The 144,179-nt window shown below is 39.9% G+C and overlaps 1 protein-coding gene across 1 annotated transcript; it reads left to right on the top strand.

Moving 5' to 3' along the window:
* The first annotated feature begins 38,933 nt into the window (after positions 1-38,933).
* SPRED2 (sprouty related EVH1 domain containing 2) lies at positions 38,934-128,784 on the top strand. Its single transcript, XM_034432436.3, has 6 exons — positions 38,934-40,299; positions 104,020-104,197; positions 107,302-107,470; positions 108,243-108,307; positions 122,397-122,546; positions 123,360-128,784. The coding sequence occupies exons 1-6, from the start codon at positions 40,274-40,276 to the stop codon at positions 124,011-124,013; spliced, it is 1,242 nt and encodes a 413-aa protein (XP_034288327.1). The 5' UTR covers positions 38,934-40,273; the 3' UTR covers positions 124,014-128,784.
* The last annotated feature ends 15,395 nt before the right edge of the window (positions 128,785-144,179 follow it).

The following is a 144,179-nucleotide window of genomic DNA, read 5'->3' as shown; positions in this document are numbered from 1 at the left end:
CTAAGGGATGGAATGGAATTTTCTGTTTAATAAGTGGTGGCAGTGGCAACAATAAGAGAGCAATAGTAAGGTCTGGGTACAGGAATGACTTCATTTACCCAGATTAAGGGAGTCAGAAGGGCCAATCTAAACATCCTTTCATAGAAGCACTCAACAAATTGTACATCTGTAGACATTTGGGCTGTGGCTGGACATTCAACAAAGAACTGTCATATCTACCCGACCCACTAGAGCAGTGAGGAAACAAATGTTGTGGGCCCCATCCCCTAAGGAGACACATCTGGTGGGGGACCCAGAAGAAGGGCCTCTCTATGGTGGCTCCTTCTGTCTGGAACATCATGCCTCCAGAAATTAGACAGGCCCCCACTCTAGCACTCTTTCAGAAAGCTCTGAAGCAGTGGTGAAATCCAAATTTTTTTACTACTGGTTCTGTGGGCGTGGCTTGGTGGGAGTGGCAGGGGAAGCATACTGCAAAATCTCCATTCCCACCCCACTCCAGGGAAAGGATACTACAAAATCCCCATTCCCTCCCCACTCTGTGGCCAGGTGGGGGTGGCATTTGCCAATTCTCTGACCTACTCAAAATTTTTGCTACCGGTTCTCCAGAATCTGTCAGAACCTGCTGGCTTTCACCCCTGTTCTGAAGACGTGGTTCTACCAGCAGACCTGGGAAACCCAGAGCAGAATGGAGCCCATCAATGGCTGGTATGAATGTGTGTTGTCATCGGGGGGGGGGTGTTATTATTTTATTATTTTTATTTCTTTTCTATTGTGTTTTTATGTCCTTGAGTCGCCATGTGTGGATAAACGACAATATAAATTTTCTAAACAAATAAATAAACTGTCCCCTCTCTTTACCTCCAAAACATCTGAAGAACTTGCTGTCCCTTCCCAACCAGCAAGGTGATCCATTTTTGGTTTAGTGTGCTTTTTCCCTGACACTTTTTCAAAGGGAAAAAGGGAGCCTGGATAGCTCAACAGACTAAAAAAGCCTGTTATTAACATTCAGCTGTCTGCAATTATTGCAAGTTCGAATCTCACAAGGCTCAAGGTTGACTCAGCCTTCCATCCTTTCTAAGGTAGGTAAATTGAGGACCCAGTTTGTGGGGGCAATAAGCTGACTTTGTATAAATATACAAAAGTATGAAGGCTATTGCTTAACGCATTATAAGCCGCCCTGAGTCTCTGGAGAAGGGCGGCATATAAATCTAATTTTTTTTTTAAAAAGGCTTTTATTATAGTTTATGTATAACGGCCAGTATAGAAAATTGTATAAATAAATTGTTCTGCCTTAATCCAGGAGGATATATTGAACACAACTTCTGAAGACCTTTTTTGCTACTGAGACCCATTGTGATAATGAGAACTGACAACACTGAAGATTCTTTTGATTTCCCCAAAACTTGTTTTTAAATCAAATTAAATGTATCCCCTAATCAGCCTGTATCTTTCCCACATAACTGAGAATAAATAAAACTAGATTATAGATACTTGGATGAACCCTGCACTGCACATCTCATTGAATAAGAGTTCTATTAAAACTACAAGCTCTTAAGTTAACAAACATGTTGCTATGGTGATAGAGTAAGCTTGTAAAAAACTATAGGCATTCATATTCATAGAAACTTCTGAAGCAAGACCAAATGTTGGATGCAACACCTGCACTCTTGCCAAGTTTGAACTAACACATAAATTATGGTAGAAATAAATGGGTGTGACTAATATAAGCACAGCACACTAAAGGAGAAAGGAGGGGCAGGGGAAAATGTAGCATATGCCTTGAAGGCAATATTCAGAGTTTGCAGGAGATGGGCATTTTGAAGAGCATATTTTTTTCCCCTGTTCACCTTTCTACTCCATAACTGCATCGCACATTTCTCCCCCATAAATTGCACAACTGCTAGTTAATTATATTGCTGCAACCTGGGGAACAAGTGTTGTAACACTTTGTTTCTTTGTAATATTGGGAACATTAACTTTCACTGGAGCAGGAAATTTGGTTCCCTTTCACTCGTAGGGAACTCAATTGCAAATCGCCCCTTTCAGAAATGTTGCCAGCATGGGTCAGAAGCACTATCCCACCTGCCATCAAGCCCAGCACTGGAGAATTATTATCTCGATTTTTATTTTTAAATTTCTCTCCATTTTCAACACTCCTGCCCTATGATCTTAGTTCCTGAATCTCCGAGATCAAATGCCATCAAGAATCTGCAGAGCATTAAATGTGCTGTATCCAGTTCCAGCAAGTTCCTGCTAATTACTGTGGTCACACTTCCTGGTCCAACCATCCGAGGAGGACTTTGCAGCCTTCTCAAATAGAAGAGGTCACCTAGCCGTGTGATGTAGGTCATCGTGTCCACAGGTGCTGTTGGTCAGAAGAAGCTAGTTGTTAGAACAGGAAGAGCAACCTCAGGGAAATTAACTGATACATGCAGTATGATTCATGTCAGCACACTGAGGGCAGAGGGAGAAGAGAAACAGGCATTAATGTTGGCTTACACTTCATCATCATCTTCAGTGTTTTCCCCTGAAGACTGTGCATGTTCTCTGTTTGGGATGCTACAATTCAGTGGTGAAATGTAAAATTTGTTACTACCGGTTCTGTGGGCGTGGCTTGGTGGTGGGGGGTAATGTGACTCGGTGGGCGTGGCCAACTTTTTTTTGTTTTTTTACTTTTAAAAGCATTTCGGCTGAAGAGGTTGCAGAAAAAATGCTTTTAAAAGCCTCTGACGATCAGGCAACTCAGCTGTGATCATCAGAGGCTTTTTAAAGCATTTTTTCTACAACCTCTTTGGCCAAAGAGGTTGTAGAAAAAAAATGCTTTTAAAAGCCTCTGACGATCCCAGCTGAGCCGCATGATCATCAGAGGCTTTTTTTTTTTTCACTTTTAAAAGCATTTTTTTTGGCCAAAGAGATAAAAATGCTTTTAAAAGTACAAAAAAACAGCCTCTGATGATCGTGTGGCTCAGCTGGGCGGGGGGGGGTGCAAGGTTTTTTGCTACCGGTTCTCCGAACCACCCGCCACCATTGCTACAGGATCAGGTGATCCGGTCCGAACTGGAAGCATTTCACCCCTGCTACAAGTTAAAGCCATGAGCAGGTCCTACAGAAGATAAAAGAGAAGATGCTCTCCTTTCAACGCAGGTAGTCCTCGATGGATAACCCCAACTGAGCCTAAAATTTATGTTGCTAACGGAGACATTTGTTAGGTGAGCTTTGCTCCATTTTACAAGCTTTCTTGCCACAGTTCTTAAGTGAATCACTGCAGTTATTAAGTTAGTAACACAGTTGTTAAGTGAATTTGGCTTCCCCGTTGACTTTGCTTGTCAGAAGGTCACAAAAGGTGATCATATGAACCCAAGACATTGTAACCGTCATAAATATGAGTCAGTTGCCAAGCGTCTAAAGTTTGATCACGTTGTTCTGACCGAGGCTTCCTGATACAATTAAAGCACACAATGAGTCCCCAAAACCCTCTTTTTATTTCAACGGCTGTGAATTCTGCTCATTCAGAGCCTGTTCATTCCCGATCTGTTCATCACAGAGGAGTCCCAAATAGTTGGAAAGATTCCTATAGAAGTCTGCCACAATTCTTCGGGATAATGGTGATAAACACCCACCTTTATCTCCCTTGACACGCTGCCAAGATCCAATTGGCAATTAACTTTGCAAGGCCACATGGAAACACAGAGTCAACATGGAGCTGCAGTCTTGAAACCGGCCAGCACGAACAACAGTTGCTTCCTGCAAAGGGTTCACGTGCCTCTGCTCCTCCTTTATGTCTTATGGGAGGGGCCAATCATCTCCAAGCCCTACTCCTGAGTCATCCCTTTTGTTTTAACTGTTCTTGCCTTCTGGCAGCTCTGCGCATGAGCGCACTGGGAACAGGCTCCCCCTGTTCCTCTGTCTCGCTGATGTCCAACTCTGGAGACTCCGGGGTCTGCACATAACTCCCAGATGGCCCTGGCCCCATCTCTGCCTCTGACGCAGAGCCCTCGTCCGAGCCTTCCCCAGACTTTAGGACTGGCCCATGTTTCTCCCCAGCCTCCTCACTGTCCGACTTTGCTGTCAGCTACGCAGACCGCCGGTGGACCACAACACACATGGTCATGGAGATGCTGCAACAATGGTAAGTGTGAAAAATGGTCATAAGTCACTTTTTCAGTGCCATTGTAACTTGGAACAGTCAAACAGACTTACAAACAGTTGTAAGTCATGGATTACCTGTATCTACTTGTGGAAGACAAAAGTACTTGCAGCTGAATTTTATTTCACTAATGGCAATGGAAGAGCATAGCTTTCACTAATGGCAATAGCTTCCACACTGCCCCAAGAGATAGTTCGCAGAACCAATTATGATTAATATAAGGCCCTGAGAGATTGTTTCTTCTGCCAGGTTGGGAGCAGGAGGAGGTTCACTTTTGTGCTAAGTACAGTTCTTCAGTAATTGGGGCCGAAATCCAAATATGTGGGGTTTCAGTTCCCATCATTATCAGCCAACATGGCAATGATAAGAATTATGAATAGTGGTGTCAGCAGAGCAACAAGTTTGTCAATCCTTGAATTTGAGAATGTTCACTGGCATAACCAATGTTCTGAAAAAGCTAATTTTCTATCAGGTTTCCTGGAGTGATTATGCATGACTTCACACAATTTAAAAAATCCATCAGGAGATAATAGTATAGGACACAAGTTTCAGTTTGACTGTTTTCTTTCCACAAATGACATGCATTCTGTTCTTAGAAATAAAAAATACAGCATACTTTTTCTTTTTTTTCTTTTTTTTTTAGAAAAGAGACTTCCACATTTCTGTTAATTAGGAGGAAAAGTTTTTCCACAACCAAATCACACATATCACTGTCATCCAAATCAATTCTTCTTTCTGTGCTGTTTCCCCTAATCTATGTCGACATCCATTTGAACCTGTTCTCAGTTTCATGAAAATTCTTCCACTGTAAAAACAGGGGAAAGGAACTAACCATAGAAGGTATGCCATATCCAAAGCCCTGCCAGGCTCAATCCAACAGAGGGGAAGGGAGGGAGCCTTTCCAATTGGTTGAATACACACAAACAAACACACACACACACACACACACACACACACACAGAGAGAGAGAGAGAGAGAGAGAGAGAGAGAGAGAGAGAGAGAGAGAGACCATACACACACACACACTCCTTTCTTCTGAATTCCTTCAGCCTGATTACAATGGTGGAATTAATTTAAAGCAGTACTTTAAGGATTTTTGAAAAATTGCTGCCTGTTATAAGTCTCTGCAATCAAAGTCTTTTATCAATTCCAGCCTTTCCCCCGAGGGAGGGAGGGAGAGAGAGAGAGAGAGATTTTTTCTCTACTGTCCTTAGGCAAATGATGTTTGTGAAATGAGGCCTGGGGTATTTACAGTAGGGCAGGTGAGGTTGGATATTTATTTCCGAAACTAAACATAGAACATAGAATAATAGAGTTGGAAGGGACGTAGTCCAACCCCTTACTCGAGCAAGAGACCCTATACCAGTGATGACTAGCCTTTTGGCCGTCGCGTGCCAAAAGCGGGGGGAGCGCGTGTGTGTGCCCACACTCATAATTCAATGCGCCCCACCACCACCGTGCCTGTACGTGCGACCCCCCCACACTCCCACCGCTTTTGGCAGGCGATGGCATGGTGGGCCCGGTAGGCCTGTTTTTCACTCTCCCCAGGCTTCAGAGGCTTTCTAGGACCCTGGGGAGGGTGAAAACGGCCTTCCCGCCTTCCCCTGGAAGCCCTCTGGAGGCCGGAAACAGCCCATTTCCCAACTTCTGGTGGGCCTGGAAGGCCCAAAAATCAGCTGGCTGGCACGTGCATGCGTGCTGGAGCTGAGCTAGGGCAATGCTTGCGTGCCCACAGATATGGCTCTGTGTGCCACCTCTGGCATACGTGCCATAGGTTCGCCATCATGGCCCTATACCATTTCAAACAAATGGTTGTCCAGTCTGTTTTTGAAAGCCTCCAGTAATGGAACACCCACAACTTCTGAAAGCAAGCTGTTCCATTGGTTGATTGTTCTCACTGAACAATGGGCTACTCTCAGTGAGGGAAATCCCAAATATTTTGTGGGCCCAGAGACATCCTTCCAGATGCCATCTGATGGCAGCCTTCATATTTGCTACAATTCTATACTCTTATTTTTGTTTACAGACAAATTTATCCCCAAAACAATCTATCTACCCAAGTTACGTTCTGTAAACTTGTCTGCTCGTTTAAGATGTTGATGGACCTTCTTCTGCTCTTGTGGGTATTTTTCTGGGTAATATTTGCAGCATGCTCTGCTTGTTACAATTCTTATATTAAGTTACTCAACTACCATATGATGATATGGCCAAATTCCAAACCAGCTTTGTGTGTATAAACATTTTAAAGACACAATTGCCTTTGCCAATCCAGGCAGCTTCACAGATATTTCACTGATTCACTGTGAATCTTATCAGAAATAGCCACAGTTCCAGTACTTTAGCAATAACTTTTAAACATATACTGCTGCTTTTATGTCTTGAACTCAGTATCTAATCCAAAATAAAATAAAGTCTTTGATCTACTTCTAATGATTATTCATGTTCTATTTAAAACAATAAAATAAACATTTAGAAAAAAAATATGAGATTGCAGCTTACCCAATTACCTTTACTACAACTATGGATTCAAACCAGTTATATGAATTTAAAAGAAACGTTTATCCTAGCTAAACGTTTTGTAGATTTTGTGCCACTGATCAACTTTTGACTCTGTGTCAACTTTGTTGCTAAGTCGTCAATTTCTTAGGAGGTTTGTGCAAATTTTGTTTTCTTCTAATTTTGATGAGAGATATGGGTATTCTGAACATCTGACAGACAGTTCCTTACCTGAAAAAGTTTTTTTTCATAAGACCAGAACAAATCCATATTATCCCTTCAATTTATTTAGAATTTTCATGACTAGAATGCTGTGTTCAGCTAAAGTACTTTATGCCTGAAATCTCAATCGTATAATTAATTTAATTCAACTGGGATATGAGTATAATGTGGTAGGTAAATTGGCTTGAGAACCCTAAACAAAGGATTATAAATAGAATTAGATGGTGCTTCAGGGTTTCAACTAAGTTCTGTCTTGTTCATTAAAAAAGAAAGAAAAGAAACTATATAAAGCTGGATAATTAAACAAGCTTGATAAACTGGCACAACAGGGATTCTTACACTTAGACAATCATTAGAATTACAATTGGATGGGCGTGGGGAGGAGTGCTTCTATTTTTACAATGCTTTAAAAGAAAGATTCCCTTATGCCCTACAAAGAAAACATTATTCAGAGCCATTTCACACATGTCACAACAGCCAACATATTTTTTTAAAACTATCATTTATCTTCAACAGCAGGAAATGGCATCAATCCTTGACCATGGACTTGCCATAAACAGAGGATTCCCGACCCATATGTGGCACTGCTACACTTACAATACACATTTCCCTTTCAGACCACGTGAATAGAATAGAATAGAATAGAATAGAATAGAATAGAATAGAATAGAATAGAATAGAATAGAATAGAGCAGAGCAGAGCAGAGCAGAGCAGAGCAGAACAGAACAGAACAGAACAGAACAGAACAGAACAGAACAGAATAGAATAGAATAGAATAGAATAGAATAGAATAGAATAGAATAGAATAGAATTCTTTATTGGCCAAGTGTGATTGGACACACAAGGAATTTGTCTTTGGTGCATATGCTCTCAGCGTACATAAAAAGAAAAGATACATTCTTCAAGAATCATAAGGTACAACATTTAATGATAGTCATAGGGTACAAATAAGCAATCAAATCATACTAGGAAACAATATAAATCGTAAGGATACAAGCAACAAAGTTACAGTCATACAGTCATAAGTGGGAGGAGATGGGTGATAAGAATGATGAGAAGACTAATAGTAATAGTAATGCAGAATTAGCGAATAGTTTGATAGTGTTGAGGGAATTATTTGTTTAACAGAGTGATGGCGTTCAGGGGAAAAAACTGTTCTTGTGTCTAGTTGTTTTGGTGTGCAGCACTCTATAGCATCATTTTGAGGGTAGGAGCTGAAACAGTTTATGTCCAGGATGCGAGGGGTCTGTAAATATTTTCACAGCCCTCTTTTTGACTCGTGCAGTATACAGGTCCTCAATGGAAGGCGGGTTGGTAGTAATTGTTTTTTCTGCAGTTCTAATTATCCTCTGAAGTCTGTGTCTGTCTTGTTGGGTTGCAGAACCAAACCAGACAGTTATAGAGGTGCAGATGACAGACTCAATAATTCCTCTGTAGAACTGTATCAGCAGCTCCTTGGGCAGTTTGAGCTTCCTGAGTTGGCAAATTTCACACATTAGGGATATCTCTGATATAAAAGAGAAATACAGGAACAAGTGGGTGGGCCTTGAGGCAAAAATCTGTCAGCTGAGAGGCATAGTCCAACAATAAGAAACAACTGTGCAGAAACAGAAAACTGGAACCTAAAGCACACTCAAGTTGTTGGCCTTTGAGTGACAAACTCAAGTAGACCATCCTGATTACACAACAAATCAAATGTATGCAATCTCTATCTCTCTCTATCTCTATCTCGTCTATCTCTATCTCTCTATCTCTATCTCGTCTATCTCTATCTCTCTATCTCTATCTAGTCTATCTCTATCTCTCTATCTCTATCTCTCTCTAGTCTATCTCTATCTCTGTCTCTATCTCTGTCTATCTCTCTATCTCTCTCTATCTCTCTCTCTATCTCTCTCTATCTATCTCTCTCTAGTTTATCTTTATCTCTGTCTCTATCTCTCTATATACCTCTATCTCTATCTTTATCTAGTCTATCTCTGTCTCTGTCTCTGTCTCTCTCTATCTCTCTCTCTCTCTCTTTGCCTGCCTGCCTGCCTGCCTGCCTGCCTATAACCATCCCTAGAGTCCAACACGACTAGATAGGGGAAACCTTTACCTTTATTTATTTATTTATTTTTCTATCCATCTATCCTCCACTTTCATTTTTTAAAGGAAACTGTTCCCATTTTATAGATGAGAAACACAGAGTTCTGGTTGCTAGTGCAAGATTAGAAAAAGAATCTCTGGCACAGTCTTCTAAAACTCGGGGCTTTCCCGTCACCTTCTCACAAACAGATATACAAAGACATAAAATTCTAATTAAGCCTGAACAGCTGCAGTCTCTTCCCTGTCAACATAATTTTGGCAATGCTGACCTCTAAAAACATGACTCAGCAGAGTTTTTAGTACTGACATGCATTGATCATTGAAAATGGATCTGGGAGATCATCTTGCACTTAAGTCTGGTTTTAATGAAAGTTTTAGGCTAGACATAACTCACATGTTTTCATGTGACCAGCATCAAAACTTTGTCAAACTGAGATTTCTCTTTCAAAAAAAGTACAATTGAAGAGCAAGGCCCCCGTGGTACACTCAAATACAATAGCACTTAGACTTATATACCACTTTACAGTGTTTTACAGACCTCTCTAAGCAGTTTACAGAGTCAGCATATTGCCCCCAACAATCTGGGTCTTCACTTTACCGACCTCGGGAGGATGGAAGGCTGAGTCAACCTTGAGCCGTTCAGAATCGAACTGCTGGCAATCAGCATAATTAGCCGGAATACTGCATTTTAGCACTGCATCACCATGGCTCATTACAATGAACAAAGGAAGCTGTGCTCACTCTTTCCTCCATGAAATTTTGGGCCACCCATGTTGACAATCATAGCCTTTGCAGAAGTTTAATCCTACTATGGCCAAAATTTCCATGCAAAATGGTTCTCAAAACAATTGAACCTGCCATGTATATGGAAATCACCTTAGTATTCGGAATCAAACTTCTGGATTGCCCCAGCATAGCCCTCTGCAAAGACTGTGATTGTCAACATGGGTTGCCCAACATTTCATGGAAGAAAGAATGAGCACTGCTTCCTTTGTCTACTTTGAGTTATATACTTCTCTAGGATGACAAAATAGCATTATGGGCAGCATATAAATTTAATAAATGAATTAATAAATTTGGAGCTGGTGTGTGTGGTTTTTTCAATTGTACTTGGGAGATGCTGATAATTGAACAAACACATTTCCACTATAGAGCATATGCTCTGACTCTGCCACTAAATTAAAAGCCATCCCAGTGTGAAGATCTTGCTGATGTGATTGTGGTATTAGTATGTCTGTCTTTATATAATCCTCCCTAATAATCAAGATAGTTAGATACTAGTCTATGCAGAACAGAGTCACTTGACTAGAATAATTTATCCACATTAATTCAGCATTTCTTTTGAAACTGCTTTGGTCATGAAGATACACAAATTTCTGAATGTTTGTTTGTCAGCTAATCCATACCTCATTCTGACTCTCCTTTTAAATAAAATATTCTCCTGCCACTAATGCAGTCTTATAGTTTATTACCATATGGTAAAGATTAACATTCTTCTCAACCCACAGTCAATATAATATTGGATAAAGCAAGATAAATCTATTAGAATTCAGGGCAAAATGAATGATTTTTACACCAGAATTTAATACATTTATCTTATTTTTGCATGTATCATGTCAAACCATGATGCTTCCTATCAAGCAGCACGGTTATCAATCATTTTTAATAGCAGTCATCAATATTACAAAAATTCTGAATAAGCTTTTAATCTAAATCTTTTGGATATATCGAAATCAATTCTTATTTTAAAAAGTATCCTTTATACTGGAAAATTTAAATGCTTTTAGAAACATCTGAGATGTACATAATTCATAATAAACGCATTCATATTTTATATCTTCATAGCAGTTGGCAATAATAAGGAAAATTGTAATTCAAGAAAAAACAGGATGTCTTCAGCAATAGACTGCATGCAGATGTTTTCCACTGTTATTTTCAGTTGGTCCTGGATTAGAACCAAGGTGATCATCTGAGTTCCTTGCTTCAGGCTAAGTGCCATCCCATCATTACTGAAACATTACAGATAAGCATCATTGACACCAGCTTTATATGTTACAGCCACCATCTGTCACATCAAAACAAGACGAAGCTCAAAATACAAGAAGAATGTTGGTCACTAAAGTGTAAAACACTTCCCCTGTTGCAAATAACTATGTTCCTCCCACATGTACAGGGGATTCATGATGTCATCCCTGATAATTATGTTCAACAGTTGGCAGTTATGGAGACACTCCTGAACAATGATCTTTGAGATAACTGCCACTCACAAAGTATTTGCCTTCCAAAATTTGTAAAGTTGAAGATTATTGTTCGTCGCAGAGTCAGCCAGGTGTTCAGATTGGATTTGGCATTTTTGTCTATCTATCAGGTACTTTTCAAGGACCTGGAATAGACAAATGTGTATGTTTGATAGTGTTACAGATATCATGGCAGGATGTAAGCTGTTTCAACTAAAGCTGCAATTGACTGACGGTGAATTTGTCAATTCCGATGGTATTCAAATGATGCTCCAGTTGTTTTGGGATTGCAACCAAGGCACCTATTATTATTGTAGTTACGTTTGCTTGCTTCTGACACAGTCATTCTATTTCTATTTGCACATCTTTGTATTTTGTGATCTTCTCCAGTTCTTTCTCTTCTCTTCTGCTCTCTCCAGATATTGACATGTACATTATTCACTCTTTTCTGTCTTTCTTATCAACTGTTGTTCAGTCTAGGGTGTTATGTAGCGGGTGCCCCGACACACACTGATAGGGCTCAAACCGCTAGCACAAAGACCATCTCCAGTGTCATTAAGCCACTGAGCTACCGCATCTCCTAAAGTTGAAGATGATTCATGCAAATCAATCATTTGGTCTTTTTGAAATGCTTTTGAGGGGTTTTCTTTTTTTTTTTTTTTAATTTGATTTATATGCTGCCCTTCTCCGGAGACTCAGGGTGGCTTACAATGCGTTAAACAATAGCCTTCATACTTTTGTATATTTTATACAAAGTCAGCTTATTGCCCCCATAAACTGGGTCCTCAATTTACCTACCTTAGAAAGGATGGAAGGCTGAGTCAACCTTGAGCCTGGCAAAATTCGAACTTACTTTAATTGCAGACAGCTGGTGTTAAATTACAGTGCCTTGTCCGCAGAGCTATCCAGGCTCTGGATAGCTCTTATTTGAAAATAAGAGATGCAAATCAGTATGGATCAATAGGAAAAGAGGTGTTAAACCATAAGGACAGTAAGCAAACAAGACAAATAAGCTGAGCATGTATAGATGAAAGAGAAGGCACCAAACATGGAAACAATATGAGGAACGCAAACAATGGTTTAAAAAAAGCAAGTCAGGATGTGGACAGGGTTCTGGGTAAGATTCGTGCCGCCACGTGTTTATTGGACCCGTGTCCCTCCTGGTTGGTACTGGCCTCCCGGGAGGTTACACAAGGCTAGCTCCAGGGAATTATAAGTGCTTCTCTGAGTGAGGGCGCCTTTCCTGCCGCCTTGAAAGAGGCAGTGGTGAGGCCCCTCCTCAAGAAGCCTTCCCTGGACCCGGCTGAATTAGCTAACTACCGTCCAGTCTCCAACCTTCGTTTTGTGGCAAAGGTTGTTGAGAGCGTGGTGGCACGACAGCTTCCCCTATCTATCTGGACCCGTACCAGTCGGGCTTCAGGCAGGGGTACAGCACTGAAACAGCATTGGTCGCGTTGGTGGATGATCTCTGGAGGGCTCGGGACAGGGGCTGCTCCTCTGTCCTAGTCCTATTAGATCTCTCAGTGGCTTTTGATACCATCAACCATGGTATCATGCTGCAGTGGTTGAGAGGGTTAGGAATAGGGGGCACCGTTCTGCGGTGGTTCTCCTCCTTCCTCTCCGACCGCTCGCAGTTCGTGTTGACAGGGGGGCAGAAGTCGACCTCGAGGCACCTCGCATGGGAATGCCGCAAGGGTTGGTCCTCTCGCCCCTTCTGTTCAACATTTATGTGAAACCGCTGGGCGAGATCATCCATGGTTTTGGGGTGAAGTGTCATCTGTACGCTGATGATACTCAGCTGTACATTTCCACCCCTGACCACCCCAACGATGCCCTTGAAGTGATGTCTCGCTGCCTGGAGGCCATGCGGGTCTGGATGGGGAGGAACAGGCTCAGACTCAACCCTTCCAAGACTGAGTGGCTGTGGCTTCTGTCCCAATATAGTCAGCAGGTGCTATCGCTGACTATTGGGGGTGAATCCCTGCCCCCCACAGAGAGAGTTCGCAATCTGGGTGTCCTCCTGGACACACGGCTGTCTTTAGAAGAGCATATGACGGCCGTGGCCAGGGGGGCCTTTTATCAGGTTCGCCTGATTCGCCAGTTGCAGCCCTTTCTGGACCGGGACGCCTTACGCACGGTCACTCACGCCATTGTCACCTCCCGCCTGAACTATTTTAATGCTCTCTACATGGGGCTCCCCTTGAAGAGCACTCGGAGGCTCCAGCTGGTCCAGAATGCGGCCGCGTGGGTGGTTATGGGCGCAACTCGTTGCACCCACGTGACACCCCTCCTGCGCGAGCTGCACTAGCTCCCAGTGGTCTTCCGGGTGCGATTCAAGGTGCTGGTCACCACCTTTAAAGCGCTCCATGGCATAGGACCCAGGTACCTTCAAGACCGACTTCTGCCACCAATAGCCTCCCACCGGCCAGTTCGCTCCCACAGAGAGGGCCTCCTCAGGGTGCCATCGGCCAAGTTATGTCGGCTGGTGACACCCAGGGGGAGGGCCTTCTCTGTGGGAGCCCCAGCCCTGTGGAATGAACTGCCCCCGGAAATACGTAAGATCTCCGACCTCCGGGTATTTTGTTGCGCACTCAGGACCCTGTTGTTCCGCCAGGCTGGGCTATCAACATAACAATTTTAAATTGGGTTTTAAATTTCTGGGGTTTTAAAATTTAGCCGAATGTATTTAATAATTTTAAACTATTTTAACTGATGTCATTTTGTGTTTTTAATAGGCTATACACCGCCCTGAGTCCTTCGGGAGAAGGGCAGTATAGAAATAAAATTATTTATTTATTTTATTTATTTATTATATTACACAGGAGTTAATGTAAATGTACCTTCCAAGTTCCATTTTCAAAGTCCTGAGTAGCTTCTCTTACCATGATTGCTAAAAACTGATACCAATTTCCTGCCACATGGTGAATATGAAAAATGTGCTAATTTTAGTTTTCATTTTAAAATAAACACATTACAGTTAAAAACAATGAAAACTCCCCCCAATGAAAGCTCACCCTTAAATCCATATCAACCACATGTGATGTGACCTCCAACCACCTTGGCGCCCTCAGACACTTGCCCCAAAAGCAGGAATATACGAATCAGTGGATTTCCACATCCCTTTAGGTCAGGGGTGAAATCCAGCAGGTTATGACAGGTTCTGGAGAACTGGTAGTGGAAATTTTGAGTAGTTCGGAGAGCCAGCAAATACCACTTCTGGCTGGCCCCCGAGTGGGGTGGAAATGGAGATTTTGTAATATCCTTCCCCCAGGAGTGAGGAGGGAATGGGGATTGTGCAGTATCCTTCCTCTGCCACGCCCACCAAGCCACACCCACAGAACCGGTAGGAAAAAATATTAGATTTCACCCCTGCTTTAGTGGCCCTTCACAGGTGCCTTCTCCATTGCCTGTATTGATGTTATAACTGAACCAACTTTATTAATGTTGATAATCGTTTGCATTAATGTATTTTACTACATTTGTATTTAAATTTTTGATATCATTTCATTATAGTACTTTAACCCTTTCACTGTAGGAAGAGCGAGTCCTGCTTGATTGGAGCAGCATACAATCCCTAGTACATAAATAAATACTTGTTGCCCAGCAACCAACATCTACCTTTCAGAAGATGTCCTCTGCATAGAACAGAACTTTTTAAGAAATTAGCTTCTTTCTGTAAGGTCCTACAAGAAACATCAGCCATAGGTAGTCCTTGACTTACAAAAATCAATGACCTTGGAAAGGGTGTTTTATGACCTGTCACAAAATATTGCACCACCCCGTGGTTATGTGATAGTGATCCGGGTGCTTGGCAATCTGTCTGCATTAATGACTGGCTCCTAAACACCCCAGATTATGTGATTGCCATCTGCAATCTTTTCTGCCAGCTTCCCAGAAAGTTAATAGGGAAGTCAGAAGGGAAGGCTGCAAGCTGCTGCTGCCTGCTGAGAGGCTCCCTCTTGTTTCTGGGATCTGGCTGCCTGAAAGAACTGCCTGCTGAGGGGAGCTGAACTTCTCTGGTAGGATGCAGAAGCTGAGAACCGATCCAGAAGTTTCCACATATTGAGATAAACTGAATTTAGGAGGCAGCTCTTTCACTACTTCTGTTTAACAAGCTGGGAGATTGCTTAATGACTGCAACCAGGAGTGCCTTCATTGCAACCACTGAGTGAATTAATCATGTGGGCATCTCATTTAATGACTGCTTCACTCAACAACCAAGATTCCAGTCCCAATTCACCATAAATCAAAGACTATGTGTATAACCTTAGATTGCCAATCTCAAACACACCAAGGTATAAGGAAGATATTGTCTGTGTGTGGTGATTTTTTTAAAAAAATAGAGAATTATATATTAGCCAATCACTTTTTAGCCTAAAAGACTCCAACCTGTGTGATTGGTTTAAGTTTCAGCATGTCATACTAGCTCAGAAAACTGAATATGTCATGGTATGTGCCTCTTCTGATACTTTTCTATGCACAATCTGTAACCCAACAGTTGTATTTGTCCTTGAAGTTTCCATCCCACTGATTTAGGCTGATGCGCAAATCCTTTTTACGTAGGTTTGGTGTCAGGTATAGAAAATAAGATGTGACTTTTCTGGGAAGAAAATCAAAAGGAGGATGAGGAGAAAAGTTCACTTTAAAGGATGATAGTCTCCCCAGAGTTTCAAGTTGTGAAGTACAGATGGGAAGTTATATTCCATCTTTTAAAATTATGATTGGGGTTTTTTTTGTGGAAAATATAATTAGCCTAAAAGTTTTTGGCATAAATTGCATCGCAGCATAAATCCTTTAAGCTTCTCTTTTGGCTTGCTCTTTTGAAAATTCTGTACTTGGACATATATGGAACCACAGGAAGTCTGTCATGGATTTTTCTTCCTGTCATGAATCAGTCTTATAGTTGCTTCTGTTTCTACGGCCTGGACTGTTTCTTTAGAATCCAAGTATTTTCATTTCATGTTCAAATATCCTCATGTTATGTCTTTAAAAAATAAATTTACAGCATTTCTTTTCTTTCTCAGAGACTCTTCCCATCCTGCTTACAATCTTTTTGGACTGTTGCCTTCCGGCAGAAGATACAGAACAATTAAAACTCGCACCACACGTTTTCTGAATAGTTTTTATGCCAGAGCTATAATTGCACTCAACAATGAACTAAAGGGCCACCATCAGTGAGCTGTTGGACAGCATTACTTGGTCTGTTGTGTGGATGTTTGGGCGGTTTAGGGATGGGGAATTTGTGGTGGGTGGGGCAGGGGTGGGTTCTACTTACCTACTTACTACCGGTTCGCAACGGGGCCACATGCTCTTCGGCGCATGCGCAGAAGCATTTCCATGATGTCAGGATCAGTGGGCGGAGCCTCCCACCGGTTGTACTATCGGTTCTATAGACCCGGTGCGAACCGGGGGCAACCCAAGACTGGGGTGGGGGTATGTTTGGGAATTGTTATGTGTGTTGGACCTGGTCTTTGGGTGTTAAGTGAATTTCGTTGTATGGGTATACTGTGTATACATGTACAATGACAATAAAGTTATTATTATTATTAACTTGTATTGTAAGTATTGTATTTCAAATTTCCATTCTGTGAAATTGTACTCTTAAATGCTTTGCTTATGATATGCTGCCTAGTAAGTGTGAAAGATATAAGAATATGAATAGGTTCTATGGTATATTTCTTATTACCATATTTTGAAACAAATTCACTCAATAAAACAGGGAGCCTTCAATTATGTGCATCCCAAAATATTAATTATCACATACAACTTTTCCTTTAAAGGAAATTCTTTGTCCCTCTGTATCGAAGATAGATAACTATCCAGATCCAGGAGATTTTAATAAGGGGAGCAACAGTTTGAAGCAAATCCCGGGGTTCCTTAAAGTGCTTTCCTGTTATCTGAAGCCAATGTCAGCTCTGGAATTATTGGGACACTTAAGTTGAGCCTTTTTGCATATTATTCCTTAACTCCCTTTCCAAACTGAGAAAATGATCCTTTATTTTCATTTGAGACAATACTAGGATGTGTGCATCTTATAAGAACTTCAGTTCACCGATCTGATGTGGTCACAAACATTTTAATAAGTGTGAGTAGAGAAAGCATTATGTTTCAAACTCAGGGAAGGACTTGAATTAGGAATGTGTATCTATGTATACATGTACTGCATCAGTGGTGGGATTCAGCCGGTTCTCTCCAAATTGTGCGAACTGGTAGGGGTGACGGCAGGAGGCTCCGCCCAACTGACCTGATTGCGCCTACTGCACATGAGCAGAAGGCCATGCACATGTGCAGATGAGGTGTGTGCGATTGGAGCGAGCGCACATGCAAGTGTGCTCACATTTGCGAACCGGTAGGGAAGGTAAGTGAATCCCACTGCTGTATTGTATGTATGAAATTTTTAAGCTGCCCATCTCACCTACAAGGTGACTCTGGGCAGATGTACAGTATGTATGTATGCATGCATGTATGTATGTGTGTATGTATGTATATAATTTATGCAATTAGAACTCATGATAGTTTTTAGTCTGATGCCTTAACCTCTGCACCAAACTGGCTTCATGAACATAAATATACACAGATAAAACAAATATTATTTGGAAGAAGGCTAGTGTAAGACTGCCTTTTCACTTAAACCTACAGAAATAGAATTCACTTGTCACAGCAATGTTTGGTTTTGGCTTTCGGCATATTGTAGCTTATAAACCAGGGTTTATGGCTTACTACTTGGCATAATCACAGGCCCTTGTGGCTTATTAAATAAATCATCACTAAAACCATACTTTGTATGATGTTGAACCCTGGCAAAACCCATATTGTGTGATGGAGCACTGAGCCTTGCTTCTCAACTCGGGCCACCGGTTTGCTATCTCAGTAAGAGAATCAGGCCTGTCTTCTTCAAAGGGAGAAAATAAACAGTGCAGTCTTCCAGGCTTTCCACTGAGCTGTCTCTTACAGTGTTATCACGCCTCCTAGGGGAACAGGCCGTGCAGTGCAACCAGATGGGAAGACAACGGGCAGGAAACCGCTGTGCTCTGAAGATGGAAAGTCAGGATTCTGTGCAAAGAACAAAGGACAGGATGGTCTGCAACTTCCCATTAAGAGCCTTTGATTCTACAAAGAGGCCATTGACAGACAGACGACATAGCCATGATTTCTAAGACTATTATGGTTTCCCAATTTTCTGACTAGGACTAAACTATGTGCATGGACAGCATGGGTTGTAATCTACCACACTGATCCAATGAAGGTTGGTTGGTTGGTAGATAGAGGGATGTTTTTCAGCTTCCAGTCTATAATTGAGAAGGAGTGATTGATCCCAAATCACCCAACTGGCTTTTGTGCCTAAGGAAGGGGCTAAAAACTCAGTCTTCCTACTCCTAATCTAGCAACCTGATCAATACGCCATATTGTCTCTCATATTGTCTCATATAGGTATTCCTGACCAATGCTCTTTTTTTTTTAACCCTTGCTTCTTCATCAAGAAACAAAACCTAAAGGGGAATGTCTCAGGAATACTTTTTAATTCAAAGCTCTCTCTTTTTCTTCCATTTCCTGTAAGATTTGTTTCCTGGAACTTAAAATAGACTCAAAATTTTTTAACAAATATAAATCATACTTTACAATTCATTACAGATCAAAGAGTGTGGAGACATAGGATTGTCTCATCATCCTTGCCTGTCCTGTTATTAAAAAAAAAAAAAAACCCTCTTCCTTTCTCTTTAATACGTAAGATTTCCGACCTCCGGATGTTCCGCTGCGCACTGAAGACCCTGTTGTTCCGCCAGGCAGGGCTGTCAATATAATAATTTTAAATTGGGGTATTTTAATTTTTGGGGTTTTAAATCGGCCAAATCTATTTAATTATTTTAATTTTTAATTATTGTTGTGTCTTGTGTTTTTAAATTGGCTGTACACCGCCCTGAGTCCTTCGGGAGAAGGGCGGTATAGAAATAAAATTATTATTATTATTATTATTATTATTATTATTATTATTATTATTATTATTATTATTATTAATGCAAACAATGGCATCTTACACAAGGAAACTAAATTAAAAGCAAAATATTATATTATTTATATGTGTGTGTATATATTTATACAGTATATATATATATTTTACAGAAGCAAGTTTTGCAACTATGCCAGGCCCTCCATGGGGCAGGAATGTTCAACACTGTCAGAATGAAAATCATATGCATGATATAATATGAGTGAAATGGTACTCATAGAGTGTAGATATTTATTTACAATTTATTGCACAGGAAAAATGTAAAAATAAGCACAGAGTCAACTTACCCCTAAGCTAAACTGTAAAATTAGTTTCATACTATGAACTCTTTCATCTTGGCTTTAATACATCAATATCAAATTCCACCCCTAAGAACTTTGTAGAAGTTTTAGAGAAACTGCCTATCCATCAAACATTATACCCAGGAGTCCTCCCACCCTGAACATCTCCAGGGATGTGGCCAGAGGTGGTATTCAGCCGTTTTGGACCGGTTCACCCAAACCGGTAGCGGAAATCATGGTTGGGCCCGCCCGCCCTGGCTCTATGCCATCCTATTTAGGCATGTTTTTGAGGCCGGGTGCATGTGTGAAAAGCAGGCACATGTGTGAACCGGGTGCGTATGAACCAGGCACGTGCCTGCACGAAGCGAGCGTGCACGGCAAACCGGTAGTAACATATTGTGAAACCCACCACTGGATGTGGCCTTCAATTCCAAAATTCTCCGCAATGGCCATTCTGGCTATAGGATCCTGGCAGATGGTCTACACCTCTGGAAGCTACCCATGATAGGGAAGGCTGCCATGGAATATTACAGCATAGAATAAGAGGAGCTGTACCTCTTATTTTTAAAATAACTTCTATGTCAAAAATGAGCCTTGGTACTACAGTGGTTTAAAGCACCCTGTTATTAACACAGCTGCCTGCAATTTACTGCTGGTTCGAATCTCTCCAAGGCTCAAGGTTGACTCAGCCTTCCATCCTTTCTAAGGTAGGTAAATTGAGGACCCAGTTTGTGGGGGCAATAAGCTGACTTTGTATAAATATACAAAAGTATAAAGGCTATTGCTTAACGCACTGTAAGCCGCCCTGAGTCTCCGGAGAAGGGCGGCATATAAATCAAATTAAAAAAAAAAAAAAAACCACAAAAAGTAAGTTAGGGACTTTAATCTTAAAGTCAAGATTGTTGAACTCTTCTTCCAACTGTGCTTTCTCCCAGGCCTTTTTCCTTCCTTTCCTTTTTCCTTCATTTGGGTTTATGCATTGGAAAAAAATCACAACAAGAAGAAAATATCTCGGTCAGCAGCACTTTTCCCCAAATGAGTTGGGATTCCATCTTAGAGTATTTCCAAACAGCCTAGCCAAGCGTAGAGGAAAACACAGACAACCCATTTTTGTTGTCCCTGAATGATATATTTATTTATATTATATATATATATATATATATATATATATATATATATATAAATTTATTTATTTATTTATTTGATTTGATTTGATTTGATTTGATTTCTATACCGCCCTACTCCTGAAGGACTCAGGGCGGTGCACAGCCAAACAATAAAACACATACATACAAAATTTAAAAGTAGAATTAAAATCAAATTAAATAGTTTTGGCCCAAACAAATTAAAACCCCAATCAATTTAAAACCAATTTTAAAATTTGAATATATAAAATACTAAAAAATATTAAAAATTAAAAATATTTTATAAAAGAGGGAGAAAATTAGGCCAGGCCCGCCTGGTGAAATAAAAAGGTTTTTAAAGCACAGCGGAAGGTGCGCAGATCCGGGATCCTCCGTATCTCTGGGGGGAGCTCATTCCAGATAGTAGGTGCCCCCACAGAGAAGGCTCTCCCCCTGGGGGCCGCCAGTCGGCATTGTTTGGCCGATGGCACCCGGAGGAGCCCCTCTCTATGGGAGCATACCGGCCGGTGGGAGGCTATTGGTGGTAGTAGGCAGTCCCGCAAGTACCCAGGTCCTGAGCCATGGAGTGCTTTAAAGGTGGTAACCAAAACCTTGAAGCACACCCGGAAGACCACCGGGAGCCAGTGCAGCTCGCGCAGGAGGGGTGTTACATGGGAACGCCATGTCGCTCCCATTACCACCCGCACGGCCGCACTCTGCGCCAGTTGGAGCCTCCGGGTGCTCTTCAAGGGGAGCCCCATGTAGAGAGTGTTACAATAGTCCAGGCGGGAGGTGACGAGGGCATGAGTGACTGTGCGTAAGGAGTCCCGATCCAGAAAGGGACGCAACTGGCGGATCAGGCAAACCTGATGAAAAATCCTCCCGGTCACGGCTGTCAAGTGCTCTTCTAAAGACAGCCGTGAATCCAGGAGGATGCTCAAGTTGCACGCCCTCTCCGTGGGGGCCAATGATTCGCCCCCAATAGTCAGTGATGGCACCAACTGACTATATCGGGACGTCGGAAACCACAGCCACTCGGTCTTGGATACGTTGAGCCTGAGCCTATTCCTCCCCATCGATCCGCACGGGCTCCAAGCACCGGGACATCACTTCAAGGGCTTCGTTGGGTGGTCTGGGGTGGAGATGTACAGCTGGGTGTCGTCAGCATACTGGTGGTACTTCACCCCGAAACCACAGATGATCTCACCCAGCGGCTTCACATAAATGTTGAACAGGAGAGGCGAGAGGACCAACCCTTGCGGCACGCCGCATATGAGGGGCCTCGGGGTCGACCTCTGCCCCCCTGTCAACACAGACTGCGACCGGTCAGAGAGAAAGGAGGAGAACCACTGCAACACAGTGCCTCCCACCCCTAACTCTTCCAACCGGTGCAGCATGATACCATGGTCGATGGTATCAAAAGCTGCTGAGAGATCTAACAGGACCAGGACAGAGGAGCACCCCCTGTCCCGAGCCCTCCAGAGATCATCAACCAATGCAACCAATGCCATTTCCATACTGTACCCAGGCCTGAAGCCCGACTGGAATCCAGATACGACGCTTCATCCAGGTGCTGGGGGAGCTGTTGTGCAACCACACTCTCAACAACCTTCGCCACAAAGCGAAGGTTGGAGACCGGACAATAGTTTACCAACATTGCTGGGTCCAGGGAAGGCTTCTTGAGGAGAGGCCTCACCACCGCCTCTTTCAAGGCAGTGGGAAAGTCACCCTCACCCAAGGAAGCATTTATAATCCCCTGGAGCCAACCTCGTGTCACTTCCCGGGAAGCCAGCACTAACCAGGAAGGACACGGGTCCAATAAACAAGTGGTCACGTTCAGTCTGCCCAGAATCCTGTCCACGTCCTCAGGAGTCAAACTCATCCCAGATAACATTCTCAAGACCTGCCCCAGTCTCTCCCCCTGAGACTACCCAGTCGGAGTCCAAATCTTCCCGAATCTGATTGATTTTGTCATACAGATACTGAACAAAATCCTTGGCTCTACCCTCCAAGAGGTCCTCCCGCGCTTCTGGTGGAGCAGGGAGCGGGTCACCCTAAAGAGGGCGGCCGGGCGGTTATCTGATGATGCAATAAGAGCAGCAAAATAGCTACATTTTGCTGCTTTTATCGCCACTAGGTAATTCCTAATATGGGATCTTACTAGTGTCCGGTCAGATTCAGAAAGACTGCCCCTCCAACTACTCTCTAGGCATCTTTTCTGGCGCTTCAACTCCCTTAGCTCCTCGGTAAACCAAGGAGCCAATTGAGATCAGCGCCGGGTCAGAGGCCGCAAAGGCACGACCCGATCCAGAGCTCCAGCGGCCACCCTATCCCAGGCGGCCACTAGGTCTCCAGTCGAGGCGTGTGCCAGAGCCTCAGGAAATGGCCCAAGCTCCATCTGGAATCTGTCAGGTTCCATCAGGTGCCTGGGGCGGAACCATCTTACCGGCTCCGCCTCCCTGCGGCGGGGTGCAGCGGTTCGAAGGTTGAGATGAAGGAGAGAGTGATCTGACCATGACAAGGGTTCGGTAACTATATCCCCTATCTCAAGATCCCTCAACCACTGTCCAGGAACAAAAACCAGATCCAGCGTGTTTCCCCCCGTGTGGGTAAGGCCATGAATTAACTAGGTCAGGTCCATAGCTGTCATGGAAGCCATGAACTCCCGAGCCACCTCAGACGTCTCACCCATGGACGGCAGATTGAAATCCCCCATGACCATAAGCCTAGGGGTATCAACCGCCACCGCGGCGATGACGTTGAGTAGCTCGGGTAGGGCTGTTGCCACGTGGCAGGGAGCCAGGTACGTGATCAGCAAACCCATCTGAACCCCATGACCCCATTTCACAAAAAGGGATTCACAGCCGGCCATCTGAGGAACGGTGGCCTCCCTCGGTCTCAGACCTTCTTTAATAATAACCGCTACCCCTCCGCCCCTCCCCTGTGACCTCGGCTGATGAAATGCTTGGAAACCTGGTGGGCACATTTCAATGAGGGGAACCCCCCCTCCTGGCCCAACCAGGTCTCCGTAACACCTGCCAGGTCCGCACCCCTCTCCTGAATAAGATCACAAATGAGGGGGGGCTTTATTTACTACGGACCTGGCATTGCACAGCATCAGCCGGAGGCCTGGGTCCTGAGGGTCTATGCAACCTGAGGAGCGAGTAGAGCCTTGGGGGCCGGAGCACACCACCGCTCGTAAACAGCGAGTGCGCATTCCCCTAGCACGATATGGCCTCCTGCTCCCACCATATCTACCCCTCCCACCTACAGTACTGATGTTCAGAAAACTATCCGGACAAGCTCTAACCCCCCCCCCTTGACCCCGAGTCCCCCACCCCACACGCTGCATTTCACTGCCAGACCTGACCCTCCCCCTTGTGGGTTATCCCCCATACCCACAGCCCAAATTCCAATCTGACCCTCCCCCTCCCTGGGACCCCTTAAAATTTGACTAAAAATTTCAATCCCCTAGTTTTCACATGCCACCTCTCTGGGTCCCAAAACCCGTCCTTGAGGTGGGCCCTCAATATATACATTTATTAAATGTATATGCCACCCATCTTATTATCATGCTATCCATAGGGTTTGCGTTTCCTGCAGATTGATCTGTATTCGCTATCTTGTGAAATAAAACATTTCTATTAAAGGGGGAGATCTCGTTTTCTCAAAACATTTTCACTGAGCTGATCCCAATCCTAGCACAACAGAAAGAAACGGTGTGGGCTCCACTTAGTACATTTTGCTGTCCAGCAGATCTCGGTTGTAGATCATGGCTTTGCTTTCCAGAAATCTGTACTTTTCTCTTTGGAACTGGTCGGTTCCAAGAATCTGAATCAGGACCATACATTAAGTTGCAGCATAGGAGATTTAATCAAGTCTGTAGACAAGAATCTAGTCATCACTAAATGGGCAGTAAATAAGTGTCAAAGGAATTAAAGGGGGACTGGATTTTGGATAATTTGTGGCAACATAAGGACTCTAAGCTAATGACATGTTTAATTCTGCTCTCACCCCAGCTCTGCTTACTCTTCTACAGGAATGTTTTGCTGAGAAAACGCTACTCCTACAAACCTGGAACAGCTGCTGAACCATTTTTGGATTCCTGGACTTTTCATTCATAACCATCAACTCTGCTTCTGCCTTCTGCTTCAGATTTGACTGTTTGGCGCTCATTGCAACCATATACGCCAAGGATTTTTGACTTACTGTATTGCTTAAAGTCTAATTAAAGGTTCTTGCCAGCTACGCTGGATGGTTGTGTGTACTTGGCCTGATTCTGTGAATAATAATTTCGTTACTATTATTTCTATTATTGTTTCTAAACTTGTTTATATTATTATTTCTAAACTTGCTTACCACCCAAAGCCCCCTTGGTGAGATGTGTGGCCTTAGAAATAGTTATAAATAAATAAAATAATAACTAGAAAATTTAATTTAATTTTTTTTTCTGAAAATAAGGTACTGATAAAACATTCCTGTATTGCTGCTAAAAAGCCTTGCATGGCCTTTCCATAATTATTTTTTTTTCAATTGATGCCTGCATATATCCTAAATAAACTAGCCCAATCTAGTCCAGATCATAAAAGTGTTGTATCATTATATTCAATCTTTGTCACAAAGCATGGAAACTACAGCACGCTTCGTTTTTAATCCATATGTATTCATACCCCCCTTGATATTCAAATATATAGTATTTACATGCAGTTGAGACGATGCCCACAAGATGTCGCTCTCACCCAATTCTTGAAAGATTTCTCCTCCCTTCAGAAAAATAAGTTAAAGCATAAAAAAAAGATGAATACTTAAGACTCAGAAAAACAACTTTCAATTCATGCAGCATGGTTATTTGAATTGCTAAGACTCTCTTTCTAGAATAACTGCTGTTTGCATTACCTTGCAAACTTCACTTCTCAATATATTTTTAAAAGAATACTGCAGCAACCTAGATGAAGACATTAAGTTATACTTCTTAAGGGCTCATTTTTAGAAATATATGCAAATTACTTCAATGATTTTGCTTTTTGTAATAATCCATTCCACAATGAACTTCTCAAAAAAAAAAAAAACCTCTTGCCCACCTTAAATAGGACAAACCAGTGGTGAAATTCAAATTTTTTTACTACCGGTTCTGTGGGCCTGGCTTGGTGGGTGTGGCGGGGAAGGATACTGCAAACACTCCATTTCCACCCCACACCTGGGGGAAGGATATTGCAAAATCTCCATTCCCACTCCACTCTGGGGCCAGCCAGAGGTGGTATTTGCCAGTTCTCTGAATACTACTACTGGTTCTCCAGAACCAGTCAGAATCTGCTGGATTTCACCCCTGGAACAAACCTAAACATTAGTTTCCTTATAATCAGGATGGTAAAGGAGAAATGTTCTCTTGACATCAATAAAATCACCTCAAATAATGAGATTTTGAACAAAACCATTGCCAGGAATATAAAAAGCAAAATAAAACAGCAAATGTTCCTTGGAAAGTTCTAGAACATCCTCTGATCCTATAAAACAGGGCTGGGTGGCCATTTTGAACTGAACACTGCACTTAAGTCTTTGAACTGAAGCAGTGATGGGTTTCAAAAATGTTTACTACTGGTTCTGTGGGTGTGGCTTGGTGGGCGTGGCTTGGTGGGCATGGCAGGGAAAGGATACTGTAAAATCCCCATTCCCACTCCACTCCAGGGAAAGATTAATGCAAAATCCCCATTTCCTCCCTATCAGCTGGAACTTGGGAGGCAGAGAATAGATGGTGGCAGGGCAGTCAGAATTTTTACTACCGGTTCTCCGAACTACTCAAAATTTCCGCTACAGGTTCTCCAGAACCGGTCAGAACTTGCTGAGCTAAACTGAAGGCTAGAGATCACATTCTTAAACACAAAACACATTCTTAAACACACACAAAAGAACCAGGACGAAGGCACAGCTTGGATCATGTCAAAAATTAAATTTGATCAAATTCAAATGTAATTTACATTTATGTCATTGAGTAGTGATGATGTGATTGCTCTCCACATACTGAAAAATTTCCCCATTGTTTTCTAATATAAAATTAGGATTGAAGAACAACACTGGGGAGATCATGGAGAACAACATGGAGAAGAGTGTGCAGCTTCAGGGATGCTGGAAATGTTCCTTTGAGCCTGTCACTCCCAGAGAGAGTCCAAATACTTCTCAAAACTATATAACACTGATCACAAACTGCACATATGCACATTTTCTACCAGCACTGAATAGATGTTCATTTAACAGCACCAACTTATTTGATTGGTGACTTAGATAAGAACTGCATGTCTAAACCTTTACATAAATCTCTAAAGCAGAAACACTGAAAACTGGCCTAGCAAAAACTCAGTAAAATGCTTGCTTTTGATAGTGAAGAAGTTATTTAATCTTGCAGATCTTGGCAGTATAGCCCAATCAATTCTTAAAGTCTTTGGTAAGGATGGGTAGACTTTTCCAAACGTTGATGGATACCAAGTCCTATCAACCCCAAACATCATGGACAATGTTTAAGGAAGGTGGAAGTTGCACTTTGAGTACTGGCAGAAATTACACCAAAAAGGAAATTTGGTGTAACAGAGCATGAATTACTAATTTTATGTTTTAGGAGAATGTTTTGGGAAAGATATATCTGTTAACAATTTTTTAAAAATCTATACAACTGTTCCATCTTTGTCTTCTTAGTCTATTTTTTTCTGGTAAGAAAAAGAATGGAAAACCTGATGAGAAACTATAGAAAGGGTTTAGCAGAAGGCAGTCCTTCGCTTCTGTTAAACCACAATCCATGTTGTTCCCACATGATCTCTACTCATCCTAGCAGGGTCACAGCTGGTAAGCATGCATGAATGTGCTCCCATCCATGTCTGACTCACACAAACATTTTCCAAGGTTTTCAGGAAGCCCACTGCCTACAGTACACTGAAAACCATATGGGACATCTCTTCCATTTGATATGCAGTTTCCTCTGTGCCTGATAGGTGCATTGTCTGAATCATCCGTAACATTTGGAGAATAAGATAAAGCTACTTAATAATGACAGCATTGTCTGGAACAGCAAAACAGAATCTGCAACTCCAAAGACCCTTAAAATGCGCTGCTGAACTAATACTTTTCAATGTGACAAAAGGAGGAATTATTAAACACATCAGGAATATTCATGAATTTAAGCAATTGTTTTTTTTATTAATTCTGATTAAATACTTATATCAACGTTAGTTTTATTCCTACTCTCCCCTATTTCTTTGTCCCAGAATTGCCCACTTTTTGGAGTGCAGCCGTAAAATACTGAAAGGCTGAACACAAAACTTCCATCAAAAATCTGCACTTCTATAATCTAGAGCAGTGATGGCTAACCTTTTTGCCATCATGTGCCAGGAGGGGGGGGAGGTTCGCGCTTGTGGGTGCCCACACCCATAATTCTATGCGCCCCATCCTGCACATGCGTGTCCCCCCCCTCAGCCTCCGCCCCCTCCTGGCACGTGATGGCCCCGTAGGCTTGTTTTTCTTTCACACCTGGTTCCAGATCCTCTCTATGCATCTGTGGAGGGCAAAAACAGCCTTCCCTACCCCCTTGGAGGTCCTCTGGAGGCCAGAAACGGCCCACTTCCCAACTTCCGGTTGGACAGGAAGTGACTTTTTTGCTGTCCCCAGCCTCCAGAGTCTCTCTAGGAGTGGTGTGCCCACTGATATGGCTACGCGTGCCATAGGTTCGCCATCATGGATCAAGAGGATGTTTATATTTTACCTGAAAAAGGCAACTTGTTTAAGAATCTACCAATCCTGTAGCAAGGACTACTTAAATCTCTGCTATATAAGATTATAATAGTCTCATTTGTAGTTCATTTTGTTTCCATCTACTCATGCATACTTTCTAACAAGGTTAACTGGTGTGTGTGTTATCAAAACCATTTAAACAAACAAACAAATAAAAAACAGATGCCAGGAACACATTTCTTACGTGAAAATGTTCTCACAAGAGCAGAGAGAAAGGACTTCTCTCCATATAATTACATCCAGTCAGATTTAAACTCTCGCAGAAAGACAGATCTCTAAAGATTAACCTGTTCAACTAAAGCACTTTTCTGCTAATGCAACTCTGTTCTGTTAATGCACAATCAACGGTCTTGAATTAATTGTTTTGAAGAGACTTTTTGAAGTTGGAGCTTTAAAAAGAGTTCTTTTAAAACAGGAGTTTGTTCCTTGGCCTGGTAAGGAGGCCGAGCCAGATTTAGAACTGGCAGCCCTCCTCTGAGAAGCAACACATTGGAAACTATCATGTCTGGTTCTTCATATATTCCTCCTTAGCATCCAAATGAAAGGACAGCAACCCATTCATTCTGGCCTCAGAAAGCACAGTGCCTTTTTTCCCCCTACAAAGTTAGAACAAACAGAAACCTCTTCCAGCCAGGTCTCCTTAGAATAGGGTAGCAAGCAAAGTTTAGGACACAGGCAGGCAGGCAGGCAGGCATACATACATACATACATACATACATACATACATACATACATACATACATCTAGGTGATTTGCTACTGGCAGTGAGAAGCTGGTTGCAGCCTGCAGGAACCTGAAAGGGGTGAATACCAGAACTTGGAAAGACGTTGCTATGACAACAAGGCAAGCATCTACTAGGGAGAATTGAAAGTATGTGTGTTAGAAGGTATCTATCTTTGTATTTGTGTGTGTGTGTGCTTGTGCGCCTCCATGTGGGTGGGCGGATGGAAGATAGATAGATGATAGATAGATAGATAGATAGATAGATAGATAGATAGATAGATAGATGATAGATGGGATACATCAACAAAGAATCCATTCCTTAGAAGCACAGCAATGTCTTTAGTAGAATTTATGATTTGTTCAGTGTAGGCAAAATTTTAGAACAGATTCCAGAGACTTCTATTCATAAAAGTTTATCAGGAGGACTTTGAAATTCAACAATGCTGATTTGGTACATTTTGATACAGAATACATAACCCTGGGAAGAGGGTTCCCCTCCCTTTATTTCAGCAAGTCCAAAGACCATCACAGGCTTCTTAGCCCAATCTACCTCACAGGGCTGTTGTGGGAGAAAGATAAGGGGAGGTAGGCTTTTGTACATTGTCTTCAACCCCTGGAAGGCAGATAAGAAATGAATAAGCAAACTCTTGGTGGCAAACATAGGGGTATATAAACGTTATGCTATGCTATGCTATGCTATGCTATGCTATGCTATGCTATGCTATGCTATGCTATGCTATGCTATGCTATGCTATGCTATGTTGTTATGTTATGTCATGTCATGTCATGTTATGCTGTGTCATGTCGTGTTGTATTTATTACATTACATTACAGTGTCTAAATGTATAGCTGTGTATGTATGTGTTATATATTAAAGAGTTATAATTACCGTTTATATAATTGGTGGAATATATACAGATATAATGTACATATATATATATATCTGTGTGTGTGTATATATCTACCTCAATATAAATTAAATCAGACTTATCCTTCCCATTCTTACACTAACAGTAAAGGCAAGCACATGAATAGAAGCAAGTTAATTCTATATAAACCAATAATGGAGATAGTGGAAAGCGAGGGTAGAAACTGACTGTTGCTTAACAAAAAATGTTGCTGAAATACAATAAAGGAAGGAAGGAAATGAATAAATCAGGAAAACATCAATGGAACTAAGCACTGAAATACGGTCCAAAGTTAGTAAGCCAGATAAATAAATGAAGTGTATTGGTAGTAGTCAAAAATATAAAAAGCTTTGGCTAAAATCACTGTTTCCAAATAACAAATGAATATGGACTGAAATGCAGGCAAATAGCCACATACAATGGCCTCTAGCTAATGTTGCCTACTCGTGACTATAATATATAGGTCAATTTTCCCCAGCCTGATGTCCTCCATATGCCTTGGATTACCACAATCAATTCCCCTTCAGCATCCAAAGGATTTCAGGCTGGTCAAAGTTCATTTAAGTGCTTCCCAAGAGACAGATTTAAAAAACAAAACAAATACAAGACAGAGAAGCATTGTGTTAACTGCAATGCATAGTCCATTACGTTATTTCTTATTTAAGGTTTTTAAGAAGAGATTTGGATGAACTCTGCAGAAGACAATATCATAGGCATAGTTCTCTTAGAAAGCAACCTCTAAAAATGCATCTTGAGCAAAATAAATTACTTCAAATCAGAAACGTGCAATTATTGCTGAACTGTCTGGTCCAATAAAGTTCCATTTTACAGAATTAATTATAAGCCTATTTGCTCATATCTACAAGAGAGATTTGCCAAGAAGTTTGACTTAGTATAAGCCCATGATGGCGAACCTATGGCACGGGTGCCAGAAATGGCACACAGAGCCATCTCTTCAGGCACGCGAGCCATCGCCTGTTGCTCTTCCAGTTTCCGGTGCGCCTATTCGGGAGAACCGGTTCAGTGGTGGGTTACTCCTGGTTCCCACCGATTCCCACGAGTCGGTAGCAGTGACGATATGACATCACCGAACCGGTTCTCCCCCCCGCCCCTCCATTCCCCCCCCCCGCATTATTCTTACCCTTTATTTGGCCCCACTCCCAATCTATTGCTGCCTCCTGAGTCCCAGCTGATGGCTACAGGGGAAAAAAACTGTTTAAACTCTTGCTGTGGGGCTCCAAAGGAGCGCCCTACAGCTGATCAGTGTTAAAAGAAAACAAATGAGTAGCTGTGCTAGGAAAAAAACAAAACTGAAAGTAAAGCAGGCTCTGCTGCAATGTGACAAAATGAAGCAGGGAGAGATTTCTTTTTCTTTTTGCTCACCAAAAAAGGTAGGTGCAAACAATGGGAAATTTAGGGCAAAAGAGGAGAGTTCAAGATTTGAAAACACAAAAGAAAAAAGCTCTATTTAACTAGGGAATTGTAATAATTGAGATACTATTAATTGTATATTATGTTGAAAGCAGAAATGGTTAAGTTGTGGTTTGGAGGAATATATGGGGGAAATTATTTGGTTTATTATTATTGGTAAATATAATTAATTGATTTGTAAGAAATTGGATTGCATGGAAATAATTGGAATATTCATGTTCATATTGATTAATATACAAAAAAGATAGTTATATAACTAATTGATTTATATTAAAATGTTGAATTTGTATTAAACAACTGTAATATTACATAATTAACCAATGTGAGGATGGATATAAAAATAGATGACAATGGGAAGGGGTATAATATAGAATAGAAGGGAAAAATTGAATTTGATTAAGATTAGAGATGAGGATGAAGAGTAATGTTGGTTTTTTTAAAAAAATAAATGAGGAATAAATATGGCGAAAAGGAAATATAGAAATTGTAAATTTAATTGAAATGACTAAACACTGTTTAAATTTGTGAACCGGCCAAATACTCTGTTCAAAGAAAATACATTGTATGTTTGTATGTGTGTTTCTAATTATTGCTATTTATTCATATTTGTTCTCTTTTATTCTTTAAAGTTTAACAATTCATTCTTTATCTTAATATCTTTATATTTGTTGGGGTTGCCTTTCTTCCCTTTCATCTTTTTTATTGTACAGCAATCTTTCTTCTCAAACCTACCATCTCTCACTTTTCTTTCCTTCTTACTTTCTCTTCCCCCCACCCTCTTCTTCTCCTCCCTATTTCCTCTTCCTTTCTCCTTCTCCTCCTCTCTTCCTCCCTCTCTTACCCTCCCTCCTACTCTAATTTCCCTTCCCTTCCTTCATCCCTCTCTATTGCTGTATCCTTTTGTACATATGGATTACTCAGAGGGCTGAAAAGGTTATTTTTTACTGGTCCTCGCACTTTTGACCAGTCCTCGAACTAACGACTGTCCTCACATTTTACGTTTTTTGCCCTATCTTGTCACCATGGTGAAGAGAAGCAGTTGTGAAATGAGTGACATGGTTGTTAAGAATGCTGCACGGGCATAAATGTGAGGATGGTCATAAGTGCGAGGACCTGTCAGAAATGACTTTTCTCAGCCCTCTGAGTAGTCCCTATACACATAGCCATGCCCACCCAGTCACATGACCAGCTAGCCATGCCTACCCAGTCACATGACCTCCAAGCCACACCCACAAAATAAGCCACGCCCACAGAACCGGTAGTAAAAAAATTTAGAACCCACCCCTGAACCAGTTGTTAACTTTCTAAGCATTCGGAGAATTGGTTGTTGGAAGAAATCTTATTTTGTGTTTTTCCACTTTACAGGGCTAATCCTGTAAGGAAGGCAGGAAGGAAACATTCTGATGTTGTTTCTAGCCTAATCTTTATTGCCCTGCTTACAGAAACTGCCTCTCTGGTTAACCCTTATTACATTGTAACAGCTAAGGCAAAGCGCTCATCGACCTGAGTGATGTTGAGTTGGCCATGCCAACATGGTCGCATGACCACTGCGCCACACCTACCCAGCTGCTCATTAAGGCAGAGAACTGGTTGTTAAATCATTTTAATCCCACCACTGCACGTGCCCAAACCCCCAAAATGCAATGCTCACACATCCCCTGCATGCACCCCGCCCCCCACGCATGCACGGCAGAGACCCAAAGACCAGCTGGCTGGCGGGAGGCACACGCACATGCGCAGTGGAGCTGGGCTGGGGCGATGGCTGGCATGCCCGCAGAGAGGTCACTGCATGCCATCTGTGGCACATGTGCCATAGGTTCACCATCATGGGCATATAGATTCCTGTTGGTCGCTCCCACTGATTTCTTGTAAGCAGTGACAACACAAACTTGTAAGTGTGATGAACACTCAGAGCACTATCAGTATCCTGCACAAAAAGACCTGATAGCTTCTGTTTGATTGAATCAGGCAAGCATTCCTCCAGTCACGCAGGGCAATTCCCCTTATCCTGCATTCAGTCGTGCATTCAGGGAGAACCTTCATAGGGCTGTCACGAAACAATCAGTTAACTGCATCTGACGATCACAGCCAAGGAAATCCACTTGAAATAATCAAATATTTCTTCTGCTCTTAACCAGAGTATGTGGATGTTTTCAAAATACTTGAACTGCACAGGTTTTCCTTTAGAGAAAGAGGAAGTCCTATAGCATGCTGGAGATGACTAAGCAGAACCTGCTGCCTTGAAATAATATCATGCCTGATTCTCCACAAATGAATAATTAAAAAATAAAGTGTACGTTTCCCTGCCTTTTCTTGCATCCTGTTAGCAATATTTCTTGGGATGCGATCTTGTGACACTGAAAATATCATCAAGGGCACAACTGTGTGCTCAATCTTTGCTGTGGAAATCAGTGGTGTTTCTTTCCAACTAAACACGCATGGAATTGCACTGTCAGATAAATGAGCCATTTCTCCTTTCCTGGCATAACTTCCCATGGTGATCCATCTCGGCTGAAGACTCTTCCTTCTAGACCCGTGATGTAACTCTTCCACAATGCTCAAATATAGTCCAAGGGGAATTCTGATCAGAGTCAGCCTAGTAAAGCTTGAGGATTCCAGGTTTACTATCTTTGTCCAAGGAGTATATCATGCATGTACACATATTCCCTTTTGGAGAAAGCAGTGTTGTACAAACCATGAAAACAAAACAAACAAACAAAAGAAGGAAAAAAACAGTCAATCAAAAGTAGGCAGACAAACAGATTGGCAGGGAAGCAGACAGGGAGATGGCAAAATTTTGTTCTTTATTTAGCAGGGCATATATGCTGCTCCAATTTTTACTGACTGAGCATTTATATATATATTTATTTTATAAAATAAGGTTTAAAATTATACAGTAAAATTATACAAAAGTCAAAGCAATGACTATTTTCGCTGACTAAGCGTTTATGTACCTATTTTTTAAAATAAGGTTTAAAATTATACATAAAAGTCAAACCAATGACTACTAACTCACAGTTCCATGCTCTGACTGGACAATAAACAGATTTAATATGCTACTCCGCCACCACCACACTACAAAAAGGGACACTTTATGTCACATCTGTCCCCCAAATTTACTCAAAAGCCAAGTTCTAATGGTCTTTCAGAAGTCCAGTAAGGTTGAAGCCATATGGATGGTTGGAGAAATGAGGTTTGGAAAAAGAAGAACAGTGGCTGAAATCTGTAGGATGGCATTTTCTGAGTGAAGAGGGAAACAAAGGGAATCTCTTTCGCCTTATTCTATTGGATGAGTAGATAAAATTGGAACGAGGCAGTATGAATTTTTAAAAAAGACTCCCAGACTATAAACCTGATCTTTTGGAAAGATCTGGTGTCTTTTGGAAAAACACCTTTGGGACCAAAGACCTTGATCGCTTTGAGTTGAAAGGCAAAATTCAATATCATCAGAATAATGACGATACCTGACCTCATACCAATGAATCATCTCTGCCAACAACTCTACATTGATGTGATATTGGAGTTGAGTAGTATGCTAAGCTTTGTGGCATCCTACAACCAAGATACCTAGAGCTTGACCTCTTCCTCTAACTACTACCACTTGAGATAGAAAAAGAGGAGGATATCTACCTAAATGTATTTCACACCACACTTTTCCATTTTACTACCCTTGCAAAGCTTCTGTGTTTCCACCATCTTTTATTCATACATTGTTTTTGTTCTCACTTCTCTCTTTTTGAGATAGTTATAATTTCCACTCAGCTACAGCTTTTTTTGGTCTCCCCCTCACTCTCCACCCACTCACACATTTTTTTCTAAATTTTATTTGCAATTCAATCTTAATTTGTTTTCTTATAATGACCAAGCCATCTCTAGGTACTTCTTTTGTACTGTTCATGTTTTATTCAAATCATTTGGAACTTGCTCGTTACATTATTTTTCCAAAATGATAATTCTGGGTTGCATGTCTTTCTAATATAGTAGTGTTTTACCGTTTCTCTCCCATGTTTGATAAATTCATAATTCTTCAGATTACACCCATCATCAGGAGCCGCGGTGGTGCAGTGGTTAGAATGCAGCATTGCAAACTAATTCTGCTGACTGTCAGGGGTTTGATCCTCACCAGCTCAAGGTTGACTCAGCCTTCCATCCTTCTGAGGTCGGTAAAATGAGGAGCCAGGTTGTTGGGGGGCAATATGCTGACTCTTTAAATCGCTTAGAGAGGGCTGTAAAGCTCTGTGAAGCGGTATATAAGTCTAAGCGCTATTGCTATTGCTGTCATTGCTTTGCTCAATCAAGCTCTTCCATCACTATTTAGTAAAGCAGAAAACATGTAGATCATAAGTACCAAACACGTGGCCTGAGGCTGAGTATAACACACGATACTCCCAAGTGCGGCCTGAACCAATTTAAATACAGTTTGGGAAATATTTCACAAAATAAAAATTAAAAATAGGCAACATTACATTTTTAAACTAAATAATAATGTCCACCAAACATCAAAAAAATCTGAGCTTGCAACTCACAAGCTCCTGGACAAGTTTGCTGTCTTGGCCTAGCCTCAGCAGTGCAGGTCCGGTCATTCAGCATTGCTAGCCACAGACTGAACAGCATCATGTAACAAGATCTCCTTCTTGGTCTGTGCTGCAGCAGCATCGTCTATCCCAAGCATCCTTGGGTGCTGCAATTAAGCTGAGGCAGCAAGCTTGTGCCTTTTCCCACTCAGCAGGCAGGCACCTGCTTGAGACCCCAGAATCTCCAGTGCAACAAAGGAGCCTTCCCTCCAAAGCAGGTTGAATTTATTTCCTTCCTTCCTTCAGAAAAGGTTTAATTAATATCTCTTGACCTTGAGCTGCACAAGGTCCGTGATCATTACTAATGTAATGGATGTCTAAATTTCACAGTGAATATAATAATGGAACAAATAATTTCTATGTCATTTTCATTTGTGGGGGTTTATGATTTATACAATATACTAAATACATACAAACGCAACATGTATAAAGTGCAACAAATGTCAGAGAATATGATATCATTATTATTATTATTAGAAAATAGAGCAATGTGTGATGAAAACCTATGAGTAAAACTTAAAGGAAATGGAATCTAAAAAAGCCCTAAACGCAAAATAAAAGTATATACTATATACTTTTATACATATATCTGAGTATAATAAATGCAAAAAACAAGTTTTTTACACTGAGCACAAGATGAATCTTTTTTGGTTTTTTGTCAGAAGCATTGTTTTATTTATTAATGACTGAATTTGTGCACAGCATCAACACTATTTATTGGGGGCTAGTCATCTTTCAAAACACTAACCAGAGAATCCCAACGGTGCTTTTTCAAGAGACAACTGGACTTTATGTTTTTTCTTTGAAGACCTTTCGCTTCTCATCCTAGAAACTTCTCCAGGTCTAACCAGAGAAATTCTCAGAAGAGCCAGCTTAAAAGAAAAAGGAGTAGGTAGCAATCTGGGAAATCCTGTTCTGCTTTGTAGTATATTTCCATCCTTCTTTTTCTCTCCTGCAGGATGTCAGGCTTCAGCTTTATCTGGAAATCATAGCCTTTTGTCGGGAGCCTTTCCTCTATGAATAGCCATTTCTTGTGATGGGAAACAAAGTAAGCAAGAGGAAGCGGTTATCAGGCTTCAAACAGAGCACTCAGGAGTCATAGCAGTGATATCGGTGACACTCCTTGTGATTGCAGTATGCAGGGAGTTTTTTCTTCTTCTAAATTTACTGTACACTATTAGAGTGACTGGAGCCCCTTTAATTTCATTAACTGCCATCAGATCTGATTCAGAGGACAAATCTGAAACAACGTCTTATAAATTAAGCAACTCTGCTCTTATAAAGGAATTACGTCCTTATTAAAGCACATCAGACGTTTTTATCATTTTTGACAAGCACATGGGCAAGGTATGCTGTTTACTCCTTAAAGTCATTGCCCATAACTAATCCTAAGGTGCTAGTCACAGGAGGCACCACTGTACAGTTAGACATCGACTTACAACAGTTCATTTAGTGACCATTCGAAGTTACAGCAGCACTGAAAAAAGTGACCTATGCCCGCTTTTCAGACTTACCACCATTACAGCATCCCCATGGTCACGTGATTAAAATTCAGGCGCTTGGACCGCGATTCACATTTATGACTGTTGCAATGTCATGTGATCCCCTTTTGCGACCTTCTGACAAGCAAACTCAATGGGAAACTTAACAACCGTGTTACTAATTTAATAACTGCAGTGATTCACTTAACAACTGCGGCAAGAAAGGTCATAGAATGGGGCAAAATTCACTTAACAAATGTCCCACTTAGCAATAGAAATTCTGAGCTGAATTGTAGTCATAAATCGAGGACTACCTGTTCATTCATGTGAAGTTTAGAAAATTGCCTATTTTCTAATAATAACTATGTATGGTGTTTGCTTAAAATGCATAGCAATCATACTTTATTAGTATGAAATTCTGTATATATCACGCCTTTGGAGAAGTCTCTTTTAAACTTGACTTAAAAGAACTAGAAACAATATGTCCATTTGAGTAGCGAAGATGGCAGTTACAAGCTTTTATGACATATACAGATTATTATGAAACACTTGACCCTATCAGCATGCTACTGTCCGTTTTATATTCATTATGACATTTATTTAGCACCATTGGAACAATGGCTCCCCCCCAATCACTACGTAAGTAGCAAAAAACCCTGGTAATAGTAAAAGATGTGTTGGAGTCATTTGCAATTGCAAATTGTAAAGGAAACAATCTTGCTAGAGAATTTTGCTATAATTGCTAAATTTTGCTAACCTTTAGTATTAACTTTTCAATTGAAGTCATTTATTTGTTTTTATCAATTGAGGAGACTAAAATTGCTGCTGTAAAACCTGGATATTGAACTAACGTTTTGGGGGGTTTTAGCTCAATGCTAGACATTGCTTTAATTCTTGTCATTAACTCCTTTCAAGTTTTTTTTTTTTATCACAAGTTCATTGATGTTAAATACTCTTGATTTGCTTCTCATTATCCTCATAAATCCTCCTCCTTTTCAAAAGAAACACACCAGAAGAAATGTGAAACTGAACACATGTGGGGGAAGTTACACTGATCTTTGCTTTATTTAGTTTTCTACTTTGTATAAAGCAATTTGAAGTTGGAAAATATTTTCTTCAGGTTTCAGACATTATATCAACCAACCATTCATGCTGATTTCCACAATGTGCATGTCTTATTGTCAATACAGGTATTAATGAGTATTAATCTTGGCTTGAAGAATAAAAGCCGTTATTGAGGACAATATATATGTGCATATGAAGAGTATTAATGGTACAGCTTTGCTTGGGTTTGAAAGGAATTATTTTATCTCTGGAATTTCCCAAGGAGCATCCATCAAACAGTTCTACTGAGTTGCCAGTGCTGCTTTCTCCAAGATATCCTTAAAATTCCCCTATTTTTTAACCTGTTGAGTTGGGAATGTGGGAGATGGTCCAGCAATTTGGGGAAACCCAGGTGAGGAAGTTGAGAGATTACTCTGTTTTTCTGGTCAGACAGTATTTTCACTAAACCTATGGCATCATAGTGAAGATTACTTTTCCATTTGCTCATTGCCCCTGAAATACAGCATCCTAGATCAGTGGGCTCTCCTTACGAGGAAAGGAAGGGGAAGGGAAGGACAGTTGAAGTATTGGCAAGCGTGAAGGAAACTATATCCTTGCATTAGATTGCTCGGGTCTTCGGACTCCGGTTTTAAACTTAAGTAATTCTGCTCCTGTTTCTCTAGCAACGTAGGTTAAAGAGTGTGTCAGAAAGCCATGTTTTCTGATTAAGGGAAGGAAGGTGTTACCGAGCGCCTAATGTTTGCTCGACTTCTGCTCGAGAGCCACGTGGAACGCGTCTTCTGCCATTCAAAACACGTAAACACACACCCCTTCTGCACGCGCTCAAAAGCGCTTTCTCGGACGCCGGGCCGCCCGTCGCGCGGGTCCCACGGACCTGCAGCAAAGGCGGGCCTTCAAAAACCTTCGCTCCCGCGCCGCCCCGCCAAGACGACGGAGGCCGCCGGCTGCACGGATGAAGGGCTGGAGAAGGGGCCGAAGGACTCCCCGACGCATCTCCCTGCCTGGCGCAAGAGATCCCAGCGGCGATTCGTGAGGCCTCGGGGCAGGAGCGGCGGATCGCGAGGGGTTGTTGTTGTTTTTTGCGCAAAGCCCCCGGGCGGAGTGGCCTCCGCTTTCTTCTGCGCCTGGACGGTGGCTCCTCGCTCCCAACCATCTTGAGGGAGGGAAACTAGCTGGCGCCTTGCCTGCCTGCCTGCCTTTCTCCCTCCCCGAAAGCAGCTGGGCTGCTCGGATAACGTCATCGCTTCCGCCCAGCTTCCTCCTCCTGTTGGCGGTGGCGGCTAAGAATCCAACATGGAGTAAAAGAGACAGAGATGGGGCTCGGACGGGGCCGCCGGCTGCAGCACCATCCGGGCGCGTTGGCCGACGCGGCGCCCCGCTGCCTTCCCGCGCGCTGAGCGCCCTTCCGTCGCAGGTCTCGTCTCTCTCGCAGCCCTGCGCTTTGGCAGCCAACGAGGCCTTAGCAAACTGCCTGGCTTCCTTCCTTTTCCCTCCCCATCCCTGCCCCCTTCTCCCCCCCCCTCCGCCCGCCCGCTTGCTTTCCAGCGAAGCCGAGGCGGTCTCTTTCCCCGCATCCTTCCAGCTCGATCGGCTCTCTCCCTCTCTTTGCCCTCGATGTGAAGCTGAGGGGGGGGGGGAGAAAAAAAGAAAAAGAAAAATGAAGAGGTGCTGCCCGGCTGCCCGCGGCGGGGGATGAATTTTTGAGAAGGAGAAAATGACCGAGGAAACCCATCCAGACGAGTAAGTGTCCGACGAGCTGAAAGGGGGGGGAGGGGGAGCAGCATGCTTGTAAACATCTGGCGAGGGGAGGTGCTCGGTGTGGTCGTGGCGAGCTTTTCTCCCGTATAGCCGCCTTGCCTCGGTGCCCGGGCGATCGCAAAAAGAAGTGCAAGCTTTGCGGTTATCCCACGTCTGGGTCGCCTCGCCCGGGAGCCTTCGCCTTCCCAGCGCCCCACTTCTCGGCGTTGCTCGAGAGGTTGGCGCAGGGCGCGCAGCGCCCCAGTTCTGCAAGCCTGCTGTGTTTGGAAGAGGGAATGTTAACCCAGCTCCCTTCTGGCAAAAGGGGGGCGAGAAGGCGGAGAGAAGTATTGATGGACTTTTTTTCGGGATCCGTCTAAGACGGGCTTCCCTCCACCCCCCGCCTTACTTCTCTCCATTCCTCCTCTTCATGCTGCTCGCTCTGTAAGATTGAGGGTCACTATTGATGCCAGTTCCCCCCCCCCTTTTCTCTGCCCCCCTTTCACTTCTCCCCTGCCTAGTTTTTTTTTTTTTTGCAGCATTCACATCCGCCATTTCTTTTCTTTTTTTTTTCTTGACTTGCTCTCATTTGCATACCACATTTCCATTCATAAAAAAACACCATTCGAGGCCAGGAGTCTGCTCGGACCGTGGGAGAGAGAGGGAGAGCCATCTCGGGAAAGTGGGGAGGGAGAGGAAGGGAGGGAAAAGGGTTGATCGCTGTTGCAAGGCGGCTTCGGGCTGCCAGATGGGGGAGTGGAGGGAGGCTTCGGGTCTCCTTTCTCCTCCACCTCCCTCCCCCCCCTCCGCTCGGTGACGGCGAGGGGGGGGAGAGCGGATCGCCACGGTGCTTGCCTGCCTGGGCCTTGGTTGACTCTGAAGCTGGCCGGGGGGGGGAGGTGAGGAGGGGGGGCAGGGATAGAATTTTAGGCACGGCCGCCTCGCTGCTTTCAGCTCATTGTTAGCCTTGCAGCCGGTCGGGGCCGTCGCTTGTTGTGTGAGAGTCTAAACTGAAGAAATGGAGGTGGGCGGCCGAGGAGACAGCGGGAGAAACCATTAACGATCGCCTTCGCCCGCAAAAGTTAGCTAACTTCCAAGCAAATCCCTCTCAGCGTGCTTCCAGACTACACTTAATCTCCCTGCTACCGCGCCTCTCCTTTGAGGCACGGCGTTCTTTTAAAATTGCCTGGCTGGCGGGGTGCGGCTCCCTGGGCTACTGGTGGTTAAAGGTGACCCGGCTCGCCCGCAAGGGCTATAAGTGCCTCTCGCTGTCTGACTGGGGCGAAGCTGTTTCTGCTCCCTACGGCTGCATATGGTTGGATTCTTTTTCTGCCTTTTTTTTTTTTTTTTTTTTTTTTGTGAATAAGACAGGTTCCCGTTGTTGTCACATGATCCTGACATTCATAAATCCGGTAACCTTCAGCCTTCGTTCATTCACTCGATCGCTGGCTCGCTCCTTCGCTCGCTGGCTGCCGGCCTGTCCTTTACCTTTCTTGAATCGTTGGCGAAACGTGGGGGAGGAGGGAGAATAAGAAAAGACTTCTGAAAGATTAGGAAATGGGTTTTCTCTAAATAGTGCTTCTCGCCCGAAAAGAAAGCATCTCTTGCATTCTGGAAATGGGAAGTGACTCACACTTTTTTTTCTTATTTTTCTAATGTAAAGGGGTTGATGATGAGGGTTTCAAATGAACATCCGTGGAGAGGATGTAGCTGTTGCTAATTCAGTTTTGTGGAAATGGGAAGGGTGGGGGGAGAGAGAGAGAGAGAGAGAGCCAGAGTGGGAAAGAGCAACTCTTACATAAATGCCTTTGCCGGTTTATGGCCCAGCATGACAAAGATGGACTATTTCAGAATAGTTTAGAGTGCTTCAATATTCCTTGCACCTGCAATCTGTATATAATCTGCAGCTGCCACACAGCTGTGAGCCCAACCTTGCAAAGCACACACACACACAAAAAAAAAACCCGTGGCTGGAAACAGCAAGATCGAGTTTGCTAAGCTAAAATGCAGTTCATTAGTTTGTGTCTTGTTGTATGGGAAATTTATGGCTCAGTATACTGTGTGAATCTGGACTAATTCAGTGAATAGTAGTTCAATGTAAGATTTGATGTAGTGATTAAGGCCAGGAGACTTGAGTTCCAGTCCCGCCTTGGGCACCAAGCCAGCTAGGTGACCTTGGGCCAGTCACTGTCTCCCAGTCCTAGAAAGGAGGCAAGGACAAACCACTTATGAAAAACTTTGCCAAGCAAACTGCAGAGACTACAGTACAGTAGTTGTGGCAGCTGCCAGGAGACAAACACTGATTTGAAGGCAACACACACACACACAATAAAATAAACAAAAAATACTATATTGTGTGTGCACATCCCAAGTGAGACAAAATGGGTTCAGGCCCTGAAATGATACTGGTATTAGGTCATGTTGTCAATAGGCTGTTCAGTGTTCACAATACTCTTAGCAGCTCCTTGGCAATTGTACTTAGGTTGCAACTTGCAGGATTTCTCAGAGAGCTTCTGGACATAGTGACTTGGGTACATGATGTCTGGATAGGCATTAGGCATAGAATAGCTGTTTTTAGACTGGCTGTCCTAGTTTTTCTTAGAATGGGAAACTGAAAAAGCCTCATAGAAGACAACTTTAAAATCCTGGCTCTGCAGTACCTTGGCAGCACCGTATCTTCCCCTTGTTACTTCCCTCTTTCTCTCCCCTCTCCCTACCACCAAAGTGAGAAATATGGAACAACTGGAACTATTGAGTTGAAAAAAAAAGCTCCATTTTTAATGAGCGGAAGATAGAAGCTAAGAAGTGAAGTCCTTGTATTTCTTGGGCGGGGATGAGCTAATGTCATATATTTTAATTTGTAGTATATTTCAGTGTTGTGCTTCCATATTTTAGATTTGAAAATAAATCATAAGGCAACAATATTTGAACCAGGGAACCTCAAAGAGGCTGATTTACACAGAATGCATCCCAAAACTGGGACCCATGACTCTTGTGGGATTGAAGTTTGACAACGTTGTGGCCACTTCAGCATCACAATCCTGCTGCAGTTATGTGACTGTTATGTCCAGTGCTTCCTGCAAGCTTCCCATAAGGAAGGTCCATATGGAAGCCAGCAGGAACTGGGAAGTTGCTCCCATTCCCATGAATCTTTTATCAATGTTCATTCTGTTCCTCTGTTTAGATAAGAAAATATATCTGAAATGTGAACCCAACAGGGTTGTCTAGTAGTTGTCAAATGTTTTTACTTACCTTGGTGGCTTAATCCTTAATTGAAACTAGTGCTCATTGGAGTGAAGAATTCCATTTACTTGGTAATGTAGCCTAAACGAAGAGCCAAATAAAATACAAATAGTCCTCAACTTACAACAGTTCATTTAGTGACTGTTCAAAGTTACAACGGCACTGAAAAGAATGACTTATGACCATTTTTCACAGTTACAACCCATGATGATGTGATCAAAATTCAGATGCTTGGCAACTGGTTCATACTTATGACTATTGCTGTATCCCAAGGTCATGTGGTCACATTTTGCAACATTCAGACAAGCAAAGTCAATGGGGAAGCCAGATTAATTTAACAACCGGGTTGCTAAATTATCAATTGCAGTGATTCACTTAACAACTGTGGCAAGAATGGTAATAAAATGGAGCAAAATTCACTTAACAGATGTTTCACTTAACAAATTTTGGGCTAAAGTGTGGTCATAAATCGAGGACTACCTATACAGAAACCTATGAATAATACCTTCAGCAAGGTGCTTATGTTGTACTTTATATTTTGGCAAAAGACACAGGTTCGGGCCAAGATGCCTGCAAATCTCCTTGACCCTTTTCTAGAAGGCAGTTTGACACAAACCTGTTTGGCAGAGATGCAAGATGAGGATATAAACAATAGCCTAGTCATTTCCACCTATGGCAAGAACTATTTTAGTCCTGGCAGCAAGGAGGTTAGGAGATTTGTCTGCTGCAAATCACAGTTTTTAGCATTTGTTTATAATGTAGATAGAACATGCTGTAATAAAAGCATACATATCCAACTCCCAGAAATGGTAAAATTAGGATGAGCAGATATGTATAGCAACAGAGTCATATTGACAATGCATAATGAACTATGTTGCAAATGGGCTACAGCTATCTTACATTGTTTGTTTTTAGTATTGTGGTTTGGGTACCATAAACATGGTGATTATATTTGAAAACTAAGCTATCCCCATTTCTTTAGCCTCCAAGCAACCATTTTTGCCAATGTTTTCCCAAGTTCCTCTCTAATGACATGAGGATTTTGAGGGTTTAAATTTAATACAGGTAGTCCTCGACTTACAACAGTTCATTTAGTGACTCTTCAAAGTTACAACGGCACTGGAAAAAAGTGACTTACGACCATTTTTCACACTTATCACCATTGCAGCACACACACATCACACACACACACACACACACACACGATCAAAATTCAGATGCTTGGCAAATGATTCATAGTTATGACTGTTGCTGTATCTTGGGGGCATGTGATCCCCTTTTGCAACCTTCTGACAAGTAAAGTCAATGGAGAAACCAGATTCACTTAACAACTGGGTTACTAACTTAACAACTACAGTGATTCACTTAACAACTGTAGGCAAGAAATGTCGTAAAATGGAGCAAATTCACTTAACAAGTGTTTCACTTAGCCATAGAAATTTTGGGCTCAATTGTGGTCGTACATTGAGGACTAATTGTATTACCATCATGCCACTTAAATAGTAGGTTAGAAAAATGCAATTATTGGTCAGTTTTATTTTATTTTCTGATATATATATATATATATATCAAATTTTTAGAAACTGATTATATCATTATTGGCCAGGAAGTTACCATCTAGAGTAGGGTATTTCAAAATTGTTCCACAGAACTTTATCAGCCAGTTTTCTATCACTAAGAGCTGTGCCTTTCAATCAGATTTTGAGAACATATCAATACATTAACTAATGGTTCCACTGCCTGAAAAAGTTTGAATATCTCTGTCCTGCAGCACTGAGTATATAAATCTTAGGAATCTCAGTTGATTGTCTCAGCACAACTCAGTACAGCTATGTACTATATCCATGATGGCGAACCTCTGGCATGCGTACCACAGGTGGCACGCGAGCTCAGCTCTGGTGGGACTGGAAGTTGTCAAATGGCCCGTTTTCAGCCTCCGGAGGTCCTCCAGGGGGCATGGGGAAGGCCGTTTTCACCCTCCCCAGACTCCTAGAGAGGCCCTGGAGCCAGGTGAGAAAGAAAAACGGGCCTACCGGGCCATCGCATGCCAGGAGCGGGGGGGGTCATGCACGCATGCGTGGGGGCGGGGCACGTAGAATTATGGGTGTGGGCATACCTGTGCGCGACCCCCCCCTTCCTGGCATGCAATGGCAAAAAAGTTAGCCATCATTGTACTATATTATGCACCATCCAGAGCTGCCTTTGGTAAGATGGACAGCTATATAAATTTGATTAACAAATAAAACTGTTTTGATATTTATATTTCAGCCACCTAAGCTGAACCACTGAAATGTGTCGAACATTAAAACATTTTGAAGTCAGTAACATAGTACTAAAATATTCCAGTTGGAAAAATATAGACGTCTAACATTAATATCACTAAGGCAACAATGAGGAAAATATATAACAGAAGAAATGTATGCATGCCTTAGTAGAAAGTCCTATTAAATACAGCTCAAGAGTTTGCAGATAAATGACTATTGGATTGCGGAGTGTAAAAGTCCCTTCTGTGCCCCTTGCAGTGGTTATGCAAGTTTCCTTTTAGATATTTCATACCTTCAAATTGTGATTGTCATCCAGCATTTAATTTGGTGGTTACCATTTCATCTATCCCCTTTCCAGTGTAAAATTAAATGTCAGATTGCAATCCCACATCTTATTTTAGAGTGACACCCTCAGAGTCAGTATATTCCTTCAAAACAAACTTGTCGTATCAATATCAGTCCTAACCTTGTTTTGTGCTTTAGGGTTTAATGTTTAAGAAGTTTTTAACAGGGAAAAAAAATAAGCTGTAGTATTATTACAATCTATAGTTGAAGATATAAATGAAAATTGAGTTGCATGCATTTAGATACTGGAGGAATTGTACCATTCAACATCATCAGTAGGGTTGTTGTATATGTGTCTCAACAGTGTTTATGTCTGTCTCTTGCCTGCTCATTCTCTTTCCCATGCAAACATACACTCAACTAACTTACCAGGGACCTCATGAATATCCCCTGCCTTGGCTCCGTTTTCTGTAGACTGCAAAGCTGCCCAGTGTAAGGTTTCTGTATGTGGCAAGTACGTTCTTGCCCATGGGAATTTCCTGTGTGATATGAAAGAAGCATTTTTTAAAAATGGGAGAGTTTATAGAATGTATCTGAATTCATACAGTTTTGGTCTTGAAGCTTGCTATATATGTATGCTACTTTGAGCTGCTTGGAATAAAACCAAGATGATATGTAGGCTTTCCTTTGTGGGACAATGTATGTATGCACATTTTTGGCTGAGGTCCAGTGTAAAAAAAAGTGTGTTTCCTTCTCCTACCTGTGGTGCATAGAAGCTCTTCTAGGCTCAGAAATCTGGTCTCTGATGGAATGTTTAATGTTCTGCACACCTCTATTGTTTTTAATGAGTAACACCTGCACCTAATAACTTTTGAGTTGTTTTCTGTTGGAGAAAATGGCAACAACGTTGCTAAATTGCTGGGAAGGTTTTTGTTAAAGGGCATTTGGGAAAATTTATTATTAGATCTGATGCTTTTAGAATCCCTTTCTCTCTTTACTGGTATTAGATTTGCACCAAGTACCCAAATCACCTTAAATTAATTGCAAATCTTGAACATGAAGAATATAAGCCATTCCCAGTCTGGAGCCCACCTGATGTATTAAATGATTGCTTCAGGCCAACATGGATATTAGGTTGATAAAAATTCTAATTGAGCATCTCAGAAGACTCCAGAGGAAGGGTATTGTGAATAAAAGGCAACTAATGTAATGCCGGGGGCACGGTGGCTCAGTGACTAAGATGCTGAGCTTGCCAATCAAAAGGTCGGCAGTTCAGCGGTTTGAATCCCTAGTGCCGCGTAACGGGGTAAGCTTCCGTTACTTGTCCCAGCTTCTGCCAACCTAGCAGTTTGAAAGCACATAAAAAATACAAGTAGAAAAATAGGGACCACCTTTGGTGGGAAGGTAACAGCGTTCCGTGCGCCTTTGGTGTTTAGTCATACTGGCCACATGACCACAGAGACATCTTCGGACAGAGCTGGCTCTTCGACTTTGAAACAGAGATGAGCACTGCCCCCTAGAGTCGGGAACGATTAGCACATATGTGTGAGGGGAACTTTTACCTTTACTAATATAATGACAGATATCTGAGAGCTTTTTGAGTCTATATCGACTCCTAGTGATTACCTGGGCAAGTTCTTGTGGTTTTCTTGGCCAGATTTTGGAAGTGGTCTGGTTTGCACAGCCTTTTGTTCACAACCTTGTTGTATTAACCACCCTGACACCGAAATGAAGGATGGACAAATAGATTTGTACCAAGGAGACTTTCTGGTCTGCAGGTTGTACGTACTTTATCTCTTGCAGTGTTCCCATATTCTCTACTTCTTTTGGCTTCTTACTGAGCAAATTGTGGAATAGCCTTGAGTATGCAAGATAAAGATATAAGCACATATAAATATTTGCACACACCCTCTCCTTACTAAAGTTTTTTTCCCCATCACGCAACTGTAAGCTGATTAATATCTCATATATGAATATTGGCCATGGTAGTTATACTGATTTCAATAAATTTAAGTTTGCACATTGGGAGGTTTCTCTCTGAGACAACAACTTTCCTAGCCTCAGCTACGGTGTTACCTTATTTGTAGGAGAACCAGGCTCCCTTGCATCATAACCTATATCATTTAAGTCATAATTAGTCAAATGTCTCTGGTTTTGGCCTTGCCGATAAACAAGGGGGAAATGAGGAAGGAAATTGCTCTAAAGAACTGAATTATGAAAAAAATGTTCTAAGCCCACTTTTGATTTGGAATCCATAGTGACAGGAACCTAGCCAGAAAAATTCTATTGTCCACTTAAGAGCCGTGGTGGCACAGTGGTTAGAATGCAGTACTGCAGGCTAATTCTGCTGACTGCCAGCAGTTCAGCAGTTCGAGTCTCACCGGCTCAAGGTTGACTCAGCCTTCTATCCTTCCAAGGTCGGTAAAATGAGGAGCCAGATTGTTGGTGGCAATATGCTGGTTCTGTAAACCGCTTAGAGAAGGCTGTAAAGCAATGTGAAGTGATATATAAGTCTAAGTACTATTGCTATTGCTATCCTAACAAAACTACTTAGTAAACCTAAGTGAAGAGAATTATAGGTTAAAGGGAGTGTTTCCACTTGATGCTCACTTGAGCAGGAGCTCAAGTGTCTAAGAGTAGAAAAAATAAGCAATAACAATTTACATAAAAAGGTAAATGTCAGAAACTTCTACCCAAACATACTTGACTTGCTTAGAGTATAATGGAATTCGGCTGTGCCTCAGAAAGTGAGGGGGGGGAAGCTTCTCATTATGAATCCTTTAATGGACTCCCAATCTCACATGTGAAAAACAGATGTTTGGGTTGAAGATATGCTGCTTATAGAGGAACTTGTTTTGGAATCCTAGTTAGTCATTGTACTGTGCAGAATGTAGCTGACAAGCAATATAATCATGAAATTTAGTCAGAATAATTGCCTGTTGCTCTTTATAAGTTTGTAAATGCTATGTTGCTGCTATAGAATGATTATATTGTTCTAATGTTTTAAAAAGTTTATTGTGTGCTCCTTTCAAAAGTAAAGTAGCTAGAAATAATTTGTGCCAAAACAATATAAAAAGACCAATATGTTTTCTTGTGAATTAAGAAAATAATTGAGAAAGCTATCCATGGTCACTGTTCTCTTGGCTAATAAAAAACATCCAAAAATCTGCTAATAGAAAATCATACAGTTCTTTTTCCTTAATTTGTTCTTTATATTCATGTTTCAGATAAAATGATCTATGAGAGGTCTAGATATTAGCTGTCGTATTGTATATATTGTATATGCATCTTGGTGGTGCAGCGGACTAAGTGCTGTTATGTAGCACTTAGCTGCCAGCTGCCTGCAATTAGTGCAAGTTCAAATCTCACCAGGCTCAAGGTGACGGTTGACTCAGCCTTCCATCCTTCCGAGGTAGGTAAACTGAGGACCCGGATTGTGGGGGCAATAAGCTGACTTTGTAGAAACACCGCTTATGGGGGGACCAAAAAGCCCTAATAAGCAGGTATATACAAAAGAATGAAGGCTATTGCTATAAGTGCATTGTAAACTGCCCTGAGTCTTCGGAGGAAGGCGGCATATAAATTGAACTAATAAATAAATAATTAATTAATATTACAATCTACGTTCACAAATTACGCTTCTGAGATTTTTTAACTACAACAAGAGACATAAAGAATATATAAAACGTTTGTTCTTAAGTGCCATACTTTGTTAGTGTTGTGTCTGAATCAGGCTTGTGGTTTGATTTCTAGTTCCCTTTCTAGCTTTCTTTTGTGATGCTAACCTCACAGCAGCTCATAAAAATTGGATTTGAATTCTCAGAATTCCAGTTCCCCTTTCACAAACATTTAAGTACTCCTATTTTTTTTTCCTCAGCTCTTTTCTCATTCTGTATACCAGCAGAAATACCTCCTTCTCACTAGACTATTTGCAAGAGGATGCAAGAACAGTAGGATGATGTCGGCTCCTCCCATAAATACTTAAGTGCAAGGAAACACAGTATCAATTCCAACCATAAATAATGAATTGACAAGTAAATCTACTAGATCCCTAGAAGGATAATGGGGAAATGGGAACTGCTTAGGAATCTGCAGTAACAAGTCAGTTTCAGACTGTTATCTAGAACAGTGGCCCCCAACCTTTTGGGCACCAGGGACTGGTTTTTCCACGGATCGGAGGGGGCGTGGTTTTGCTTGCATCCCGCAAATGGGGCTTCACTTGTTTGCACAGCCCAGTTTCTGGCATGCCGAGAACCCGTGCTGGTCCACAGACCAGGGGTTGGGGACCCCCGATCTTGAAGGCTGCAAGATATTGAAAAGAAGGCTCTTTTGTTTACTGTTAATAATTGTATTATATGCAAAGTTGATAAGAGAAATAGGATTAATCAATACATGCTTGAAACTATGTAAAAAGGACCAATGCTCTACAACAGAGTTTGACATGTTCCATGTAGCTTTTATTTTGCTTTTGTGTCCTTAAGCAGCACAGGCTGCACTTACTGCCCTACATGGATGAAAGGCAAGGCGCTTTCTTAAGACCACCTCAGTGAATTCTTGGCTAAAGTGAGATATGAATGGGGACTTCAGTATCTCTTAGCCGGCTAGCTTTTATCTCAGCTTTTTAAAAACACTTCAAAACCAAGATATCTCTTGATGCATGAAGCTTCTGTTACATGAGTGGGAGGACATGGGCTTCAGCAGCTGCCTTCTACAGCTTTTTTCCCTTTGGCAAGAAGATATTTCATGCACCACTTTCCTCATTGGTTCCAGAGTTCAGCTTTGTGCTTGTTCATATTATTTCCGATGGCTTTGCAGCATCAGTTTTATCTCCCATTCACAGGCAGCAGTTCCTTATGAAATATTATGAATGGCTTTGGAGTGGCGATTACTACCCAGCTCTATTTATCATCGTGAGATTTGGCTGTGTAGCTTGGGCCCCTGCTGTGTCCTGCTGCCATGACATCAGTCTCTGCTTTTAAGGCAGGAAACACAGTCCTGGGAAGTGTAAGTGTGACAATTGTTGAATTGCCTTATCTCCAGGACAAAAATCCAGCTCATTGCGGACTGTTTAAACTACAGGGTGCCAAGAGGGCATTTGATTACAAAATAAAAATAAACACAAAATAAATGTAAAGTCTAGCTTTACAAATCCTCTGACTTTGGATAAATTGGTGGAACCCCTGTTATTTCTTTGGACTGGTGATTGTTTCCACCAAGGTTTGTGGTAAAGAACATCACTCGCAAGTTTAGTTGTATGTGTGCAATACTAACAGTACTATGGTTCATGACACCTTTTAAGTTTTTTTCTCCGAAGACAGGCATAATTGAACAGTTCAGATTGAGAGTAAGTGCCAACATGGGCATAACTTGAGCACCCCCTTTCATTGATGGGAAGATGTTCATCACAAAGACAGAGTTCAGAGAAAGGGTGTGAGCAGAGCCAAAGTATGAGGAAATATCCCAGAATTATCCTTCCTGCTTCATTATAATTACAAGGTATATTTGTTCAAGAATTGCTTGCTATATGATCAGTTTTCCTATGGTGCATTGAAGCTACCCATATAAGCCTTGCTATTCTGTAATTGTCTAATGGTCAGTATTCAGTAGAGGTATTACATATCCATTCTGCTCCTCTCCCCTTTTTTCTCTCATATATAATGCCACAGTGCCCAAAATATTTCGTTTTTCCTCATAATTTTATTAAATATTGTATCACACAAATAGAACTAATACAACTACATAATGTAGAAATACATTTAAAAAATAAAAGTATAGAAAGTGTAGAAAAAGGGGAAAAAAGAAAAAATAACCATCTTTTTGCTGTACATGTTAAAATGTACAAGTTGTATTTCAACTTTTTTTTAAAAAAAGGGATTAAAGGAGTCTCAACTGGTGATTTCAATAAAACCGGTCGGAAGTTTCTCAATGTTTATTTTTAAGAAAAACAGTCAAAAGGGGAAACATTAAATCTAAAGTGATTAAGAGATCAGCTTCAGTTGAACATAAAATCCATATGGGCAACATTAGTGGCTGTAAGCATGATGGAATCCTGTGACTCCCAGCTAATCACAAGCAGACCACAAAAATGCAGTTCCGGCCACCTGCTTACAGAAAAAAGAAAGAAACTTTGTATGGAATACATGTGGGTAATCTTGTGATTTCTCTTTAATCCAGAGAGATTTCAGCAGCCTGAATCCTACAGTTGGGTGCCATTTTCATCCACAGCGTATTCTAGAGGAATATCAGTTCACCATAATGGTTCACCCCTCGCAAAAAAAAAAAAAAAAATCAGATAGTTGAAAATGTTTTTAAAGAATGTTCCTGAATCCGTATCATAATCATTTTAGCACTTCACTCCCTTTCTCGAATAATATGGGGAATTAGCTTTGCTTTGTTTTAGGCCAAGAGAATCGAATATATCAATCAGCAATGAGTTTTCTGGAGTCCAGGACTGAAACAGTTTCTAAAAGATTTTCATTTAAGAGCAAAAATAAAATAGAACTCACTTTTACAATTAGGGCTGTTAAAATTATTGTCAGCATCCTCACTGTCATGTTCATGTTCTTAAAGCTCATTGTACCTGGTAAATGTAGTACAGAGGTGGTATTCATTAGGTTCTGACCAGTTTTGGAGAACCGGTAGTGGGAATTTTGAGTAATTCGGAGAACCGGTAAATACTACCTCTGACTGTCCCTGCCCCCATCTATTCTCTGCTTCCCAAGTCCCATCTGATAGGGAGGGAATGGAGATTTTACAGTATCCTTCCCCTGGAATGGGGTGGGAATGGAGATTTTACAGTCTGCCCATTATGGTCGTTAAGTCATGATGTTCATAAAACAAGTCACCCCATAACCAACCTGATTTTATGATCTTTTTTTCCAGCAGTTGTTAAGTGACCACTAACATAACACCATAGTTGTAAAGTGAACAAATGGCTTGCTATGGCTGGGTTTGCTGAAAAATGAAAGTAAATGCTGGTTTTGTGAGAAAATGCTGTAATACGTAACCATGGCATGCCGCAAATAGCCGTAAATATAGACCAGCTGTCAAAGCTTCAGAACTGCATTGCAAGTATCCCTAGGGAGGTCTAGCATAACTTTCAAATCATCACTAAGCAAGCAGTCGTAAGTCAAAGGATGCCTGTAAGCTTACATATGCCTACCTTGGAAAAGCTGAGTTTTTGTTTCTGGCTAGGTAGAACCCTGTACTTTCGACCGTGATGAGATTTAAGATATGATGGCTGAGAAACACTGCCCCAAGCAGCCTTACAAAGTACATCCTGATGCAGTATTCCAAGTCAGGAGTGCCTTCAGGCCATCTAGCAAAGTTATCACCAAGAACTGAGCTTAATTCTTTAACCTTGCCCATGGCCAACATCGGTGATTTCAGGAAAAAAAAAACACTAATCAGAGTTGTTATTGATTAGTATTTGCATTGAAAAACACCAGGAAAGTCCAGAGCCTACAATCTAGGTTGGGAAGCAGTGAGAAACCACTTTGGTATCATTGCCAAGAAGATACATGGTGACCATGAGTCAAACTCATAAATTTAATTGGAATTAGAGGTTACCTGTCTTGGCAGCTTGCAGAGTTGATGCGGCTGTGCTATTTCTAAGTAGCGGAACCATAGTTCGTTCATGGGACTTGAGGCATCTGAGTTGCTCTGCTGCCCTACTCTTCACATGTGCAAATTCACTGTCCATAATTCATGTCATGTATTAAACTTTTGTTGTTGGGGCTGGATTTGCATAGCATGCTAAGACGCATATAATGATTTATGAAGCACAATGGGCAGATTCCCATGACAAGATGAAGTCAAGAAGCTTAGTGCAATAAGCAGAATTGGACATAATGAAGAATTAAGGCTGCATGGAGTAGAATATGTTACACCGTGAACTGCCTCACACATTGCACTAAGTCAGGGGTGTCATATTTGATTTCATTGAGGGCCACATCAGGGTTGTGTTTGACCTCGGGGGGGAGGGGGCATGGCCAGCTTGACATCTGTTTTCAGCTGTGATAGCCTCCTGCAGCCAGGGGTAAAATGCTCCCAGTTTGGACCAAATAGCCCAATCCGGTAGCGATGGAGGCTGGTGGTTCGGAGAACTGGTAGCAAAAATCCCTCCCCCCCCCCATGCCCAGCTGAGCTGCGTGATCATCAGAAGCTTTTTTTTTTAACTTTTAAAAGCATTTTTTCTACAACCTCTTCAGCAGAAAAAATGCTTTTAAAAGTAAAAAAAAAAGCCTCTGATGATCGCGCAGCTCAGCTGGGATCCTCCGAAGAGGTTGTAGAAAAAATGCTTTAAAAAGCCTCTGACGATCCCAGCTGAGTTGCCTGATTGGCAGAGGCTTTTAAAAGAAAAAAAGCCTTTGCTGATCAGGCAACTCAGCTGGGATTGTCAGAACCTTTTAAAAGCATTTTTTTACAACCTCTTCACTGAAGAGGTTGTAGAAAAAATGGTTTTAAAAGGAAAAAAAAAGTTGGCCACGCCCACCCAGTCACATTAACCCCCCCCCCCAAGCCATGCCCACAGAACCGGTAGTAATAAATTTTAGATTTCACCACTGCCTGCAGCCCCCTGCCAGTGAAAAAAGAGCTCGGGAGGGCAGTCCCGAACTCAGTTTTCGCTGGCAGAGGCAGCGTGGGCCGATCCTTTGCTGTTTCCAGAGCAGCCCTATGGCTCAGATCTAAACAACCCATAGGCCAAATCAAACCTGCACTAAGTCATGGTTTCTTAAGCATAGTTATTATTTGGTTTAAGATGATAATCAAAACTAATCAGTAATTTCCTTAGCAGTTTGTGTGAACATAGCCTATGGCTAGTGCTGTAAAGAAAAGAGAAGAGTGAATTTATAGATAAGATGTATATAAGGGTACATGGTATAATGCTTGTTCTAGATAATCTCCTTTTACAAGTGTTTTAAAAGAAACACAGCCACTTAATCTTTACAAAATAGAATTATTTATCCTTTAAGATAAAATTCATATGCCAAAGAAATAAAACTATTAGACACACAGAAACAAGAACCTGATTCAATTAAACTGAATTATTTTAAGCTAGGACAAATCTAAGAATATGACTTATATTGTCCTTGCACTTATTTTCTATATATGGTCTCAGAAAGAGTAATATGATGAATTGAATGAATATTCATTCACCCACCCAAACTTGATTATCTGTATACATAGCAAATTTTTAAATAGAAACGAGGCAATGAATTGAATAGTCCCATTATCATGGAATGAATACTGACCGATTTGAAATTAGAAGAGAAAGAACAATTTACGACCAAAATTGAGCCTGGCAATTACCATTGTAAATCATGACCATTGTAAAGCAGGTCATCACATGACTACCAGGATTTTACACCCTTTTCTTGTGGTGGAGGTCATTAAATGAATGTGGTGGTGTTCACTATGAGTGCTTTTTGCCAGAAATGCTGCCAAAGAAGTAACTGCCTGTTTCCAACAAAACTGTTGCAAATCACAGTTATGTGAGTCTAGGATGCTGCAAATAGCCCTAAATGCAGGCTGCTTGCTCAGCATCCAAAACGCAGTCATGCAACTGTGGGAGGTGTGTGACTGTCATAACTTCAGAACCAGGTCATAAGTAGCTTTTGTTGTGTTTGTCATAACTTTGAATGGTTATATTAGCTAAGCAACTGGTCTGAAATCATGAATTGCCTGTGTTGCTAATTGTTTAGTAAAAGCAGGGCAACTGAATTTGTCCTAAATACCTGAAACAATCAAACACAACAGAAGAGCATGCAAAGGTTTACATTAAATACTTGGAAAGAGGCTTTTATAGTGGACATGGTATAAACATAACCCATCTGTGACCTTTCCTGGATCATGACCCTCTGCGCTCAGTTTACTCAAGCCCTGGTCATCTCTTGTCTGGACTACTGCAATGCATTCCACATGGGGCTTCCCTTGAAATCCACTTGGAAGTTTCAGCAAAGTGCAGCAAAAAGAGAAGTCTTTGGACACCCCCCTCCCCTCCCCCATTACACCTCTGTTCCATAAACTTCACTGGCTACCGGTCTGCTTCCGGGTGCAGTTCAAGGTGTTGGTTTAAACCCTTAATGGAATACCGTGTTTCCCTGAAAATAAGACAGAGTCTTATTTTCTTTTGACACCCCCCCCATAAGGGTTTGGCCTTAATATTGGGGGTCTTATTATTTTGGGGGGTACAGGAGGCAGCAAGTGTGGAACTGGATGTCCCGTCGCTGCCATCGCCTCCCCTCCCTGTTCTTCATGCCGGCCGAGCAGCCCAACACGTCCCACCCCACCCCAATGGCAACAGCTGCTTCCCTTCCCCACTGTCTCTTTATTGAGAAGGGTGGCAGGTGGGGCAGGGGAGAAGTGAGACATGTGGAGCAAGATGTGGCTCCCCTTGCCGTCTCTTCTCCCCCCCCCTCGCCAGGCATGACAGGGCTCCTGCCCCTCGCTTAGCCACCTGCCCCCTTTAGGGATGCAATTTGGGGGTGACAGGGCGGGTGAGAAGCCATTGTGTCCAAGGAAACACGCTGTAAAAGAAAGCCTTCTTGTAAGTTCAATTAAACTTCTCGAACTCGCGAGAAGGTTTTCTTTTACAGCATGTTTCCCTGGACACAACGGCAAGGAAAGCAACGGAGCTTGAAAGGAAAGACACACATCTCATGGCCCAACACATCCCACCCCACTCCAATGGCAACAGCAGCCTGGCTGCTTCTCTTCCCCGCAGTCTCTTTATCGAGAGGGGTCCTGCCCCAACCCTCCTATACTTCCATAAGAGGCTGCCAGTTGGCCTTGAGGATCCAGTGGGGGAGTTCCACACTGGAGGTGACTGCTTTGTTGATGGCAGACTCCACCTCCGTGCCCTCCCCACCCATTCTCCATCTTTTGTTATATTGATGTATTCTCATTTTCATTATTTATTTCAAAGTTTTGTTTATTGTTTTACTTCTGTTTTGTTTACATTTCTTTTTGTTGCAAGCCACCTAGAGTAGCCCCACAGTGAGATAGGTGGCAAATCAATTTAACGAAATAAATAAATAAACTGCAGCATAGTCCAGTTTTGCCATCAAAGCAGCATGGCCATAGCATATTTGATAGATGCTTGAAAGATTTTGGTAACTAGAATTTTTTTTGCAACATACAATTTAGTTTCTATCTCAAACATGCTAGTAAAGATCACTGTATAGTGACCTGGGTTCAAAGAGGAAAAGTGTGTGTGTGTGTGTGTGTGTGTGTGTGTGTGTGTGTGAGAGAGAGAGAGAGAGAGAGAGAGAGAGAGAGAGAGAGAGAGAGAGAGAGAGAGACCTGCTGGAACCAGTTTAAATGTCTAATTTCCCGAGTCTGCCAGGAACTATATGATTGAGGCCAGGAAAAGATGCTACTTCTTTAAGAAGCCATCAACAGCGACTTAAATGCCCCCACACGCTCTGAATCAGCTTTTCCCCCTTTGAATCTGGATCACTGCACCGCCCTAGAAATTAATATGTGGCTGAGTGGATCTCTTGTGTCAGTTCGCTATTAACACTCCAGTTGGTTGTGAAGGGTGGCCTTTTTGCAAAGAAGGGAAATCATGTTCAGAGAAAAGGAAGGATATCATCCCTCCAGGGATGGTTAACATGGCAAACGCACAAAGCCATTATTGCATTTTAGGGAGATGCTCCTTACAATTATATGAAATTATGGCTAGGATTATAGAAAATTATGGTGAAGAGTGACTAGGAGAAAATGCTTAAATGAATCCTTTACAGTAGTTTTACTGGAAAAGAAATTAAGAGCTGGTATGAGAGCGGCTGGAATGATGGGTTGTTGAGGGAGATATCCAGGGAGATTTTTTGGCTCACTAAAGGATTGAAATACTGCAGGGAATATAATAACTGGATGGGACTTGTGCTTAGGTTACCCATGAAATAGTTGATAAATGAAGGTAGCAATGTGATTTGGCCTGAATTGCAGCCTCTAAGAGTATCATTGGGCAGATCTGAAATAAGACATAAACTACACATTACATTAATGATTGGCTATTCTAATTATGTTCTCATGGTGGATTACTTTTGCTCCAAAGATCTTGATATGGTTTAAAAGTTTGAGGGAACAGTCCAGGCCATAAGAAGTCAACTTGTGTTCTCCAGTTATTTAAATTTAGGAGATTCTTTCTCTACCATTCTTATGCTTTTTATTAAAAAAAAAAAAAAAGAATTCAGGGCAGTAATCATCAGAAATGAAGGAAGGCCTATAAACATAAGCCCCCTCCCAGCTTATGTTTTCCACAAACAAGTTTTAACAATGTAATTTTAAGAGCTTTTAGGGAGGAAGATGGGGAAGATTCATGGCCTGCATTTTAACACTTGAAAAGAATCTGACTGTTTATATAGGCGATGAATAAAACGTTCATGCCCTGGAGCTGATCTAGGGTTGCTAAGAATTCAAGCTGTAACATATAAAGGTGCGTGTGAGAGAGAGATTTGCAAGTTGAAGCAATACTCATAAAGGTGGTGAATGCATTAACCCTCAAATAGAGTAGACTGTAATAGCTGGGCCCCAGATATATTTTTTTTTCTGATTGTCTCATGTCCTATCCCAGTGTTGGCAAACTTTTTCGGCACCAAGTGCCGAAACGGGAGCGTGGGTGTGCATGTAGGGGAGCACCGGAAGAGCAGCTCGCCGGTGTGTATATGCGGGAGCTCCAGAAACCAGAAGAGCAGTTCCCCCGGCGTGCATGCGCACGCCAGGTAGCTGAGCTTCCAGCTTCCGGCATGCGCATGTGCACCAATCACCTGGTATTCCGGTTTCTGGCACGCCTTTATGCAGGCACCAGAAGCTCAGCTTCCTGGCATGCGCATGCGCTCCTGGGAGCTGCTCTTCTGGTTTCCCATGCTTCCGGTTTCCCACACCAGAATCTGGAAGAGCAACGGGTGATGGCTGGTGTGCCCAGAGAGATGGCTCTGCGTGCCACTTCTGGCATGCGTACCATAGGTTCGCCATCACGGTCCTATCCCTTGTCAGTGGAACATGAAATTGAATGTGGAAATAGCCTAAAACTTTTTGAATTACAATCAAATTTTGAAAGTTTTAATTATTTCACAAATTTCTTATTTTTTATTATGCATATAGTAAGAAAAACCTAAAAATTAGAAGATGCAAAATTCCGACTACTCATAGTAGGTTTCAAAACCTGGTTTTGCAAACCCTTTGCAAAATAGCTGCAGCCCTTTCATTAGAAATGTCATATTCAGGCTTGCCAAAAAGACTCTGGGTAGCCCTTCAGACCTCAGACTATGTTTTTGGGTATTATGTTTGTCAAAAGCGAAACATTGCATGTCAAATTGCCAGTTGTTAGACATGGAGGTGGTAAGATGGTGATTTTAGGATTCTTTTCTTCTTGAGAACCTGGACAAATTGCCATCATTGAGGGGAATATGAAGTCTGATTTTATTAGAATTCTACAAGAGCATATCCGAACATGTATCCATCAGGGAAAAACAAATGGGTTATAGACCATGTGTTAAGATGGTGAGCATTAACATCTTTATTACATGTATAAGATACATAAAGAAGAGATGTATCTTATCTCTTGCCTATTTAGTAGAGCTTGAATTGAAAGCTATGCTGAGAATAAGAAAGGTGCTAACCTGGATGTTTAAGGGAGGCTTGGTTTTAATGTTCCCATCAGTTTGTATCTATAAGTATTTGTTTTCAGTTGCAAATTGCAGTTCTGCTTCCAGCAATTCAAAGTTGTAAAAATAGATGGTAATATATCCTTTATACATTTGAATGTTGTGTTGAAGGGGGTTTGTTTGGTTGAATTTTTGTGCCCGGAAGAGTACCAGAAGAGAATGTGGATTTTTCTAATTAATGCCATATTGGTTTAAAAAAAAAAAATCTTATTGCTCCATGTTGTATAATACTGTTGAGTATGGGGAGGGGAGGGGGGAATGGTGGTGTTTTTCAAGAGAGAAATGCAACACAGAAAGATCCATATAAGCTTTTTGTGTCAGGTTTTTCAAAAACAAAGTAAAAATGTGTAGCCTAAAGTATCTATATGGATATTATCACTAGGGAATATTGCAGCATTAATTTAAAATACTACTGAGTAGTAATGGGAACTATTAAACATTGTTTTGTTTTGTTTTGGTAGTGTCTTTTTTGGAGCTATAATTTCATTCCAGATATTCTGTGTCCTCGAGATTTGAAAATGGTCCTTGAAGCATCCTCTCGCTGTTCTGTGGCCTTCCCACTCTCCAGTAACTTTCAGTAAGAAGTTTATGCCGAATAAGGGAGTTCCCAAATAGGAGTTCCCCTATTTCTTAGAATGAACTATTTTAAATATTGGAAGGTAAACTTAAGGGGCATGCCCGTATTATTATTATTTTTTTTTAAAAAATGCTAAACTGAAACAAAATAATCCTGCTTGGAATGTTTTATTAGAACATTCAAAAATTCCAGTATGCTGCCACAGAAAAATTGAAATAAGTCCTTGCTCAACTATTTTATGTGAGAGGGCCAGAAATGCAATGGAAGAGTACAAGAATGCTATCTAGCATACATCCTCATAAAAGTAGACTAAAAAAAAAATAACTAAAACTTTTAAAAACTTTTCATAGCACACAATGGCAGTTTAGCCTGCCAACATGACAGCCATGGAGCTGAGGTCAGCAAATATGTAGATTCACTGCAGAAATACAGCTTGTTAACCGCAGCAAAAAGTGCATTTTTTTTGGCTATGGGATTGAGATAGTCTGCAAATATCAACAAAGCATCTTTTTTTTTTAATTTAGCATCCTGAAAGTTCATTAGCATAAGCAACACTTTCTATCATTATACTTGGCACATCTGCATTTGGCAAACTGTCTGAAGAAAAAAAAAATAGGACAGGACAATAACATGATATTGTAACCAATATATTCTTCTACACAACAACAAAGAATACAGCCTGAATGTGTGTCTTGATCACTTTAAGAATATGAAACATTTGGCAAGGGATTTGCTAAGAGAAAACTCCCTCCCCCACCACTTCCCAAATGGAGGTTTTTGTACTTGTAACATACCAGCAGTGAGTGTATCTTTGTGAATGTATAACTTCTCTGTATGAAAGATGGGAGGCATTATAGTATTGCCACATGCTGTTTATGGTGTTACTCTTGTCAGATTTGTAGCCTGGCTAACCTCACCCCATACCAGAATGTGTGAGGCTACTATCCTCACCTCCTGACTCACTTTACAAGGTTCCTGGAAGGATTATTGAAATGAAGTAAGGGATTTTTGCAACTGGATATGAGCTATCTCAATGCTTAGTATACTATTAGGAAATAGGTGAGGTTCATGCTTAGTTTCAGGATTCACAAATGTAAACATCAACAAAACTGTTTTTGTTTTGTTTTTGTTTTTTTGCATTTAAGGATATTTGATTTTTCAGACTTTCTTCAGACCAGGGCTGTGGTTTGATCCTACAAGAGTAGACATTGGGAATTGCATAATGAATTTCATTTTCACAGTGGAATCCTCAGATATGTACCCACCAGTTTTTGTTCATAGACATATGGTTTGTTTGAATGTGGCTCCCGTTAGCCATTTAATGGGTTGTACTGCATTGTCAAACTAGCTTTTAAATCAGATTTAAAGTATCTTGATAACTGATGTGAACATTGCTAGCTACCCCAAAGGTGTTGATGGATAGCAAGTTTTATAACCATGTTACCTGATGTACACTATTGCTAAAGTAGACCATAAACAAGTGAATGAAGTACAGGATTTCTGTGCAAGCTACTCTTTTCAGTATGAGGATGGCCTCTTTATAACAGCAGTGGAGTAGATAGTTGAGTACTTACGTGGACAAGTACTGTCCTGTAGGTTGGGAACAGTGAAAGTTTCATTGTTTTAAAGGCAGTATGCCACTATTTCTGACTGAGTTTAGTTAGGATAGTCCTAGCAGAGAACAAAAGTCTTGCACAGTGGTTGTTCTATGTGTGCTGAAAAATCTGTCAATGCCAGTGGCATGGTTCTCCAATAGTTTATTTACCAGTCATATAAATGGAACTACTGCAGTTCTCTGCAGGGAGATAACTAATGTGCTGAAATTTGAGTATTTGCAACATACATTAGGAAACAAACTGTTTCCTAATATGATTTGATTGCTTATTTGTACCCTATGACTATCATTAAGTGTTGTACCTTATGGTTCTTGACGAATGTATCTTTTCTTTTATGTACACTGAGAGTGTATGCACCAAGACAAATTCCTTGTGTGTCCAATCACACTTGGCCAATAAAGAATTCTATTCTATAAAGAATTCTACATACAATTGAGGGGGGAAAATCCTGAATCCCAACAATCCTGAATTCATTGTATTTCCAAGTAGATGCATATAAACATTGCTTGACCAATTTACGTCGTGCTCTTCTCCACATTATTAGTGCATGTAAATATCATGGCATTGCCATAGTTCAGCCCTGTATCTATTAAGAAACATGATAAACTCCTAAACTAATTCTTTCTGTCCTCTCCTTCAATGCCAACCATGTGCCAGGAGCAGGTAGTCTCCATGGCAATGTAGCTTGTTTCCATGGCACACTACTGCCAACATGAGTGATATTGTAGCTTTCTTTTTTTATTCTGCCCTTCAATCCAGAAGGCTGGCAGTCTGCATACCTTGAGTGGCAAGGGGAAACCTGCTTTATATACTCTTGCATTGGTAGCCAAACCAACAGAGGCTAGTTTACCTCTTTTTATTACTCTTAAAGCATTGGATACTCTTACCAGATGAGTTCTGTGTTCACCATTGCGTAATAATATTGATTTATCGGTATCAGAGCTTGATGTAGAAGCAGTAAGAGACTTATTTTTAGCATTAATCCAAAGTTTCAGCAATAAACTCCAATCTTAGAGAAAATATATGTCTAGATGGGCTGCTGGTCTGAGCTCCGAGCTTGGCAATTTGGTTGCAAACGTTTCGTCACCATTCGAGGAGACATCATCAGTGCACTTTGAATTCAAAGCATACAGACCAACAGACCAGCTACCAACCCAAGCTACTTATATTCAAAAACATTTCATATGTCTGGATACCTGAACGTGACATTTCTATGCCTGGTGCACCAGTGTCTTTGACCAATGCTTGCTAACAGATCTATATTTCTGTGTCTTTTCATTGTATCGTATTTTTCGGAGTATAAGTCACACCTTTTTCCCCCAAAAAAGAGGGTGAAAATCTGGGTGCGTCTTACACTCTGAGTGTAGCCCTGCCTAGCTTCTCAAACAGAGGTTTCAGAGGCTGAAAAAAGCATCAGAAACTAAGCTTCAGAAAAGAAGCCCCCAAACAGAGCTTCAGAGGGTTTTTTTCTGAAGCTCTGTTTTGGAGGCTTTCAGAGGCAGGAAAAAAAGCAAAAAAAAGCAAGGCTCACAACCAAGGAACCTGTTGCTAAAATTCACCTCTGGGAACAGCTGATTGGGGGTATTCTGGGAGGCTGATCCACCCATCAATCAGCTTTTTTCTTATTTTCCTCCCCAAAAACTAATCTTATACTCCAAAAAATACGGTAGTTTGAATTGCAGATACTTTTTTTGAACAACTCAATCTGCTATCTACTATCTTTCTATTGAACTGATCAAGAATTTAGATTAGAGCTACAAAGGCACGCTGATGGACGCTCCTTCAGGAGCTCAAGCCCCGTGATTCCGTTAGCCACTAGAACAGCGAAAATCAGCTGTCTAGCAGCTCGAAAATCTCCCCCAGGGAAAAAGGGGGAGAGAAGAGCAGAAGGGTCTGGATAGAGCTCCCCTAGACCCCCATGTTTTTCTTTTTAAGCCTGGGGTTTGCAGGGTGAGAGCTCCCTGAAAGCCCTTCAGTTGCTCCGGATCCGGGATGAGTCTGCTTTATGCAGACTGAGGCATCGCAACTACACCAGCAATGCAATTTTAAGGATTATAAGAAATTTGGACTTTGGATGCTGGCAGAGCAGATCAGGAGAACAAAAAACGCAAGTACTGATCTTTAACTCCGTTTAAAAAGGAAAAAAATGGCGCCTGAGGGCGTGAAATCGAAACTTATTAGTGAAAGTGATCGTTAACGCTTGTAACATTGTTAAAACTACTGGATTACACATTAAGAAAAAGATTTAAAGTGGAAGCGGAATGGAAAAGACTATGGTATTGACTTCAACTAATTTACATCTCTAAATTGTGTGGAAAATAGCTGGACTTATTGACCTGATAGCTGAATAAATATAAAGTGAAGATTGAAATATGGCTGACATTAGGGCTGGAGGATCATTGTCTGGTGACTCAGCAAACTCACAAGTTGTGACTGTAAAGGTTTTTCAAGAACTTTTAAACTCTTTTACTTCTGCTTTCTTGGAATCAATTGATAGAATTTTTCAAAAACATAACTTGGAGAATAACAATGATTTGCTGGCTGGAAAAGATGATGAAATTAACCAGAATAATGTGACTTTGGAGGATAAAACAGTGGCTGTCAGGATTGAGATGCAGGTTGGCACAGCGGAAACGGAGGTTTTGGCAGAGGCTTCCACGCAACTAATTGAAAAGCAACAAGTAGACTCTTTACTGCAAACTGAAAAATTTTATTGTGACAATTCTTGGTTTTACAGACAGAGGAATGAAGCAGGAAGAATCAAAATGGGGGTTTCAAACAGGAAATAATTCCAAGAAGAGAACGAGTTTTCAAGATACATCAACCTCAAATCAAAATTCAAAAATTTTCGAAAATAAAAGTGGGGAGGAGCAATGCTGAAGAAGAAAGTATTACTGAAGAAGAAGGACTGGAAAAAATATAGAAAGGAAGAATGGAAGATTAATTTTTTTTGAGGAGGATTTTAGTAATAATTATTGTTTGATTGAAGTAAAAAGGCTTAATTAGAATTGGATAGCTTTTTGAAACTTATTGAAGTATTAAAATGGTTAACTTAAAAGTTAATAGATAGTTTTTTTAAAAAAAAGTTTTTAAACTTATATTTTGAAGAATGTCTTATTGATAAGAAGGTAGGGAAAGGATCCTAGCAACAATTGTGAAATGTGATAAGAGAAGATTAATTTCTTTTGAGGAGGATCTTAGTAATAAATCTGAAAAGTTTACTGTTTCATTGAAGTAAAAAGGTTTAATTAAAATCGGATAGCTTTCTAAAACTTATTAAAGTATTAAAATGGTTAACTTAAAACTTAATGGATAGTTTTTTTTAAAAAAAAGTGTTGAAACTTGTATTTTGTAGAATGTCTTATTGATAAGAAGATATGGAAAGGATCCTAGTGACAAATGTGAAATGTGATAAGAGAATTTATAAAAGGAAGGTTGATGAATAATCTTTAAAAGGGGAGTTAAAGAGTGTGAGGGAGTTTTGAATCTTGTAGTAAATTAGTTTATTTTAGCTTATGTTTGTCAATGTTATACCCTGTTTTTGCTCTGGGAAGTCGGGGGTGTGTGTGGGGATGATTGAAGGATGGTTGAGAATAAAATTGTTGTTGAAATTTTTTTTTCTAAAATAAAAAGATAGATAAATGTATTAATAGAAAAGTAAGAAATTTGGGGGGAATGTCACAATAAATGAAATGATAAAATTAAGATATGATAAATACTGGCGAAATAACAAGAAGATACAAAAGATGTACTCAGATGATACACTGTATGATTGATTAAGAATTGTATGTTTGTTTGTTTATAAAATAAACTTTTTAGTAAAAAAAAAAAGAATTTAGATTAGACAATTACATGAGTTGGAAGGGATCTAATCAGATGCAGTCTCTGGTTTGATGGAAGAATCCACTATACCAGGGGTCTCCAAAGCCCAATCCATGGACTGGCACCAGTCCGCAGTATGCCAGAAACCAGTCCATGCAAATAAACTAAGCCCCACCCATGGGATTCAGGCAGAATGTGAAACCACGCCCCCTCTGGTCCACAGAAAAACCTCTCTCCATGGAACCAGTCCCTGGTGCACAAAAGGTGGTGGTGGGCTGCACCATTCCTCACAGCTCAGATTTGAAAACATACATTGAAAGTTATCCTGCGATTGTTCTTGGCAGTCTGGCCCACTGCTTAACACCTGTTACCATTAAGAAACTCCTAATGTTCATCCTGGATTTTTTCTTGTTAGCTTTAACCCATTTGTCCTTATTCTGGTCTTAATTTCACCACCACCCTTATGTGGGACAGCCTTCCTTTTAGACATTTATAAACTACTATCATATCTCCCTTTGGGCTTCTGTTTTGAATGCCCAGGAGCTTTACCAAGTCCTCATAAGGCTTAATTCCTTATTCTGATTTCTGCCTTCTGAACCACTTGCGGAATTTTGTGGTAGTCCAGGAATCTTATTAATAGTGAGGTATATGATGAAGAAAAGGCTTACCATATTTTTTGGAGTATAAGACACACCAGAGTAAGCAGCTTAGTTTTTGGGAGGAAAATAGTGGGAAAAAATCTGCCTGCCAGATATTAGTTTGATCAGCTTCAGCACATTAGTTTGCTGGTTTTTTAACCCCTGCTTGGGGATAAAAAAAACAGCTTCTAAGGCACAGCTGAGAGGAAGCAGCAATGAGAAAAGCAGGTAAAGCACGGGAGATCCCTTCACTCAGTTAGCGCCTAGTTAGGGCTGAAAAAAGCTTCTAAAGAACAGCTGAGTCGCAGCAAAGCATGGAGATTGCTTCACTCGCTAGCGCCTCGTTAGGGCTGGAAAAAAGCTTCGAAAAAGCTACATTCGGAGTATAAGACACACCAATTTTCAGCCTCTTTTAAGGGGGGGAAGGTGCGTCTTATACTCCAAAAAATACGGTAATTTTCTGTGGGTCTGTACAAAGTCCCAGTGTTTTCTGAATTCTTTCCTTAAAATGGTTAAATTGATATGTAGCCAACTTTATAAGATTACTTTGTGATTGGGCACTCCACTTTAAGCCATTGTTTGATTAACTATGTATCTTGAACTGCAGTTGTCTGGAATTACAGACCATCAAATGTAGCATTTATAATCATTGTTATGAGATTTTTTTTAAAAAAAGTCTTCCTGTATGATAACCAAAATAAAGATTGTATTTAAGTCAGAAGACATGTTTCTTTACAATGGGAGTTCGGGCCGTAAACCTGAACTGTACATTATTCTCAACTGTGGATGTTTCGAAGTAAGTGTGTTTTAGGATTTCAGTATTTGAACTGTGGCATAGATACGGATATGTTATTTCTTGAAAGAAAATGTTGGAAAGCAAGCTGAGGTGTGTCGTTTAGGCTTGTTCTGATTCTTAATTCCCGCCTCTCTAGCCATCTGTACCTGACATTTGAGACACGTATTCAGTCCTTGGATACACATTGCACAAAGCATGTGCTTCACGGATAAAGCACAGGCTGATCTTAATATTGGCAAAGGAATTTTAATGTGTTTATTTCCCCCTCTGTGAATAAAGGAGAATCCAATACTATGCCTATCGTTCTTTAATGATGTTCTCCTTTGTAGTTACATAACAGTTTTTCAGTCCTTACCCTTTATCAGTTTGATCATCTTTGTTGAGAACAATTGGTCACAAAAGCAGTTGGTCATGTGTCAAACAAATACAGCCATATCCCATTGGTTTAACATGATAGTACTTAACACACAACGTAATTTTGAGTAGTACATCAAATCCAGCACTGAATAAGTCATTATCAGAATAAATTATTCCTTGTGGTGTATCTATCATTTATAGAGTCAGTTGAAATCATTCATTTCTGAAATAGCCAGTGAAATGGGAATTCTTCGTGCTTGTTTTTTCATAACTCATGGGGTGTTTAAAACATCTTCTATTGGTACATTTTTTCCCAAATTGGAAAAACTGGAATGTTAACTAGGCCACCAATGATCAAATGCCAGGTGCAGAGAGAAATCAAGTTCTGAATGTAGACAGGCAAGAAAAGAACCCTAGTTTATATACTAGATATATTTTTATGCATTCAACTGCTGTGTGGAAATGCATTCCATCATGCCATTCTTCAGTAGAACATACTATTAGTCCACAAGGCTTGTATCTAACTCTTTAGGACTGACCAGTTTCACCTCAATTAATATTCAAGTTTAGTCCCCCTTTGAAGAGGGCAATTTTGTATAACCCAGGGAGGTCAGAAACAAACATTTGGGGAAGGGCTGTTTATCAAGCTCTGAGGAGATGTTGCAGCTTGGGTTGACAGCTTCAAAAGAGATTGTATGAGAGTTAACCAAATACTTTATAAAGAAATACGTTTTCTGTGCGATGATTTGCAGTTCTCCAAAATTGTAAAAGAAGTTATGTTTTCTTGTTTTCCATTTTTCTGGATGGTCATGGCATTTTTAAAAAAGTCTTAACTAGTTCCCTCTGTTGCTTTTTCAGCTGAATAGAGTCAATCATTTGCTATTATTTAAAAGCACGCATTTGGGTACTTTTGATCTGCAAGTGCCATGACTTGTTATGGCCCTAGAGCCTTGGCTTTTGATGTTATAAAATCCCTGATGATTTTTGTTTATCCAAAATTGCTCTTGTTATAAGCAAAGGTATGCACACTTCTAGTTTGTAATTGTTTATGGGGTTATGTTCTATTTCATAGGTAAACTGTTTTTTGTTGTTATCTATTTTAGATTATTGAGAACATGTTATCTGGTGGCATTGGTAATGTAGTAAATAAACCATTAACTGAATATTAATGCCTTTGTTTGGTATTCCTCTTCCATATGCCCTTGTCTGTGACCAGTCAAGTCAAGACATATTTATTTTTTAGAAGAGCATTTCAAGACTTGAGGTATGCATGCATGTTTGGTTTTTTTTGGTTTTAAAAAACAAACTTTATTAAATTTAAAAAGATAAAATTATATAAAACATTCACAACCTTAAAATACAATCAACAATACTAATCACAACAAACAAAGTATATGTGGTATATATAAGTACTTATTTCCTTTTTTATCTTAATGACGGTGTATAATTATTACTTTTAATTTCTTACTAAATTTTAACTTTACCTTCTTTTCCATTGGTTTATCCACTCATACCAACTATCTCATACCTTAAAATACTGTGAGTCTTCCTTATCTTTCAATTTCAACGTTAGTCTATCCAATTCTGCACATGTATAAATTTTATGGGATTATGTTCTATTTCATAGGTAAGCTGTTTTTTGTTGTTATCTATTTTAGTTTATTGAGAACATGTTATCTGATGGCATTGGTAATGTTGTAAATAAACGATCAACTGAATATTAATGCCTTTGTTTGGTATTTCTCTTCCATATGCCCTTGTCTGTGACCAGTCAAGTCAAGACATATTTATTTTTTAGAAGAGCATTTCAAGACTTGAGGTATACATGCATGTTTTTATTCCACCACTGGAGTCTTGGTGCTTTGAACTTACTAAAACTTCTAGCCTTCTTGATGATCAAATGGGATTTGATTTAGGAAATGGAATGAAAACAACTTTCTGTTGTTTTATCTACCAGTTGCAAAATATCTTGCACATTAAAAGCAGCAATATTTCATTTTTGTTAGTTCACTTTATGGACACCCTTTGTTTAAGAGATGAGAGAGACATATGTTATCAGTTTGGCTTAACAGTCAAACATTAATGATTGGGATTATTGATCCACAGTCTTTAGGACACAGTGGGCTATCATAAGTTGGACTACATCAAACACACAATTCTCTACTTTACTTTTCTCTTTATTGCTAAGTGTGAACTCTTAAGTTGTACCTGTGTTTTCTTCTTCAAATTCCTGCCTAGAATTAATATGTGATTCATCCTAGAAATGCCTGCTTGCCAGCTTGATGGTAGAAGGAAGATGGAAATGAGTAGAGTCTTCTCCAGTTAGTGGGAAAACTGAATGATTGGAGGAGTTTTATCTAGCCATGAAAGACAGAACCAATTCTCCCTGATGGATCGATTTGCATACAGATATGATATTAATGTTTATGTGGTTGACTGTATTCACTGACAAAAATGCTTAATGTTCTGAAACATTTTTGTGATGGAGATGCCTGCTGCTTTGCCATAACTCCTCCTTGCATATAGTAAAGTTGTGGGAAAACACAAGGTATATATCCAATAATATCCCTCCTTTGAGATTATAACATGTACAGTAGAATAGATTGCTGAGTCCTCAAAACTGCATTAGAGGTCTGGGGTAATCTCTGGCACGGGGTAGGGACATGTGAGAGAAGAACAGAAGCACCCGTGGAATAATGGAAATGTGCAAAGATACTTTTGGAATTCAGCCCATGGGTTCCTACCTATGGAAACAGCCCTTTGTCCCATTGGAAGTAATAAATCACAGGTTGGCTCTGCGACTTCCATCCAAGGGCTGCAACAGCGTACAGATTTCCCTGCCAATATGAGAAATTTTTTTGGAATAGAATTAGTTTTATTTGGCCTGCAGCAATATCAAATGGACAAAACAAAAGCAGCATTTGGGGGAAATAACTACCTTTTTTTTTTTTGCAAACTACTGGTACAGAGCAAGTTGCCAGCAACACTTGTCTAGACATGATCTTTTCTAACATCCAAGATTGGCGTATGCATAACATATAGTTCCATTTAAGCAGTGCAAGGACAGGTAATGAATTTCCAAGCGTCTGCTACTTGCTCCAGGGTATAGAATTGGATGGCAAAGGGCTGTCTACGAAGGAGCATGTGTTTCAGGTTCATAGATGATAAATAAGCCTGTCGAAATACTTAGTAAAGTTTCTAAATCTGTGTTCTTATGTTTAGTTACTTGTGCAATATTCTGGCTTTGATAGTGGCATAAACTATTCTGTGTCTGGACTGTAGGTACATTATTGCTGTGCTTTGTATTTGATAAATTTCTGTCAGGGCTTCTTATGACAACCTGTCTCTCAATTCTTTAAAAGATTTCTTGAGTTAAAGAGCTTTGACTTTTCAGCCTCTCTGGCAGGGGTGGTCTGCTGGGGGTTCGCAGGGGTTCAGGAGAACATCTAGGTAAGATTCTGTGCAGTTCGGAGAACCCCCAAATCCCACTCCTGGCTGGCCCCGCCCACCCCACCCAGCCCCTACCAGGAGTCCCCATGCGACCCGATTTGGATGCAGGTAAGTGCAGGCCGCACACAGAGGCTTGGGGAGGGCGAAAAATGGGCCTACCGGAAGTTCGGGAAGGCTAGAAATAGGTCCATTTCCAGCCTCCAGAGGCTTCCGGAGCCTGGGGAGGCCATTTTCTCCCTCCCGGAGGCTCAAGGAAACCCTCCGGAGCCTGGGGAGAGCAAAAATGTCCCATCCCCCCCCCATGGTGCAGGAGGCCAACTAGGCCATGCCCACATGGCCATGCCTATCCAGCAACTGGGCAAAGAACCCCTTGCTAAAAAATTTTGAAGACCATCCCTGCCCTCTGGCCCCTTTTTTATGTACCTCACTCTGGGAGAATTGCAGCCCTATTCAGACAAATATCAGAAGAAGGATCTGAACTGCCTGGGGGATGGGAGGGGAAGCCAGCAGATAACCCGACTCTTTGGTTTGTATTCCCCAGGAAACGCCTCTATTTCCTCAATCAGTCCCTTGTGAGATGGGTGGCGACACAAATATGATAAATAAAATAAACAGGCAATGAGTCAATTCTGGATTTTGCTTGCATCAGATGATATCTCACTGTGCAAATAGTAGTGAGCGATCTATGGAATGATGGACCAATTGAAATAACTATTTGGTAGGGTAGATGTTGGGGATATTTCATATGTTCTAGTCATAAGAAATATTAGTGGTTGGTATACTCTGAATGAGACAAGCACCAAAAGTTGAGTTAAAGATTTCGGGGGTGGGGGGGAACCTTTGTTTTTTATGTCATAACAACAAGAGTAATTGAGGTTGACATCTATGCTGAATGTTTCCCACTACCCAGTGTAGACAATTTGGTGAGGTAAAGCTTTTTAAAAGTTTTTTTTTTTTAAATACAGGTAATTCTCAACTTAAACCCATAATGGGGCTAACCCATTAGGGTCATACATCATGACAGTCATAATGAGTGACCTGATTTTGCAACTTTTTTTGTAGCAATCATTAAGTTAACCTAATGGTGGTGGTAGGGCGTTTTTGCTAAAAACCAAACTATAACTACATATTTATTTACCCTGTTTCCCCAAAAATAAGACATCCCCTGTTAATAAGCCCAGTCGGGCTTTTGAGCGCATGCGCTAAAATAACCTCCCCCCAAAATAAGCCCTCCCTGAAAATCTGTAAACATATGCGCAGCTGGTCCCTGCCATTTCCTCTGGTTAGGGTTAGGGAGACAGAGCTGGAAATCAGGTAAGATTGCAAGAGGATCTTGGCTTGCTCCACACGCCCCAAAATAAGACCTCCCCAAAAATAAGGCCAGGCACTTATTTCGAACTTCAAAAAAGTATAAGGCAGGGTCTTATTTTTGGGGAAACATGGTATTTAGCATATGACATACAATGCCTGGGAAATCTACGTGCTAGACATAATGCAGTCCTGACAGCCTAGATTGCTAGTTTATTCTGTTTGGCCCTTGCACGCTTATCCTTGGTGCACCACGTGGGGCAAACCATCTTTATACCAGTTAGCTAACAGCGCTCAGATTGCTGGCTCTTCTGGGCTCCTCTGTTGGTCTTGCCTTGTGTTGCAATGCCTCGCATCTGGCCAGGTCCAGCCCCGGCTTCTGCTCTCTGCACACACGAATGCAACTAGGTTTTTCTATTCGCAATATTGAGCCACGGTGGTGCAGTGGTTAGAGTGCAGTACTGTAGGTTACTTCTGTTGACTCAGCCTTCCATCCTTCTGAGGTGGATTTAAATTAGGACCCAAATAGTTGGGGGCAATATGCTGACTCTATAAACTGCTTAGAGAGGGCTGTAAAGCTGTATATAAGTCTTAAGTGCTATTACTATTGCCTCCTTTTGAACTGCTGGGTGGGCAGAAGCATTTGCAGATAATTTCTGGGTGGCAGATCCAGCGTCCTTAAGCCACTGCACTGGGGTGAAATCCAGCAGGTTCTGACAGGTTCTGGAGAACCAGTAGCAGAAATTTTGAGTAGTTCGGAGAACCGGCAAATATCATTCCCCTAGGAGTGGAGAGGGAATGGGGATTTTGCAGTAACCTTCCCCTGGAGTGAGGTGGGAATGGAGATTTTGCAGTATCCTGCCACACCCACCAAGCCACACCACACCCACCAAGCCACACCCACAGAACTGGTAGTAAAAAAAATGGGATTTCACCACTGCACTGCATCCCCTTATTTAACTAGTTGCTCAGCCCACACATAACAAGACAGAAGAGTAATTTCTTTAGCATTCCTTTTTTCATAGCAACTCTCCTTTATGAAGTTTTTCCCAATTATTATTATTTTAAAATAACAGCCCTATCACTTTTTCTTTAGGTACTAGAACCTAGCAAGTTGAAACAACTCACAGGCTAGGTTTGGCAGCCTGCATACCTTACACAGGATTAGCAGAAGTAACTGTGGTGTTCTTCACTAGAGTACCTTCCTTGAACATGGAGAACACTGCTGGTTGAAAATAAAGGGCTACTAATGCTTCCTAGATGCATGTTGTATAACATTAACACTGCAACCACACAAAGATGTGCACATATGCTAAAACTCAACCCAAATCAATATAGAATCATGTGCATTGTTTTGTCTGTGTTTTTAAATAGGCTGTACACCGCCCTGAGTCCTTCGGGAGAAGGGCGATATAGAAATAAAATTATTATTATTATTATTATTATTATTATTATTATTATTATTATTATTATTATTATTATTATTATTTTTAAAAGCATCGTGAAGCTGACTATCCACAAGATTCAACTTTGAGCCCAAAGGGCACATGTAAACAAAAGGAACATTTTGTTAGCAGTCTGTACATTCACACTATTTCAGGATATATGCAAAGCACTGCAATGCATGCACTCATACTTTTGATTCACTTGCCTACCAAAACAAACATATATATGTAATGCATCCTTCCACCCACACGAAGTTCAGTCCAGTTTCCCATAGCAATTTTGTTTTAAAAAGCAATAAAATACCCAGTGGACTGAGAGGGTTTCTTCTGGGAACCATGGCTTTCTGCCTGGTAATATGCTTAACTCCTCCTTTCTTCTGAACATTTTTCATATGCCATCTGGCTTACACCAATGGTAGCCAGGACATGGCTACTCCCTGGTCTTATACTGGCTATACTGGAAAAAAGTACTGTGTTTCCCAGAAAATAAGACCCTGTCTTATATTTGTTTTGAACCCTGAAATAAGCACTTGGCCTTATTGCCATGCACTCAAAAGCCCAAATGGGCTTATTATCAGGAGATGTCTTATTTTGGGGGAAACAGGGTACATTTTGTTCATAATAGCAACCCAATCGCAAAATGACAATTCTATTGTAGTGCCTGGAATGATTGGAACACACGGAATAGTGCTGGTTGAAATTGCCAAGTTTTGTTACATGTTCTTGGAATCTCAAAGCAGCCATTTCAGGCCTAAAACATTTTGCACATGTTTACCTAAAAATCAAACCAGCAAAACGATGAAAATGACAGCAGAATTCATGTTTCCAAATCTTTTTTCCTTCTGCTTTAGGGATTTAAAAAAAAAAAAAAAAACTAGGGATGGGTTAGAGCAGTGATGGCGAATCTTTTCGGCACCGAGTGTCCAAACCGGAATGTGCATGCTGGAGCACTGGAAACCTGAAGAATGGCTGGCCAGTGCACATACGCATGCTGGCCAGCTGGTCTTAGGATTCCCGGAAACCAGAAGAACAGCTGGCGATGGCACGCGTGCCCACAGAGAAGGCTCTGTGTGCTACCTCTGGCACGTGTGCCATAGGTCCACCATTATGGGGTTAGAGAGTAAGAAATAGACACAGTGGATCTTTTCCATCACATTTGATCCCCCCCCCAAGAAATTGGTTTTTAGATAGATTTTGCCAGTGTTAGATGGTACCTCCAAGATTGATTGATATGTAGTAAACTAAAATGGAATAATTCAAATAAAAATGATTCTAAGGACATGTTCTTGCATGTGTCCTGGGGCATTCAGATGGTTTTAGGTAACTCCTGGTAATGGCCCAGGACACATGCAAGAACGTGTCCTTAGAATTAATTTTTTAATTAATTACCAGGAGCTACCTAAAACCATCTAAACGCCCATCTGATTCTTGACTAGGGCTGCTGACCACCCACCATTGTCCTTGACATTCCCTTCGGTGGTCGGCCAACCTCACAATTTTGGAAGAGTGGTGTTCCCTTGCTGCTTGCTGGGCCTATTCCTTGCTCCTGTTTCCTGAGGGTAGTTGCGAAGCCAAAGAATAAAAAAGGAGTGGGGTGGGATTTCCTTGGGAGCAATGCCGAGCTGGCCATTTTCCTGCTGTGTAAGCAGGCCTCTCATATCAATTAACCTGGCATGGCCTTTCCTGGCCTTCCATGGATGGAAAAGCAAAATGGAGGCTCATACTGTGTATCAGAGTACAAAGGGGAGTTGGATCTGTTCAGGCAAATGTTCTATGAAAAACTGTTGTCTTGCTTCTTGGGTTACTGAATTTGCATCCCACCTTGTACTGTGCTGTGACTCTTAAGGCAATTCATAATCATAAAACCCAATGCGGTACATTAAGTTATTAGGGAGAAACCCCAACAGATGCTCAGGTAACTAATCAAATGCTGGCAGATAAAAGGCCTTTTAAAATCCCTTGCATGCTGTCACAGGCATAGTGAACAAGAAGGATCTTGCATTGTGCCTAAAGAATAGCAATATTAATGCCAAATATAAAAGTTGAAGGGAATGACTTTCTGGTGGTCATGCCAGGGAAAGTCATTATGTAAATCAGGGACATATGGCAGAAATCTTAAAAGACTGGGAAACAAGCAACGAAGCAGCCATTGACTTGAAAAGAGGCTCCGGATTTAAATGTTGGAATTGAAAGAGAGAGCATAAGAGAATAGGATACAAGTACTCCTTGACTCCAGGTACTTCTTGACTTACAGCCACAATTAAGATCATAATTTTGGTTGTTAAGCAGAGTGGTTGTCACACCCAATTTTACAACCTTTTTGCCACGCTTGCTAAGTGAATCGCTGCAGTTGTTAAGTGGTCATTAAGCAAACCCATTGAGTTTGTTTCTCGGAAGCCAACTGGGAAGGTTGCAAATGGTGTTCACAGGATCTCAGAATGCTGCAACTGTGCTAAACACATGAGACTTGCCAAGAGCCCAAATTTTGATCATGTGACTGTGAGGATGCTGCAGTGGTTATAAGTGTGAGGATCAGATGTAAATCGCTTTTTTCAGTCATTGTAGCCTTGACTGTTCGCTGAACAAACGGTTCTGTAAATCAAGGACTACCTGTGTAAGCAAGAACTCCTTCCTTTTATTTTTATTTATTACATGATTTATATGACTGTTGATCTCACAACAGTGATCCCTAAATAGATTTCCTAATTCCCTACAGTAATTCTCTATTTTTCTAAACATTGTCTGTATGGAAATGTGGGACTAAGTGTTTAATTGCTGTGTCTGGTACAAAGCCTTAACACCAAGGGATTAAATCTAGGATGAATGCCATAATTCGCTCACCATTAAAGAGTATACCCCCTCCCTCAAATCTCTAATCTTTAGCAAGTCACATATCTGTTTAAGCCTTACAAGTTTTCAGAGTTGTCTTATCTGATATATATTATCTGATATAAAACCACCCACACCTACACAGACAAGCAAGTCACCAGAATATAAACTGACAGCAAACAGCACTCCTTACTAGCACAGATTATGTTACCTAGTTAAGGGTAATGAAATGTCTACAAGAAAACAAGCAAGCTCAGAGAGCACCAAAGATCCCTTATCTCAGGTGTGTCAAACTGGATTTCTTTGAGGGCCGGATCAGCATTGTAGTTGTCCTCTGCCGGCCGGGGGACGGGGGGGATGGGATGGATGCCTCCTGCTGGCCAAAACAGGGTGTATGGGGGGGCTGCTCATGGCCCCCACACCCTATTTTCGGCCTGGACAGCCTCCTGCAGCACTCTGCTGACCAAAACTAGGTGCAGGGTTCCCCCTGTGCCTCGTTTTTGCCGCCAGAATGCTGCAAGAGGCCATCCAGGCCCTGCCTCATTTTCACTAGCAGAGGCACCATGGGCCGGTCCTTTGCTATTTCCAGGTTGGTCCCGCGGACCAGATCTAAGCACCCCATGGGCCAGATCTGTATTGTTATAGTAAATATGATGGACTACATGCCAGGAGATGATGAATTATAGTCCTCCTTTTAGGCAGCTGGATAACTTTGGGTCAGTCAGTATCCCTCAACCTTAGGAAGACAGTAGCAGCAAACCACTTCTGAAAATGGACCTGTCCAAGTAATAGTCAGAAGTCAAGATTGACTTGGACCTTAATATATTTTCTTGGACTGGTTGTTCACTGTAGGATCCAGTTCTTAACTGATAATATTTAAAACAATAACACCAATCAGTCTGCCAGTATACTAGTGAAAAGGACAATTCTAGAAGTTAAAACCCTATTTTGAATGTTGGGGTTCTGTGCAGTAGCTTCTAACTTAAGTCTTTGATGTTTCAGTGGGTCAATATAAAATATAAAATGTTTCAGTATATGTATCAATATAAAACAAAAGCTTTCAGGTGTGCCTATGGAACTAACTATCCATTATTTTTTTTCAACTTTTTACATTTTTGCTTATATGTTACAGTTTTTGCTTTTGAGAACTGCTTTTGTATGTGGAACATTCCATTTTTACTTGATTTTGGAATTAACTTCCAACATTAATGTTAGTTATATACTTTTTTTAGATTCAGTTGTTAAGAGTGCCTTGAATATTTGTCTAAATATAAAAATGGGATATAAATGGATCAAGACTAATTTTCAAACCCCATAAATTACAGTCATCCTGTTTCCCTATAAAATGTATGCTTTCTTTATTTTTAAAACTGTTTCCTCTACTTTTTAAAAAGAAGTTTTGAGTTGATGTGGTTTAAATCCTCTAATTTTCTTGAACAGCCTCCTCAAGAAATGTTATTAGATTTAAATTGCAATTTAATGAAATGCATTCCAATATAATTCTAAAATTATAGAACTAGATAAAGGCAAGGTGGGATAGAAATGTAGTGAGTGGTAGCAGGGAAGTGTGGTTCTGGTGCTAGATTTTTGTGTTCTGGTTTTGCTGGTTCTTGATTTTTTATTTGTTGTGTTTTTGTTCTTTTATTTTTGGGTTGTAAATTGCACAATGTTTGGCTGTAAAATGGGCAGCTATGCAAATATTTTAAATAAATATTCAGTTTTTAATTTGTTACTTAATTTTTATTTATTTATTTATTTTGCTTTAATTTATATGCCGCCCTTCTCCGGAGACTCAGGGCGGCTTACAATGCATTAAGCAATAGCCTTCATACTTTTGTATATTTATACAAAGTCAGTTTATTGCCCCCACAATCTGGGTCCTCATTTCACCTACTTTGAAAGGATGGAAGGCTGAGTCAACCTTGAGCCTGGTGAGATTTGAACTTGCAGTAATTGCAAGCAGCAGATGTTAATAACAGTGCATTAGTCCACTGTACTACAAGTAAACGACCAAAAAAAAAAAACCCAGCAACAGCCATCATGCCCTGCATCTGACTTGGGCTACCAGCTTGCCTGATGATGGAGGGAGATGCAATCAAACACATCTAAAAGACCAAATATACTTCTTTAGAAGTACTAATTCCAGTTGTCAGGCTAGAAGAGAAACTGGTTTCTGTGGCAACAAAATCTGAGCAAGAGTGGAGGAGGAATAATTGCTGGCCCACTATTTCTTACTCCCATTTAACTAGATGTTTTCTTCTCTTGAATCTCTTTTTTGTAAAAAAAAATAAATTAAAAAAAATGGTACTAAATTAGTTGGGAAAACCAATGCATTAGTCAAATACTGGGAATAAATCTATTGGGTTCTACCTTCATGATAAAAGCTTTGAAGAGCAATGAATGGGGAACTGAATTGTCTTGACTATCTACTCATTCACTCAGAATCTAAACTTATCTAGGTAATCCTAACCCTGTTATACCTTGATCCAAGGTATTTCTCATCTGTTAGATTATTAGAACGTTATTTATGAATTTCTTTTGATGTACCTGAACTTTATATTCTGGATTTCTGAAATCTTGCCTCTATAACATGTAATTTCAAAACGCTATTAACGGTGAGATCATTCTGGAACCTAGATTAAACAGAGCTTTTTATTTTGGAGTGGGTTGTAATCATTTCAGTATTAATGGTCCCCCGGAAAAAAAAAATGCCACTGTTTCTATACATTTAGATATATTGTTTCAAAAGACACTAGGCAAATAGGAATTAATTCTTGAAACCAGTATGATTTATAGAGCTAAAACTTTCTCAGAATTGTACTGTGGTGCAGCACTGAGACCACCTTCAGATACATTTCAACTTGTACATTTACTGCATGGTGATTTATGGCATGCGACTTTGATTTAAGAAATAACATAGGAATGTTTTGAAATTAAAAAAAATAAGGGAATGAAGGGCTCTGAACTCAGCATAACTATGCCCTTGAAGATGTTATTATGTGTTATTCTGAACAGTCGACTGAGTTACCTCTTGCTGCAGGTCAGTGGTGGGTTGCTCCCGGTTCTGTCCGGTTCTTGTGAACCAGTAGTAAAAGCAGCAGGAGGCTCCTCCCACCCACCCGGGCGTCATAATGAACGATCTGTGCATGAGCAGAAGTGTGCACGAGTGAAGCGAGCGCATGTGCACATTCCCGTTGTGAACCAGTAGTAAAGGTAAGTAGAACCCACCCCTGCTGCAGGTTCATGCAACTTTGGAGCCCAACAGTCTTCAATTGAAGGGGTCGGAGAGTAGCATGGTTGGCAGGAAGTCCAGATAAAGTGGAAAGGGACATGGTCTTTGTTAGGAAGCTTTTTTATTCCATGATCTTACTTGCAGATGAAAGAAAAGCTAATGAATATCAGCAGATTTATAATCGATAGTGTCTGCAGGGTTGTAATGCTCCATTTATCATGTGGCTCGGTTAACTCAATAGCTCCTATATAATTTTTTCTGATATCCTGAAATATGTACAGTGAATGCAGAATTGATCAAATGAAGTGATTGGAATGCTGACTTTAAAAAGAGAGTATCATTTGGAATAGCAATGAGTTCCACTAAATAGCACTTTCTGTTGAAGAATACCTATCAATCGATTTGGTACTGTTGGGTGGGTGTGCTGTACAATCAGATTGGTCAGTCCAGTTGTGTACTTGACAAAGGAGTTCCATTGTACATAGGGACAGCAAGTACTCTTCCCAACTAAATAGCAAGAATAAGGATGCAGATACTTGACCAAAGTGCTCTATAAAATCAAGCTTCTGGCAGGAACAAACTTGAGGTTGAGATGCCCTAAAACAACTTTCAACAAATCAGATGCGTATTAAGGAAAGGTATTGTTCAGATCCTGCTGACCCTGAAATTGAGCAGCTTGATGTAAAGCTCTTCATTTATCTCTCCTTATAAGATCCTTTATAGAACCAGAGACAAATTCTTTGTGTGTCCAATCACACTTGGCCAATGAAAAATTCTATTCTATTATAATAATTGGTGTACCTTGGTTTGGTTTGTCTCTTTCTCAACATTTAGCTCTTTTTCTTATTAGCTTGGTTGGAATGAGCAGATATAAGCAGAGTTTTAGGAAAATGGTATGGGAGGAAGAGGAGTTGCAAATTTTGGATTTGATTTTTCTCAGTTTTAACTTTTGTACAGGATGTAGTAGATTTCCACATGCACACTATAATGGGGGTGGGGGCTGCTTGAATTGATCTGACTGGATAGTATAAATAAATATTATGAATAAAAATTTATCATTCTCACCATAGAAAGTATCTCCTCTCTCTGATATCCACAGACTTCTGCTGTCTGGGAGTCTAGATCAAATCAGTGAAGGCTGACAGCTTGAACCATTCTGGGAAAGGTTTGGCCAAGCCAGCAGTGGTGAATAGCGAGTGCCATGTCAACCTTCAAGTGAAGCAGTCAGATCCAGAAAGAATGGAGTACACTTGACACAAAGCCAAAGCCAGATCACATTCCAAATTAGCAAAATTGTACCCTTCAGGAGAAAAAATTGAAAACTAGGCTGATTTCAAGTCTGAATGAATTCAACTCCACGGTGACGCAGTGGTTAGAGTGCAGTACTGCAGGCTACTTCAGCTGACTGCTAGTTGCAGTTCGGCAATTCAAATCTCACCGGCTCAAGGTTGACTCAGCCTTCCATCCTTCCGAGGTGGGTAAAAGGAGGACCCAGATTGTTGGGGGTAATATGCTGACTCTGTAAACCGCTTAGGGCTATAAAAGCAATGTGAAGCAGTATATAAGACTAAGTGCTATTGCTATTGCTAATCATTGAAATCATTCAGTGGAAGAAAATTTCTTTTAGTTAAATAATTAAGAATGAACAGTTCGCTCCTTGACCTTTGGTTAGCATATTTGTAGCTTGTTTAAATCTCAGTGTGATTTTTGACAGAATCGGCTATAAAAAAAAAAGATGTCTGAAAGAATAAAATGACAATATTGTATCTTCAGTTGTACATGTACAGATGGATGCCATAAACTTGTGGGATTACTGCACATTTTGACTGCATTGTGACTTGAAAAACCACTCTCAGGCTAAGTAAGCAATTGCTAGTTCTAACAGAACTTTTTGGAGCAAGCTACAGTGGTGTGATTCCCATAAACCATAGTTTACAGAATGATTAATACCTGATCACTATGGAATAAGCTAACTGCAAATTCTGAAATACCCTGTTTCTTTCTAGGTTGGATGGGGGGAATTAGCCTAAATTCTTGCTTAATAATTTTACCCTTTTAGTTTTGATTTCAACTATACCTCCTCTCCATCTTGGGAAGATAAACATCCATGTTTACCATTTTTAAGCTTTTAGGAAAGGATGGAAGGATGTTTTTAATAAACTTTTGGACATTTTTCCATTTATGGTAACCTGAATGAAACTGAAATCCTTGAAACACCTTGCTCATTTTTGTCAATAGGTGCTCTTTGAATCTGCTTCAAAAGTAGCTCAGCATTTCTACTTTTTCATCTTTGAGAACTCCAAGTGAATTAAAAGCAATTAGAGCTTCACAGCCAGCTATATTTAAAAATAGTACCCGTTTGATGCATCCTTTTCATTAGCATCCTATACATTTGCAAACGACAGCTTGGATCTCTTCCAGACATCATCCTCTGTGTTATTTTGATAACTTACTTGTGACTAAAGCTTTTAAAATATTCGCATTATATAAATAAACACTGTTCTCTTTCTCTCCCATATCATGGTGCTCTCTCTCGTCCTTTGGTCTGACTCATTTGTTCTGTTTCTTCGACACCTTCCATCTTTCACCAGCAGCCTCTGCTACAGAGCTTTATGCTCTGGCAGCTGTGCAGTTAATGCTGGATTAATCAGAGTTAGACTGCACACAAGGCTCTATTTACATAAGCACGCAGCACTAACTATTTTGTTTCAGATGTCTGTCTATTCAGATTTTCCCTATGATTTCCCCCAGATCTACGGTAGACAGTGCAGAATCCAGGTGTTGAATTCTCATGCTCTTTCTTAGAAAATCCCGTGTGGTCAAACCTTTTGCGTATCACGCCTGTCTGCTCCACTCAGAACCATGATTCCCATTTTTTAAAAAAACTGTTTTCCATTATGAGACAACTTGAACTTAGTTCTGCTAACTCTTGTTCTTGATAGTTACAGCAGACAGTTGTTGAGCTGTCACGCATCATAGAAAGCTACTGTTTCTGATTGTTCCGACTTCTGGTGAACCAGCAAGCAAAAGATAATGATGGGTTGTTCCTACAGTGCTCTCTTCCTTTTGGAGCAGGACATTGTAGTTTGGAGAAATTACATGAGACTTCACAAGTGTCGTTTTTCTAAGGCAAGTGCAGGAAGATGCTTCTACAGAAGTTATTAAAAGGCTATATTCCATTTTTTCCCATGGTTGCCCTTACTGATCTATTGTTAAACTTTTATTTCCAGATTGACTTATAAACTAGAAGTAAGCCTGATTTAAGAGTGAAATATGTGTTTGGGGTGGATGGAATATTGGCAAGGCATGCTGGCAAATACCCAAAGAGTTGCATGCACTCCTTCACTGACCACAGACTACTTTTCAGTGCAGATGCTTTCTACTTCTTTCATTTTCATGGCACATATACCGTATTTTTCGGACTATAAGACACACTTTTTTGTCTCCCCAAAGGGGGCGAAAATGTCTGTGCATCTTATAGCCTGAATATTGCCACAGCCCCGCCCACCGGCCAGCCACTTTTTGGCCTCCACACGCCCTGTGGAGCCTTTTTCAGTCCTTTTTTGGGACCATTTTTGAGGCTTTTTTGGGTCTGTTTTTGAAGCTTTTTTGGGCCCATTCAGGGGCTTTTTCAGCCTGTTTTCAGGGTTTTTTTGGGCCTGTTTTTGAGGCTTTTTTCAGACCGTTTTTTTTCTGAAAAAATGGGCTGAAAAAAGCCTCGAAAACAGGCTGAAAGAAGCCTCAAAAACAGACCATAAAAAGCCCCCAAACTGGGTGAAAAAAGCCTTGAAAACAAGGCGAAAAAAGCCCCAAAAATGAGCTGCAAAAAGACTTGGGAAAGGCCCCAAAAAAGGGAGGCCAAAAACTTTTTTCGTTTGTGTTCCTCTTCTAAATTTAGGTGCATCTTACAGTCAACTGCGTCTAATAGTCCAAAAAATACAGTAGATTTGGGCATTTGCTAGTGTGTCTCAATTGATTGAGACACATCAGATTGAGACAGAGAGCCCATGGACCACATGAGGACCCTATCACTTTGAGATCACATCAGAATTTGACAGCAAAAGCATCACACTTCAGTAAAACAGTTTCAGGTTTGCCTTTTGGGCTTGGAGGGATGGGGTGGGTGTGATGGTAGCTTGCCTTCCAGAGGCCTCCTGCTCCCATTCCTACCCTCAAGCCCACCCGACAGAAGCTATAAAGGGGCCAAAGATTTCACACACATCCTTTAAGGGCCTCATAGCTGGAAGGTGTTTTGCAGACCCAAAATTTCAGATGGGAATGACTGTTGGGACTTCCCCTGCTGTAGTCCACACAGAACCTCTTAATTGTGTAATAAAAATACTGCAATGCATGTTGTACATATGTGATGTTCATTGGAAAATCAAATTTAATTGGCTTAGCCAAGGAGCAAAGTTGTAGCTGCCAAATGTGCCCAGGCCTGACTTCATGGGTCAGATGTTGTGCAGTTTTAGTTCTATATTGAAGAAGTATCTGAAGGCAAAGGCAAACTAACATCTTGCAAATCTGTATTGTGCTAATAAAATGCAAATGCTGCAGCTGTTCTTCATTTTCTTCCTGTTAGAGAGGCGTGTGTGTTTTGGTTTACATTTGTAGTTTCTTCCGCAACAAATCCAGGGTATGAGCAGCATTGTTTAACCAAAATCTGAGGTGCCAAAGAGTGAAGAAGTACCTTTGGTCAGTTTTTGTTATTCACTGTGAGAATCAGGACAGTGAAATATGAAGAACTATGCCACTGCTGAATAAAATGCAGAATAGTCCTCTGATGACTCATCTAGTATGGCGCAGTATATTTGTCAGGAGACTGAATCATGCCTGGGGAAGCCACTTTTCTGCTAACCAGCTGCTACTCAAGTCAGCGAGGCAATTCATTTTAGCATATGGTTTATTGTAGCAATAATGGGAAAACGGTGCACACTGGGGTATAAAATGTAGAGGAAATGGCATCTGGTGGCAGGTATGTGCCTTCCCCTTTTAGAGACTGTACGTGTGTGTGCTCATATATCTTGGGTTTGTTTCTCTGCCTCATTCTAGTTTCCATTTAAAAGAATCTATGAATGCTGCAGAGATCTGTGGTGGAAGAGAAGATGCATTTTAATTTTAGGTGAAGATGTTTCATTAAAAAGAATTAACTTGTGTTTGCATGAATCGTTCTCACTGACTTGTGGTGTGGGTGGAGAGCAATGAATATTCTCGGTTCCAGAACAGAGTAAAGGAAAAAGAGGAGAATTGGGCTTTAGCAATGCACATGTGCCATTTTAGAAGTTAAGTTTGTAATCCACTTAAGTTTGCAGGTGATTAACCATCTTTAAATCATGAATTTTTCTTCAGTTATTTAACTGTGAGCCAGATTGAAATACCTAGAATTAAGTGTATGGTGTAATAACAGATTCCCTTTACCTAGGGAAAGTTTCATTAAAAAAAAAAGGTTGCACATGGTCAAATGCAAATGGCTTCAATTTCACATTTCATTTCTTTGTGTTATATTCATTTACATAGAGAATATGTAAATGTAGCATTAAAATAAAAAAATGGAGCAGACAGACTGAAGTACAGGTGAAAGTACATTTATAGAATTGTGTTAACCGATTTGTATTTAGCTAATAGCTCAGCATTTGAGTTGTTGAGTCGGTGAGCAAACTGTATTAATAATGGTGCCGTATAAAAAGGTTAACACATAGTTCCATGCCAGAAATATTGGCTTCAAACAGATCAAAATAGAAGAAGCTCACTTGAAATGACTTTTCCACTGTTGCACTGTTTTCATCCTCTTTTATTTCATTTTAATAGATTTTTCTTCACCTGATTGGAATATTGCTAACAGGTGAAAAAGAATTTTCCTGACAATCTTATTGAATTACCTAATCTCTTGGTACCCTATTTGTGCAACTGTACAGTTTTTGAAAGAAAAGGGGAAAAAAGAAAAGAAAAGAAAAAAGGCAGTGTTATGACTTATCTATCAACTAATTTTCCAGGCTTTTTTTCAAGGGCAGGTTCCAAGGAAGACAAAGCTAGGTACAGAAATGAATAATGTATTTGTGTAAATAGTTTGATATGAGGATTTTTAAAATAAAGATGAACAAACAAGTGCCCTTGCCTGAGGAAAGTTCAAGAAGAAAAATTGAGGATACCTGGAATATAACTCTAGCCTAAACCACCATGGTCAATTGCTTGAGTGGATAGGATTGGGCAGAAAACATCTGAAGGGTACCATCCTGGTTAAAGCTGAGCAAGAGACTTTGCAAATCTTAGCTAGTTTCTTATCCAAACCTATTATTCACTATAAGACAATTCCTTTTCTTAGGATCAGGCAGAATAGTTGATAAAGTGCGCACAAATTTCTAAGCTCTCCAATGTTCTTCAGTGGGCATTAAAAAATACCAGGGAGTGATGAAAAAGCAAGAAAGTTCTTTTTTTAAAAAAATAAAAAATAACCCAGGTGTTTCAGCCCTGAGATCTGTAGTTCAAAGTCTCAAGTATGTTGTAGACTGAAGGCAGGTGCTGTCAGTATCAGGTTACACCTAATATTTAAAGAAAAGAATAGTAGTTCTCTTATGCATACCCGTGCATGCATGCATATATGTCACCCACACAAAATGGGCCCTTCATCTGTCTGCCTGTGGTAGATGAAGCAGGAAGGCTTCTGATCTGACTGTGAAAATGGCAGTGTCTGTTTTGTACAAGTCCCCAGTTTTTTGTATTGGGTGTTATTCAGAGAATAATTCAGTAGGAACAGTACTTTTCCATTCATCTAATAAAAAACCTGCTTTTTGCTTTTATTCCTGACCATATCAAGAAAAAATAAATACAAGCATAACATTTTCTGGTTTTTATTCCCTTGTCTTCAGTCTTTCCTACCTTATGCCTATTTTTTAAAATAAGCATTTAAGTTATGAGTTAATGTGCAGATGTTAATTTATTATTGACTTTGGAAACAACTGAGTATCTAGTTTCATAATTCAGAAATTTCATGCACAAGGCTGTATAGTTATCACATTGCTGTTTTCTTTCCTTCCTTATAGCAGAAGTGTTATATGCGCAACCCTTGGGGCCATCCAAGGCTGCCTGCACCATCACATTCTGCACCAATTGCAGCTTCTGGATATTCTTCAAGGGTAATCCCTTGTAGAGCATGTTGCAATAGTCCATATGGGGGATGATCAGCATTTAAATGGCTGAAAGAAGGGCTTCTTGAGGATACCTGGAATGGTATAATTGGCACAAGATGTAGTTGAGCAAAGAGCTTCCTAGCCACAACTGCAACCTGCTCTTTGAGCAGGAGTTGTGACTTCAGGAAGACACCCAGATAATCTAATCCAATTAATTCAATCTTAGGGTACACAAACAGGAGCACAAAATTCAGATCATGGGAAGGAAATGTTTCACTCAGCCTTAAATCAGATCCTGCTTGGAGTATGATAACCGATTCTGGACATTCCAGTTCAAAAGAGACAATGATACATTGAAATTAGTTTAGAGGCTATCAAGATGGTAAGGCATATAGAAGTCAGCCCTATGAGGAATTGGTTAAAGGTTATGTTAATCTATCAAATAGATGCCTGAAGGGAGATATGATAGCAGCAATATCTATTACCATATCTGAAGGGATATTACACTGAAAAGGAAGTGGACTTGGTTTGTTTGTTTTTAAATGTCTCAGCGGGCAGGATCAAAACCAATGAGTTAAAACTGCAAGGAAAGAGGGTCAGACTAGATATCAGTAGGAACTTTTTGATTATATAGCTGTCAGTCAGTGGCTGTCACATAAACTAATGACTTCTAATTTGTTGGAGGCATTCAAAAAGGCTGTATAGTCATCTGTAGGAGATACCGGTATTCTAGTGGATTCTGCATTGAGGAGAGTTGACCAGATGACCTCTAAGGTATCTTCCAAGCTTCTACTTTTTCTATCTCCTGCAGGAATAGTTGCTGTTCAAACTATGAGCATATAAATGCCAATGAAAAAAAAATTGTGAAACGTTTTGATTTGCCAATACTGTATCTCTATAAGGAGAAAACGCTGTTATCAAGGAGAATTACTAGAAGGAAGAAGGTGTGTGTTTGGCAAGTTTTTTCAAGTCAACTTGAATCCTCATAATTAAGACAAACTGGCTTCAGCCTTCTCCACTTAATTACTTGAAGCTACCCTGTATTTTGACTGTCAAACATTTCGTTTCTAGCTTGTCCCCACCCTTGGGTGGGGCCCAAGCTTGGTTATAACTTATATTTAAAAATAATGCCTACTAAAGTTGGACTGACACACCAAGCCATTGCCAACAAAAGCCATCTAAATAAGGCTAAACAATCCAGTATGATTGTTGAGGTATATCTGTAGGCAGGGAGGCTATGAAGACTTGGGAATCCTTGCCTCTTCTCCGTTTTGTCCCTCATAGTCTGTAGATTTATAGATGCCAAGTCAAAATTTTGAAAGATTGCAAATAAGTTCTCTGTGAGTTCAGGCTTTTTCAGATCTGCATAGGTTAAAACCACATCCTTGCTGTATTTGGCTGATCTTGGGAAAAGAGTCAGGTTATCCCTACTTACACCTCAGAGAGACTTCCTGGGATTTTGAGAACTGTTTTGGGAGAATCTTCATCTTTATTGTTAGAGGATCAAATAGCTGAAATAAAATGCCAAGTGTGAAAGACCTAGAGCAGGGCTGTCAAACTCTCAGGCCGGATGTGTCATGCGCTAGCCACGCCCACACCTGGTTAGCGAAGGGGAAGTCACGATACGTTACGTGACGCCGCCATGATGACGCGAGTTTGACACCCCTGACCTAGAGGATCATCCCAAGGAGGTTCCATTGTATTGGACAGCAGTTATCTTATATGCTTTTGTCTGCCAGGAATGTAGTGTTGAAGAAACATTTGACTAGTGCTGTACAATTTCACACAGCAGAAATTTCTGATTTCTAAGAAGCTCTGTTACCTATAGACAAATGTAATAGAATTCTGTCATGATAGCTTGACCAAAACAGAAATTTAAGAACAGATAAGAACTAGTTTCTTACAAAATTGCACTTACTATGTTCCTATTCCCACCAATAGAAAATAGAAATAGAAAATATCTTATTTTTAGCTATTTTCTAGAAACATTAATAGAAAAATGATGTGAAATGATATATTGACAAGATTGAGGGTGTGATATTAAATATATTGTGTATGCTTTAGGGCTGATGTGAGAAGACTAGTTTGCCTTCTCATAAATGAGGGAGGCTAGCTGACCATGCTTTAACATGAGAACATGTTAAAGAAGAACTGACAAGCTCTCCACATGTTACCTGCTGTGACTGAAGTGTTTTTGCGTTATCTGACATGAGGCTAATAATGAACTCATTTCCTAGAAAGCCTGACTAATGGCTTTAAGCAACCATTAGAGAATGGTCTCTTTTTAAAAGTACATCCCCAGGAAGTTTTCCAGGCTGTCTCTCTTGGCTTAACATATCAGTAACATATCATTTAAGAAGGGGATTCTTGAACTATGACATAGTTTGAGCAAGAAGCAACTTTAGCAGGTTGCTTTATGGCAACACTTGGGTTATTACCCTGTTTCCCCAAAAATAAGACATCCCCTGATAATAAGCCCAATCGGGCTTTTGAGCGCATGCGCTAAAATAAGCCTCCCCCTGAAAATAAGCCCTCCCCAAAAATATTTAAAAACAGAGCTGGAAATCAGGTAAAACACCAAGAGGAGCCCCATCTTGTTCCACATGCCCCAAAATAATAAGACCTAACCGAAAATAAGGCCAAGCGCTCATTTCAAGGTTCAAAAAAATATAAGACGGTCTTATTTTCGAGGAAACATGTTAGCTGAAATTTTCAAATCAACTCTCTAGAATGTGAGAAACCCTGTTGGCTTAGGGTGATGAGAATCAGAATCCAGAATCTGAAGAATGTTAGTCTCCAGATTGCCACTATAGCAAGTAGACTTGAATCCTGTTTGCTTATAAAAGCAAATTAACCACTTCTCTCCCCACTATGATCAATTAGTGCAGTTATACGTTGGCAACATATATTATACATAGCAGCAGTAGACCATTGCGCTCACCTGACTCCTTATCCCAATTGTCATTTTAAAAATATTTATTTAATTAAAAATGAAATTAAACAGGTGGCAGGAATGCTGCAAAGCAAAACATTGTCCCTTAACATACTTACTGGCAGAAATACCTTTGGCCCTTCAGACTCCTACTGGGATGACAGTATCGTCAATCCACCTTCTGTAAATAGTTTTGAAACTTCCTGTGGTGTCCATTTCACAGAGGCAAATCTTACATGGCAGCCATTTCAGCAAACATTTCTCCTGGTACAAACCCTTATAGTTAATCGGTGGTTCTAAAGAGTAGATAGCATGGATAAAAGTACAATTGTTTTATAATGTAAAGTTTATTCACATTGAGCAAGAATCTAATTTTTCAGTTGCCCAGGTTGGTGTATTTCAGAGTCGCACCTACAGGACTTTCCCACACAGTATTATTTTCCTGCTAGGAGCAATGAAGTTGGTCTCTCTCATGCTACAATTTTTGTAGAATTGTTTGGGTTTCTGTTTTTTAAATAAGCCTGGCAGTCATTAAGATTCAATACAAATTCATCTGGGGTTTAGAGTAAAAGCCCTTGGCGACCACTAGCATTTCTAAATTTCTGATAGAATTTGACAAAGAAAAGATAGAAAAAATAGCTTAGAATTATAGCTAGTAAAACAACACAGTATACTAAAATGTTATCTAGTTTGCAAATTTACTACTGTAATTCTGGGAGTATCATAAATATTAATATAGCCAAAAATATAACACCAGTAGCCTGAGGTGATTCATTTCACAATATTACCTACTTAATCTGTGTAATGTGTTAACATATTAATTTTTGAAATAAAGTTATGCCCGTAAGTGAAAATAGAATTGTTAAAAATGCTTGACAGTATTTCAAGAAAGGATCAGTCTTTTTCCCCACCCCAAAAACTCTAAAGCTTTAAAAATATATATACACCTTCCAGTTATCCAATTAAATGCCCTCTTCAGACATAATTGGATCAATCTGTTTTGCTCCTTTTGACGAACACATCATGTGAATGCAGACGCAGAATGTGAAGCTGAATGGAATTAGCACAGATTCTGAATGGAGTTTCAGCCATTAATTTGCTTCATTATTGAATTCCACCCTTCCCCTTTGTCTGCCCCTGATTTAACAACGCCTGCCTTTGACCTCTGACACTATAATGTTCTTTTGCTGAATGGGTGCTTCAGAGCCAGATGATTATTTCATTGTAAATTGTGGAGTCATTAAGAGCACTCCATTCTTAAAGTGCATTGCTGTGCCAAAGAGATTTGATGCTTTTGTAGGGGAATAAGGATGCTTGGGCATTGCAAGTTCAGATTGGTCACAATGCATGATATAAGATTATGTGGATTCAGAAATGTGTAAATCCATATGCCAGCACATTTGGATAATATCATATCATATCAGGGTATATTAAAAAGTCAGTATGACAGAAATTTAGCTTCGAAATTCAAAGGAAATTTTAAAATGTTGTACTTCTATTTTTTCACATGAAAAATGCATCTACGTTCACAAGCTAAACTGTCTAAATGAAAAAGTAACTATCCACTTTGTGAATCTTAATACTATTTTGCCAGTGAAGACAGATTTCATCTCTTTATATTGTGAATCCACATTCTCTTATATCATCCATTGTGACCAAACTGAGCTTGCAAATCCCAAGCATCTCCCCACCCCCACCCCCAGAATATAGGAGAGACAGCAATTTGTTTAAAGAAAGGGCCACCTATCTCAAACAATTTTAAGTAAGAATGGTATCCATGCATATCATTTAATATGCAACAAGATAAATAAAAGCACTTCGAGTATAGTTTCTTAAATTTATGCCAATAGGCACTATAAATTGGTTGAAGGGAGGGAGAAACCAGAAATTAAAAATTAAAATCTATAATATTTTAGAGTGGGTCTTTTTTAACATTTATAGATTATTACTACAGATTTTAGCATTAAGCTAAAACATTTAACATTTTAATATAATAAAAATTGCTTGCTATGGCTTATCTTGTATTAATGTTAGGTTTAATATGAATTGTATCACTTCAGTACTTCTCTATCCATTTATTGATACTATCTCTTTAAAAAAAGAAAATATGAAAAAAAAGAAAGAAAAGAAACACCTGTCTAGAGAGAACCAGACTGCGTAATTCCAAGTTTCTTGCCTTGGTTACCAAACTTTGAGTCAAGCAGAAGAAATAAAAAGAGTCAAGCTGACTTAGACTAACACCTATCTCATTCAGCATCCCATAGTAATCAACCAGATGCCCATCACAAGTTAAAAAATAGGATATGAATAGCAGTCTCTTGCTCATTTTCTCTAGCATTGCAATTGAGACATATATTATTCCTGAGTCTAAACTTCTAAAGCCAGCACAATTAATAAATTATTGTTAGTCTTTCCTATTCATATTCAGGAAGGTGGTGAGGTAAATCTAGCGATATATTTCTCTGGAAAAAATTCCAAAAGATATCTCCCATACCCATCCACTTGTTAAAAGCCCATTTCAAGGTCATAACGGTCATACAATATAATATAATATAATATCCCTGCTAATGAGTTTTAACTTATGTTTATTCATAAACATATTGGCAATTCACTATTTCTGTTCTTGTTGAACCTTAATGTTTAGCTTAGAATTCTAAGGAGCTGACTTGGTACTATAATTTTGATCAAAGACATTGGAAGGAGAATAATCACCCTGATGTCTAGGTTACCCATTTATTCCCCCTTCCTGAATGCTGTGGACTAAGGCCTCAAAAAGATGTCTGACTTAGAAGTGCAGGAAACTTCCCCAGAGATACCAGAAAGTCCCTTAAATAATCACTTCATTGAAATTGGTTGCATGTTCTCATAGAAACTACAGGTAGTCTGAAGATCCATTTAGTCTTACTTATCAAGCATCTCTTCTGATAGTCATCATTACATTTGCTGATTGCAGATTCCATACCTAGTGCACTTTCCCTTATCTCTAACTGGACAATATCCCTGAATTGCGATATTATATCATTGGGGTAAGATTTGTCTGTCTTTCTGACAGATCATTTCACTTGCTCGTTGCTTTTCCAGTTTTTGGAGATCCAGGACTTCCAGCTTGTGAGCCCTTCAAGATACTGCAGAAACCAAAGCCAAGAGTACTAATACTACCTTTATTCTAAGGCAGGGGTGCTTAGAGCTGGCCCATGGGGCCAGCCTGGAAACAGCAAAGGACTGGCCCGTGGTGGTTCTGCCAGCGAAAACAGAGCTCGGGGGGGCGAGAATGAGGGAGAGTCTTGGGGAAGTCCTGTCTTAACACTTGGCCACCACAGGTGCCCCCGACATGAGTGACATTGAGCTGGCCACGCCTACCATGGCCATGTCCCCCCTGGCCTTCCAAGGTCAAACACAACCCTAATGCGGCCCTCAATGAAATTGAGTTTGACACCCCTGTTCTAAAGTTACGGTAACAGAATATTGCAAGTCTGACCAAAGAACAGGAGAGAATCAATGCCTTAAATGCTTTTTCCACCCCATTCCTGCTATGGACTCCATTTCCTCTTATCAGATCATTGTATAGGCTGCATCTCTTTCTGAAGGTTGTTCTCTCAGCCCATTATACAGCTCTCACATCTCCTCAGTTAAAGGTGATAGATCTGCCTTGGGCTTCATTGCATATTTTTCCCTTGTCACATCCTTACGTATATTAATATTTCTTTAATTAGAATATTAGGATTTTTAAAATATGTATAGTTGGACTGTGCTTTTTTTAGACAATTGCTGACAATCAGAAAGCAGCTTTAACTTGTCAAGATTTCAACTATACTGAATGGATTGCCCTTATTCTGACATAAATTTAATAATCTAGTCAGAGTGTGATCAACAATAGCAATAGCACTTAGACTTATATACTGCTTTACAGTGCTTTACAGCCCTCTCTAAGCAGTTTACAGAGTCAGCATATTGCCCCCAGCAATCTGGGTTGTCATTTTACCCACCTCGGAAGGATGGAAGGCTGAGTCAACATTGAGCCTGGTGAGATTTGAACTGCCAAATTGCAGGCAGTCAGCAGTCAGCAGAAGTAGCCTGCAGTACTGCATTCTAACCACTGCGCCACCAAAGGGAAGAGCAGCTATTTCTCAGGTTTTTATAAGCAATGCAACTTTTTCAGTATCATTTGATTATTATGTCTAGGGTCCCAACTATGAAGTTCTTAAAAAAAGGATAATGTAATATGACAAAGAATTTTTTTTTTTACAAATACACAAGATGTGCATAAAATGGTGCCCTAGAGTCTTGAATAGGAATATTCTTTGAGGTTTTCAAAATGCACAGCTGAATAAATTGATTGCTTCAGATATCCTCAGTGCTATTTCATGCTAATAGTATATCAGGATATTTGTGATTTTTTGAAGAAATTACGAACCTTTGATTTTCTTTAAATATTATAATTATACTTAAGGAATACACAAGTCTTAACTATAAAAACTGTGCACCTGCTCTGCCTCCCATAAGTTTCCAACTAGCCTGGCAACATTTATACCAGCTAAGATTGTGGAAAATGGGGGGGGGGGGAAATCACACCTAGAAGATATTAAGTTATAAGCAACTGCAATTCTTTAGCCATAATGATAAACCATGGTTCATTTATCTTCTTCCTTTGTCTTCACCTGTAGATCAGGTCAGGATACTACCATTACTATGAATGGGTCTCTTCAATGGAGATGGAGAAGATATGATCCTCCTTATCTTACTATCCCATGATATCAACTTCCTGCAAGTTGCAGCTCAGCAGATATTTTTTTCCATTTGCTCTTTAAGACATCCACATCTGTTGAGGATGGATGGATGGATCTATATTAGGTAGAGAAATTACAAGCTATGGTTGAAGATAGTGTTGACTATTATCACATCCATTGTGTTGTTGTCAACGTCCGAGAGTTGGAGTTGCCACAAACCACAGAGGGGGAGGAGACGCACAGTTGGGTGTCAGGTACTGGGTGCTGTAATGAACTCACGCTGGTGGAGGGCCAGGAAGAGAGAGGCATGAGAGGACATTTTCTTTTCAGTCACTTGGAATGGAATGGAATGGAATGGAATGGAATGGAATGGAATGGAATTCTTTATTGGCCAAGTGTGATTGGACACACAAGGAATTTGTCTTGGTGCATATGCTCTCGGTGTACATAAAAGAAAAGATACATTCGTCAAGAATCATAAGAATCATAAGGTACCACACTTAACGATAGTCATAGGGAAATAGTCAATATAAATCATAAGGATACCCAGCAACAAGGTTATAATCATACAATCCACAGTCATAAGTGGGAGGAGATGGGTGATAGGAACCATGAGAAGATTAATAGTAATGCAGACTTAGTAACTAGTTTGACAGTGTTGACAGACTTATTTGTTTAGCAGAGTGATGGCGTTCAGGGAAAAACTTGTTCTTGTGTCTAGTTGTTCTGGTGTGCAGTGTTCTATAGCGTTGTTTTGAGGGTAGGAGTTGAAACAGTTTGAAACAGCCTAAAACTATTTAAAATTAATAATTTTTCATCACCACCACCCTTTGAAATAAATAAGCCCTTTGGTCTGACAGCCGTATTCATAATACAAGCTAAACTTAAAGAAAGGAAGAAAAGAAACAAGAGGAGGAAAAAGTGCAAGGAAAAAGAAAGAGAAAAGAATATAATAAAGAAAGAGAAAACCCACTGAACTAGGTGGGTTTATTTTAAAGTAAGAGTGCATGGGAATCTCTGCAAGTCTAAATGGACTCTGACCTGTCATAAACTGAACAATGTACCTATGTCTAAAACTTTGGGCTAGCACATTCTCAAAGCCCCACAGCTGCAATATCCTGTGAATACTGCTGATTATTGTATATCTCATTTAATGTATGAGAAATACTTTTAAGCAATTGAGCAGTGCTATATAAGTACCATTAATAATGTTAGTGCTCATCAAGACATAGTTCATTCATGTCAGCAAGGAAGCATAATTGTTTTGAAAGCATATTTAATCTACATTGTCGTTTTCAATCTCTCTAAACAGATTAGGTTCACAGTCAACAACTGTGTACCTAGAGTATTTAGGTACTCTAAATTAAAAAAGGATGTTTTATGTCAGTCAAGCTCAATTTCATTGAGGGCTGCATCAGGGTTTTGTTTAACCTTGGGGGGCCAGGGTGGGCGTGGCCAGTTCAACGTCACTTGTGTCAGGGGTGCCTATGGTGGTCTGAGTGCTCTGCCAGCCAAAATGGGCTCCTGAGCTCTGTTTTCAGCTGCGACAGCATCCTGAAACTCTCTGCCAGCGAAAACTGAGCTCGGGTGGGCTGCACACGACCCTTGCGAGCTCCATTTTCACTGGCAGAGGCACTGCGGGCCAGTCCTTTGCTGTTTCCATGTGGGCTGGATCTGGCCCCCGGGCCTTGAGTTTGACAACCCTGTTTTATATGGTCGCATTTGTACTTCTTGGCAAAGGCTGTATTTACCAAGTAGCATCTAAAAAGAGACTTAAAGCCAATATGCCCAAAATACCCTGCGTTAAGAGAAATGTAGTTTTATTTTGAATCAATGTGAATAATACAGAAATATTTCTTTAATTGTTTCTCAAAAGGATATCCATTGGAAACTGAATCTTAGTTTGGAACTCTAAAAATGCTACCAATAACCGTCATTAAGAGAGAATACCATTTAAATCTTGAAAATACCTCCATTTTCTTCAGCCTAACGGTCTTCAAGTTGTGTTAGATTTCAGCTTACTATGGCTTGAGGGAGGTATCAGAACAGGACTAAGTTGGAGCACCAAGTTGAAAATGCTAAATGCCTTCTAGAAACATCGAATGTAGCATAAATCAATGTTTTTATTATAAAATGGATATATTGTTTTGCATGCAATACCTGGTATAGGAAGACATTTATCTCTTAGAAAACTAATATTCAAACTGAAGACAAATGGATTTCTTTCCATATCTTTGTTACAGGGTATGTAGCCTATGTAGAGTGATATATCATTCTTAATGAAGATACAAACATAGGGTCTCACAATGCTGGGGGTGGGATTGGAGTTAGCAACATGTTTGTATAGCCTCAGGAGAAAAGTAGAAAGTAGTCAGCAAACCAAAATAAAAACAGGAAATAAGAAAAAAATAAAAGAAATAGCAATAGCACTTAGACTTACTGCTGCCTGCCAGTTGCTTGCAATTTGGCTGTTCGAATCTCACCAGGTTCAAGGTTGACTCAGCCTTCCATCCTTCCGAGGTGGGTAAAATGAGGACCCAGATTGTTGGGGACAGTAGGCTGACTCTGTAAACCGGTTAGAGAGGGCTGTAAAGCACTGTAAAGCGGTATATAACTCTAAGTGCTATTGCTATATGTACTGTAAAAGCATACATATAAGTACCCCATTCCCACAGCATTCACATTGTTTTTGTTTTTCATGCCATACCCAGCATCCATACATTTCCATGTAAGCAAACAAGTGGAAGTACTCTTTCTATGCATCTATTTTGCTCCATTTGGCAAACATTCTTTCCTTGCAGCTGACTGCATACTACCCACAGTTTTATAATCAGCATTTCTGTCTTATTTTTTATTTTTTCCACTTTTTTCCTATTCTTTATAAACATTCTTCCATCATCCAAATTCATTCTCAGTCTTTTTTTTTTTCATTAGTTACAGGTACACATGAATAGAGATACAAATGGCACTGACCCAGGGTAGATTTGATTTAAATCAAGTCGATTTAAATCATAATTTAAATCACTAGTAAAAAGGCTTGATTTAAATCAATTCAATTTAAATAATAATTTTTAAAGAGCAACTGTCATCTCTGTCCCGCAGCAGCTTCTCCTCTGACATGCTGTTGACTTACTGACAGTCCCAATATTGCAGAATATACAGCCTCATGTCAGGGCTGTGGAGTCGGGAGATAAATGTTCCGACTCCGACTCCTTAGTTTTTTTTGTACTTCCGACTCTGACTCCAGGTACCCAAAATTTCCTCCGACTCCTCGACTCCGACTCCGATTCCGACTCCACAGCACTGCTCATGCTACATAACTGAGCTCCATTTCATGCTGAATAAACTAAATTATTAGTGTACCTTAAATAGAAAACTATTTTTAGATAGATTTTTACTCCAAAAGCATTTTATTAAAATAAATTTAATAAAAATCAAAATTAAATCCAGTTTAAATAAAAAAAATTAAATTTAGATTTAAATTTTAAAAATTTGGGTTTTTTTATTTTTAAAAAAAAATCATCAATTTTTATCCACCCTGTGTGACTGACCTCAGTCCTATTTAGTCAGATAACCTCTGATGCAGATATTACGTTCGATGTTGAAAATCATATGTTAGAACCATTTACTGTATTTTCTGTTCACTTGATAAGCAATTATCTAGTATTTATTAAAGTTTTTGGATTCTTTGGATTCTTTTCATAAATACTATACTGAAGGCTTGGTATGGAAGTCCATTCTATATAATATGGATATATAGCATATAATATAGCATCCAGCTATACCCCAAGTGATAAAGAAAACAATAGTTCCATTTAAAAAAAATATGTGGGAGATCTTATTTGGTCCTTTCATTCTGGTTGACCTAGGGATATCTCTTTGCCCTTAAATAAAATGATGGCTCTTGCTGTGGACAAAAAACAGATTATTAAAAGAGTGATAGAAGGGGCTAGGTACTGTATTTACCAATTAGCTTATTAGTTTGGAGCAGAGTGGATAAAAATCAATGATTTTTTTAAAAAAATCAAAAAATCGGATTTTTTTGATTTAAATCGGATTTTTTTAAATAAAATGCTTTTTGAGAAAAATATATTACCATCCAAAGGTTATTCCATCATGAAATAAAGATTAGTTTTTTAATTATGTAGAATAAGGCTGTATATGTTTAATTTTTTTGGTAAATAAATTCCATTAATCCATTCACAATGTCATGCTCTTCCAGAGGTTTTTGTAAGATTATTGGGCAGTTTCTCTGCCTACAAGATATTATCACAGATGCTTGGTTTACTTTTGCAGTTCTCAAAACTGAATTTGACTCAGCAGAGATCACATGCCTCTTCTTCACAGCAAAAATGTTATAACATGAACAAAGTTGAGAAAAAGACCTTAATCCTATTGTTCTACAAACCTATGAATACAGAATCAACCCTTTCAGTGCTAAGTTTCAAGAAGTTCAGTGAATAGAATAGAAACAATATTTTTCTGATTGTTTGGAGTGGAATAGATCTGCACAAGAAGAAAGTGAAACTAAGTGTGAGGAGGAAGGGGCAAGCAGACAAGCAGTACAAAATGAAAGTGAAACTTTCTGAGCACAATACTGCACAGCCACAGACAGACAAGTCTTTGGATCTTTTTGTGTGTATGACCTGAGGTTTATCACATTCTTTCCTTGGAGGAAAAAAACCTATAATGGCAGCAGGCCGTAAAAGAGACCCAGTTTGGCAATATTTTAATGAAGTTCCTTTACCTATCGGTAAGGCAGGCATGCGTGCAAACTGCAAACATTGCAAAAAAGAAATGCAAGGCCTGGTGGCCCGAATGAGGCAACATCATGAGAAGTGCTGTGATGAAGATGACCAAAGAAACACATTTGAACAGGCAGGTTCTTCAGGTTGGTAAACATTTTTATTGAATCATATTTCTAAAGACTGCCTTGAACTGTCATGTTTGAGCAAAGTTATATTTCTTATTATTACTGCATGTTACTGTCATTTGGTACAGTTATGAAGAAAAGCAAATATTCCTTTTGGGGCAGTGCTGTGTGCAATAAGCAGAAATTGTATAAACAATAAAATAACAGCATTGACTTTTTTGTTTAGGGGAATTCATGGATTCTGGAAACTATCCACCTTCAAGATCACCATCCTCCTGTTCTACAGTTTCAGAGTTATCCATCCAGGATAGTGCTTCATTAGCATCATCATCATCATCAGACACCCACAGCCACATATCACTATCACCTAAAAGGAAAAAAAAACCCTTCCCTCCTGGAACCACCATAGATAAGTTTGTGATAAAAACTAGCAGATTAGAAAAAGAGTTAATTGATGAAAAAATTGCCCAGTTTGTTTATGCAACGAACTCTTCTTTCCGTCTGACTGAGAACCCACATTTCATTAATATGGTTCAGTCACTGAGACTAGGATACAGTCTACCCAGCAGAGCAGATGTTGCAGGGAAACTGCTGGATAAAGTGTATGACAGAGAAATGGAGCAATGTGCAATAGCTCTGGAGGGTAGAATTGTTAACCTAAGTATTGATGGGTGGAGTAATGTCCACAATGATCCTATTGTATATGCTTGTATAACAACAGAAGAAGGGAAAGTCTTCCTTGCACAAACAATTGATACGTCAGGAAATGCACACACAGCAGAATACTTACAAGAAGTGGCAGTAAAAGCTATAATAACATGTGAACAAAAATTCAACTGTCTAGTATGCAGTTTGGTCACAGACAATGCTGTGAAGATGAGAAGAAATTTAGAAGAGCAGGAAGAGAATACAAAGCTAATAACATATGATTGCAGTGCTCATTTGCTGCACCTCTTAGCCAAAGACTTAAGTGTTCCAGAAATAAAGACTAAAGTTGTTGAAATTGCTAAATATTTCCATAATAATCATTTTACTGCAGCAGCTCTGAAAAGGATGGGTGGAACCAAGCTAACGCTCCCACAAGATGTTAGATGGAACTCTGTGGTGGACTGTTTTGAGCAGTATATCAAGAACTGGCCTATTCTGATGACAGTTTGTGAAGAAAATCGAGATAAAATAGATGGCACTGTCACGGCCAAAATCCTCAACATTGGGCTTAAGAGAAATGTTGAACATATGCTGAGCATCCTGAAACCCATCTCTGAAGCTTTAAACAAAATACAGAAAAATAGCTGTTTTATTGCTGATGCTGTTGAAATCTGGATGGAACTGAGTGAACACTTAAAAACAGAACTACACATGGACAGAATTAAATTACAAGCATTAAAAAAACGAATGGGACAAGTACTGTCTCCAGCTCATTTTTTGGCAAATATTGTCAATATCCAGTATCAGGGTCAAAACTTAAGTGCTGAGGAAGAGGAGTTGGCTATGACATGGGTATCCAGCAATCATCCATCTGTAATGCCAACTATAATAAACTTCAAAGCTAAGGGAACCATTCAAGAAATATATGTTTGCTGAAGATATTTTAAAGAAAGTCACACCAGTGAACTGGTGGAAGTCACTTAAGCACTTGGATTTAGAGACTGTTCAAGTAATGATTTCACTTTTAACAGCAGTAGCTTCTTCTGCAGGCATTGAAAGAATATTCTCTTCCTTTGGACTCATTCATTCTAAATTGAGAAATCGTTTGGGACCCGATAAAGTAGGAAAGCTTGTTTTTCTTTTCCAGATTATGAACAAAGAAGAAGATGAAGATGACGAGTGAGCTACAGAGGACAGTATTTAAGTTTTTCATGTGTAGGCTGGGCTGACAGTCTAAGTTTCTTAAAATATATATATATTGTTTAGCCAAATTAGTTAACAAACATGGATGTTTGTTTAAGCAAATAACATATGCTGTAATGTTATTGTTTCAGTTGAATAAATCTATTTAAATTGTTATTATTAAGGTAATGATTATTTTTCTCCTTCCTAAGTACAACAGAAAAGTTGTCCAAATATGAATAATTAACCTATTAAACTGGGGATAAAAAAACTAATATGAAAAGTTGTTATTCTAAAAATCTTCATCTACTTGCATATTAAAGTTCTACCAGCAAGAATTAGTCTTTATGTAGAAAACTATGATTTAAATCAAGCCTTACTCACTAGTGATTTAAATCGTGATTTAAATCAGTTTGATTTAAATCAAATCCACCCTGGTTTGGAGATATGCATTTCCCTAAAGCTTCCACCATCACAGGCATCAATTGAATTAGAGGAGCCAATTAATATAAGATGTACAGATGAAACACTGCCCTCAAAATAGCATGAGTTTAGAACTTCCGGGACAGGAAATTGCTTATGGGAGTTATTTATAGTCCTTGGATATTATTATGTGGGAAGTAAATATCTTAAAAGGTTGGTAGGGTTTATTTTTTCAGTAGAGTACTGGTCTGGCGTTCTTATTACTGGGCAGACATACCCTGAATGGGTGGATGGACGGACAGACAGAGTAATAAGAACTACTGATTTATTTCCACTTGCTTTTGTTCACCAAGCCTGTGGTAGAAAACCAATGAGTGTGTATGTGTGTGAGAGAGTGAGTGAGAGAGAGAATGAGAATGAGAATGAGAATACATATACAAAGAGAGAGAGAGATTATTTAATTTCTCATGATATATTGCATTTCAAAATTTCTTTGTAGAGAGTTTTAAGAACATAGTTCAGGTAGTCCTTGACTTACGACCACAATTGAGCCCAAAATTTCTGTTGCTAAGTGAAACATTTGTTACGTGAGTTTGCCCCATTTTATGACTTTTCTTTCCAGACTTATTGAGTGAATCACTGTAGTTGTTAAATTAGTCAAACTGTTGTTAAGTGAATCTGGCTTCCCCACTGACTTTGCTTGACAGAAGTTCGCAAAAGGGGGTCACATGACCTTAGGACTGGTCTCATAAATATGACTCAATTGCCAAGTGTCTGAATTTTGACCATGTGACCATGGAGATGCTACTACAGTCATAAGTGTGAAAACTGGTCATAAGTCACTTTTTTCAGTGTCATTGTAACTTTGAACGGTCACTAAACAAATTGTTGTAAGTCGAGGATTAGCTGTAGTTGAAATCACATTGTATCATACAAATCTCCACAAAGTACAAAGTGTTTCTATTACTGATCGAAAGCCCAGATTGAAAGCTGCGTCTGTGAAATTCAAGTTGCATTTATTCTAATGCAATCTTTCATTAAGGATTTGATAATGAGTTTATGTGAATATCTTGTTGGATATTTTCTTTCTGTAAGGAAAATAGTTTATATTCTTTTACATAAAATAATCGGAAAGAGCAAGAGAAAGAGAGATGGCGCTTCTTTAGATAAGCTACATGAGGACCCAGATTGTTGGGGGCAATATGCTATTTAGTATACTGTCTTTGGTGTAAGCCGCCCAGAGTCCTCTGAGAGTGGGCGGCATAGAAATATGAAAAATAAATAAATAAATAAATAAATAAATAAATAAATGATTCGATCTTTTAAGAAATGAGAATGGAGAATAGCCAGCACTTCATTCCGGCTGGAATATTTGTAGCGTAACAAAAGATTCCTCTGGGTAAGATTGTGATAAGTTGTGTGGGATTCAGAACCTGGCAAAACAGGAGGAAATAAAAGCAAAATTAAAGGATCCTTCTCTTTTCTCTGTCCTAGGGTTTCTAGAATAATAGCAATAGCACTTAGACTTATATACCACTTTACAGTGCTTTACAGCCCTCTCTAAGCAGTTTACAGAGTCAGCATATTGCCCCCAGCAATCTGGGTTGTCATTTTACCCACCTCGGAAGGATGGAAGGATGAGTAATGCTGTTTTATTGTACTTGGACACCTTACCCTTCAATTTACCCTTCTATCCTACCATTCCTCTCCCTCATCTCCAATAACCATATATTTTCAGCTCTGACCTTCCTGTTTCAAGTACCAATAGCTCCATGCAGCCAGAGTTACATGGCAGCTTTGTCTAATGCATTTCTTCTAATGTCAGCTTTTATCGGCAAGAGCCCATAAGGCCAGATTGAATCTTTTTGTTTCAAGATGAAACATAAACATTGATCTCACTCCATAGATCGTTAACTATTCAACCTCCCCCATCCCTATTTTTAAAAATCATCTGTGTCACTTAGTGTGTGGAATTAAATTTGAGTTCCTTTGGTGCCGATTGTAGGTTGCTCACATGCAGAGTGAGATCTACCTTCTCAATACATATGAAGATTTTCCTTGAGGCAGTTTTAGGTCTTTGGCTGGATTGATCATGAATGACACCTGGAATCTTTCTGTGGTATCACTTTTTAGCTGTGATGGCAGATCACATTTTTAATTGAGGTCTACAACCCCAGAAGACTACTGATTTTTTCTGCAGCTTTAGATAATTAGATGCTGAAATCTGTGAAATGTACTCTGTGATTTATTCGCCTCCTGTTTTTTGTCTGTTGCAGTGACAGCTATATTGTGCGAGTCAAAGCTGTGGTTATGACCCGAGATGACTCCAGTGGAGGATGGCTGCCCCAAGAAGGAGGTGGCCTTAGTAGGGTTGGTGTCTGCAAGATCCAGTGCACAGAGGCCAATGGAAGGAATGGATTTCTCATCCATGGAGAAAGGCAAAAAGACAAACTGGTAAATTAAATTGATTTGGTATTTATTTACTTTGACCCATTTTCTTCCAAAATGCCCCCCACCCCCATCTTCCTTAACATTTCCTAAGCTCATGTGTGACACATCTACAAAGCTTCTCTTAGTGCAAATGGATGTTATCTATTGTTTTCACAAAGAGCAAGGTGCATATTAATGTTTAAACTCCTTAAACATTTAAAGAGAATCAGAATGGAAAACAACACATTTTACCCCCCAAATTTGCTAAACAGATTAGAAATATTTTTTTAAACAACTAACAAAGCCAGCCACGTTGTATGAGGTAATTCAAGCTTTAGAAATGGGACTGAATTATTCATACCATTTCATTTGAGATAAGAGCCTGGAAGAGCAAAAATGCCAGGATGATTTAAACTTAGTTCTTTACCGTGATTGTGACTTGCTGTGACCACAGCTTCCTGCTTCTTTGTGGGACAAATAACTCTCAAATTTTGGGACTTCTTTTCTTGACCACTTTTAATCAGAAGGTGTCTCTGTCTACAAATTTATTCTAGTCTAATCCAAAAATGGAGTAACAAACTAAAGAGATAACAGATACATGTTTTGTTCCACATTTAGGTCTTGGACATAACAAATGAGGCCTGCAATAAAATATTGCAGGGTGAAGTCTTCAGAGTCCTAGTTAACCGTGCCTTTCTCAGCAATATTCCATTCCAATGGTAGTCAAATGTCATACTAGCCAGGAAGTACAAGAAAGGGGAAACAGTATTTCTAAAGCAAAAAGAATTGACAAAGAACAAAACAAATTAGTTGTGGGTTGAATTACTGTTGGTAAAAGGAGAGTATGAACTAGAAGCAGTTTATGTATTTTAGATATTTTAAATAAGGTAAGTTAATGCTGTTTAGCAGACAATCGCATTTATGAAGAAAATCATTCCATCCCTTCGTTTTCATTTTCTGTGGCTACTGAATATTTTCACTCCTACTTGGGTTGCTTTGGGCTTTACCCTCCTCATTAAATCTTTCTGCCTCTTCCCCTTCTTTTAAAGAAGTTTGTTTCCTCAAATCAAGCTAGCTTTCTGGATGGCCTCTCAAAAATGAAGTGGTCCCATTAGATGTGGGGCCTGCTTGAGGTTCTAGGTGACTTTAAGCATGCTTTTGCCTTTACTCTGCACCCCAAATTCCTCAGGTTTGTCACTGAAAGTTTGGGCAGGACTTTTTGCAACATGTGTGAGTATATATATGCACATCCTGTCAACAGGAAGAAGGGTGCATATTAACCAAGTTGCTTACCATTTCTCCAGGGAGTTCTGAATTGCATTTGCCCATTATGATTGGTGCAATCATATTGAATAAGAAGTGATGGCTCAGCAATTAAAACCCTGAACTTGTCAGTTGAAAAGCTGACAGCCCAGGTTCAAGACCCAAGTGTTGCATGATGGGGTGAGCTCCCATTACTAGCTCCAGCTTCTGCCAACCTAACAGTTCAGAAGCATGCAAATGCAAGCTGGTAAATAGGTACCGCTTTGGTGGGAAAGGTCACTGTGTTTCATATTTTCATGCTGGCCACATGATGATGGAAACATCTCTCAGGCAAAGCATGCTCCCTTGGCTGGATAGAGGAAACCTTTAAACCCTTATAATGAATAACTTAATTTACAACTCAATCATAAATGAATAACTTAAAGTAACTTACAGGGTTATTATGTTCAGTACCAGTTATAATTCAGGTCTCACTATCCAAGTTTTAACCAGTAACGCAATACTTAGCTGTTAACTGTTTCATGTTGAATAGGGAAAATAGCAAAATTGTTGGTGGGTAGTTCCCACAACCCCAAAAATCATAACATTGTGGAAACTGTTAAAAATGTGGCTGTTCTACAGTGAGTGGATAAACCACTGATAAATGAAGGTACTGTTAAAATAAATACGGAATGAGATGATGAATCAGTTATTATGGTTTGGTGATACAGATGTTTTTGAATTAGCTGGGCTTTACTGATTCAGTGATACTGGTTTGGAGATGCTCTTAGGGTCAAAGCACTATAATAAATTAAACTCTAGTATCTTCTAATTAGCATGCCCGTTGGCCTTCTACCAGTGTATTATGATAGCTGTAGTCCAATATGTCCAGAGGATACTAAATTAGACAAAGCTATAACAGGAAGAGAAAAAGAATAATGATTACATGGTTGGTTATGAGATGTGAGTGGTCAATGTGGTACTAATTGCCCAAAAGAAAAGAATATTTGTAACTCAGGGTTGAACTGTGGAATCCTTGGTATTCTCTGAGCTTAGTTGTTTGCTTGCAGATACATCATCAGTCCTAGTGAGTGTGGGGCTTGCTCTCTGTTTATATACAGTAGGTTGCACTGCCAGTGTTAGTGGGAATATCGTTTTCTCCTTGGTAGTTCCTTGATTAGGGTATTGTTTTCTGCTTGATTGTTTGTCTTGTGTTAATCCCTGCTTATCTGGGTATAAACTGCTGGAGAAGATGTGTTCTAGTTTTTTGTTTCTTTTTTAGCTTTTTTTATTGTCTCTTTTGAACTATACGTAAATGTGATTTATCTCTACGTGTCTAAGTGCCAGGCTTCCAGGAATTCCCTAGCATTTTGGGATTTGGCTTGGTCTAAAATAATTTCCCAGTTGAAACTGTGGTTGAGTCCGGCCATGTGTTGTGAGTTTAAGCAGTTTTCATTATAAAATGGGTAATGAAGAGCAGCAATGACTCCATGGTACCAACTATATAGCAGTATAGATTGGATTTCATTTTGCATGAAAAGGGGTAAAGTCATGAATGCTGAAATGGTACAATATTTATGTACACGCACATGTGAAGAATAAGTTCCTAAAGAAGTTAAACTTGGCTTTGCAGAGATATGAAATATGGTGTGTAATGTAAAGATTTGTGTTCCTGTATCAGCCAAGCAGGAAATGTTTCAAGCATGTTGTCGTCTCATTTAATTTTCCTGATTTCTTGTGTTGAAAGGAGAGTCATACCAAACAACTGCAAAGCAAGCAGATTTATTTTTTTAATGTGTGCAAGAGGAAGTAGTAAATTACACTAATAAACTTGTGTTCTTTGCCTGTAAATATCATCATTGCACATCTCTGCATTTTCACCCCAGGTGGTGCTGGAATGCTATGTGAAAAAAGACTTGATCTACACTAAGGCAAATCCTACATTTCACCACTGGAAAGTTGACAACCGAAAATTTGGACTCACTTTTCTAAGCCCTGCTGATGCGCGAGCATTTGACAGAGGGGTGAGAAAAGCCATTGAAGATCTCACAGAAGGTACTATACAATATCCTACCACCTTAATGTGTGTAGCAAAATGGCTGTCTTCTCTATTCTCCACTCCCCCTTCCCATTTTTTTTAATTTTGTTTTTGGTGCTAACTTTGAAGACAGAACGTTGCATGTCTTTTCACAGAAGCCCTGCTACATTACTTAAATCAGAGTCTTAACTTTCTGTATTGGCTTTCAGAGAATGTGATCCCATCATTCAGCCAGTCCTCTGTACTATGTAGGAACTATTATGTTAGAAGGAACTGTAAAGTTAATCCAGAGTGAGCAAGTGTCATATATTTCTCATTTCTCATTTGTTTTCCATATTTGCTGTTATCTTGAATAGACTTTTTAAGACGGATGTTAAATTGTAATTATTTATTATTATTTTGCCAACTAATTTGTACCTTGGCCTTTACATAGTTGGAGAGTGGCAAGAGGAAGTCCAAGTTCTAATTCATCTAATTTTTTTGTACCATTCTAAAACACTTGATCAGGAATTCACCAAAAAAAATATACCACATAGAATTGCTTTTGTGAAAATGTGAAAAAATGGCTTTGTCCTAAAGAATATTGACCTGGTTTTTAAGCATGAGACCGCTCTACTTCATTCCAGCACAACACTCTGGCTTGTTTGATTTTGGAAATGTGGGCTTAGCAGGTGGCTTATGAGAGGGATGCCCAAAACAAATATTGCCCCTCCACTAAATTTTTATGAATAGGATGGTCTGGAATATAATTTTTTATCTAAAGGAACACTTTTTAAAATGTCTTTGCAGGTTCTACAACATCATCTTCTACGATCCACAATGAAACTGAAGTTGGAGATGACGATGTCTTCACTGTACGTATCTTCCATATCGAATTCATGTTTGTGGCCTCTGAATGGTTTTTGTCTTTCATGAGAAAGTAGAGTTTATGAGGGGACTGATTGCCATTTGCACAAAGAGGAGGTGGTTGTAAAAGTGAAAATAAAGTCTCCCTTAAGCAAACTGAGCTCTTGGTGACAACACAAAGACCATCTCCATGTTGCTTTCTTGGCAAGAATATTCAAATGATTAGGTTGGTATTCTTCTAGAATACCATTTACCAAATACCAAAGCAATAATATTGCTTTGATTTCCCAGGCATAGATATCCTGGTGGTGTCCCATCCAAGTACTTATCAGACTCAACCCTGCTTAGCTATTTTGAGATCAGCCAACTTTGGCTAAGTGGTTCTGGTTACATGCAAATTTACATGTGAGAATATTCATTATTGATGTGTTTATTTTGAACATTTTTTTTTTTTTTGCTTTTCTATAACAAAAATATAAGGCAAATTACCAAATAAATGTTATGGCATAATTCTATCAGTAAAAAAAGAAGAAGTAGTAAAGATAACAAAATGAAAGTTGTCAATATAGTCTACTGGCTTTAAAAATGCCATTCAGTTGATAAATTTATCCTGAGCAGCAATTCTAAAATCGAATTCTCACAGTTAATTTTCCTAGGAAAAGGGAACAGTTAACAAATTGGATGGAGATTGATAAATGCTGCTGTACCACAGGCACCCCTGTAGGAATAGCTCTTATTGATTCACTCTTTTTTTTTGCTTCAAGTGGAAATGCAGCTGCATCTCATATAGGTTAATGAATCCTCTAAGACCAACTATCTCTCCAACCTTAGTAAGTAAATAGAAAAATCTAGGATCTTACTTAATGCTTAGGTTCTTTTACCCATTTCAGAAAGTTTTGTGGTACTAGTTTAGAAATTCCACTTCTTCCCTGTGATCAGGTAAGAAAAAGAAGGAAGAGAAGGGCATATTAATGGCGTTCCAACTGTAATCTCCAAATGATTTATTCCAGAAGTTCTGCTAGAGCAGATCTAAGCAATCTATTTCAATCAAACCATGACACTCTGAACCATATGCTCAGAGCTTATTCCCCACATCTGTTTTTTGTTTTTGTTTTTCTAAAGTATGCTTTAGCAAAAGGCTGGTGTTTTTAGAAGGTCTACTGCTACATCTTCAAAATGAATCAGGACCTTGCTGTCTTTCAGGAAAGTGTTTATCATCTCCTTGACCCAATCGCTCAGCTTTGTCCTAGAAGATTTAATAAGTCATGACAGGCATGGTAGACCTTATCATTCCAGGGATTTTGTCCACCTTCTCAAGTTTCACAAACTCAAAAGTAAACTGGCTAGATAGACCCTCAGTGATTATTTGAATAGGTTCTGTTTCAGTACTTCATATGATTTATTTACCGGAAATTATTGAGAGTAGCTTTTAAGAAATTCAGACACGCTTACCTTTTTATTATGTTTATAACCTATTTATCATTGAAGGAACAATTCATATATTGGCCTAGACCTACTCACAAAGCTGTTCAGGCTATCAGCATCTCACCATTTCCTGTTAAACTAATTTGTACTGTGTTGTACTTTTGACACAGTTTTTTCTCTGGAATTTGGTCTGTTCTTAAGCCTTAGCTCTCGTGATTTAAACTGCATGATGCTTCTCTATTTCCCTCTCTCTCCCCTCCCTTGATTTTTCATAAGTCAAAGTGTTGATGGGAGCATCTCTAGTGGACTGAAACAGGCACGCAATATTCTTGATTTTTCCATTCAGAAAAGTGGCTGATTCTTTCCTGATTGAGCATAGGGAGCATTTGAATGAGTGAAGGGTAAAAGGCATCCCATCCAAATACTTGGACTGAGGGACAGACATCCTCAGTCTGAACGTGTTGTGGGTCTGGCATAGGGTTTCCTGCTGCAGTTGTGATCAGATCTTCTGTGACAGTTGGCATGTTGTTTTTATCTGTTCTCCAGTCTTATTGTAAGACAAACAACAGCAGGCAGGGTTAAAAGGTGACTTCCTTTTCTCCAGAGCAAAACTATCATTAGCGGCTGCTTCCCAGCTACCTGCCAGAAGTGATTTATAGATTCCATGGTGGAGAAGGGAGGGAAGAAAGGCAGGAAGGGAGGGAGAGCACCACAAAGCTGGAATGGCTTCCTCTTCTACACAATTAGATAGCAGAACAAAGGGAGAGAGGACCCCAATAGATAGATACAGCTTTCCACAAATGTTTATCCATACTTACATTGCTTCAAAATATCCCAAATACTGGTATATATTGGTCCTTGCATATATATCCCTGGAAAGAAGCAGATATGTGTTCTCTTCTTTAGCCTCTCGGACATTGAAACTCCACTCCCACTCCTTCCCCTAAAAAGATCTCTATTGCTCGTTTGGAAGATAAACTTTAATTACTTTTGAGTTCCAAGAGCTTAGTTTTTGTCTTCTCTCCCAGCTTGTGGCCAAAAACACACATTGCAATGAAAGGAGCAAAAAATGATTCAGCTGTGGCTGAAAAACATGTGCTTGCTTCCTAAGATGAAGCACCACTTTAGGGGACTCTTCTTCTGTATATTGTTTCCTTAACTCTTAAGCCTCTGGGGGTTTTCCCCATATGCTTGAAAATAAATTTCTTCATGCTCCTTATCCTGAACCCTTGCTCTTCTCTAGAGGCAACCTGAGTAAAGTCACTTCTTCAGTTTGTCTTTTGTGAAAGAATACTGGGTTGCCAACAACAAAGTGCCTTGAGTGCATTGAGGCAACCCACCTTTTAGAAAAAGTTCACCTTCAGAGAAGCAGTACTGAGCCTTGATGTTTTGCTTTCTTGTAGTACATAGCCTCTCATGGTGCAACTGTTAGAGAAGCATCTGATGTGAGGTGATAAATATTCAGACCCTTCATTGCTTCAGATTTAAAGATATTTAACCCCAGGTTACAACTTCTTAGAGTGGCTGTACCTTTTCCCCTGTGTACATGGGGGTGGGTGGGTGGGTGGGGGAGAACAGGTTTTCTTTCAAGAAATTGCAAACAGTGTCACATGGAAAGTATTGCAACTTTTTATCTTCTAGTCTCAAGCACAAGACAATCCAAGGCACTGGCATAATTGCTAACACATCTATTGATGACGTGCCATCAAGTTAGTGTCACCTTTTAGCAACCACATAGATAGATCTCTCCAGGATGACCTGGCTCGCCTTCAGATTTTCTGATGGGGCACCTATTGTCAATGCATTTTGAGCTCATCCATCTTGCTGCTTGTTGCCCTCCTTTCCTTCAATCTTTGTCAGCATTATGGCTTTCTCCATAATAAGGCAGCTGTGTTTTTTAGATAAATTGGGTGCTATCTGTCCTCCCGCCCACCTCCTCACATCTGCATTTATTTCTGAAATGGGATGAGCCATCCTGAATGGCTTGGTTCAGCTTATCCTTGGGGGGTGGGTAGAAGCAAGATTCTGGTGAAGATTAGTATATTTCAGGAATTAACCACTTAATGTTGTACATAACTAATCGTTATTGCAGCATGGCACTGGATAGCACATTTTGTCAAAACAAGTCCTGCCAAGATAACCATCTGGAAAAGTTAAAAGGTTTATCAAATCATACTGTACATAATGTAGAGATGTTGATTTTGGCAGGTTGAGAGTGGCATTTTGGAAGGCTGAAACTATGTTGAATGGATAAAATATTAGGTCATAAAATTAGCACAAAGGATGTACTGTTTCTTCTTTAAAAAACCATTTGAATTAGAGACTCCATGATAAAACAAAAGGCCTTTAAAATAAATTTCTGGAACTGTTACATCGAATTTTGGACAATCACTAAAGTTGGGACATTTTATTATCCCAATTTAGCAATTGTTTCTTGAAGTTATGGTTCTTTGGCTCTAATAAACTCTTATTCCATAATCTTGATTTCTTCAGACATGCTGCCATTTGATTTAGTAACCCATTTGTTTATGCTGCAGTCATACTGGAAATAACTGCTAACAAAATGATGGCCAAGCCACAGACCTGCATATAGGATCTAGAGTATGCATTTAAAAATTAGCCTAAGAAATCATCATCAATTTAGTATGGTCATAGACCAGCAATACACTAAGAAATTACCAACAATATTAGAGCCCAGTTCCTAAAGCAGAATTTGGCAATTATTTTTTTTCCCCTTTGGTTGGAGACTGTATCTAGGCAGGGCGGAAGCAAATTCCAGATAAGAGTAGAGCCAAAATGGGTGCCTCCTCTCCACATATTCTCTCACTCTGGCACCTTTGTTTGTTTTTTCTTCTCTCTCAAGAACAAAGGTTTGAGCTGAATACTTATAAAGAGCTTACAAATGCTATCAGAGGTTGCCCATAGTTTCTCCCTTGGCTGAAAGAACACCCCTTCTTCCATCTTTTGTGGCATTCAAGCATTTTATGTCCTTTACTGTACATGCAATATTTACTCACCAGGGCAGGTCTTCCTGATTTGTTAACACTTTTGAATTAGTTCTAGTTAATTGCAAATAGTTATAGGCCAACCGGATTGCTTGATAGTTATACTGCTACTAATGAGCCACAGAACGAACCAGCTTTATTTGAACGAAGAACCGTTCAGTTTTTTTATATAGCATACATTGACTGTTTGCATTTAATGCAGAAGGAGAAGCCAGACCAAGGAAAACACAAAGCGGTTGCTATTACTGCCTGCCTTGGAATCTATGGCTAAAGTTATGTACTCCCCCATTGGTTTTGACAAGCTTTTTCCAGGGGAGTTTGTTTACATTAGCAGTCAGGCCACTTCTGCTCAGAGCATGAATGGTCACTTGGAAGAAGCATCATGTTGGGGAGTCAATAGGGATGGAAGGGAGTAGTGCAAATACATGCCAGATTGGATGTAATTTCAGACATCTTCCTGAATTTAATAACCTAGTTAGAATGCTGATTAGACTGTATATTACATTTTGCCCTACATTCTGCTTTGCAAGGATCCAAGAAGCCCCACCATGAAGCCAATAAATTTTCTTTCTACCTGTTGTACTAAGGTGCCTGGTGCTTCTGAGTGAAGAATTCCTATATGACCATATTTCATCAATGTATTCAATTCCCCTTTAAAACTTTTTTCAGACAGTGGCCTTCAGTAAATTCCATGAATTATTTACTGTATGTTGAAATGTTTTCTTTGGCACTTCCTGAATCTAAGACTAATCATGTACATTAGCTAAACCTGGACACACATGCAAGCTTATACACTAACTATATGGACTGGGGACAAGGAAGACTTCATTCAGTGAGTGCGGCCTCCTGTTCCGAGGGCTCTTACGATTGCAATCACTGCTTTCTTCACACTCCTTGATTTAAAGGATGCAGGGGGTTGTTCATTTTTTAAAAATGAAAATTAGTGTGGTACTTCTGTCTGTCATCTGGGATAGAAAATCAGGAGAATCTACATATATTGTATATAGGCTCTCACAAAGTAAAAATGCAAAATAAAGAAGATAATCATCAAGGTGTGCAGAAGGTGACAGATAGTTTGGTGCAGGGGTTAAGACATCAAGCTAGAAATCATGAGACTGTAAATTGTAGTCCCACTTTGGGCATGAAGCTAGCTGGAGACCTTGGACCAGTTACTTGCTCTCAGCCCACACAGCACTGAGGCAGAGACCCTGGGGCTATCAATGCCTTGATTTACTGTTTGCCATGTCAGCCCTGTTTCATTTCTCTGGCATATTTCTGAGCTGCTAATGTCATACTGCAGAAATATACTTTGGCTTAGTTTAGGATTTGTCAATCCTTTTGGGTTGGAAACTTGCACAGATGCATCCTAAAACTCCCCAGAAGCACTGAATGAAGAAGGCACCCGGTTACTAAGAGAAATGAAAGACAGGAAGTTCAATTCTGAGGTAGGAGGACAATGAGTATACTACACAAACATTGAGTATCAATAAGAATTCCTCCTAAAGATTAAGGGAATGGGGAAAAAGAAAGTGAGGGACAAAATGCTAAGAGTATATGAGTAATGAAGTTTACTTAAGTAATGAAATTTATCATTATTAAGTTGCTTGCTTGAGAATAACCTGCTTTATTCTGGATCTGGAGGAGTGAAGATATTTATGTGTACATGGTAGAGGAACACTACCTAATCTGGAAACTGAGGAAATTTGACTTGCAAAACTGTGGTGTTATATTTACATTCCCCCCTTGCTGTTTGTTTGTTCAGTTGTTTAGATAGGTGTGGTTTAATGGTCTTTGACCTTTCAATAAGGCATTTTTCAATAAAATATATTTTGTTGTAGGTTGTTTTTTAAGGCATATTAGCCATGCAACTGGACAGCAAGAAAATGGAATGCAGCACTAGCATAGTTTTTGATTTGCTGATACAGCACAATTGTTCTTAGGTTATTATGATGCCACTTCTTGAATTACATGTTTACAGGCTATACTTAAACAAATGATGAGAATGCGTTAGAAATAATGACAGCTTTCTGAAAATTGGTGGCTGGCTTGGTAGAAAGGTGACAGTGTTGTTGGGCCAAAGTGGATTGCACCTTAAATTTAAAACACTAACTTAGTTTTCTGGCAATCAGCTTGTACTCTTCTCTAAGAACTCAGGCTGATTTATACTCTGCAGCAAATTGTAATTCTAGAAGCTAGTTGATTGTTCTTTAGTTTATGCATTTGTTTTTTTTTAAAGAAGTCAATTGTCAAAACACAGCAACAAAAGTAATTGTACTGGATCTCTTCAAATATATTTAACTGGCACACTCCCAGTGTAAGAATTGAGAAGGGTGTAAGTCAGTGTTTTATGCAGAGATACAGCCTTGCTAAAATAATCTTGAATTTCTGTTTGACAGCAGGGATGCAGTTTAATGTTTTTGACTCTTAGTTGTGTTAGTGGAAAATTGTTGAAGGCCTACTTTTAGTTCAGAGCCCTTCAATAGTTTTCACTATACAAATCTTCAAAAAAATTGCTAAGCGTACTTCTACTTGGGGTACATTGGGGAAAATGTTAGGATAGTCTATAGCCTCAAGCCAAAAAAGTAAGTATTCTGGTACCTTTTGAGATCTTTATTGTATGTATTTTATTTGTAACAGGATATTTATTATGTAAATGCAACCTGGTTTTTCTATAGTAGTAATACATGCCTCTCACTGAAGATGCTGGTTTGTGTGTGTGTGTGTGTGCGTATTTTACTAGTGGTGAAGAAGGCAAAGATGGCCATCAGATATGGCTAGAAAGGTAAAGCCAAACAACCAAGTTCTCTCTTTGCCACAGAGCAATGAACCTGAGGGTCTCTATGACTTCACATAAGAGACTGATGATCTCTTTTTACCTGTCTCTCTGTTGACACATTCAGAAATTTCATGTTCTTTCTGGCAAGTTGGGACAACACCAAATTGCTGAGTTTAAAAATATTCTCAGTAGTATATACCAGGTTTGTTTGATCAGTTACATTAATCTCAAACCTTCAATGATAGTATCAGATTTTGAGCCCATTATTTTATGACTCTCACTATTCTGCTCAGAACAAGCATGTTATTTACGGGACATTTGCAGGCAGTCTGAAAATAAAATAAAAAAAACTTTGGAAAGGAGTGTGGAAACATTGTGCATAAAGAGACAATATAAATACACAGATCCAAGAAATGGAGGAAACAAAAAAAAAAAAACTTTAGAGATGGAGATATGTGAAGTAGTTGCCAAGGGCAAGGAAATTGGACCTGAAATATCTATGTAAGATAGACTGTAGGGATGTGAGATATTGCAAAACTTGCTAATATGAAATTACTTTTGCTTACAATATGGAGGATTTGTTTAGCATATGTATATTTAGTTTGACCATAGGCCTAGCTAGAATAATGATTTTTCCAGCTGCTTTATGTACAGATAATTGCAAGGTCCCATATACAGTATGTGAGTAAGTTCTTCACATTTGGCTCCTGCTTACTAAACCAAGCGTCCTTTGTCTGCATTGTCAGCATAAATAATAAAAAGTGCAAAACCATTTATACAATTTTTTTAGAAATATTATTTTCTTTGTCCCTCTCACAGTCAGAACTAAGGAACTATGTTCCTTTCTAGAGATTCCTTCCTGAAGCCTTTGGCCTACATTTGTCTCCCAGAGGAGTGTGAAATATGCTACAACCACATTGCTAAAATGTGCGTGAGAGGGAACAAGAGAAGCTAAGTTTGATTTCACAAATTACAGCCAGTTCAGTTCTCTACACCCACCCAACTAAAAATTTGTAGTTTCATTTCTAAAAGAACTTTTGATTGTGATATGTCAGAAGTTTAGAAAGGATAGGAGAACCAATTGAAGCTTGGTGAGACTGAATCTACAAGACTTTGGTTTTTGTGATATTAAAAGCTGTATCGTTTCATTCAAATGGTATCGTTTGATTGGGAGTCTAGTGACTTGTAAACCAGAGTCTTTATATTCATAGATCACTATGCCTTATTCTATAAGCCATGGACAAAACAGTCAGGGTGTAACATGATGTTTGAACCCAACTTCCATTTTCTGTTAATACTGTATCTTAGATACCTACCTTTCTTGGTTGATGAAAGCCTTCAAGAAGGAATCGGGCCTTGTGCAAACAATACTGAATTGTTCCTTGAAGGAGAAGATGGTGCCACCTGCCTTGAAAGAGGCAGTAGTTCAATCCTTCTTCAAGAAATCATTGTTTGACCAAGCAAAGTTAGGTAACTCTCAGCCTATTAAGTGTGTCAGTGACATTCCCTTTCTGGGAAGAGTTGTTGAGAGGGTTGTATAGCTGCATTTGCAGAGAGCTCTAGAGGAAATCCACATCAGTCACTATTGCAGATGAGGTCAGGATAGGGGACATGTAAGTCCTGGTCCTACTTGATCCCTTGATCCCTGTAGTAAAGATCCCTTTACTACAGTATCCATCTTAATTGTCAACAAGAAGGGGGAGGTGCAGTGTTGCAAGGGTTCTTTCTGAGTGAGTGGTTCAGATCAGTGGTGGGAGGTAAGAAATTGCTAGTGGAACCAAATCCCAGGTGGGCACATCTCTGAGATGGCAACATTGGCATGTTGATCACCTCCCATTTGTATTACTGCAACTGCTCTACATTGGGTTGCTGTTGAAGTTCACTCAGAAATTCCAGCTAGTCCAGAATGCAGCGGTTTGAGTAGATACCAATGTATTGTGAGTTGACTGTATAGCACTCTGAGAGCTGCACGTCTTACCAATTTCCTTCTAGATTGGTAATTCAAGGTGCAGCTGTCACTTTAAAGTCCTTCATGAAACAGGACCTGAATATATGCAGGATCGACTACTTCCAGTTGTTTCTGGAAGACTGAGCTCTCTGGATCCCTTGAGGAATTCCATCCCTTGAGGAATGCCATCTCCTGACATGCCAGAGTCAAGCTACCTCTGTTGCTTCCTCCTGTTCTTTCCCCTGCCATCAGATAGAATCCAATTCTTCTGAACGCAAAGCTCTTTTGGATTTGAGGGTTGATATTTTTGTTGTTATGTTTTTGTATAGTGTTTTAATCTTACTGATGAAGTGGGTCTGTAAGTTGCCCAGAGTAAGGTATGTGCTCCTTTTGATTAATAGGAAACTATATAAACATTTTTAATAAATAAATTGGGCATTTAGTGATGACTTTTTATAAACTGCTTTTGCAGAATTAGACCCTAGGTAATCCATTGCAACCTGTGTCTGTGCAGAAGAGCAATAAAAACAAGATGAACTCATGTGTAGAGCTCAGTATCTTTTAATGGACATTGTAATTAAAAGGCTGCTAAATGTGTTGGTACTAATTATTCACAATAGCATTTGCATGCTAATGTTCAGTTGCTAAGGTTTTAAAGATAGAATAGCAAAGGGTTAGGGTTAGGTTTGAGTCAGATTTGAGTCATAGAAATGGCTGGACATTTTGAACAGCAAAACTGAGAAGTTGTTAGAACTGAAGAAGCTTAACCAAAAAAGTCCAGTTGCCTTTTGGAAGAAACACCTTTGGCACTACCATGACCTGGATAATTGAGAATTTCCATAGACAGCAAAACTGAGCTATATACTGACTGAAGATCTGCAGACATGCCTCAAGAGCATCATCATCTCAAATGAATACCTGTGCATCCATGTGTCAGGATTGAGTCCTGAGCCAAGAAGTAGCTTTCTTGGATCTCTTCTCTGTCATTTTCTCAAGATAAATGAATGGTAATAGTAAAATCTGTGTAAGAAAGTTCTTTGCTTTTCTATGTGACTTTTGAGAGCAATCCTATATTGCCTATGAAAGCTTGATCAGGTTGAAAAAGTCACCCTACCTCATCTCAAGTCCCAATTTAGTTTCAGCACTGAATTTGGAAATTGTCTTGTAGCCTACAGTATAATGAATGACTATCAACGCAGTTAAGGATACTTGGAGGAAGGGATCTGCAAGTAGTTTTTGAAGTGATTTCTGCCTTCCCTGTCCTATGGATAAGTTCCCTCCAGTGCCATTCAAACAGAAAACAAACCAATGAAGATTCAAAAGCAAAAAATAATAATAATGCAAGATTATTGCTCTGTTCCGTAAGCAATCTCGGGATATTCTGATCTGCTTTAGAATGCTGTTTTATTGCAACTAGTAGGAAACAAGGACTGTGGTTCAAAAACAGGTATTGTTTCTTTGATTCAGTCTCCTCAAGGCATGCTACGGCCAAACTAGTAGGGTTGCAAAATGGAAGGATAGCTCAGGGCAGGAAAAACAAGCTTTTGTAAACATGAAGGATACTTTTGAATGCTGGATGGACCTCTTGTTTTCTTTTCTGTTCATACTGGCTGCCACCCAGACACGGACTGCTTGAAGTCGCTAGGTTGCCTGTTTCATTGTCCAGAGCAGAGGTGGTATTCAGCAGGTTCTGACCAGTTCTGGAGAACTGGTAGCGGAAATTTTGAGTAGTTTGGAGAACCGGTAAATACCACCTCTGACTGGCCCCGCCCCATCTATTCTCTGCCTCCCGAGTCCCAGCTGATTGGGAGGAAATGAGGATTTTGCAGTAACCTTCCCCTAGAGTGGGGTGGGAATGGAGATTTTACAGTATCCTTCCCCTGCCATGCCCGCCATGCCACGCCCACCAAGCCACACCCACAGAACTGGTAGTAAAAAATTTTTGAAACCCACCACTGGTCCAGAGGCAGTGTTATGCATTGGAATGTCCTTTTTTCCATGACCAACTGTAGAGAAGAACTTGGAAACTATGGCTTTAAAGAAGGAGCAGGCAACATTAATTAGTCAATTGATGTTTTTTGGCCTCCAGGAACCATGGGGAGCATGACCCGTGATGAAGAGATATTGCTAAGAGGAAGAAGGACAAACATTTTTTGCTTATTTTTTTATTGGTAAAATACGGATTTTCTTTTTGAACTTCTTCTTGTGCCATATCTGTCATCGGACGTTGGCGATCATGTTGGCAATCCTATTTTTGTCAACAGCCATATGAAAAAGTGCTGCTGAGTTTTGTCCAAACCAGTCCCTTTGGTTTTGAAGCCATAATGTTCTTCTTCTGCCTGGACCTCGTTTGCCTTCAATCTTTCCTTGGAGGATTAAGTTATTATTCTTTTTGTACAACTTCTTTTATTCTGAAACTTAGCAGTTCAGTGGCATGTTCTCGGGGTAGTCTTGGGGATACAAAAGGACAGTTGGGGCCAGCATGCAGTCTCCGGATTGAGGTTCTGCAGACATGCTCTTCACAGGCAACAAGAACAGTAAGGCTAACTGTTCACATCTTAAATGAATATTGTGAGCCTTTAAATGGATGCTGTGCTAAGACAGTGTAGTGTGTGAGCATTATGGGAATCAAAACTTGAGTGCCTCTGTTGCTTCTTTAAAGAGGAAGAGTCATATTGATGCAGGTTTGGGTGTTGGGTTAAATGTGGGTCTCTATAAAGCATGTGTACCTTTTTCCATTCCTGCCCTCTATTTAGGATTTAATATTAGCATGACAGGTGAAATACCATGTTTGTCTGTAATAGAAGCATTTGAATTAAAAATTTGTGTTAAATTTTGCTCGCATGCTCTGCCTTCATATTTTGCTATTTACAGCTTTTAAAAATTCCTTCCAACTTCAGCTGCGCATTTGTGAGCTTATGCTGATACATTAAAAAGACAGTTATTGCAAGCAGAGATTTCTCAGAGCAGACAGAATGATATTTTAAGAAGTCAGATGGGGTCACTTATTTGCAGTTATGATGTTCATCCACACTTATTTGAGCTGGAATCCATTGCCAAAATAGAATTCAACAGCTGATGCCGCTAAAACTTTGAGAATATTCTTTCAAAATATGCCAAGCTTTGTATAAAAGCATAGTTACTTTTATTGCTCTAAAGTTTCTTCTTTGGGAAGAAACAGAAGTTAAGCAGCCATTTAATCTATCTGTGAAACACTTTACAAGAATTCTCATAAGAATTGGGTTGTCTTAACAATGCACAGCATCAAGAGGTGGTGATGTAGTAGGTAGTCCTAAGTGAAGTTAACCTAAACAGTTCATTTTCTGCTCTGATACAGGCCAGAATGTTTATTTATTTATTTATTTTTATTTTATTATTCATATTTCTATGCCGCCCACTCTCCGAGGACTCTGGGAGGCTTATACCAAAGACAGTATACTAAATACCATATTGCCCCCAACAATCTGGGTCCTCATTTTACCCACCTCGGAAGGATGGAAGGCTGAGTCAACCTTGAGCCGATAAGATTTCATCCGCTGATCTGCTGAACTAGCAGTCAGCTGAAGTAGCTGCAGTACTGCACTCTAACCATTGCGCCACCTCAGCTCCCAAGAATGTTGATTTACCTGGAAGGTAACTAGCATGAAGATCTAACATTTGTGCAGCAGATGTCAGCCCAGTTTTGCAAGTTAGGATCACAGGGCCCCAGGGGAATTTGTTAAAAGCTTGTCTGGAGGGCCAAAACTGAGTAGTGAAAGCACATACTGTGAATCAGATAAAGATTTAAATGTGTTTTTAACTCTTTCTCATTTCAGATGTACACATTGTTTATAAAGGGGATAAAATCCCGTTTTCTTTTATTGTGTGTGTGTGTGTGTGTGTGTGTGTGTGTGTGTGTGTTCTCATATGCAGTTTCCAGCATCTCCAGAGGAGTCCTTTGCATAGTCCCCAACTCAGAATATTGGCATGTGGTTCCTGGCTCTGGGTATTTCAGCGTACCACACCACTTTGTGACTTGAAAATTCTCACTGTACATTTTTTTTTTCAAATTGCACATTGGTTGAAAATATACAAAAGATTTCCCATTTCTTAGCTGAAGGTGTGTAGTACAAATTTGCTCTTAAAAAAAAAAAAAAGCAGAAATGTGTCCCAATTTTTCCTGGTCATTGAAAGGCAGAAAAATTAGCCTGAGCAACTTAAGAGTGACTTGAAATGCAAATGCAAGAATACTTAGGTGAGATAGTATAGAAACGTGATAAATAAATAAGTGTAACTCCTTGTTATTTTTCTCTGAATTGTAGTATACAGAGATCTCTTTGAATTTGTCAAATGGGAGGCAGGTGTGTGGGTAGAAACTTGATGTTATGGCTATAATTTGTATTAGCAGCAATTTAAATAGATTGGGTACATTTCTGCTTCTTAATGTTAACATTTTAAGACCCACAGCTGTGCAGCCACTACATAGTGACTCTTCTGATCTCTGCCCATAATAGCCAGTAGCAAGGGGCAAAGTTATGTAGTATTTGACATACAACAGTGTTGTGTTCCCAATGCCTCCTTACTTTTCATGAAATAAGAGGTTAAAATAATGTGATGTTAAATCCATCTATGTAGATTGGACTGACTATTCAACTAGCTTTTTGCCCCCAATATTGTATACATTGGTTTGTAAACCACCTGGGTTCATACAACAACACTAGATTAAAAATAATGAATAAGCTGTGGTTCAGCCTGCTTTAGATATAACATTGTATAAGGATACAAAATTGTGACTTGTTTTCCCGGGTTTTAGAGTTTGACATAACCAACCGTGATTTTGGAAAAGTTGGTCAGTTTAAAATCTAGCAACTTTTATTTAGGGAGGGAGGTGTCTATTGCGACCCAAATCTGCAGAAAGATTGTATTCGCAACTTAGCTAATATTATCCCATTTGTTTTTTACAGAATGCCACTGACAGTTCCTCTAATTCTTCTCAGAAAAGAGAGCAGCCTTTACGAACACTAGCGTCTTCTCCATCCTTTGAGCATCACCGAATTTGCACCCGCGGCCACTTTCATGACCAGTTTAGCCCTGAGCATTACCATCTAGAACAAGTGAGCCTCTCTTTAGATTCTTTCCTTGCTGTTCCAGAATGCTGATTTTTCTCATACTGGCTTGGCCAGAAAGCCTGGTGACTATCTGCATGTGTGAAAGCAGGAGCTCTTTGATAGAGCTCTGTGATCTGAGCTTTACCTCTATTGTCTTCCAAGTCATGGCTAGTTGGTTTTTGGGAAATAGCAGAAGATTTATTAGACTTGGTGTATTGTCTGTTTAAAATTTCCTATTTAAAAAAACATTTTTATAATTTAAAATTCAATTAAAATTTAACCTATTTAAAAAGAGGTTATCTTTGAAACCAGCTGTTTCCTACAGCTGCTCAATATGTATATAAAAAACAACATTGTACATTTTGACTGTAACTGAAAATGCATTGGTATTTTCTCCAAATGCTACAGTCCTGATTGGTTATATAGCTTAGCTTTCTAAATTCAGAAAAAATAGGCAAACTTGGGGTACTTGGGGCTTCAGGTAAGGCCGTGGTATGTGATTGTGGGAATTATACTCCAAAACCCCAGCTTGTATTCTGCTGTGAAGAGGAAGCTTAAAGGCACCCTTTTCAATGTCCTTCCCTACTCTAGAGAGTATCAGTTGAGGAAGGGTGCCTTTCTATGGGAATTATAGTTTTGTGTGCCACAATAATTTGTATTGTTGGCTTTTACTGTACATAGTATATTTTTAGCCTTTGCATTTACTTGTGTCATTGCCTGTGCTGGTATCTCTGATAAATCTACTGCTAAATGTCATACTTGCCTGCTTGCTTTAAAAAAATCTGTGCTTTCTCAAATCTCTTTCTCTCTCACCTATAGTCAATCTTGCGATCGTGTCGGCACGTCAGTTTCCCCGATGATGATGAGGAGATTGTACGGATTAATCCAAGGGAAAAGAACTGGGTGACAGGTTACGAGGACTACCGTCATACCCCTGTGCGGGGGAAGTACATTGATCCCGATGATGGGGACTCCTATGTGCGGTTTGCAAAAACGGAGGCCTCGAAACATGACTACAATTACCCTTACGTTAGTAATGCTGACTTTGATCGAGGGGATGACATTAAGGGTGCCGTGATAAAAACTCAGCCAGCCAGGTGTAAACAGCGGCGGCGAAAAGAAGACGGGGAGAGGTCACGGTGTGTTTATTGTAGGGACATCTTCAACCACGAGGAAAACAGGCGGGGTCAGTGCCAGGATGCTCCAGACCGAGTTCAAAGCTGTATCCGCCGAGTCAGCTGTATGTGGTGTGCAGACAGTATGCTCTACCACTGCATGTCTGATCCAGAAGGAGACTATACAGACCCTTGCTCCTGCGATACCAGCGATGAGAAGTTTTGCCTCCGGTGGTTGGCCCTAATCGCCTTGTCCTTTCTGGCCCCTTGTATGTGCTGTTACTTGCCCCTCCGGGCTTGCTACCACTGTGGGGTGATGTGCAGGTGCTGTGGTGGGAAACACAAAGCAGCTGGATGACAGCGCTCCAAGCCGGTGAAAGGCCTGTTTTCTTCCCCTTCTTGGTCTGGAGCATTCTTGGTTTGTGCCCACCTGAGCCGGCCTTGGGAGCCTGTTGGAATCTAGGAACCAGACGGCTCCTTCTCTTTCCCTCCCACTTGGCTGCTATGCATTGATTGCTCCCGGAGTTCTAACAGACTAATGTACCACATAGACGTTTGTATTATTGATCTATCATCCAGCAGAAGGTCTTCTGTGTGATTATTCCTTCCCTCCTGCAAGGAAAGCGTTTGAGATGGGAACGGTTGAATGGGACGGAATTTGGAACATCTCATGGGGGTAATCTATATTTAGCAAGCTCATCACACCCGTGAGAGTATATAACAATGGAGTGAAATCCCATTTTGGATTGTGAGCACCTTGCAGCCAGTTTGGGGGTATGGATTCTTGTGTATACAGAAGATGTTTGTGGGTAATAATTGTGCACCACGGTAATGTAGGGCCAACAATCGCACAACCTAAAGTTCCTGAAAAGTCCCATCATGTTTTTTTGGTGGTCTTCTGGGATTTTCTGATTGTTAACGGGTCAGCTAAAATGTGGGAAATGAGCCTTAGTATTACCTGTATTATATGTGAGAATCTGAGAACTCCTGTGATTTCAGACCAATTTTTATACACAAAATGAAATATTTATAAATAGGTTTCTCCTCTTCCTCTTTCCCCAGCCACCATCGCCTTTCTCTTCCAAATAACAGTGAAAAAATTAGCTTTGCATTGATGTTCTTCCCAATGAAAACAGTCTTTATGCTGTGGTGTTCCTATCTGAGGCAAAGGGGGGGGTTTGCATGTTTTGAAATTGACATGTACACCCATGCACTTGTGTACTTTGAAAAGAAAAAGAGGGAATGTTGCTTTTAAACTTTGTCTACAGGTCAGTATGCTAAAAATAAGGGAATGAATCCTCCTCCATCACCCCCTTTTTGGAATCCAGGGTGGGAGCATGTCTGGAATTAATCCAAGGTTTTATGCTTTGCAGACTAATCCAGAAATATAGGGAAGCCTCAATTGCAAGGCATTTCATTGGCCAGTGTCTTTGCCTTGAAGGCCTTTGAACCAATGAGGGTGCTTCGAACATTTTCTATCATGGAGTAGGACATAGGACTCCTTGCACCTGGATTTGTTGGGTATGGATTTAATAGAGCCAGAGGGCACCGCCGCTATAGCACTTGACAATCACTTAGATACAGGCAGGAACATGGCTTTTTAAAAATCATTCAGTTTCTTTCAATGGAAGTGCATTTATTTCTCTCTCTTTTTTTTCTTTAAAGAAAAGCCTAAGAGGAATTGACACATATTATCCCAATCATGAATTCAGAGATGTTGCAGAAATGGGGAGAGGAGAGTTAAAAGAAGCATTTACTCATGCTTTTAGTACCAATGCATGCTCTAGCTGGCCTCTCTCCCTTTTCTTTACTAACCTGCATGACTTTGTTCTTAGGTGAAATTGACTGAGAACAGTTTCCCCATCCAGGCAGCGTGTATCTTTCATTTCTCAAGTTCCTGGATCTGCACAGTAACTATACTGTGAACATAAATAATTCCTAGTGACGTTGGGTCAATGTTACTATCTCCTCTGTTCCCAGTTCAGTGACATAGTGCACAGATAGGAAGAAAAAGTAACCAGGGAAAGTTGCACCAGGGTGTTTTCAGGGTTCTCTGTCATTGGCCTAAACCAACATCCCGACCCCACCCCACCCCCAGCTATCTGCTGTGCAGACAATAGGATCAACCTGCAGTTGGCATAAGGCCACCCTGTTCTTCACTCTCAAATGCACTGAACCAGCATATTTGGCATCTGCAGAGAACCAGGGTGAATAGTTCAAAACTGGACGAATCCCAGGCCCTTCTTATCATCTTGCCGTGAAAGATACTAGGACCTTCAAATATTTTCATAGCCCTTAAGGTGGGCCCTGCTGCAATCACTAGGCATCCTGACACCGACAAGCAGTGAATTTCAATATAACTTGGTAATGTACAAAGCGTGCATGCATTGCAAAACCTGTATCAAACCCACTTCTTTGATTTCTGAGTTGTAAAATACAGCAGGACGAAGTGATAACCTTAATTTTGTGAGGTTTTTATTTTCTTTTAAAAGTCATGTCTTGTGTACAAGGCTTGTAATTAGCTGGGGAAATGATATTTTTCTAATGTATGATGTGGAAATAGCAAAGGTTTTATTCAAAGGAATAAAGTGTAGAACAGTTTAGCTATAATATAGCATAGTACAATCTGAATATTCTGAGGCAGCTATAGGCGCTGGCTTGTGAGAACAGGCACTGCTGTTCCTGCTTTGGGCAGCTGACTGCTGGGGCATGCGTGACCTTGCCCCTCTCCCACCTCTTCTATTGCACATTGACAGAAGTCTTAATTAAAAGAAAAGGAAATGGCTTTTCGTTTTTGCCAAATAGCAGCAACCAAGAGTGAACACGTTTGCATTGTTCCATGCAAAACAGGCCAACAGCTCCTTCCTGGAGTGTTGTCGCTTTGATCTTGTTTAATTGCATATGCAACCATCTGTGATGTTATGGCCAAATCCTGCAGCCAGAGCACCCCTGGTTATACTCAGGCGAGTATATATTTCACGATCAGAGGACATTTTCTCCCTCCCCCTCCCTTTTTTGGGGGGGGCAGCTCTCTGCTTTGGGCACTTTGTAGAATGCATTGGACCAATCCAGAAAGACATGGGCTGGGATCCAGCACCCTCTCAATGAGCAACCCTCCTGAACGCATTCACCCCGACCATTTGCCATGACAAGCTACTCTTAAACTCAGGGCACCTCAGGAGAAGTCTTGAGGAGAGGCCACACTGGCTTGCAGGTGTCAGTGTAGAAACCAGCCTAAAAAGATCTTGCATTCTCCTTGCATTGCCTTTAGAGGCAGGAACTGATTAAACATCCCCTGTTCCGCTGCTGGCTGGGCCTGTATTCCCTCCAGACTGTACTGAGATGATTTAATGCTAAAGTTCCTCCCCCTGTCAATATGGTCCTCCTTTGTGGGGGGGTGCTTTTTCCTCTTCCAGAGCCCCTGGAATCTTTGCAGCTGAACAATGAACACTTGGCTGTAAACCCTAAAGGTAAAGTGAGGACAGTGCAAACTCAGATCTTTGACATAATTTGCAGAACGATACTGGGATTGGGGCAATTAGTTTTAGTTCTGCATTTTACTGCGAATCTATCTGATTTTTCATTTTCAGACCCATACCTGAATTGAAATTAATTTACCTTTTGAAAATGTGCACTTATGCGAGAATGTTGGCTTGCAGTTCTCCAAACAAAAAGACACAGTATCAAGGTGTCAGGAGAAAGGTGAGCGAAAATAATTAAGAGTGTAGGATTGCCTTCTGCTAGGAAATATGCTTGCCATTTAGCACAAAAATGGTACAATTGTTGCCTAAAATTAGTGTTTAAAAAGATAAATACAAAGATGGGATAAGCCAGGGTTAAGGCTTGGAAAAATGAGGAAATGAAATTCAACATTCTTTCATCCTTAATAGCAAGTAAAAATCTGAACTAGATCACTTCATCTTTCACATACATAGGGAACCAAGTAATATTTTTTTCTTTGTTTAGCAGTAAGAATTCACATTATCTCCTTAACAGGTTAATTTATATCATCTATTTAAAACATAATTTCTCAATTGCAGCCTTCAATTCATGTGTGAGTCAATTAGCTCTAAAATCTCCATTGTTCATGTTTCAAATTCCAAGTTTGGGATTTGTCTAACATACCGGCAACATGACATAGTACAAATGAAAATACTGCTGTTAAATATCCTTTTTTGGAAAAGTGCTAAATGGTTAAGGAAGCTCTTCACTTTACTTTAGTATTATTATTATTATTATTTTTTAACGGGGGAGAAATTCATGGGGCAAATGCATATTTTATGTGCCTGACAGCAAATGACATCCTTCCAAAGGGTGACTAACAAACATCAAGCCAGCTTCAAAAATCAAATAATGGAACAACTTCAATATCCTAGTGATTGTTGCAAAGTTGTCCCATTTTCCTGAATTTCTCTAAGGTCTTTCTCCTCTGCGAAGCACAACACTACAGAAGATATCTTAAGGATTGTCAAGGTTCCCCATTTAAATGCCCCTATTTATTTCGTTAAAGCAGCTAAAACTTTCCACCTTGCCTCCTCCTGTAAATTCCTTCTTCCCATCTCTACCTTGGCTTTCTTTGAATCCTTGGCACTTTGTTTCATGTTCCTTCTTTCTCTCTGTGCGTTGGAGCAAGAGGGTTGTTTTGGGAAGGAGGCTTCAGAGGGGCAAGAGCAGAAATGGGGGGAACTGGGGTGGTGGTGTAAATATTACCCATTGATCTCCACACTGCAGCTGATCACTGTGTAGTTTTCTCCTCCTCTCAGCTTTTCAGTACTGACATTAATCATCTGAGAAATGATTCAGATTTTATTTTTGTATCTGTGGTAACAATCCATTAACGAAAAGGTGGGGTTTTTTCCTCAGTTGTGATTTTTTTTTCAAGCTATTGCTCACGTTAACAGATTTAAGTGCCTGAAGCAACCTTCCATTATGTATCTGTATACTAAAAGTTAAAAACTCAGTTGTATTGATTTTTATAAGCCTTTTTACCTCTGTGTAAAGAATATATATACAAGTGTATGATGTACATTTTAGTTCTTAACTTCTTTTTTATTGTTTCTAATAAGTATGATCATTGTAGCTATTGCTTTAAAAATGTATCATGTAAATACAAATACATCATATAAAAACAAGTGTTTTTCATGTTTTGACAAACTGGACACTTTGGTTAATTGATAAGATTCAAGACAAACGTCTAGGGTGTATTTCTTATTTCTAAAATATATACACCAGCATTCCTTTTTTTTTTACTTTTTTTTATTTATTTGTTTTCACAAAACAGTTTCTTAGTACACAATAAATCTTAGTGTGAAATTGATGACCAAGTCTGTCCTTATCACTACAGTAAATTTATAGATTTATATTCCAGTCTTTTTATGGCAAAATTCAGATAAACAAGCTAATCTTTAATTAAAAGACTGACTGTAGGTGAGGGTATGACAGACTTTCCTGGAATTCAGACAATATGCCTCTGAGAAGATGCTAATTTCTGGCTTGAGTGCTGGGTGACATGGTGGTGGCTACATATATCTCACAGGCATGTGATGGATGTTTGTGTTGTAATTTTGTGCAGTTATTTTGGACAGCCCACTGAATAAACATTTAGGATTGGCTATTCCACTATAAGGATTATAGGTATTTATATCTGCGAATAAGCCTCATTGTGCTGCCTGCAATTATTTTAACACTTAGCATTTCTCAGTCCTTGGCATTGTTGATGGGAAGAGACACTGTCAAACCAGAATGATTTCATGTTTTCTGAAACTTCATTAAGTGTTAAAAACCATTTTGAGAGTGGGGTTATGGTTACAAGTTATTCCTTTGAAGTAATATCAGAATTCTCCATCTCCACTTAAACAGATAAAAATCAATTTCCTATTCTATTCTTGCATTTTGGGTTCTGAGAATTCCTTCCGTTATTACCGGGCTCTCTTCCCACAAATAAGTATTCAGTTTCTCAAGTTAACCAAATCAAGTGAGATTGCAATTATGAGAAGCTCAATAGTAGTAAATATGTTCTTGTTAGGAAGAGTTTGCAAGAGCAGTCTAATGGATGATCTGGATGTGTGGCCCAGGAGCCGCTATGTCTGCTATTTGTACATAAGTCGTAATGGTTTCCTGTTTTCTTTTCTGTGAAAGCATGTCCTTGAAACTTCTGAAGTTCCAAAACATACCAAGCTATCAACACTTTTAGTTGGAGGACTGATTTCTGTCATCAAAAACATTTTGATAATGGCTGATTTCCCCTGGAATAACTAGCAGTGTCAAAATGTAGCAAGAAAGCTTATAAAAGGATGTAACGTTCAAAGAGTTTAGAGGCAGGGACTTCATAATCTCACTTGGAATTAGTGTTACAAATGCTTTTTGATCAGAGTGTCTGGATAAGTTTTCGCAGCTATATAGAGCCTCGCAATTTAAAGCAGATTTGAAAAAATACATATTTAAGGATATGTTTTATTCTGCTGTCAGATCTTCTTTTGGTCCTCAGAAGTAAAACTCACTAAATTTCACAGGACTTTTCTCCAAATATGTGTGCCTAGAATTTTAGCCTCCATAATCATCTTACCTACATGATCTGTATTTGTCTTCATATCCAAAATAGATTGTGTTTTTTTATTTCTCTATTTGGGGAAGCAATTCCACCAAGTAGTTATAAGATAATACAGTAATCTTTTACTATTCCTCCATTAAAATAGGACTGCTGAAACCACTCCATCATGTTCCAGGAATATACTGTGTTTGATGGTATCAAAGTATAGATTAGATAATCAAGACAACTGGAACTGCTTGCTAACTTGTTGGAAATTCCATTTTCAGGGGTTCCAGTGGAATAACAAGTATCATTTTCCCCCAAATCTGGGTTTCTTCCAGAGAGAGAAAAATGGAAACTGGACTCATGTTAAACAAGTCAGTTTGGAAAATTAAACATCCTGTATTTTTTCTACTTGGTTAGAGGAGTCCATTTTTCATGAAGGTAGCAGTGGGTAAACAAAGTCATGTGAATAAATATGTATTTGAGAAAAAAGCAGTGATGCCATTAGAGGGATTCCCATGTAAGATGCCTTTCCAGTGAGGGTGAATGATATATAGGTTGGGACAGTGAAACGGGTATCATATGAATTTTATGCAGACGATAGATAGATAGATAGATAGATAGATAGATAGATAGATAGATAGATAGATAGATGATAGATAGACAGACAGACAGACAGACAGACAGACAGATAGATAGATAGAGATTAGATGATAGAGATTAGATAGATAAGATAGAGATTAGATGGATGATAGAGGGATAGATAGATGATAGATAGATAGATAGATAGATAGATAGATAGATAGATAGATAGATAGATAGATAGATAGATAGATCAGCAAGCGGCAGGCAGGCAGGCAGATAATGGATGATAGGTAGATGACAGATAATAGATAGACCATAGCGGCAGTATCTGTATTTATTCAGATAAAATTTCATATGTTTCTTACTGACCATTTGAGCTTTTCTGGTAGAAGAATTCAGTTGGGGATACCCATATTTAATTCAAAAGCATTCTAACATAGACAAAAGATGAAAGGATAATACAGTACTTCATTTACTATCCACTAGTCCAGATGCCTGGTACTGTTTCAGTAGCCTCCAACTTCACTCTTTGTCATCACAGCCTGAATGGATGCTTTCAGCACTGTCTACTCCAGAGGGTTTTTTGGCTTAACCAAATGGGTCTAGCAAAGAGAAATACTGCAGGTCCCACCTTTCTGCGAGGTTCAAGGAACTAAGAAAAGGACGTGCTGCATTTTTGTTGGAATGCCTCCCCATGGAGATCAGACTGACTCCTTCTGTGCTGTTTTCCACAAGCTTTCCCCTGATTTGAGTTGTGGTGTACATCTTTATTTTATTTTTTTCTATTGTACTGTTGCATTTTTATTTTTATATGGGGTTTGTTTTATGTTTTGCTATGTGAGCCACCAGGGGTTGTTTTGAATTACAATGATATATACATAAGTTTAATAATAGTATTTGCATAGTATTTTCAGAATATACTCCAAAACATCTGGAAGTCACTGAGTTGCCCATTCCTGTATCATGCAGCAATGAGGAGTTCTCTGGTTGCATTGAATTAAAACTGTCTGTGCCTATTAGGCATGCTACCAGGCACTATTGGGAATTGTCAGGCAATTACAATTGGTTAGCCATAGGTTTAAGTCCACCACCACACAGCAACATGGTCAGTAGGTAGAGATATTAATAAGCTTTGTGGAGAGGTTTGAAAGAATTTGGTTAATGGTACATCATCATCATCATCATCATTATTATTATTATTATTATTATTATTATTAAACATTGGCACAAATAAAAGGATATAAATAGGGAAAACAGCCATAAACACATAGAATGATTACATATACTGTAAATGGGAACAGTAGGACAGGGACGGTAAGCACGCTGGTGCGCTTATGCACGCCCCCTATTGAGCCAACACTGTTTCATCAGAGCATAAGACATCCTTTGCAACAAGACATCATTTACAAATATGAACAATAGTTAAAACTGCATTTGACTGTCTATTGCATATTATACTGCAGGTCATATGAACTAAAACTATTGATATCTAACATTAGGCAGCACTGAAAATATCTAACAAGAAAATGTGGCTTCTACCTAGCATGGATAGAGTGAGAAGAAAGCCCTAAGAACAAGGCAAGTTGCCCAAAGTTGTGTTTTTGAAGATGAGCAGCCATGTATCTTTTAAATCAATCAACGTAAGCAATCTAAGACTAAGGGATTTGGTTGTCAAAGCAGAATTCCAAATTATCTGAGTCTCTGAAAAATGTTAATTAATCGGTTGCCATGATTTTCCAAGCTGGGTGTAAAACTTGCTTGGAAATTTTCTAAATTTGGGGGGCATTTCTTCATTGCCAGGAATGCAGCAGGGCTTGCTTCTAAAGGAGAGAACAACAATGGACCTGAAAAGCTTTTTTATTTTTATTTTTTGCATTTGTCCAACAAAGATTGGGGAGATAACTTCGTTCTCATTGTTTCTGATTAGTGACCACGGAGTAAATAAATCTCCGCCTTAATGCCATTTTTTCTTCACAGTTCCAAGGGCACAAGTGAAAATAAATATAAAACTACTTGGCTTTTAACCAAAGAAAGATAGTTAAAAGGATGGAAACTGTATGTATTTTTGGTGCAGCAGCTTTGCCTCTCTGAATTTTTAGTCTTTCCGTGCCCTGCATTTCTCGACATGAAGGCACCAACGCTCATCAGATTTTGTCAAACTTGGTTGCTATGAACTTTGAACAATATGACAAACTTGGCTGCTTTTGCTGACGCTGATTCTAAAACCCAGATAAATTGTAGATTGTACTATTAAACCATGGGCAATTCGTGTAGCCTCAGAGATACAACTCCAAGAGGAGGAAGGAAGGTATTACATTTTCAGATTCCATCTGGAAAAATAACAATTGCTTGTTTGTGCTCTGAATGAAAAAAAATATATTATTTTTTTATGTATTTCTGGAAATTGCAGAGGAAGACATTCTGATTCTCAAGAGATAAAAAAATTTTCCCCATGTGTGGGGATAAAATAGTTTTCTTTTTCCTTCAGGTCAGCCTTGATTCTTGGCAATTGCCTGGATTAGTCCCTATAATTTTCTTGGCAAGATTTTTAGTAGTTCGCCATTGCCTTGTTTCTAGAACTGAGTGATAGGTGACTCCAAAGTCACCCAGGCATTGCCTAATGTAGGACTAGAACTCACAGTCTCCTGGTTTCTAGTGTAGTATCTTAACCACTAGACCAAACTGCCTCTCAGAATGATTTTCGGTAAAAGATGATCTGGGAAACTCCCTAAAATATTCAGTTTATATGTCATTGCTACCTCTCTTAGGTGCAGGGAGATATAAATATCCTGCAGAAAGAAAATATACCCAATGCTCTTCAGTTTATAAAACTTATTCAAGGGTAGACATGTTCAATTTCTAATTCATTGTTAACCAGTCTCTATGGAGCTTCTCAGTCATCCAGGTCATGGTTGTCCCAAAGGTGCTTTTTCAGGAGGCAACTGGATGGTGGGGAATGGAAGGATTTATATTCCTTGTAGGCAGCTGGTCATTTGCATTCTTTTTAGAGAATCGTTGAGGCCACTTGGAGGTTTATCTGTGTCCTCAGGGTCACCTGAGTAGTGCAAATGTGTGTGGAGCCTTCTTGGCTGCAGGATGTTTTCTACGCTATGTCCCTTCACTGTCAAAGTGCATTTAGCTATGCACTTTGGAATGAACACTCTTCAAATGGTGCAGGAGTATGAACAGATTTCCAGAAAAAATTGGAAATACAGGAATTATTTGCACCTCAGTTAGAGATGCAGACACTACTCAGGTGACCCTGAGGACACAAATAAATCTCCAAGTGGCCTCTCTAAAAGAATGCAAATGACCAGCTGTCTGCAAGGAATATAAATCCTTCCATTCTCCACCATCCAGTCAGAGCTGAAGAAGCTTCTTGGATAAAAAGAGAAACGTCTTCAAAGAAAAACAAGAAAGTCCAATTGCCTCCTGAAAAAGCACCTTTGGGACCGTCTCTTATTTATTTTATATTTATTTATCAAATTTTAAAATCCACCCTCACAGAATAGGCAGCAGCTTTTATTTACACAGTTTATAATCCAATAATTGTAAGACTAAATAGAAGAATTCTGGAATGAATAGGTGCAAACTTAATGAACTACTACTGTTATAAGAAAATATAAAACTAAAGGGTTACTAGGATCTAAAGAACTTCCAAACCAATTAAACTTCTGATGTTTCCTTATTTATTTATTTAAAGTATTTATATAGCCACCCCTCTTTCAGGGAACTTTGGGCTGCTCCCAATCAATCTTTGGGCAGCTCCCATTCTTATCTACAATATGAAAAATTTGTTTATCTCTCTGGCATCATTATTTAGTTCTGTTAGTAAGGAATCAGACATATTGTTAAATAAAATTGATGTAATTTGTAAATTACTATTCTAGCTTGTATAGTAAATATATAACTGATCCAGAAAGATCCAAAATGTTTGAACAATACATTATTTACAAAGTGTATAGAGAAGTGACACAAAGCATCTGGGGAAAGAGAATCAGCAAAACTTTTCTCTGCTCTCTACTTCTTCTAGTGAGAGTGTGGAAGCCTTCAGGTTTTGGAAACCAAGCCACTTTCTCGTGGCTTGGTTTCACGCACATTAATCCATCAGGCGGGTTGTTTGATTCCAACTTAACATAATGTGTGGACCCAGGAACTGTCCTTTGTAATTCATAATTCATGGCCTTATGTAATGTGTAACATTACAATCTGAGCGTGTTTTTTAAATGAGTCTGGTTGGTAGATCTCCGGTTGGTGGATCCCATGAACCTGAAGTCTACCCAACTTTTCCACACAGAAAGAGGGAAGACTTTCTGAATGCTGCTATTTCTGATTTAAAATAGTTACAGAGACAAGCAAAACCAGGTCTTCTAGCCTGCTATCTTTGGAATTCATCTTTAAGATGTAGAGGCCAGCCATAGGTTCAAAGAAAGAGCCAGTTTGGTCTATTGCTTAAGGCAGCAGGCTGGAAACTGCAAGACCATGACTTCACATCCTGACTTAGCCATGAAAGCCACTAGGGAAAATAGGACGAGGAAGGAGTATCAGATATTGTATGTTCACCACTTTGAGTTATAGAAAGAAAAAGAAAGAAGAGAAAGAAAAAGGAGATAGGAAGGAAGGAAGGAAGGAGAGAGAAAGAAGAAGAAAGGAAAGAAAAAAGAGAAAGAACAAGAAAGAAAAGAAAGAAGAAAGAAGAAAGAAAAGAAAACTACAAAACAACTCCCTCTTAGGCCCGCTTCCACTCCACTCCAATCGCAGGAAAAAAATTATCCAGCTCCCTTCCTATTAACCTTATATAGGAAACTGTAAACACTTTAGCCACCCACAGTAGAATGCATTCAATGCAAATGGCAAAATATAATTTGAATGGATCTTCAATATGCTGTGACTCATACCCACAATAGCTTTTTATCATAAAGATTAATAGATTGCTACAGCTTGCCCACTTTTCTTCTTGATTTCATTAAGTGCAAACTTGAGAGAAAAGAATAGCAAGACTGCATTGAAAGACTGTCTTATTGTACGTCTTCCTTCCTTACTGTGCCCCTTCCATACTAATGCCAAATCAGAAACCACCAAATATATCTCTGAAGAATTATGACTTTGAAAGCGCCCCATGATCTGTGTTCTCCTTTCATCCAGTGTTGCAGTGCGCAACACACCCAAGGCAGGGTGTCCTGTGGTTGCATCTTCTGCCTACAAATAGCCACTTGTCAAAATAAGTCAAAACTGTTCTGTCTTCTGCCCTTTGCGTCACGTAGTTCACCTTGGAGCAGAGCTGTTCTGCAGACATAGCCTCATTCTTTTTCTCCTTCCAATAAGGTGGAATTCACTTGGCTTTGCTACATTCGGAGTAACCAGTGTTCAATTTTTATTGATGATTTTGAAGAAGAAAAAAGCTTGCAGGTGAATGTCTTTTATTTAGTTACTTATCACAGAATTCTGTCTATAGATCGGAGTACTCTGTTGTGGCCCACCAGCGGCCTGCATGGCTTGTGGCTGATCCTGACGAGGAGGCTGGTGTGGTGTCGCGCCAGCAGCCTGTGCAGCCAGCGCTCGCGTCGGACAGTGAGGATGCTGAAGAGGATGTGGTGCCAGAGGCAGAGACTCAGCCAGGGCCTTCAGAACCTCCAGAGGCTCCTTCAAGTGCAGAGAGTGAAGTGGAGGAGCCTCTCCTCAATGCTCGAGCATGCAGTGCTGCCAAAAGGCAGGAGTGGCTACTCAGGAGGAGGAGGTCTCCTCGAGAGTAAGGCTTGGGGCTAATTGGCCACTCCCTTAGCCTATTTAAGTCGCACGCAGTTAGCAATTGTTGCTGGAAACAACGTTTAATTATTACGCAGCGCATTTTGGAGAGTGAGTTTCTTATCACATCTTGGTTTCTAGGCTGGTTGCCAACCTTTGTCGGACTTTGTTTATTCTTTGTACTTTATAGCAGGCTGATAAGGACATTTGCACTGAAAGCCTGCATTTTGAAAGGGGTCTGTTTGTAATAAACTGAGTTTTTGGAGCCTGGTGTATGTCACACTCCGTGGGATCCAGAGCTGGGGCAGAACATACTCTAATTTAGCCATCTAAGCTTATATCAGCTGCTTCCAACTGAACAAAAGTTATATGCCAAGCTATTACTTAGATTCTAAGTACAGATAGTCCTCAACTTACAACCACTTGTTTAGTGAATGTTCAAAATTACAATGGCACTGAAAAAAGTGACCTGACACTTTGGATACTTTTTTCACACTTATGATCATCGCAGCATTCCCCCCCCCAGTCACATGATCAAAATTTGGGCACTTGGCAACTGGCATGTATTTATAAGAGTAGCACTGTCTCAGGGTCATCTGATCACAATTTGTCTCCTTCCCAGCCAGCTTCCAACAAGCAAAGTGTGATTCCCTTAACAATTGCAGTGCTTCACTTAACAACAGCCTTGTTTAGCAAGGCTGTTGTTGTTGTTAAGTAAGGCTGTTGTTGTTAAGTAAGACTCACTTAACAACAGCCTTGCTTAGCAACGGAAATTTTGGGCCCACTTGTGGTCATAAGTGAAGAACTACCTGTAATTCAGGATATCATATTTGGGGTTATTCCAGTTTATCTTTCTGAGAATACTTTCTGAGTATTCTCAGAACCTTACCTCAGGCTAAGGTAAACAAAATTATTATACTCTTGTGAATGGTGAACTGAACACCAGTCTATCCAAGTTTATACCTATCACTGGTGAAATAATATACTATATTGAATCAAAGGTTATCCTAACTGCAGGCTGGGAAACAGAGGCCTTGTTTAAAGATCAAGAGAAAGAGGAAGGATGGAAATAAATTTTAAGGAAATTATCATGGACACTGATGTTAGGTTTGTAATCTTACGAACAATAAAAGTGAAACAGCAATAGCACTTAGACTTATATACCACTTTACAGTGCTTTACAGACCTCTCTAAGCGGTTATAATGCCAGCATATTGCCCCAATAAAATGGGTCCTCATTTTACCAACCTTGGAAGGATGGAAAGCTGAGTCAACCTTGAGAATCGAACTCCTGGAGTGAGCAGCGAGTTAGTCTGCAATACTGCATTTTAACCACTGTGCCACCACAGCTCCTCTATGTTTAAAATACTCCTGCTTGCAGTTTCTTGTTTGTTTTATTATAATGCTAACATCTGACAAAGTAGTTTGGAGTTCCTTTCACTGTCTGCCAGACCTCTCTCGTTATATATGTACAATGGGTGTATCAAATTTGGATGCAATACCCATCTCCTGTTTTCTATGACTCACATAAAACACTGCAGAATGACAACCTAAAACTGCACTGTGCCATTATCCTTATTAGTGCTTTGGATATTGGTCCATTAGGAAATGGACCAATAATTCTGTCAATGCCTGATTTTTTTTTTTAAAAAAAAGAGACATCCTATCAAGCCTGATATTACAACTCTATCAATTATGCACAATCAACCTATCTGCATGTAGTTGTCAGGGTTCCAAGTAACACCCCCCAACCAAAGAAGACTCCCAAGGCTAAAAATTCTTCAAAGTTCCATTTTATTAGGAATGTCATATTGGCACATCTGGGAAAACCCGAATCTGAAAGCTTCCAGGTTTTCCCCACCCAAAAGAAAGTCCAAGTCCCTTCCCCTGCACCTACATATCCATCACATGGTCCAATCAATGCACCGTCCCAACTGGAGATGCCTCCCAGTCACGCCACTCCAGGTCCTTGGCTCTCAGAGAAAATAATGTTATTATGGCTAGATATCTCTCCAACTCCATACCATCCCCCCTCCCAGTTTGCCACAGTATTAAGTGTGGCAGCCCTGAAGATCCAAAGAAAAAGATGGCCTCCAGGCCAGGGTTGACAGTAGTCACAATACTGCACTGCATTGGCTCTCAAGGCTTTATGTTTCAAGCTTGAACATGGGGGGAGGGATATTTTCTGGATTGTAACTCCTAATAAACTTAGACCCACATATTCTGAAAATGTTCTATTTATACTAAAGAATAAATAACCAAAGGAATATACTGGATTAGAAGAGTCCCTGCTTATATAGAAGCATGCTGCTGACATTTTTAGACTCGACCTTGCCTGATTGTATTTTTTTGATGATGATGATGATTCATTTCTAAAACTGAATGAACCCATAAAAGCTGGTAGGATTTAAATGGATCCACAGCAGATAGCCCATTTTGCCGATCTGAAATCCTGTCTTGAGGCTCCCTTTCTACTTATCCTGCACAACTTCCTTCTGTCCTGCTTTCCTTCGACCTCCCTCCCTCCCTCCCTCCCTCCCTGGAGTCCCCCTGGAGATGGCTGTGATGGACGTAGCCAGGAATCCCCCTCTTCTGCCCCAAAAGCAGAAAGAAATCTTCCTCCCTCGGCCCCCAGGCAAGGGAGGAGGTCAGCCCCTAATTGTAATCTTGAACAATATGGCTATTCATTGTTTTGCAGTTCTGGGAAATATGTTTAAGTTCAGCTTGCTCAATGAGCTGGCGCTTGAGGAAGCCACAGCTGCCGCATAGCTGTCCCATTTCCACTGCCCCCAAATGCCGCAGTTCTCATTATAGGCAATTCGTCTTTTGACATATGGTTCTTCCATTACACTTGTGGCCCTGTTGCTAGGCAAGGATGTATATATGGAGTCTTCTTCCCTCCTTCAGCCGACCATCCCTCTCGAAAGGAAGTTAAAGGCAGAGATTACGCTGCCCCACAGGGAAAAGCACAGCAAGGCACAGAGCTGGGGAAACTCTTTAAACAGCATCCCTTGTTTTAACAGTGCTAAACATTTGCAGTTGATCTGCTCAGACTTCCTGTGTGCATCTACAGGAAGAGCTTTCCCTCAGACCACCATCATCGGCTGGATTGGCCTCAAAACCATACACATTCTTCTGTTTCATGGTGGGCTAAAACACAGGATCTCAACAATCCCCCATCCCTCAAATGATACTGATAGTATGGACGGAGTTTAGGGCAGTTTTCTCCATCCTAGAGTTCTTTAGGTGCATTGGGACTAAAACTACAAAAATTCCCTGCATATCCAGAGGCAAGGTTGGTACTGATTTTCCAGAAATGGATTATTCAGTGGAAGAACATGAGTCCTTCCAACAATTTCCTGGGATTAATATATTTTCATCTGAAGAATTCAGATCCTTGGTGGATGGCAAGATAGGGAGTTGGGGAGGGCTCAAGTAACCAGGAAACAGAATCCAGGTAATTCTCGACTTACAAGCCATTCAAAGTTACAATGGCACTGAAAAAAAGTGACTTCTGGCTATAATCATTACAACATCCCCATAGTCACATGATCAGGCACTTAGTAACCAGCATGTGTTTATGACGTTTGCAAAATCCCAGGGCCACATGATCGCCATTTTCAAATTTCTCAGCTGGCTTCTGACAAGCAAAAAACAATGCGGGAAGTGGGATTCAGTGATTCACTGAACAACCTTGGTAAAAAGGCGGTAAAATTGGGGGCAACTCATTTAACAACCACCTTGCTTAGCAATGGAAATTCTGATCCTAGTTGTAGTCATAAGTCAAGGGCTACCTGTAGACCAATTCATACTTTGCCTACCCAACTATAATGTCCTCTAAAGCAATCTTAAGCCAGCTCTAAGCTATTCAGTGTTGCAAGGAGCTTGTATTTTCATTGTTGTTTTCCCCTGAAAGAATATTGCAGGTAGAAAGTGACTGGAGAATAGTTTCAATCATTACAATATTGAAACAAGTGTGCGAATATTCTTTGGGTAATGCTTTATATTAAACATTTATCCAGGGATGAAATCCAGCAAGTTCTGACAGGTTCTGGAGAACCGGTAGCGGAAATTTTGAGTAGTTTGGAGAACCGGCAAATACCACCTCTGGCTGGCCCCAGAGTGGGTGGGAACGGAAATTTTGCAGTATCCTTCCCCTGCCATGCCCACCAAGCCACACCCACCAAGCCATGCGACGCCCACAGAAGCGGTAGTAAAAAAAATTGGATTTCACCACTGCATTTATCTCTTCGTAGGAATTGTAGTTTCCAAGATAAATACCGGAGGTTAGTAAACTATTCTTTGATAAACATTATTGTTTGTGTTCCTGGTCTCATCTGGAACTCTATGAGCGTGAAATAGGGATCCTCAGAAAATGGCTGACATAGTGCAAATGCTCAGTAACAGAATGCCTACATTTTGGACGGCAAACTGGGGGACTGTTCAAATTGAGGATTAATTGTGTCTTTTTTTCTAAGTAGGTGGGTCCATTGTCAAACATAGGTTCTTGACCAGCCATCATTTTACGAGCCTGGTTGGTATTAAGGTATGTGCATATGCCAATGAACATACTTTTTACTGATACTCCAAACATATGGTAAGAGCAATTTGGAATTGTATTAGATCTTTAGGTCTGCAAGAAAAGACAGTAAACTATGCTCAGTACATTGTGGACTGGGAAATGTTTGGCATTTTGGGATCAGCCAGAGCCATTAAGAAGACACAAGAGCCATCCCAGTAAATCCATTTTTTAAAAAAAAAATTATGACCCCATAATCCCTTAATTTGTGGAGAGTTGGGGCAACTGAATGGAGCTGAGCGTTTACATCCCAGTAAATCCTAATGCTATACTTAAATGATCACATACAATGAATAGAATACAGGAAGGCTTCCATGTGGGCAAATGTTAAAACATTGCTGCTTTTATTCATTTCACAGGACTTGTTTCCTCCATTCCCCCCTCTGACACATCCTTGCCTCCTGCTATTTGTGTCCAGCCAATAGCATTGGTGCAGTGGTGAAATCCATTTTTTTTACTACAGGTTCTGTGGACGTGGCTTGGTGGGCGTGGTGTGGCTTGGTGGGCATGGCTTGGTGGGCGTGGCAGGGAAAGGATACTGCAAACTCTCCATTCCCACCCCACTCCAGGGGAAGGATACTGCAAAATCCCCATTCCCTCCCCACTCTTGAGGGAAGGATATTGCAGAATCTCCATTCCCACCCCACTCTGGGGCCAGCCAGAGGTAGTATTTGCCGGTTCTCTAAACTGCTCAAAATTTCCGCTACCAGTCCTCCAGAACCTGTCAGAACCTGCTGGATTTCACCCCTGCATTGGTGGCTTCATCATAAAATTAACATCAGGGTGTTAATTTTATCTTTGCTTATCAGATGCTTCTCTTTCTTTACTCTCATGCATTCCCATCTGGGTTGCAAACATCTTAATTTCCACTTGAAGACAGCATGCACAACCTCTAACAGAGAATGGAAGAGATATCTTAGATCCTTTATACCTGAGGACACGCTTAGAAGTTGTAGTTGAGTAACAAAAACTTTAAATGGAAAGTTATTTTGAATCTTGTGCCAGAATTCATTTGAAAGTATTATTTCAGTTTTAAATCTCATTGTTATTTTAAGTCATAAAGTCCCTGTGTAATGTTGGCATGGAACTGCATCTGAAGAATGGGAGGAAACTTAAGAAGCATATATATGGATAAGAACGTGAGAAAAAGTGGCAAAGCAATGTTGCAAGCAGAATTTAATTATTACACTTCGTGATTAATAAGTGGTATAATATTCATTGGTTTTATTTTTTAGGAAAAGCACACAAATTCTTGGCTGAGATGGCTACTGCTTTCACGTGGCTGAAGTGGTATCATAAGCCATTTCTATGGCACACACTCTTTTAGGATGGTAAAACAGACACTTATGAGGAAAAGACGAAGAGTTCTGGAGAATTTCAAGGTATAAATATAACACACCATTCAGAGGTGGGTTTCAGCAGGTTCTGACCAGTTCTGGAGAACCGGTAGCGGAAATTTTGAGTATTCGGAGAACCGGTAGTAAAAATTCTGACTGGCCCTAACCCCATCTATTCTCTGCCTCCCAAGTCCCAGCTGATCAGGAGGAAATGGGGATTTTGCAGTAACCTTCCCCTGGACTGGGGAGGGAATGGAGATTTTGCAGTATCCTTCCCCTGGATTAGGGTGGGAATGGAGATTTTACAGTATCCTTCCCCTGCCATGCCCACCAAGCCATGCCACACCCACCAAAACACACCCACATAACCGGTAGTAAAACCCACCACTGACATCATCATCAGAGGAGATTTCTTTTAAAATGTGGGATGAATAAAACCAGTTCAATAAGGACTAAAGAGCAGGAAAGGAAATCACAGAGAAGTGCACAACACCTTCTGCTGCCATTTCCAGCAATCCTTGCCTTAGGCCAGGCTGCCTGAAAATTGTGGTTTAGCAACATCTGGAAGGATGTGTGTTATGCACCCACACTTGAGTGAATGAAGAGCCTCCGGGCTACAATGCTGTAATGTTTAATTGCTGGCCATGTTAGTTGGGTCTAATGGGAGTTGAAAGACCTCCCACTCTCACTTTCAATAAAAAGGATGTACTTCTTTGCTTGATTAAATTGATTAGATTTGATATTTTGAGTACTAAAAGAAAGCTAAAGCTTTTTTAAAAAACAAACACCAAAAACTAATTATCACTGTAATATTAAAAGCAAACCAGAATCTTAAGTGGGTAAACAGACTTCAGATTCATGAAATAATATTTATTTTAAAATCCACCAACTAGCGAAGGCTACCAGGTTACATAGTATTAAACTGGATGCATTTAAAATTAAAGAATTTAGAATTAAAGAATCTGAGCACCAGAATTCATCTGAATTCACAGTGTTTTCATTCCTGGCTACATAAAATTCCTCTTACATTTCCATAGTTTTATTGATGTGGGAGAATATTTAGTGCTTCCATCATTAAAGAGTTAAAGATAAAGAAATTCTTGCAAATTCTAGACCTAGAGAAAGCTACCTATAAATCTCCGCCTTCTCCCTGTCTACCTTTCCATGTAAGTGCCATTTATTATTTTCCTATTGTTTGTTTTGGGAATTAAGAGGGAGAACTTGTTGAAAATGAAAGATATTATTTATCTCATGTTCTGTTTGTAAACTACAGCACATTCTTTTGTTAAAAGAAACTAGATTTATTAGTTCTGCTATTTCAGGGGAAACTTAAGGTTCTCCAGATGTAGTTGGACTGCAACTCCCAGCATCCCTTATAATTGTCTATTGATTATACACAGCTGAGAATTGTAATTTGAGGATTTTAAGCCTTCTATTTCTGATTTATATTCCCTGTTTCTGAGGCAACCGTATAAGAAGGGTGTGTGTGAATGTTGAGAATTGGTTGGAATCTCTATCCTCCTCCCCCCCCCCAAAAAAAAACAATTAGAGGTGAAATTGTTTCCTCAGCTTTTCTTCCTAAATCAGTTTGACTGTTCTTGGCAACCTCTGTCCTTCTGCACAGCTAGTGGGGATTCCCTCTTCAATTCCTCCTCTGGGCTGTTCCAGCCATCCTGCTTTGTGCAGATGTGATGATGCCTTCCTCTGGATCTGTCTCACTGTTAATTATTTTACCAGACAAGTCTA

The sequence above is a fragment of the Pantherophis guttatus genome, chromosome 1, assembly GCF_059756535.1.
Source record: "Pantherophis guttatus breed Tessera chromosome 1, ASM5975653v1, whole genome shotgun sequence".
Taxonomy (NCBI): Eukaryota; Metazoa; Chordata; class Lepidosauria; order Squamata; family Colubridae; genus Pantherophis; species Pantherophis guttatus.
Note: the sequence above shows the minus strand (reverse complement) of the source record. Positions and strands in the feature narration are given on the sequence as shown.

Coding starts and splice junctions, on each gene's coding strand:
- SPRED2 (XM_034432436.3), top strand. CDS start 40,274: ATGACCGAGGAAACCCATCCAGACGA. Junction 40,300..104,019: donor GAGGAAACCCATCCAGACGA/GTAAGTGTCCGA, acceptor TGTCTGTTGCAG/TGACAGCTATATTGTGCGAG. Junction 108,308..122,396: donor GAGATGACGATGTCTTCACT/GTACGTATCTTC, acceptor TGTTTTTTACAG/AATGCCACTGACAGTTCCTC.